We start from the raw sequence: 144,179 nt of genomic DNA, 5'->3' as shown, positions 1-144,179 counted from the left end.
GAGCTTTGTACAAGGAGATAAGAACGGGTCTATTTTCATTCTTTTGCATGCTGAGTGCCAGTTGAACCAGCACCATTTGTTGAATAGGCTGTCCTTTTTCCATTGAATGTTTACTGCTCCTTTGTCAAAAATCAGGTGACCATATACATGAGGGCTCATTTCTGGATCTTCTATTCTATTCCATTGATCCACATGCCTATTTCTGTACCAGTACCATGCAGTTTTCAGCACAATTGCCTTGTAATATAGCTTGAGGTCAGAGATAGTGATTCCCGCAGATGTTTTCTTGTTGTTGAGGATGGATTTCGCTATTCTAGGTCTTTTGTAATTCCATATGAAATTGCACATTGACCTTTCCAATTCCATGAAGAACTGGGTTAGAATTTTGATGGGGATTGCATTGAATCTGTAGATTGCTTTTGGTAGGATGGCCATTTTTAAAATGTTGATTTTTCCAATCCATAAGCATGGGATATCTTTCCATTTTCTGAGATCCTCCTCAATTTCTTTATTTAGAGGTTTGAAGTTCTTGTCATACAGTTCCTTCACTTGCTTAGTTAGAGTCACACCAAGGTATTTCATAGTTTTTGTAACGATTGTGAAGGGTACCTTTTCTCTAATTTCTTTCTCCACATGTTTGTCTTTTGAGTATAGGAAGGCTACTGATTTGTTTGAGTTAATTTTATATCCCGCCACTTTGCTGAACTTGTTTATCAGCTGTAGGAGTTCTCTGGTGGAATTTTTGGGGTCACTCAAATACACTATCATGTCATCGGCAAAGAGTGATGTTTTTATCTCTTCCTTTCCGATTTGTATCCCCTTGATCTCCTTTTGCTGTCTAATTGCTCCAGCCAGGACTTCCAGTACTATGTTGAATAGGTAGGGGGAGAGTGGGCAGCCTTGTTGAGTCTCTGATTTTAGTGGGATTGCTTCAAGTTTCTCGCCATTAAGTTTGATGTTGGCTGTTGGTTTCCTGTATATTGCTTTTATTATGTTTAAGTATGGGCCTTGGATTCCTGTTCGTTCCAGGACTTTTAACATGAAGGGGTGTTGGATTTTGTCGAATGCTTTCTCAGCGTCTAGTGAGATGACCATGTGATTTTGGTCTTTGAGTTTGTTTATATGGTGGATTACGTTGATGGATTTCCTTATGTTGAACCATCCCTGCATCCCAGGGATGAAGCCTACTTGGTCATGATGAATGATCTTTTTGATGTGGTCTTGGATTCGGTTTGCAAGGATTTTGTTGAGTATTTTTGCATCAATGTTCATAAGTGAGATTGGTCCGTTGTTCTCTTTCCTTGTAGGGTCTTTGTGTGGTTTAGGTACAAGGGTTATTGTAGCCTCAAAAAATGAGTTGGGTAATATTCCATCTGATTCTATCTTTTGGAATAGTTTGGCGAGTATTGGTGTTATATCCTCAATAAATGTCTGATAAAATTCTGCACTGAACCCATCTGGACATGAGCTTTTTTTGTTTGGGAGGCTTTTGATGACTTCTTCTCTTTCTTTAGGTGTTATAGGGTTATTTAGATAGTTTACTTGGTCCTGGTTAAACTTTGGGACCTTGTATCTGTCTAGGCATTCGTCTATTTCCTCCAGATTTTCCAATAGTGGAGTATAAGTTTTTGTAGTAGGATCTGATGATTTCTTGAATTTCCTCAGTTTCAGTTGTTACGTCGCCTTTTTCCTTTCTGATTTTGTTAATTTGGAAATTCTCTCTTTGCCTTCTAGTTAGTCTGGCTAGGGTTTTATCAATCTTGTTTATTTTCTCAAAGAACCAACTCTTGGTTTTGTTGATTTTTTCAATGGTTCTTTTTGTTTCTATTTGGTCTATTTCTGCCCTAATTTTGATTATTTCTTGCCGTCTAGTCTTTTTGGGTATATCTGCTTCCTTTTGGTCTACGGTTTTAACTGTGCTGTCAGGTTGCTGATGTGAGCTCTCTCCAGTTTCTTTTTGGAAGCACTTAGGGCTATGAGTTTTCCTCTCAGAACTGCTTTCCTTGCATCCCATATGTTTGGGTATGTTGTGTTTTCGTTTTTGTTGAATTCTAGAAAATCCTTAATTTCTTTCTTTATTTTTTCTTTGACACTGCTATCATTTAACAGAGCATTGTTTACTTTCCATGTGTATGTGGGCTTTTTGTTGTCTTTGTTGTTAAAGACCAGCCATAGACCATGGTGATCTGAGAGGATGCATGGGAATATTTCAATCTTCTTATATCGATGGAGGATCGTTCTGTGTCCAATTATGTGGTCAATTTTTGAGAAGGTGCCATGGGGTCGTGAGAAGAAGGTGTATTCTTTTACTTTGGGATAGTATGTTCTGTATATATCTATTAATTCTAGTTGGTTCAAAGTCTCTGCTAGTTTTGCAGTGTCCTTGTTCAGTTTCTGTTTCCCTGATCTGTCTATTGGTGAGAGTGGGGTATTAAAGTCTCCCACTATTATTGTGTGGGGTGAAATGTATTTTCTGAGCTTTAGTAGGGTTTCTTTTATGAATGTGGGTGATTTTTTATTTGGAGCATATATGTTAAGGATTGAGAGTTCTTCCTGACCGATTTCCTCGGTAATGAGTTAAAAGTTTCCTTCCTTATCTTTTTTGATAACTTTTGGTTGGAAATTTACTTTATTCGATATTAGAATAGCCACTCCAGCTTTCTTCTTGGAGCTGTTTGCTTGGAAGTTTTTTTCCCACCCTTTTACTCTTAGATAGTTTCTGTCTTTGTCTTTGAGATGAGTTTCCTGTATGCAGCAAAAGGCTGGATTTTGTTTATATATCAAGTCTGATAGTCTATGTCTCTTTATTGGGGAGTTGAGATCATTTATGTTAATAGATAACAAGGAGTAGTTGTTTCTGTTTCCTGCCATTATTGCTTTTTTAGGTTGAGTTGTGTCTGTGTTTTTTTGTTCTTTTAGTTTTCTTGTTTAGGAGTTTTCTTGTTTTTACTAGGCTGTATTTTCCCTCATTGTATTGAGTTTTCCACCTATAATTCGTTGTAGTGCTGGGTTGTGGTCAGATATTGTGTGAATTTAGATTTGTCTTGAAATATCTTTGTCTCTCCATCGATGGTGATTGATAGTTTTGCTGGGTATAGCAGCTTGGGCTGGCACTTGTGCTCTCTAAAGGAGTGCATGATGTCTGTCCAGGCTCTACTAGCTTTCATAGTCTCTGTTGAGAAATCGGGTGTGAGTCTGATTGGTCTGCCTTTATATGTTACCTGACCTTTTTCCCTTACTGCTTTTATTATTCTTTCTTTACTTTGGGCACTTGATGTTTTTACTATTATGTGTCCGGAGGTATTTCTTTTCTGGTCCAACCTATTTGGAGTTCTGACGGCTTCTTTTATGCTCGTGGTCATCTCATTCTTGAGGGTAGGGAAGTTTTCTTCTATGATTTTGTTGAAGATATTTACTGTGCCTCTTAGTTGATACTCTTCCCCCTCTTCTATTCCTATTATCCTTAGGTTCGGTCTTTTTATTGTGTCTTGGATTTCCTGGACATTTTGGGTTAGGAGCTTTTTGTTTTTTGCATCTTCTTTGGCTGTTTTTTCTATGTTTGCAATGTTGTCTTCTGCCCCCTAGATTCTGTCTTGGATCTCTTGTAATCTATTGGAAATGCTTGCTTCTGTGACTCCTGATTTCTTTTTTTTTTTTTTTTTTTTTGGTGTTCTGACTCTAGGGTTATCTCTTTTAGTGTTTGCTTTATTGTGTCAATCTCTGTTTTAATTTTCCTCTTCCATTCCTTTATTTCTTTGGTTCTCTTTTCCTCTATTTCTTTGATTTCTTTGAGTGTTTTTCTTGTTTCTTCTTTAAAAACTTCCGAATCTTTTTGCTTTTCCTCCCTATCTTGTTTAAGTATCTCTATCAGCATCTTGAGGTATGATTTCAGGTCTGTGTCTTCTTTTTCTGGAGTGTTTGGAATTCCGATGTTTGCTGTTATGGGAGAGCTGGGCTCTGGTGTTGCTAGATTGTCTTGGTTTTCTTGGGATATACTCTTTCTCTTTCCTCTTGCCATTTTGTTGTCAGTGATATGTTCTTGCCTTTCCCTTGTATCTGGTCTGTGTCCGTGGTTCTCCACTGGTTCAGGTATTATAAATAAGGTTGCTATAAACATGGTGGAACATGTGTCCTTGTTAGCTGTAGGAACTTGTTTTGAGTATATGCCCAGGAGTAGTATAGCTGGGTCCTCATGTAGTACTCTGTTCAATTTTCTGAGGAACCACCAGACTGATTTTCACAGTGTTTGTATCAGTTTACAGTCCCACCAACTGTGGAGGAGTGCTCCTCTTTCTCCACATCTTCTCCAGCATCTGCTGTCACGTGAGTATTTGATCTTAGCCATTCTGACTTTTGTGAGTTGGAATCTTAAGGTTGTGTTGATTTGCATTTTCCTGATGGCTAGGGATGTTGAGAATTTCTTTATGAGCTTCTCAGTCATTTAATATTCCTCAGTTGAGTATTCTTTGTTTAGCTCTGTATCCCATGTTTAAATAAGATTATGTGATTCTTTAGAGTATAACTTTTTGAGTTCTTTATATATATTGGATACTAGCCTCTATTAGATGTAGGATTGGTAAAGATCTTTTCCCAATCTATTGGTTGTTGTTTTGTCCTTTTGACAGTGTTCTTTGCCTTACAGAAGCTTTGCAATTTCATTAGGTCCCATTTGTCAATTCATAATCTTAGACTATAAGCCATTGGTATTCCATTCAGGATAATTTTCCTCATGCTGATGTCTTTCTACCTGCCTTTGGGAGGTGTGCTTGCACCTGCAGCAAGCATGACCAACATTCTACTACTCCCAGGGACTACCACACAAGTCAAAACCAGAGATAAATAGATCTCTAAAGCCAAGCACAAACAACAAAATTCAGTGCAATATGTTCAATCCCATCTCTCCAACTACAGCAATCCTGCCTGAGAATTAAAACTGTGACCTTACATCTCATTCTACTAATATAATGCAGAATTTTCAAGAGGAAAAAAAGTAAATGCCTTAAAGAAATACAAGAAAATACAACTAAACATAGCTTACTAACATGTATTTAAATATGTAGATAGAATTATGAAGTAATTTGTGATATTATATAATTCAACACAAATATTTCTCTATATCTAAAATCATTACACTAAATATTTTCTCATGAAAAATATGTGTTCTCAGAGTCAAAGAATTTGATACCAGTATATATTTTTAAATTTGCTTGAAGTATAATAAATTAATTTAATATAATACATTAATATAAGAGTAATGAGTGATGTTGATAGACATAATATATCAATTATTGGCCAAGGTAAAAGTAGCTGGAATTCAAGTTTGACTCTACAAATCAGTAATTGCATCTTATTGGATAAATTGCCTGGAGATTCCATGCATGTAGGCACTGTATCCAAATGTATCAGAATACATATACAAAATTTGTGCAATATTACATCAAATATAACACCTCAACCTGGTTTTAATTACTTGCATTAAATTTTAATTTAATTGGGGTATCTATAGAAATCCCAACCTCCTATATAAGCATATATTTTGTATGGTAATACCAAATCCCCTGTTACATTCAGCATCATTGTTCAATCATGGACCATGTTTTATTTTCAGGTTTTGAATTAGATCATATGTGGTGGGATAGCTTTTATGTGACCATAACAATGTATTCTTTGTGACTAAATGGATACTGAAGTCCTATTTAAAAATTGTCTAGAATCCTCATAAATTAATGAAAAGAAATAATGAAGTGTTTAAGAGAGTGATGATTTACTAATTACTTTATAATTGTGCAAATTATTAAAGGAAATTGTTTCAAAAATATTATCCAGACTAATGGAAAACAAAGGCAATGTTTACTTATCAGGATTAAAAATTTTACATTCATGCATAGAAAATGATTTCAGATAGCTTATTAAATGACTATTTGTTTTGTTAAATGTATCATTTATATGTAAAATTACCTCATTAAAAATTAATAACATGTGAGGTTTTAAATGCAATACCTTCACATTAGATGGCAAATGTAATTGTCAGTTAGATATTATTATAGCACAGCACATTTCTCAATTCCTTGGTGTTAGGTGAATAAAAATGAAGGTATTCTCAGTAAAGTTTAAAATTAGGATGTCCGTAGGTATTTTATGACATCTTTTTGGGACATATATGTATAATTTTAACTTTGAATAAATTAAGGTAATGGATGACTATGTGGAGGAATAAACTAAATATATTCAGCTAATTAAAAATAGTACTGAATGAGCTCATTTGGCAAGGATATATTTTGCCAATTATCAAGTGCATTCTAGTTAGGGCCGATGATTCAGCAGGACTCTGAATATGCCCTGAAGCAAATATTAGGATCAGGGTTTAATAGAGCACAATTGTAGTGCAGTTTGTAATACTGGTTTATAATAGAGCTTAATTTTAGTCACTCTTCTAAATCTTATCTTATTTTGTATGCCTTTCTTACTGATGAATAAATGGAAAATCATTCAAAAATTTTAAAAACAAAAAATATGCAGCCTGTTTTATTTATAATTTTCAACATAATGAATTGAAATATTTGATGTTGGAAAATGTCTATGTCTTATTTCCAGTTTCAGACATTTAATTATTTAATAAAGTTTATATTTAACAATAATCAATTCTTAAGATGTTAAATTACTAGACTTTAAGAGTAGTGTTTCTAAGTTTATGAACAATGCTTTACCAGGTTGTAGCTTTAGGTAGAGTGCCTAAAGATTGACTCACAGCTTGTGAACCTTCTAGTGACCAACCACATACTGAAGGAATGTTATCACCTATGAATTTGCCATTTTATACTCTCATTTTCCTTTTTATTAAATTTATAAAATAGGTGTTATTTTTATGTATTAAAATTTAAATATAAAAGTATATGTGAAATGTGTATCAGTTAAAATTTGTAGGTTCAGTGTGAAATTGTGTTTCCGAAACAAAGTACTAGATGGTAAATATTTATCGCAACGAGTGTTATAGATGTGTTAAATTATACAGGGGAGATATAAGATCTTTGGTGACAATACTGAAAGAAAAAAAATGGTGTCCATATAAACAACACATTTGGAAACTTTATGAGTAACCCAAAGTTATACTGATTTGTGTCATTAATGATAATAATTCTCAATGTTTGAACAATTCCCAGCATTTGGGGTTCATTCATATTTAGTTAAATATGGGTATATTTAGATCAAAGTTTTTTTTTTTTCAGCTGTGTTTCCTATTTGCTTTTCAGCTCTTTTTGTTGTGTTGAAGTGTTTGTGAACCCCAAAAGACCACCAAGGAGACAAATCTGATGAAATCACATTAGCATCTCTTTATTGAAACTGGAAATTTGGATTAACTCATTGCAGTCCCACAGGATGGTTTTCAAGAAGTAATAGCCTTAACCACTCATTGAGACAAGGCTTTATAGAAAATGGCAAGCAAGTGGTGAGTATTTCTAACATGCCACACACCTTATTTGGGTGCTCCATTGGCTTTTAGCATAACTGGCTGTTGCTAGGTGTCAAACTATAAACTTGACTTCTGCTTTCCTCCTGATTGGTGGTTTTTAGGCAGGGGAGATCATGTAACCTGGGGGTACAGATATGTTAGTGGAATAACCTAGAGACTGCTACAGGATACTGGATCTTTTTTGGGGGGTAACCTGGAGAAACAGGATTGTTAGGGAATAACTTGGAAAACCACTGACCTGTTATCTTCAGTTAAACTTGAGTTTAAACTGAGGTCAAGATAACTCTATTTATTTGCCAAGGAAGTATGCAGGAACTGCTAAATCATACTCTCATGTTTAAGGACATGGCTTTCATACTTTTATAGCAAAATCCTTGGTACAGTATTGGATGGTGGCATGACTGTGCAGGTGGCAATACTGGAGAACACTTGGTCTCTCACTTTAACAACTCTCACCTATTACCTTATTTTCCTGTCTCTTTGTTGAGACAATATCTAAATTAAGGTATGCTGCTTTTCAATTTAATATGTAGTAAAGACTGATCTTGAATCCTTGATATTTGTGCTTTATCTTACAAATGATGTCATCGTAGCTATCATTACAAAACCAGCCTTTTAAAAAATGTTATTTTCTTGATAGATGGTCATATCAAAAAGGTTTGCTGTTGAATAAGTTCACTCTTTCTAGTTCTTTTTCAACTCTTACGGGTTGGTTCAACTCAGCTCTTTTAACACAAAATCTTCTCCATGCTGACTCATTCAAATTAGCTTCTCTTAATATTAACAAAATTTTAATGCTTGGCCACAAATTAACATGAGAAATCACTTATAATCTTCTAGTTTCTTTTTATTCTCTGGCTCCTTATTCTGTGTTCAACTATACTCTGTCTCTCTAAAACTGTCCCGGTAAAACTGCCTTCTCTCCTCATTTTTTTTTTTTTCTCTGTGCAGCTCTCCTATGTCTCTGTATCTTTGACTCATTCTCTCAAATGGTTTTCTGTGTCCTCACTGTTTTTGCCCATTAATAAGACATAACTTTCAAACATGGCTGCTTTTTTTCTAAATCTAACTTCACTTTCAATGTATAATTGATTTATATTTGAGCATTGAGTTTATTCATGAAATTTTATGGAATTTTATGTGAGTATAATTTTTATGAGTGTATAGATTTGTGAGTATGCATCACATATCCCAATATGGCTACACTGATGAGACTCCTCCTTTTGTCTGAGAACACTTATTTTCAAATGCTGGGTATCACTACCATAGCAGATATGAACATGTCCATATAAAATGCTTTCACAAATTTCTTTGAAGACTCATAAAATAAGCAATGAATCGCATAGGATATAAAATGTGATTTTTTTATATAACTAAATATCTATATTACTTTTTTGGTAAGAATCAACACTTGTTTTATGATAAATATGTGAAATGGTGTTTAAGGTAGGAGACATATCTAATTATTTAACAAGAAATTCTGAAATTAAGAAAGGGTTATAGTTTCATTTTGAAATGTTATAAAAATCTGACTTACTATACTGCAATAACTAAATTATTAGTACATGAAAGAAAAATTAATTTAAGATTTTAGTTACATTATTTGAAATTAATATTAATTTGAATAATTCTCTAAATTTGAAAAATTATTATTTCCAATATGTTAATAAAACAACTTAAAATTGATATGATTAATATTCTTCTGAATTATTTTTCAGAAGTGATTCTATGTTGGTCTATGCCTGTGTGCAGCAGTATATTTGTCTTACTTGGGGTTTTCTTTTTCTGAAGAGACAACACAGTCATTGCAACTTTTACTAAGGAATAAAATTCATTGGTGCTAGCTTAGACTTTCAAAGGTTTAGGTTATTACTGTCAGGGCATGAAACATAGAAACATGGAGGCATACATGTTTCTGGAAAAGGAGTTGAAAGTAGTGCATCGTGTTCTAATTTCAGCAGTGGGAAAGTGTGTGCCACACTGGGCATATCTTAGTCACACATACTGACATACTTTTTTCACAAGATCACACATATTCCAACAATGCCACATCTTCTAAATAGTGCCATGCCCTGTGAGACAAGCATTTAGTCACATCAGTCCATGGAAGGCATTTCTATTGAAACTACCACATTATCATTAACAGTTCTTAAGATTCAGAATTAATTAATTTTCATTAATATACAATTTTATAACACAATTTTCACTAGTTATATATAATTATAATAAATGACTATATTTGTTCAATTAGTATGAATAGCTAATATGTGATCAGTATAATTCACTAATACTTTGTAACTATGTGACTAAATTCAAATCACATAACACACTCCATTTTGACTTCAGTGTGAATACCTTCAAATATTTCTAAATGTCACTTTAATAGCAAGGAAATCTGATATCTGTCATATGAACTGTTTGTTACCATAGAAACATTACCATTTATGCTGTTCAGCAGAGTGCTTGAAATTGTGGCCTGACAACTCAAGAAAAACAGATTTTACAATGATAAAAACATATGCTTCTTTAAAAATCAAGATACTGAAATTGCTTTGCTCTTGTAATGCTACCAACTGCAAAAATGTATAGGTGCAGAAAAAGATGTTTAAGTATATAATTATCATAAAATCATTTGCACAAGTAAATTTCATTTATTCCAACATACAATTATGAAAAGGTGGTGTGTGTGTGTGTGTGTGTGTGTGTGTGTGTGTGTGTGTGTGTGTTCCTCACTTATGTATTTTGTAGAGAACCATTGTTAGGTTTCCTAGAAAAATAATACAAATCAAAAATTTACAGCTTCTGACATTACATTTTTATTTTTATTAAACAATTTTGTATTAAAAAATAAATAAATGTACAGACTTTAAAAGCGTTTTTGCTTAAAACTTTATACATATATTTTTGTCAGTACTTGACTTTTGATAGTATACATTGAAAGGTTTGATAGTATACATTGAAAACTTACTAGTTACAATGAACATAAGTACAAACAAAATAAAATATAACATGGAAATAGACAATGTTTTCTAGGTGTGTAAAGATTAAACAAAATGATTTTTAAATACCAAGGATTGCCACAAGGCTGCATTCTTAGATCTTGAGTTATTAATGATTTAAGGTCTAGGTGTAACACACTCTAAGACTGTAAAATACATGTATTTTTTTTCTTTTTTTTTAAACTTTATTTTAAAAAACAAAGATAAAAGAAAAAAATTAACATTTTTGCATAAATGTATACAAATACAATTGTGTCAGTGCTTGCCTTTTTTTTTCTTTTGTTTTTAAGGTTTGATACTCTGCATTAAGGTCTTACTATTTACAATGAGCAAAAAGTACATGTAAAACAGGGTGTAACTCTGAATTAGTCAACGTGTTCTTGGTGTGTAAGAATTGAGCATGACTTTTTTTTTCTTTTTTTTTTTCTCAACTCCACATCAGATAGAGGCCTAATATCCAAGGAATACAAAGAACTCAAAGGCTAGACACAAGAGAATCAAACAACCCTACTAAAAAATGGGGTACAGAGCTAAACAAAATGTTCTCAATTGAGGAATATCGAATGGCTGAGAAACATCTAAGGAAGTGTATTTTTTTTTTCTAAGAAGAACTAAGGCTTCCAAATTTTGGCCTTTTTTTTTTTTTTTTTTTTTTTTTTTTTTTTTATTTTGAGCTTCACACAGTCTGTGAGTGGTTTCTTGGGTATTCAGGGCATTCTGTGGCAAGTATCCAATTATCAGTGACTGCATATTGTGTCTCTCCTTTTGTGACTGTGATATCTCACTCAGGATGTTATTCTTTAGTTCCATCCATTTAACTAGGAATTTCATAAAGTGATTGTTTCTAGTAGCTGAGTAGTACTACATTGTGTAAATATACCACAATTTCTGTATTCATTCCTCTACTAAAGGATATCTTGGTTTTATCCAGCTTCTGGCTATTATAAATAAGGCTGCCATGAACATGGTAGAGCATGTGTTCTTATTGTATGTTGGAGAATCTTTGGGGTATATGCCCAGAAGTGGAATAACTGTGTCTTCAGGTAGTACTATTTCCAGTTTTCGGAGGAACTGCCAGACTGATTTCCAGAGTGGTTGTACCAGCTTACAACTCCACCAACAGTGGAGGACTGTTCTTCTTTCTCCACATCCTTGCCAGCATCTCCTGTCACCCGAGTTTTTGGTCTTAGCCATTCTAACTGGTGTGAGGTAGAATCTCAGGATTGTTTTGATTTGCATTTCCCTGATGACTAGGGATGTTGTGCATTTATTCAGGTGCTTCTCAGCCATTTGATATTTCTCAGTTGAGAATTCTTCGTTTAGCTATATACCCCATTTTTAATAGGATTGTTTGATTCTCTGGAGTCTAACTATTTTAGTTAATTGTATATAGTGAATATTAGACCTCTAGTAAATGTGGGATTGGTAAAGATCCTTTCCTAGTGTGTTGGGTGCCATTTTGTTGTCCTAGGAGTGTCCTTTGCCTTACAGAAACTTTTCAGTCTCATTAAGTACCATTTATCAATTCTTGATCTTAGAGCATAAGCCATTAATGCTCTGTTCAGGAAAAAATTCCCTGTGCCTGAATATTCCTAGCTTTGGATCATTTTATCTTCAAATAATTTCAGTGTACCTGTTTTTATGTGGAGATCTTTGATCAACTTGTACTTGAGTTTTGAACAAGGAGATAGGAAATGATCAATTTGCATTCTTCTGCATGCTGACTGCCAGTTGAACCAACCCCATTTATTGAAGAGGCTGTCCTTTTTCTATTGCAAGTTGTTAGTTCCTTTGTCAATGATCAAGTGACCATATGTGTGAGGGTTCATTTCTGAATCTTCAATTTTGTTCCTTTGATCTACCTGCCTGTCTCTGTGCTAATACCATGCAGTTTTTAACACAATTGCTTTGAAATATAGCTTGAGGTCAGTAATGGTAATTTCAGCAGAAGTTTCCTTGTAGTTAAGAATGGATTTTGCTATCTTAGGTTTTTTTTTTGTGTGTGTTTTTTTTTTTTATTCAAGATGAATTTGATAATTACTCTTTCCAACTCTATGAAGAATTCAATTGAAATTTTGATGGGGATAACATTGAATCTGTAGATTGCTTTCGGTAGTATGGCCATTTTTACAAATTTGATCCTTTCAATCTATAAGCATGGGAGATCTTTCCATCTTCTGAGATCTTCATTCTTTTCATACATATTGTTCACTTCCGTAGTTAGAGTCACACCAAGGTATTTACTATTGTTTATGACTATTCTGAAGTGTAACCTTTCCATAATTTCTTTCTCAGCATGTTTATCCTTTGATCTGCTTCTTTTTGTTCTAGAGCTTTTAGCTACTAGTGTAGGCTCTCTCCAGTTTCTTTTTTGGAGGTACTCAGAGCTTTGAGTTTCCTTCTTAGCACTGCTTTCATTGCATCCCATAGGTTTGCGTATGTTGTTCTTTCATTTTCATTAAATTCTAAAAACTCCTTAATTTCTTTATTTTTTTCCTTGACCATGATATAGTTGAGTAGTACATTGTTCAGCTTCCATGTTTATGTGGGTTTTCGTTGACTCTGTTGTTATTAAAGACCAGCCTAAGTCCATGGTAATCTAATAAGATGCATGGGAGTATTTCAATCTTTTTATATCTGTATAGGCTTGTTTTGTGACTGACTGTATGGTAAATTTTGGAAAAGGTGCCTTGAGGTGATAAGAAGAAGGTATACTCTTTTGTTTTAGGATGAAATGTTCTGTAGATGTCTTTTAATTCCAGTTGGCTCATAACCTCTACTAGTTTCACAGTGTCTCTGTTTATTTTCGGCTTCCATAATCTGTCCATTGATGAGAGTAGGGTTTTGTAGTCTCTGACTATTACTGTGTGTGGTGCAATATATGCTTTGAGCTTTATTAGGGTTTCTTTTATGAATGTGGGTGCTCTTGTTTTTGGATTATAGATATTCATGATTGAGAATTCATCTTGGTAGGTTTTTCTTGCAATGCATAAAAAGTGTCCTTCCTTATCCTATATGAAAACTTTTGGTTGAAAATCTATTTTATTCAATATTACAATGGCTACTCCAGCTTGTTTCTTGGGGTCATTGGCCTAGAACATTTTTTCCCAGCCTTTTACTCTGAGATAACATCTGTTTTTATCTCTGTGATGAGTTTCCTGTATGCAGCAAAATGCGAGATCCTGTTTATGTATGTAGTTCCATAGTCTATGTTTCTTTTTTGGGGATTTGAGTTAAAAATATTAAGGAATACTGATTGGTTTTTCCTGTTATTTTTGTTGTTAGAGGTAGAATTATGTTTGTGTATCTTTCTGTTTTGGTTTTCTTGCATAGTTATTTTCTTGTTTTACCTAGGGTGTAGTTTCCCTCCTTGTGTTGGATTTTCCATCTATTATCCTTTGTAGGACTGGATTTATGGACAAATATTATGTAAATTTGTTTTTTGTCCTGAAATATCTTGGTGTCTCTATGTATGGTAATTTAGAGTTTTGCTAGATATAGTAAGCTGGGCTGACATTTGTGTTCTCTTAAAGTCTGTATGATGTCTGTTCAGGATCTTCTAACTTTCAAAGTCTTTGTAGAGAAGTTGGGTGTAATTCTGATTTGTTTTCCTTTATATGTTACACGTCCATTTTCCCTTACAGCTTTTAGGATTCTTTCTTTGTTTTGAACACTTGGCTTTTTGACTATTATGTGTTGGGAATAATTTCTTTTCTGGTCCAATCTATTTGGAGTTCAGTAGGCTTCTTGTATGTTTATGGTCTTTCCTAAGTGTATGGAAGTTTTCTTTTATCCTCTCTTCTTTCTCTTGTAGTCTGTTGGTATTGCTTACATCTGTGACTCCTGCTTTATTGTTTATGTTTTCTATCTCCAGGGTTGTCTTTTTTTGTGTGTTTACTTTATTGTATCTATTTCTGATTTCAGTTCCTTCATCTGTTTAGATGTGTTTTTCTGTGGTTTTTTACGTGTTTTCTCCTGTAATTGTTTAGGCAAGTTATTCATGTGCTTCTTGAAGATCTCCATCATTATCATGAAGTAAGATTTTAAGTCTATGTCTTGTTTTTATGATGTGTTTGGCAGTCTACTACTTGGCTGTTGTGGGACAGTTGGATTCTGATGTTACCAAGTTGTCTTGGTTCCATTGTTTAAGTTCTTTAGCTTTCCTCTTACCATCTTATTATCCATGTTTATAGGTGATGTTATTGTCTCTGACTAGCACCTGTCTCTCCTGTGGATCTGAGAGCCATTGGGCTTAGGAAGGAAATTGCTTCTGGGTGTTTGGCTCTTTGTGGGCAAGCAGTGAGTTCTGATGGCAGGCTTTACATTTTTAAATGAGGTTTAGATTTATTAATTCCTCAAACATTTTAAATAATTAACCATAGCTTACTATCTGGTGATTGTGCTTTTGCAAGTGTGCATGTATGTACCTTTAAATGTGTGAATTTGGGCTCAGAACTATTGGTATAATGCACATAGAAGTCACATTAATATCTTTGGTTTTGTTTCTTGTTTTATTTCTCATAGTGGTTCTCTGTTTTGTAATTTGCCACTGTATGTGTACAAGGCTAGATGTTTTCAGCTTTCCTTGGATTTCTCTTGCTAGTGACATAGAAGAAATGTCATAGAAGTCCCGGGATTTAACTGACCAGGCTTTAGTAGTTCTGGTAATCAAACTCAGATATAAATTCTTTCATGGCAAATGTCTTAACCACTTAGCCATCTGTGTGCACCCAATTTACCTTTCCAAAACACTACTAAAAAAAAAAAAAAAAAACCTACCTGAAATAACAGTAGTGAAAACTATTGATAGTAAGGTAAGATTTCACTCCAAAAATTAATGTAAAACAGATTATGTTAGTTAACTGTCCATTTTAATTTTTATTATTACATTTGTGTCTGTGTGTGCTTGTATGTATATGTGAGTTGTTTATGTATTCATGCTTATTTGTGTAAGAGTGCACTTTTGGAAGCTAGGAGATAAGTTGCAAACGTTTGCTGTATCCCTATGTGAGTCCCAGAAATGAAAAATTCAGATCATCATGTTTGGATGTAAATTCTTTTAACAATCATCTCACTGTTCTAATACTTCATTTTTTAAAAATGTATTCTACAATCAACATTATTAATAAAACATTGAGTATGAGATATACATGTGTCTGAAACCTGGAGAGGAAATTGAATTTATATGGTATGCAGATAGGGGAAAAGCCTGATGGCTAGCAAAAAGAATGGGAAAAGGCAACCTTGGAAGGTTGGAGTTTGGGAAAACCTTCCAGGATATACTGGAGATCTGGGAGGTAAGAGACTCTCAGGAGTGAAAGAGAGAGACCCTAGATGAAAAGCCCTACAGTGGTTAGAGAGAACTGGTAGAGCCCACCTCCAACAGAAAGACAGGGCATCCAGTGACAGATGGGGTTGCTATCCCACGATCAATCTCTGACCCATAATTGGAAATGGAGAAGAGACCAAGGGGAAAAAAAAGGGTCCAGTGACAGGTCTAGAGTGGCATCCAGCTCAACGGGAGTCCCCAGGGCCTAAAACTATTATTGAGTGTATAGGATGCTCACAAAACCAACCAGACCTCTTATGACTGCCTTCTGAAAGACACAACAAGCAGCTGAAAGAGTAGGATGCAGATGTTTGCACCCAACCAATGAACAGTAACTGCGGACCCTTGTAATTGAATTAGGGAAAATTTGAAATAAGCTGAGGAGGAGGGCCACCCTGTAGGAGAATCAGCAGTTTTAATTAACTTGATGCTGTATATTTCTCAGACACTGGATCACCAACCAGGCAGCTTACACCAGCTGATATAAGGCCCCAAGCACCTGTACAGCAGAGGTCTGGGTTCATTCAGAGAAAATACACCTAACCCAGAAGAGAGTGGAAACCCCAGAGATTTTAGAGGTCTGGTGGCTGGTTGGGGTAGGGACATACTTATGGAGACAGGGGAAGCGGGATAAGGTATGGGATGTGAAACAATTGGAGGTTAGACCATGAGTGGAATACAATCTGGTGTGTAAAATTAATTAATTAATTAATTATAAAAAAGAAGTGTAAGCTACATATAAAAAAACAAGTTTAAATGTAAAGGATAAAAAACTGTGACACCTAAGTACATTAGAATTGGCATTCATTTGTTTTATTCTAGGATAGGATAACAGTCTTTTTTTGTTATATACAGAAACCATGCTTTTAGAATGATTCCTGGCTCAGAGATAAAAGTTAAAATTTTAAACAGATTGATACATAATATAATTCTTTGTTAAATAATTACTTCCAAATTTTACTTAAAATATAGTCACATTTGAAACTTCTAAAGAAAAAAAATACATTTGAACTAACAAAATTTTTTCACTGTAACTTTCTCAGTTTCCTTTCTATTTTTGTGATTTGTACCATGATTGTAATGATTTCTATATGCTTGAAGGTATGTGCCTTTTGGAGTAGGTGTGGTCCTATTGGATTAGTTGTGTTGCTGTGAGTGTGAGCTTGAAGAACCTCATCCTAGCTTTCTGGAAGCCAGTATTCTGCTTCCTTCAGATGAAGTTGAAAAATTCTCATCTCTGCTTGTACCATGCCTGCCTGAATGCTGCCATGTTGATGATAATGAACTGAATCTCTGAACTTGTAAACCAACACCAATTAAATGTTGTCCTCTATAAGACTTGCCTTGGTCATGGTATCTGTTCACAGCAGTAAAACCCTAACTAAGACAATGATCAAAAGCCAACTTGGAAAGTACATAAGTCAAAGTTCTCTAGAGACACAGAATTGATAGACTAAACATGCATACAAATATAACATTTATAAATACATTCATACAAAAATTATTAGAATGACTTATATATTGTGGATTGACTATTTCAACATATCCACAATACACTAATCCTTATAATCATGAGAATATTAATTTTCTTTTAAATTTCACATAGATAAATGTGCATTATATTTGTTAACTGTTGACTCCAAACTAATAATCAAATTAAATAAGTTTTTTCAAATTCTTTCCATGCTATAGATTATTGCAAGAATTCTGAAAATGGAGAATGGATTGATTTCACTCCTACAAGATATTTTAAAGGTAGGTTCCTAATTTGGTTACAAGAAGTCTTCATAATTGCTTATTTTTTTACTGAGAGGCATTTCAGTTTCCTAGAGTTATTCTAGCTTTGATAGATTATTGCCTATATATTTCTTGATGGATTCTGATTCCAAGAATGTCCAGTAATTTCAGCTGAATATATTTCCTTTCTTCTTTTGTGTCTTTTCTAACAGTGGTTTCCCCTTTCCAGGACATAGTTGCTATAGTTACTCTGAGACTTGTACTTTTGTTCTCAAAGCAATTTTCAGCTAAGTGTTCTATCAGAGATTTAATAGCCATCTGACCACCCCAAAACAATGATCCTCCCATTGTCTCAGTTACCAAATAAACTACAAATTCATGTACGTAATTTACTATTTTATTGTCATTCTTAAGACTCTTACTGTTTAGTTTTGTTTTATATTTTTGCAATATTTTATAAGGTTTATAATTTTTTATTCAAGTGTATATCTATTTAATGCCTTAACCATAGTTCAACAAGGTTTGAAAATTTTGCTTTCAATTTTAAACTTTTTACAAAGTTTACTTTTTATCTCATTTCAATAAGAAATATCTTAATATTATATTTTTTCTATCAAGTTAAATTTCTATATAACAAGACTGAATGAGAAAATTGCTGATATAAAAAATTAGATCCTTGTATTTTTTATATTTAGTTTTCTAAGAAACATAACATGACAGTTTACTACAAGTTATTATTAGTTTTTTTTTTTTTTTATTTTCAGACATCTATCTGTGAACTTTCTATTTTTACTAAACTACATGAGGTTGACAAAATTACAGTTACCTTACTTTCAAGATGCCCTGCTGAGGAGATAAGCACCTGTTTCAGGGTGATTTCCTGACTACCTGACACATATTTCAGAGATGTCATGTTGAGATTGATGGAAAAGAAAATTAACCCCAATTTTATGGAGAAATTTTAGAGAAGCAGAAGTATTTAGGTAGCAATTTTATACAAAAAATCCATTTTATGGAACTAAAAATATCTGAAGTTATATTACTCTAGATTCCAGCCATGTTGTTACAAAGAGCTGATGAATACCAGGAAGTGAAAAATCATCCATATTTCTTTTATAAAGAAATGAAATCTCACTTTTAATTTCAAATGTATATATTTCCCATTATACACAATTAGATACTTGAGCAAACCAATACAAATTCTATGTAATATATTTCTCAAGGAGTGTATAAATCTACAATTGCATAGATACACTTATGCACTCACATAAATACACAGTTTTATAAACCTAAAATAATATTCTTGTCTAATACAAACAAAAATATTAGTACAATAGAATTCATTATTATTCTAATATTTTATTTTAATCTAAAATAAGTTGAATAGGTATTCTTCTTTTAGCAAAATAACTATACCCTTACTTTATTTAACCTCAATCAGTGATTATAAATCATGTAAGGGATATGTGGTGGTTTGAATATACCTAGCCCAGTGAGTGGCACTATTAGGAAGTCTGGCCTGGTTAAAGAAAGTGTATCAATGTGGAGATGAGCATTGAGACCTTCCTCCTCCTAGCTACCTAGAAGAGAGTCTTTTGTATGCTTTCAGATCAAAATGTAGAACTTTCAGGTCTCCGGGGCCACACCTGCCTGAAGGCTGTCATGCTTACCACCATGTTGATAATGGACTGAACCTACGAACCTATAACCAAATTAAATGTCCTTATCAGAGCTGTCTTGGTTATAGTGTTTATTCATGGCAATGGAAACCTATGACACCCCCATATGTATTTTTAGAGCAATATTTAATAACTCAATTCAATGAGTCATTAAGACACTTCTTTGTAGTTTTTCTTTTAAAAAAATGATTGATTAACTAGTATTAGTTTTGTATGGAAAGAAATGTGTAGTTGGTATAATATTCTCAAAAAAACATATAGTATATTTTTAAAAAACATCTGTTGAAAAATAGTCTTTTTCTCTCCATCAGAAAGTGAAACATGAGAACAAATATTATATTATAGAAACAGTAGTGTTCTTTTTCTGGTTCCCTGTTAAATCTCAAAAAGAACTTCTGCTACATATAGGATTTCTATTCCATAATATCTGCAAAGCTAAATGAGTCAACCTAGACTCTCTCAGTTTCTTACTGAATTGCTCCATTTGGCGTCATATTAACTTTAACAATATGTTCTAATCTTATTCTGTCTCCTCATTCCATGAGTTATTCAGTCTTCCTCTATATCAAGATTGTTTCTTCTTTGTAACTTGCCTATTTCATACTGTTCCACTAACATATAGAGGGACCCATGGCTCCAGCCACAAATGTCACAGAGAATAGCATTGTCTGCTATTTATAGGAGAAGTCCTTGTTCTTGGGAAGACTTGATTTCCCAATATGTGGAAATGCCAGGGGGGAGGTGAGGTGGGAGTAGGTAGGGAACATCCTCATAGAAGCAGAGGCAGGGGCATGGGAGAAGAAGAGACAGAAAGGGGATAACATTTGAAATATAAATACATAAAATATCCAACAAGAAAAACTTGCTCCAAAAAAACTGCCTCCTCTCTTTTTTTCTTCTTTTTCTGCTCTGCTGCTTAACTAACAGTAGAGCATATTCTATTCAGTCAAATCTTTCTCTGACTCATGACTTTGTCTGACTTCCAATTGGAAATCAGTTTCCAATGTTGATGTTTCCTTATAAAAGCTAATTTTAACTTCACTATTTTGAATTACAGGTGTGTTGTAAGTGCATGAGTGTATTCCAGCCAGAGGAACTAAACATATTTGATAAGAGCTGTGCCACCAACACTGACATCAGGTATTTTCAGTAAATAATACAATCTCTATGTCCATAGTGTGATCAAATAGCCTGCAAATTTCATGATCAAATAAGATATTTCCAGGCTTTTCTTTGTAGATTTTCAACTTCCAGGTATGAAGAATTATTAAAAAAGAACACCCTATAAAAATATATGAAATTGAACTGAAAGAGTGCATAAATGAAAAGTTAAGAAACCAAATACTACATTTCATTTTACATAATAAAATATATTTTAAAGTACATAGGTATATAGCAAATGAAACTGGAATGGAAATCATAAAAGGAGGGGATCTTATGGGAAGGTAGATAAAAGTGTAAATGTAAAGGAATATACATAACAAGAAGGAAACTAACAGTAAAGTGATATCAGTTACAATAGTAAGGGAACACAGAGGCATCAGAGAGTAGAATGATACTTCAAGATATGATCTTATCTAAATTAAGTTTCCCTTCAGTTTCTCAACATTGTCCCCAGCATACCATCAACTTTCTATATACAAATATAATATAATCATATATATACACATATAAAACATATTCTAACATTTTCAGAGATTCACATGTCATTGCGTTCATATGGGTATATGTAATACAATGTTTTCTTGCTCATTAAAATATTTTATATCTTCACTTTAATGAAATACACACACACACACACACACACACACACATACACACACACACACATACACACACACACACACACACACATTTACTAAAACCAATAGTGGTGCTGCTCATAGTATGAGAAAGCTAAACATTGGAACAAACTGAATAGAATAAAATTTCCTTACCTAATGGCTAAATCTTGTCTGGAGGCCAAAGTAAATATGACCTTTAAAGGGTTCTAATTAAAATAATTTTTCTTGACTGGAGAGCTGCCTCAGCTATTAAAAGTCTTGCTGATTTTTCAGAGGATAAAAGCTTAATTCCCAGAATATGCACAAGGGTATATGTCCTTTTTAAGTAAATACTCCAAAATAGTATTGTATATATATGTAGAATGTTTTTATTTCTGATCCTGAAAATTCAGGTGATGAGTAGGAAAGAGTTTACTCCTGGTTTGAAAAGTGATGAAATATCTAAAATAAATAAATAAATAAAATAATAAATTATGTTAGTTCATGGCATTCTTAAGAATATTCTTACAGAGTTATGTGGAATGTACCTAGTCCCAGTTATGATTGAGTGTGGCCAACTGTGGGGTTGCTCAGTTCAGGTGACTGACTTCAGAAATGTCTGAATGTGGAAAAATAAATCAAAGAAAGTTCTTATCAGAACTGTCAACCTATACAACAAGTTGTTCTAGCACAGAATAGCAGAATTTTATTATATGGAAAAGGATTCATAGGCATAATTTAATGATAGACTGGATACTTTTAAAAATAAAATTAAAGAAATAAAGTAAATGTCTATACAGTTTCTATCAAACCTTATATATTTAGTACATCATTATTACAAGATGGAACCTATAGTAAACTGCTTCATGATAAGAGAATATATTTTCTTACTTTAACTCTAAAATCCTATGTCTATATTTATTTATATGACATCTTGGTCCTAACTACTTAAATTTCAAATGCTCAATAATCACATAAAAGGTAACTCATGGGAAGAGTTGTCCCAACTACTAGTTATCTTAGCACCTTGCCTGGACACAACAGTTGAGCTGATCCTGATGTCAGTGGTCTGGGTAAGCCATCACTCAGAGACTATGGGAGAAGGAGACCTGCACCTATCAACACCACCTGCTGTAGGATTCGGATACCTGGCCTTGGTGGAGGAGGTCACACTGATGACCAAGTCCTATGGCACAAGAGCTGGAGAACTGACTCTGCTTCTTGTGAGCTTAGCAGACATGAATGCTGGTCCAGATCCTTGCCTGGGCAAATCTGACCAAGATGAATTTGGTACAGGAGATCTAGTGGGTAGAGAACTCAGTTTCCATTCACATACCCAGGCTTTGTGATTAGCCAACCCCAAAACCTACTAATTTCGAACTGCTGAAGCACATGAAGGAGTCACTTTGACAGAACTAAAGCTTCAGGAACTTCATGACACAGGGCATCAACACATCAGAGAAGATTCCCTATGACAATCCAGTATAAAAAATGTTGCAGACCTCAGAGGCTTTGAAACTTATCTATGGTTCATTGCAATGACTATTTGCAAGTAAAGCTATTTAGAAAAGAAGGCATCTTGTGTGATTCACAGTGAAACACCACAGCATTCATAGTCAGATAGGATTTTTGTTATTGTTTTTTTATTGGATATTCTCTGTATTTATACTTTAAATGTTATTCCCTTTCCCCCAACTCCCATTACACCTCACTCTTTCAGTGCTTCCATAAAGGTGCCCCCTCTGTCAGCAACCCAATTGCAATGCAGCGCCTCTACAATCCACTATATGGATAACATGCTTTCACTGAGGCAAAGGCCTGATGTGGAGAAAGAGTAACACTCCTCCATTGTTGTGAGATTACCAGCTGGTACAACCACGTTGGAAGTCAATCTGATGGTTCCTCAGAAAACTGGACCTAGTACCACCTGAGAACTCAGCTATCCACTCCTGGGCATATACCCAAACAACTCTTCAACATATAACAAGGCCTCATGTTCCACCAGCACCATTTATTAAAGATGCTGTCCTTTTTCCGTTAAATGTTTTTGGCTCCTTTGTCAAATATCAAGTGACCATAGGTGTATGGATTCATTCTGGGTCTTAAATTCTATTCTATTTTTCTACCTGCCTGTCTCTGTACCAATACCATGCAGTTTTTAAAATGATTACTCTATAATGCAGCTTGAGGTCAAAGATCATGATTCCCCAGGAATTTCTCTTACTGTTGACAATTTGATGGGAATTGCATTGAATCTACAGATTGCTTTTGGCAAGATTGCTATTTTTACTATATTGATACTTCTAATCCATGAACATGGGAGATCTTTCCATCTTCTGAGATCTTCAATTTCATTCTTCATAGACTTGAAGTTTTTGTATTAGACATCTTTTATTTGCTTGGTTACAGTCACACCAAGGTATTTTATTTTATTGTGACTATGCAAAGGGTGTAATTTTACTAATTTCTTTTTCAGCCTGCTTATCCTTTGAGTAGAGGAAGGCTACTGATTTGTTTGAGTTAATTTTATATTCAGTCACTTTGCTGAAGTTTTTAATCAACTATAGGAGCTCTCTTGTGGAAGTTTTTGGGTCACTTATGTATACTATCATATTCCCTACAAATAGTGATATTTAGAATTCCTCCTTTCCAATTTGTAATGCTTTGACTTCCTTTCACTGTCTAAATACTCTAGCTAGGACTTTCAGTACTATATTGAATAGGTGGGGGAGAGTGGGCAGGCAGTCTCTTCCCTGATTTTAGTAGGATTGCTTCAAATTTTTCACCATTTAGTTTGATGTTAGCTACTGGTTTGCTGTATGTTGCTTTTACTACATTTAGGTGTGAGCCTTTAATTGCTGATCTTTCTAAGACTTTTAATATGAAGGGCTGTTTTAAACATGAAAGAACCATTTTCTTGGAATTTTTTCAGCCTTTTACTCTGAGGTAGAGTCTGTGTTTGTGGCTGAGATGAATTTTCTGTATACAGTAAAATTCTGTGTACTCTTTATGTATCCAGTGTGATAGTTTATATCATTCTACTAGGGAACTGAGACCATTGATGTTGAGACATTAAGGAATAGTGATTATTGTTTCCTGCTATTTTGTTGTTAGAGTTGTAATTATATTTGTGTGCTTTTCCTTTACTGGGGTTTGTTAAGGAAGAGTATATTATTGCTTTTCCTTGGGGGTAGTTTCCCTCCTTGTGCTGGAGTTTTCCATCTATTATCCTTTGTAGGGATAGATTTGTGGACAGATATTGTGTAAATTTGGTTTTGTCATGGGATATCTTGGGTTCTCCATCTATGATAATTAAATTTTGCTGGATATAGTAACCTAGGCTGAAATTTGTGTTCTCTTAGGCTCTGTAGAAGGTTTGGCAAACATCTTGCTTTAATAGTCTTTTTTTTTAAACGACTTTATTTTGCAAAACAAAGATAAATGTACAGATTTTAAACATTTTTTTGCTTAAAATTATACATTTTTGTCAGTACTGTTTTTTCAGACATTAAAATAAATTTTACATAAAACCATGTGAATATGTTTTTTAGTCAGTACTTGATTTTTTTCAAGGGCTTGACAGTATGCATTGAAAACCTACTAGTTGCAATAAGCGTAAAGTACATGCAAAACAAAACGCAACATGGAAATAGTCAAAGTCTTCTTGTTTTGTGAATATATGTATATTTTTTGTTTTCTTTATTTCTTGGACTTCATACAGTCTGTGAGTTGTTTCTGGGGGAGTGCAAGCCTCTGGGGTTAGCATCCCACTATCAGTGACTGCATATTATGTCTGTTCTTTTGTGACTGGGTTATCTCACTCAGGATGATCTACAAATAGTCTTTGTAGAGAAGTCTGTTATAATTCTGATATGTTTGCCTTTATATGTAACTTGACCTTTTTCCTTTACTGCTTTTAGTATTCTTTCTTTATTTTGAACATTTGTTGTTTTGACTATTATGTCTCAGGAGGAATTTAATTTTTTGTCCAATCTATTTGGTATTCTGTTCATGCTCAGTTATCTCTTTTTTAGGTTAGGAAAATTTTCTTCTATTATTTTGTTGAATATATTTAGTAGGCCTTTTAGTTGGGAGTATTTGCTCTCTTTACCTCTGGTTTAGTCTTCTCATTGTTTCCTGAATTTCTACATGTATGGGGTTAAGACCTTTGTTATTTTTGCATTTTCTCTGACTATTGATTCAATGTTTTCTATGGTTTTAGTGCTCATGAAATTCTCTATTTCATTTCTTATATTCTCTTGGTGATGCTTGCATCTGTGACTCCTGATCTCTTTCCTAGGATTTTTATCTCCAGTGTTGTCTTTTTTATTGCTTCAGTTTTTGTTTTTAGATCTTGGATATTTTCGTTCAATTCCTTCAACTGTTTGGTTGTATTTTCCTGTAGCTTTTTAATTGACTTTTGTGTTTCCTCTTTAAGGGCTTCTAATTGTTTACCTGTGTTCTCCTGTATTTCTTTAAGGGAGTTATTAATGTGCTTTTTGAGGCCCTCCATCATCAACATGAGATATAATTTTTAAGTGTACATCTTTTTTTTTTTTTTTTGGTGGACTGGGATATCTACTACTTGCTATCATGGGAGATTTGAGTTCTGATGTTGTCTTGGTTTCTGTTTCTTAGGATCTTGTGCTTGTCTCTTGCCACCTTGTTATGTGTGATGGAGTTGATCAAGTTGTACCTGACTTAACCTTGTCTCTCCTGTGGGCCTGTGGGCTCATGGGCTCAGGAGGGAGATTGCTCACTGTTGTTTAGCTTTCTGTGGACAAGCTGTGAGTTTTGATAATGGAGGCCTGGCTCTAGACTGGGTGCAGATTGAGTCCTGATGTGTCAGTTCCCAGACAGCACAGTTATGCCTGTTCCCTGAGAGTTTCTTTGGAGTCTCTCTGGAGAAAAAGTAGGGGTTCACCCATGGGTTAATAAGGGAGAGAGCTACTGGGGCTTCTAGATTCTCAGCTCTCTGTTGGAGGCCATGAGTCCTGATGATGTTGAATTGTCTCTAGAATCTTTTTTTTCTTGCATTGTTTCAATTTATTCTAGAAAAGACAAAAAAGGTTCAATGGCAAGTGTAGGGATATGGAGAGACAGGGACAAAGAGATTAGTGGGATTCAGGTACAATGACATGAAATTCAAAAAGTTGATTACTCCTGTCTACCATGTTTGATTTGTGAAAATGACTTGTCAACACAACTTGATAATGTTGAATTGGAGCATGTATGTTGTTGTTAAGCATAGCTGCAGTTGTCAACCTTATATAGGCTGGAGAAGAAAATCTTAACTGTGAATGTAAATTTAACTTCTTCAGATTGGCCTGTGTATAAGCTTTTAGTGTTATTTTCTTAATTGCTAATTAATGTAGGAGGATCCAGTCTACTATGGTAGATCTGGTCTTTATAAGAAAAGTCACTGAGCAAGATAGAGAGATCAAGCCAATAAGCAACCCTTTCCAGAGGCCTTTGCTTCTTTCCTACCTTTATGTTCTTTCCTGATTGTCGACCCTTGAGGACAGAATATAACTAGAAAAATCTTATAAAATCTTCCCTCCTTTTGTTGCTTTTGGTCAGTTTTTATCATAGAAACATTAAGTAAAATTTAACAAGTTTCTCAGAAAATTATAATTTAAATGTAGAGTGCTTCATAGAGATGGTACAAAAAACTCCATTTCCAGTAAAGAACAGTTTCAGAAAATATAAAATCTCAAATATATGACATCAAAATGCTGATGAAAATAGTTGAAATTTATTTTTGTAAGTTTTGAATTATTCAACTATGACAGTTATTCACTGATATGTACGTGCAAACCACATGTCTCAAGGCACTAATGAAGATACAAGTTGTACTGATTATAAAGCCTTTTTTGAAAATTAAGAATAAAGAGTTAAGTCACTAGAAATTGTATGCTACATAAAATATATAATTAAACATCTAATTCTATTCATAGAACCATATATGTATATGGTTATAAAATTTTATTTGAGAATTTGCTTAAATATACCTTTCAAAATAAGTGCTATTAATAAAAAAGACTGATTTCACCAAAATAATTTTCTATTTAGGAAAATATAAACTAAGAAAGCCATGTGTCAGTATGTGACCATGAATGCAAGGGTTTAGATTGTGTAAGAAACTATAACAGAAGAACAATGCAGTATTAGCTACGACTAGGCTTTTTGATGGCTTTCTGTGTGTCAATTAATAAATTGTTCACATTTAATTTAACTTCCATTTGCATGAGATACAAAAAAATACTTCACTTATTTCTTATACAATATATATGTAACAAATATTAATTTTGTAAACACATGGCTTTATATTAAAGGTTATAATCTATTTGGAGACAAATAAAAAATTATATTTTAGTTTAAAACAATGCAGGATATACTTTAGAATGATTGGTGGATCTAAAATAATACCAACAAACTATCAAAAATACATCTTGGTCATCTTGTACCCCCAATCTTTTTTTTAGAATATATAAGACAGCCAACAAATTTCACTGAGATTTTGCCAGTGAACATCTTTAGCAGTTGAAAATGTAAATCCAATTGTTAAAGTAGGTAATAGATGACTCCTCCTTCCTTAAGACATTGGATGTTTTGGTATGTGAGTTTATCTAGATTTTCTGCTGTTCCCATGAAAATCTTATTATCTGATTGGATAAGCTTTTGAAATAAGACAGGAAATTTTATACTTTTCAAATTAATCATTTTACAAAATCAAAGAGTGAAATTGAAGACGAAAACATGACCTCCGGTTCTCCAAAATTGTATTTCTTCAGTATATCAAATAAACTTACATATACACATGTATATAGCATATTACATATACATGTATATAGTATTAAATTACTAATCAGAAATAAAGTGTGACTGTTGTTTTGTTTGTTTCTTTACTTACTTTAGTCTGATTTATTCCTTGTTGTACATTGGACATCCATTCTGTCATCATTTTTAAATTTTTACCCTACCAATATGAGGCACTTTGTAAGAACTGGACCACTAAAGAAGAAAGGTAAATGATTATTCCCAATATGTCAGGGAAACCCAAGGTTTTCAGAAGAAACTATAGTTTATGGGCCCCAGGACTTGTTAGGTTTTCCTATAAATATTCTGTCAAATGCTATAGGGTTCTGTGATCATTGCCACGTCTCTGTCCATCTGATGATTTTGTGATTCCTTTAAAAAAGGTATAAAGATAAAGTATTCTACAAGAAAATTATGACTTTAGAATTGCAACTATTTGTTTATTTTTGTAAACTAAATGTATCATATGATTTTTATCTTTATTTTTTTCTTTTTTTAAATGACTTTATTTTACAAAACAAAGATAAATGTACAGATTTTAAATATTTTTTGCTTAAAATTATACATTTTTGTCAGTACTGTTTTTTCAGATATTAAAATAATTTTTACATAAAACTCTGTGAATATATTTTTTGGTCAGTACTTGATTTTTTCAAGGGCTTGACAGTATGCATTTAAAACCTAATAGTTACAATGAGCGTAAAGTACATGCAAAACAAAACGCAACATGGAAATAGTCAAAGTCTTCTTGTTTTGTAAATATATGTATATTTTTTTGTTTTTTTATTTCTTGGACTTCATACAGTCTGTGAGTTGTTTCTGGGGGAGTGCAAGCCTCTGGGGTTAGCATCCCATTATCAGTGACTGCATATTATGTCTGTTCTTTTGTGACTGGGTTATCTCACTCAGGATGATCTTCTCTAGATGCAGCCATTTTCTTAAGAATTTGGTTAAGTCATTGTTTCTGGTGGCTGAGTAGTATTCCATTGTGTAAGTGTACCACAATTTTTGTATCCATTCATCTTCTGAAGGACATCTGGGTTCTTTCCAGCTTCTGGCTATTATAAATGTGTGAACTAAATTCATGGTTTTTTTTTTTTTTTTTTTTTTTTTTGTTTAGCAATAACAAGAAAAGATTAACAATGTAAGGCATCTGGAATTTACATATGACCACTATTACTCATTTTATGTTTATATATATATACACCCTTTGGAAATTTAGGATCTATGATAAAGTTTTATAAAAGATTCATGTGGTTAAAGTACCAAAGAGGGATTTTGATAGAACCATGTGGATTTTTTTCAAATTTCTATGACTTTCATGAAAATTTAGAAGAGACAGAGGTAGTTCAAGTCTTTAGTTTCAGAACTTAAGAAGCAAAAGCAAGTGAATCTCTATAATTTCAAGGCCAGCCTAATAGAGAGAGAGAGTTTGAGGACAAAAAAACTCATCTTGAAAACCAGAACAAAACAGCAACCTCAGCAACAATAAAAACCTAGAATTGACATCACATTTTCAAATGTACAGCAAAAATTTGGAAGAACAAATTGCAAATTGTATGCAATTTGCTTCAGTAACATGATGTAAGACTTTTCTAATTAATTTTTGAGGGTAGTCATATCTGAATCTTCATGTTATAAATAATAATAAAGAATTTTGTATATCTAACAGATGTTTTGAAGTTTAACACTGACTATATAAAATAGTGTTAGTTCAAATTTTTGGAACATAAGTAGGAGATAACATCCAGGCAGCCACAGTCATTTTATTCTTACTGATGTTGCATAAGAGGCATTTATGACCCCAAAAGTGCAATTTGTTCTCTGTCCACTATTTAATATTTCTGAGCAACTGAATTCCATAAATATAATTTATACCTATCATGAGACCCAATTTAGATTCTCATTGATCACTATTAAACACTCAGAAATATACTATTCTCTATAGTTATTAAAAACATAACTTTTAATATGATAAATCAGGATCAATAGATATGGGTGTAACAAATGTATAAAACAATCAATTCCCAAAAGGGTTAAAGACATTTTAAAAAACTAGAATAAAAGGATAAGTAGCCCTGTAGCTTCATGTCCTTTAAAATGTCACAATGGGACCTGGCAATCTAAGTAACTGGCATATAATACATTTTCTAATATATTTTTGATACATACAGAAGGTTATAAAAATGTGAACATGGCTCAAGAAAGTGCTTCAAATTTATGCCATAATGTAATTTTTTGGTACTAATTTATATGCCTACTAGACTGATTCACAGTGGATAATGTTTCAAAATAAAATTTCCCATAAGGATACCAGAGTTATATCCTGACAAATTCATGTTTTAGAAAGTTTCCATAATTCTTTAGTAAAACACTAAACCCACTTTACTGTTAAATTACACAAGAATAAAATGACCTACGGGCCCTTGCTTTAAAGAAATGATGGGGATAGCCACTATTTAAAGAAGATCTGTATCTTATGAGAGGTACTGTATATGATAATCACTATGTAAAAGTGTCCATTCAAAGAAACGGCTGCATGGGGAGGTATTATGGATGAAAAGTGGAGTTACATGCTAAAAATTGAGGTTACTTCAAAGTCAAATACTTTTAACAGCACAGAGTTAACACAGAACAGATTAAGCCACATAGGGGAATACCCTTTATAATAGGAAAAATAAGAGAACTTCTTATTTTTTTGGGAGGTTTCACAGGGGGTAATAGTTGAAAGTATAAAAAAAGAACCAGTGTGTAACAGGCAGCAGATGTTAAGAGGAGCAAATTGTAATATATATATATATATAGAGAGAGATGATAGATAGATATAGATATAGATATAGATGGATATAGAATATATAGATAGATAAACAGATAGATATAGATCTTAGAGATAGAAGTCATGGTCAAGGTTGAGATAGAGATATGCAATGTATATAACAATATTTATATATATGCAATATTTGTCATAAAAAACTGAATAACTAAAAAAATAAGAGAGAAGGGTGTTCCTCATTAAGTGCATTGTTCAGTAAGAGAAAATTTCAGGGATTTTATGTTGTTTTAGTTTTTAATGTAGCCACTTACTTTAATGAGCTTGACTTTTAGCACTATTTTATATTCCATAAGTTTGGTTATGCTGTGTTTAGATGGTCTTTAACTTATTTCTGACTTGTCTCAGTTTTTATTCATTAGAGAGTTAGTCAGTTTCCATAATTTGGAAGCTATCCACTGTTCCAGTTTGTCTTGTTATTCTACTTTAATACATGGTAGTCCTAGAAGATAGAACAACTTATTCAAATTTTTTTTCATTGGTTGAGACTCGATTTGTGCCCAAGTATGTGGCCAAATTCTAGAAACTATGAGGATCACAGAATTGATGTGTTCTTAGTGTTTGGGTGACATTTTCTGTAGATATTTCTTAGGTATATTTGGTTTATAACATCTGCTCAGTCCACTATTTCTACTTAATTTTGGGCAGATAACACCTCTGTTGGTGTGATTAGGGTTTTGAAGTCTCTCACTATCAATATGTGAGGTACACTATATAATTTTAGTTTTAGTGATATTTTACTAATGTGGGTACTCTTGAGTTTGAGGTACAGATGTTAAAATATTAAGAGTTGAAAAATTATTTTGTTTTATTATTTCTTGATGAGCATGTAGTGGCCTTTTCAAACTCCTTTTTACTAAATTTACTTCAATGTCCTTTTGTTAGATATTAAGAGTCACTATTCCATCTGATTTTTTCTTAAATTTTACTGAATATTCTCTGTATTTACATTTCAAATGTTATACTATTCCCCCCACACTTCCCTCCCTCCTTCCCCTCAACTTGTTTCCATGAAGGTGCTCACTCTACCAATCACCCTCTCTACCTCAGTGCCTTGGCTGACAATGATATTGTTTTGCCTATGAGGGTGCAAATCTTTTAGTTATTTCAGTCCTTTCTCTAGCTTTTTCACTGGGGTCCCCGTGTTCAGTCTGATGTTTAGCTGCAAGCATCCTCATCTGTATCTGTATGACTCTGGGAGAGCTTCTGAGGAGACATCCCTGTCTGGCTCCTGCCAGAAAACATCTCCTGGCATCCTCAATAGTACTTGGGTTTGATGGTTGCATATGCAGTGGTTTTCCAGGTGAGGCAGTCTCCATAGATCTTTTCTTCAATCCCTACTCCTCTTGTGGCCTTGTATTTCCTCCCTTGTTTTGTTCTCCCTTCTAAGGACTGAGGCATCCGCATTCTGATCTTCCTTCTTTTTTAGCTTCATAAGTTCTGTGAATAATTTGTCAGGTATTCTGAGCACTGTTTTGAAGCGTGGGGAGATCCACTTATGAGTGAGTACATAGCATGAGTTTTTCTTGTGACTGGGATACCTAACTCAGGATAATAGCTTCAAGATCCATCCATTTGGCTAGAAATGTAATGAACTTGTTTTTAGTAGCTGAGGTGTACTCCATTGCATATATGTACCACAGTTTATAATTCTCCACTAAACCCATCTGGCTTTTTTTTTTTTTTTTTTTTTTTTTTTTTTTTTTTTTTGGGTTGGGAGTCTTTTGATGACTGCTTCTATTTCTTTAGGTGATTTTAGGTGTCATGGGACTATTTAAATGGTTTATCTGGTCCACCTTTAACTTTGGTATCTGGTATTTGTCTAAATATTTTTCTATTTTCTCCAGATTTTCCAGTTTTGTTGAGTATAGGCTTTTGAAGGAGGATCTGATGATTTCTTGAAATACCTCAGTTTCTGTTGTTATGTCTCCCCTTACATTTCTGATTTTGTTAATTTGGATACTCTCTTTTTGCCCTGTAGTTTGTTTAGCTAAAGGCTCATTGATCTTGTTAATTTTCTTAAAGAACCAGTTCTTGGTTTTGTTGATTCTTTGCGTAGTTCTTTTTGTCTCTATTTGGTTGATTTTTGTTCTGAGTTTGATTATTTCCTACTCTCTACTCCTCTTGGTTGTATCTGCTTCTTCTGTTCTAGAGCTCTCAGCTTTTCTGTCAAGCTGCTAGTGTATACTCTCTCAAGTTTCTTTTGGGAGGCACTCAAAGCTATGGGCTTTCCTCTTAATTGTGCTTTCAATGCATCTAATAATTTTGGGTATAATGTGATTTCATTGTTGTTAAATTCTAAAAAAAAAAAAAATTCTTAATTTCTTTATTTCTTCTTTGACCATGTTATCATTGAGGTGATTATTGTTGAGCCTCCATGTGTATATGTAGACTTTTTGCTGTTTTGTTGTTATTAAATATAACCTTCAGTCCATGGTGATCTCATAGGATGCATGGGAGTATTTGCATCATCTTGTGTCTGTTGAGGCCTATTTTGTGACCAATTTTTGGTCAGTTTTGGTGAAGGTATGGTGAGGTTCTGAGGAGAAAGTATATTCTTTTATTTTAGGATGAATTGTCCTGTAGATGTTTGTTAATTCCAATTTGTTCATAACCTCTTCTAGTTTTGCTGTTTCCCTTTTCAGTTTCTGCATCCATGACCTGTTCATTAATGAGTTTTGGTTGTTGAAGTCTCCCACTAATATTGTGTGTGGTTCAATATATGCTTTGAACTTTAATAGGATTTCTTTTATGAATGGTGATGCCCTTGTATTTAGAGCATAGTGAAAGGGAATTAAATTCAAGGCCTGATAATCCTGTTGCTGGTTAGAATATTTCAGTCTTTAATAATTAAGACCTTCCACTATCTGGCAGTCTCTGCAATGCCGAATCTGCTCTTTTAGGAGAAACAATGATTCCTATTGTCTGAATATGATTTGTCTAGGCTATCTCTTATACAACGTGACAGAATGCGGGAGTGAACAGACAGAAAGGAGTATCTTGTCAGTTGTTAGCTAGGAAATTTAGGGCTTAAATGCTTAACTGCCTCCTCTGGAAACTTGGACGCCATCAATTGTGGAGCTTTGGAATTCACAGTCATTATCTAAGCTGTAACTTATCTTGTATAAACACAACAGTACTGCAGAACCCCGGAGTGTAATTAATTCTTTTGTAAATGCTAGGTCCTTAAGAAGAGCCCATCCTCTCACAAAAAGGGAATGGGGTGAAGAGGTCATTGTGTGGGGCTCTGGCTCCTGACTTCCTGACTACAGTGAGTGTTGGGCAAGCTTTTCTTCCCAGACCCCCAAACTCCCTTGTTATAAAAAACCTCCAGTTTTCTAGCCTCTTGCCGATACTCCTGCATGAGATATTGGCCCGGAGCTCCGTCGTTAAACTACCTCATGCTTTTACAACAAGAAGGTCTCTGGTGTTTCATTGGGTAACCCCGTGTCCTCAGACTCAAGTGGGGGTCCCAGAAAGGGAGTCCTACACATAGCTGTGTAAGATTGAGAGTTCATCTTGATAGATTTTTCCTGTGATGAATAAAAAGTGTCTTTCCTTATCTTTTTTGATCATTTTTGGTTGAAAATCTATTTTATTTGATATTAGAATAGCTAATTCTGCTTGTTTCCTGGTACCATTTTCTTGGAATGTCTTTTTCCCAGCATTTTACTCTGAGGTGCTGTCTGTCTTTGTCTCTGAGGTGAATTTTCTGTATGCAACAATACGCTAGATTCTGTTTCTGGATCCAGTCTGATAGTCTATGTTTTTTTTAGGGGGGTATCGAGTCCATTGATGTTAGGAGATATTAAGGAATAGTGGTTCTTGTTTCCTGCTATTTTTGTTGTTAGAGGTAGACTTCGGTTTGTGTGCTTTTCTTCTCCTCCTTTGCATGATTATTTTTGGGTGTAGTTTCCTTCCTTGTGTTGGGATTTTCCATCAATTATCATTTGTAGGGCTCTATTTGTAGACAGATACTGTGTAAATTTGCTTCTGTCCTGGAATATCTTGGTTTCTCCATCTATGGTAATTGAGAGTTTTGCTGGATATAGTAACCTCGCCTGGTATTTGTTTTGTCTTAGGGGATGTCTGCCATGTATCTTCTAGTTTTCATTGTCTCTGTTGATAAGTTTGGTGTAATTCGGATTGGTCTGCCTTTATATGTCCATTCCCCATACATCTTTTAGGCTTTTTTTGTTTGTTTGTTTGTTTTAAATATTCTGTGTTTTGACTGTAATGTGTCAGGGAAAAGTTTCTTTTCTGGTCCAATCTATTTGAAATTCTGTAGGCTTCTTGTGTTTTTATGGGCAACTCATACTTAAGGGTAGAAAAGTTTTCTTTTCCTTTTTTTCTTCTTTTTTTCCATTTTCTTCTTCTTCCTTTCTCATTTTCTTTTTTCTTTTTTCTTTTCTTATTTTCCTTTTTTCTTCTTCTTTTTTCTTTTCTTCAAAAATATTCATATAATGGTATGCCAAAATGCCTTTAAAAGTCTGTATATGTATCCCTCTTTTCGTTTTAAAATAAAGTTCTGAGAAGTTTTCTTCTATGATTTTGTTGAAGATATTTACTGTGCCTTTTTTGGGGGGAGTATTCACCCTCTTCTACACCTATTATACTTAGGTTGAATCTTCTCATTGTGTCCTGATATCCTGGATGTTTTGGGTTAGGAGCTTTTTAGTTTTTGCATTTTCTCTGACTGTTGTGTCAATGCTTTCTATGTTGTTGTCTGTCTCTGAAATCTTTTGTTCCATTTTGTGTATTCTGTGTCATGCTTGCATCTGTGACTCCTGTTTTCTCTCTTCACGGTTCTCTCTCTCTCTCTCTCTCTCTCTCTCTCTCTCTCTCTCTCTCTCTCTCTCTCTCTCTCTTTGTGTGTGTGTGTTTATGTCTTTTGGTTTGTGTGTTTGTTTCTATTTCTGTTTTTAATTCCTTCCCGTTTTTTTTTTTTTTTTTTTTTGTGTGTGTGTGTGTGTTTTCCTGTAGTTCTTTGTGTGGTTTTTGTGTTTCCTCTTTAAAGGTTTCTAGATGTTTATGTGTCTTCTCCTGTAATTGTTTAAGGGAGTTTTCCAGGTGCTTCTCAAAAATTTCCTTCTTTATTATGAAGTATGATTTCAAGTCTAAATCTTGTTTTTCTGGTGTGCTTGGCAATCCACTAATTGCTGTGTTAGGAGAGCTGGCTTCTGATGAGTCCAGGTTGTCTGTTTCCATTGCTTAGGTGTTTTTGCTTTTCTCTTTACATCTTGTTGTCTATGATTATATTAGATCTTGTTGTCTCTGACTGGAGCGTGACTCGCCTCTTGGTCTGAGGGCCTGAGGTCTAAGGAAGGAGATTTCTTCTGGGTATTTGCCTCTTTTCAGGCAGGCAGTGAGTTCCCATGGCAGTAACACTATACTCAGGTGGGAGAGCTCTTGCAAGACTGTTCTAGGGCCTTAGCCATCTGCAGGTCCTAAGTCCTGATGGCCATCACCTGCACTGGGGCCTAATGCCAGAGTGCACCAAGCTGTCTGTCCTTCCTGAGTTTCAGGCATTCCCTCCTGGCACAGCCTATAGGGTGTGTGGCAAGCTCTGTGTAGGCTCAGGTGAAAGAACACTTGCAAGGCTGTTTTTGTGGACTCAGCTGCATGTGGGCAGATTCTGAGTCTTGATGGCAGTCACCTGACCCTGTAACTGGGCCAGAAAGGTGTTAACTAATTTTAAAATTAATCTATCACTACTATATTAAATTTTCATAAGAACACTATAAGCAAATATGTGAAAATGTTTCTTTTTAATAGGTATGTAAATAAACTGCCTATCTCATATTATATACTTTTACAAATAACATCTTGTTTGCATATCATAATTACCACATTTTTAAATACTATAGTTTACGTGAGCAACAATCTCTTCTTTATAACATACCCATATTATTCTATTTTTGTATGATTGTTAAATTGGGTCTATATTCATTCATTATTACAACAGAATTTCCATAAATGCAAAAAAGTAAGCTTTTTTTATTCATTTTTATATAAAATGCTAATTATGCAAACTTTATAAAGAAAATAAAACAAATCAAATGTGTTATGCTCTTAGCTTCTATTTTATACATAGATACAGTGATGATCTTTATGTTAGATGCTAACTAGATACTCAAATTTATGGGTTTGCAAGATCTTGTCCACAGTTGACCTAGATTTTATTATCTCTTCAAATATGACATTCAACCACTGTTCATCTAAAATCACATATTGTTTGCTGTAAATATAGGAACTCAGGATTTTTAGAACTTTCAGAAGTGCTAGAGATCTAATCTAACTTGTCTTGCACACTGTAAATATATTACCAGATGAACTCTATTGGAATTTACTGAATTGAATTTTCATTAAATAAATGCCAGTTTATTTAATTTGATTAAATAAATCACCCCTCTATCACACACACACACACACACACAGAGAGAGAGAGAGAGAGAGAGAGAGAGAGAGAGAGAGAGATACACAGAATGTAACAGAGAGACAAAGATAAAACGAGAAAGAGAGCAAGAGAAAGAGGGAGTAGGAGAGGGAGATGGAGAGAGAGAGTGAGAACTAGGAAAAGAAGAATGAGATAATGAGGCATCATCTCTGGAGTTTAACTAAAGCCCATTTGTGGGCATTAGATATGAGTGCTAAAGGGATACTGAATTGGACATGGACTCAGCTCCCTCTTCATTGTACAGAGAACAGCTGTTTCACCCTGAACTACATGGATATTTGCTTACTGGTCTATGTAGGGTCTTATCTTGAGTGGAAAGTTTTATGTCCTCACAGTTTTTATTTTATAGAATATATAAAATGCTTTATGAAAGCTCTGTAACTATATTCATAAGCTATTGTTAGAGTGGTGCTATGCAAATACACTTCTAGTTCCATCCTTTCTGTAATGTGCCCTATACCACCCCTACAAAGCTGTAATTAGATAAAAATGTACCTTCAAGAAACCTATACTCTCTGGGTATATAATTAGCATAAGGCACAGTTTTAAGTTGGACTTAAACCACTTAATTCTAAATTCAAGTCTTTATTCTGCTATGCTATATATTCTTTTTTTTTATTTGGACATCTTATGTAATGGAGACTTCAAATATTTTAGCATGCTACCTGTATTTAATGCTTTAACCGCTTCCACTCTACCAATATTTCAGTTTTCTATTGTTAACACATATGCAAACATACATACAGAGGATGAAGATATTTTTAGAATTTTCTTTTTCATAGCACATATTCAGGCTGAAGAGCTCGTGCATTTAGTAATACAATCACTGTCGAAATATTAAGATTTGATTTTGCTCCTTAGTACTCATTCAAATGCTCAAGAATAAGTAGCACAGAGGGAAGGTGGATGGGAGAGAGGGGAACTTGGAGAGAGGATTACATTTGTAATGTAAATACATAAAATATCCAATAAGAAATGAAAAAATCGAGTTTTAGATCCTAAAAGAAAGTGGACATGATTTCATTAGCTCTAAAAAACAATTTCAAACATCTCCATGAGTTGCCTTATTTGTATGCTAGATAAGTCGTCTATAAAGTTTACTTTTAATTATTTTCTACCTCCTAACATGTTTTTTTTACTCTAACCTTGGGCAATTTATTTTAAACCCTCTCCCTTGACACCTAGATCTATGCAATGTGGATATTAAGAATGCATGAAACTTTTGTAAAATCTAACTGAATTTCTAACACACAGGAAACTTACAAATTATATTGTACTTTACCTAATGAATGTATACATAACATTTTTAATTCAAAACAGATGTTGCATGTGTTTACCTACTAGTACTATTAAAATAATTAGAACTATTATAATATTAATGGTACCTTCAGAAAGGTTCATAGACTTACATTTTTTGCTACTACTAGAATTAAAATGGATAAGAGGAAATAAAATGAATTAATTTCTGACAATAATTAACTTAGTTTTCCTTTCAGTCCCTCCCATTTGATCCCTCAGGGCACTTTTCTGTTATTACCAAAGGAAAAAAATTAATTGCTTATGTCATACATTATGCATTGTATTTTCTAGTAGAAAATAATTTCTCTCTGGCATTTATTTAGGGAAAAATAGTGAAAAGTTGAATGTCAACTCACTTACTAACAACTTATCTGGAATATTTATTTTGTAAATAAATCTTTTAAAGTTGAGATAGTTTTTTGATAGAGTATATAAATTATCTATGCATTGTATTAGAACTATATTCAAAAATTAGAAATGCAGTAATGCATCCAGTAGAAATTGTACCAAATGTACTTTTCGGACATCTGTTATTCATAATTTTTATTTGTGTTTTTTATTTGTTGTTTATATTGGATATTTATTTATTTCCACTTTAAATGTTAAACAGTTTCTTGGTTTCCAGTCTAAAAACTCTTTATTTCCTTTCCCTCTGCTTGTATGAGGGTTCTCCCCCACTCACCTACCCACTACCACCTCATTGGCCTTGCATACTACTACACTGTGGCATCCAGCCTACACAGGACCAAGGGCCTCTCCACCAGTTGGTGTCCAAGAAAGCCATCCTCTGCTACATATGCAGCTGGAGTCATGGGTCCCTTCATGTGTACTCTTTGACCAGTGGTTTAGACACTGAAAGCTCTGAGTGGTCTAGTGGTTGATATTGTTCTTCCTGTGGTATTGCAAACCTCTTCAACTCTTTCAGTCCTTACTCTAACTCCTCTATTGGGGTCCTCGTGCTCAATTTGATGGTGACCTTCAAGCATCTTAATCTCTATCAGTAAGAATCTGTCAGAGCCTCTCAAAAGACATTCATAACAGGCTTCTGTCAGTTAGCACTTCTTACCATCAGCACTAGTGACTAGGTTTGGTGTCTGCATATCAGATGGATCTCCAGGTTGGAAAGTCTCTAAATAGCTTTCCTTCAGCCTCTATGAGTACATTGTTCCCCTTTCTAAGAAGGACTGCAACATTCACATTTTGGTCTTTCTTCTTCTTGAGCTTCATATGGTCTGTTAATTGTATCTGAGCTATCACTCAGTGAGTGCATACCATGTGTGTTCTTTTAAGACTGGGTTACCTCAGTCAGGATGATATTTTCTTGTTCCATCCAATTGTCTGCAAATTTCATAAACTTATTTTATTTAATATTTGAACTGTACTCCACTGAGTAAGTATAGCACATTTTCTGTATCTTTTTGTCCATTTAAAGACATCTAGGTTCTTCTTAGCTTCTGGCTACTATAAAAAAATGCTGCTATGAACATAATAGAGCATGTGTCCTTGTTATATGTTTGAGCTTCTTTTAGGTGTATACCTAGGAGTCATGTAGCTGGATCCTCTTTATTTTTCTAGTTATGAAACATTTGAATTAACATTTCTAACTTTATTTATAGCAGAAATATACAATTTTATACTGTGAAATTTACTAATAAAGGTCATATTTCAATACTAATATGAATACAAGAAATGTATAGAATAACATAAACTAAACTGTTTTCATATGATCGAGAATATTTATTAACATTAAAATTATAATTTATTTGTATGTTTGCTTATATTTTAAATTAGAAAATAGAATTCTAATTGGTTTTAGAATTTTATTATATGTAACTTGATTTATATTAGTTATATAAAGCCATTTTACTAATTTTATATAAAAATAAATGATCAATTGACTATCTTTTTATCACCATAGACATCTTTGCACTGATTACTCTTTTACACATAGGTACCAAATATATATTACAAAATTCCATAACTTTTTGTTATTTTAAAATACAAGAATTCATTTACTGTGTAGTAGAGGATATTCATATTTTCTTGAGGATAAAATATGTATCCTATACTTATCTAATAACTGATTTTAGTACCCAGACATCGAGGACGAGGTTGTAGGAGTACAGTTAAGGTCATGGTAAACATGCAGGAACTGTATAATCCTACTACCTTGATATCCTGAGAAGACAGAGAGCCTATGATTGTGCTGTCCCAGGATGCATTGTGAAATATATTTTCAGAAATCTATCTCAAAAACATGATTTCTGTTGTCCTATTACATATGTTAAAAACATTATTTGCATGACTGACATAAACTTTTCCCAACCTCTGCTAACTTTGTAATATTTCTAAAGGTGAAATGCCCAACATATCTGGAACTGGTTACTTATCCTGTTCAGCAGCTAGCAATAAGCTATTGCTCTTCCTTCTCCCATCATGGCATGACTGATCAGCTGTCCATCTTCGAGTTCCCTAAGTAAATGATGGCAAAACTTTTTTAAAAGTCTCAATTTATTACTTATTTTTGACCAGCCAGAATGCTCTTTTCCAGCAAATTATTTTATTAATAGGTCGCAGTGATGGTAGAATACACATATATACCTTGTTTTCATCTGTATAATTAGTCCTTACTTTGTCGCATCGAATGCCAAACTCAAGCTAACTAATAAAAATTAAGGAACACTCACTACCACAGTAAACATGTGACATATGAAGTGTGGTCCGCAGTTTTCAATGAGATCGTTTATGTATCAGAAGACCTTTATAATCTCCTGATGGTGAAATGTGTAGATTGTACGTGTCTAGTAACTGCTTATTTTCCTCTGAATTCCAAAATAAGGTGAGAAGTGCAGACTGAAGATATTTTATTTTCCTTCAGTTTTGTCCCCAAAACTGACTATGTTGACAATCAAAAAAGTATTATATTCCAATACCATAATTTATCAATATCTATTGGCCTATTTTATCAATAAATCTAAACTAAACTATCAAGGTCACATATTTTAAAATACTTTCCATTCAAGGACACATGCTCCACCATGTTCATAGTAGCCTTATTTATAATAGCCAGAAGCTGAAATGAACCCAGATGTTCTTCAATAGAGGAATGGATACAGAAATTGTGGTACATTTACACAATGGAGTACTACTCAGCTATTAGAAATAATGACTTTTATAAAAGTCCTATTCAAATGGATGCCCCAACCTGCAGGACAGTTAACAGGAATCTGAGATCACCTAGGAGAGAATGGGGGAACAAGAGGTGGGAAGAAGGCCAGAAAGTCAAGTGGTCTGATCAAGCTGACATTTTTTTTTTCACATGCTAGTTTTATACTGGTAGTAGAAGGAAATAAGGCATGGGAAAGTAAGGTATGGAACTAAGGGAACTTTCTGGTTAAAGGATTTCTCACAATACCCTTTGTGAAGAATTACATGAGGAGGGGGACAACCTAGGTGCAGGAGGGAATGTTCTGCCAATCAGGATCTGTTGTCTGGGTGATCATTCCACTTGTTTAGCTACCTGACCAAAGTGAGATCACATAATTTCTGGGAAAAGGCCTTTACAGTGGGAAAAAGAAACCTAGGCTATGATCTGTGTAAAATGGTGTTACTCAGGCTAAGGGAATTTCTTAATTTTGTCAGCTCCTGGCAAATGGATGGAACTAGAAGCAATTATGCTGAGTGAAGTAACACAGTCACAAATAAACACACATGGTGTACACACACTGATAATCAGATACTAGGCCCCAAAACCCTGATTATACAAGAAAAAATTCACAGACATTATGAAGCTCAAAAAGAAAGAAGGCCAGAATGTATATGCCTCAGTCCTTCTTAGAAAATAAAGCAATCACAGGAGAAAATACAGAGAAAAACAGAGGAGCAGGGATTGAAGCAAAGATCATTCAGAGACTTTATTACCAGGAGATACACCACATAAGTAGCCACCAAACCAAAGCACTATTGCTGCTGCCAAAAGTATTTACTGGCAGTAGCCAGATATGGATGCCTCCTTACAGGCTCTGCCAGGGGCATATTAATACAGATGAGGGTGCTTGCAGCTAAGCATTGGACTGAACACTGGAACCCTAAAGAAGAAGCTATAGAAAGGACTGAAGGAGCTGAAAGGATCTGCAACCCCATGGGAAGAATAACATTATCAACCAAACAAACCCTCCAGAACTCCTGGGGACTAAAACACCAACCAATTAACTCATAGAGAGACCCATGACTCCAGTTTCATATATAGCAACGGATAGCATTGTCTGGTATCAATGGGAGAAAAGGTCTTTGGTCCAGTGTAGAAATCCATGAGCTCTGAATGGAGGAGTTTGATGGAGATCTCTCATTTAGACACTGTGTAACATCTGGCTGTGGGATTCTGCACTTGTTTCCTATTTGTTGCAGGATGAAACCCCTTGGGGATGACATCAAGGGGATGGCAGATAAGGCACTGATGTATGCATTTAGCAGAAAAATATCATTAAGTTATATTGCTACTTCATTTTTAGAAGAGTAGTGTATGATTTTACCTTTGGTCTCTGGACTATGTAGTCTCTGGTTCTTGGTTATGAAGACAGTGTCAGACTTGTAGTTCCCTCTAGTCAATTAGACATTACTTGACTTCTCTGACAAGTTCTGTCCCACAATTGCCCTAGCAAATGTTTGTAGGACCTTTTTAGGATAAGCATTTGAGCCTAGGTTGAAGTCCTAGTTTCTTTTTTAGTGTCCTGCAGAGTCCCTTTCTATACCAGAAACACTATTGTACTTCAACACCAATTCACAATGATGGTAATTGAACCATTAAATCATCGATCAACTTACCCACAAACCCATAGACAATAAGGTCCTTTGAATCTAAATTAATTTGTGTTTAATTGAAGTTTATTATATCTTATGAAATTATATTCCTTCTCATCTTCCTTCTCTCAAACTACTTCATTTTCTCCTGTTTGCATTCAAATTTATGGTAATTTTCTTTAATTGTTTTTACATTTTGTGATAGGTATTTGTTTAATTGGGTATGTGTACTATTAAATAAATAAATTTAGTGTTTCTGGTCTGTAAGTTACTTTTATGTATAGGATTATGTGGCTGATCAAGTTTGGCTTTAAAAAATATGTTTGTAAGAGATAGACAATGAATGACACAGTGTAATTTCTGAAAATAATTTAGAGATAATTAATAAATAATATATGAGATCAGTTATTAAACAATTGACACATCATAATTATCATTTTATTATATTTAATATATCTGTTCATGTTTAAAAATTGCCACATCCCCTGAGAGAAAACTCAGTCATGATAAATTCCACAAATGTTTGTTATTGTGTGTGCAATACAGCGATGGTATGAGAAGAGTCTTGTGGTAGAAGTGAGAATTCAGTATAATGAGAAAATGTTTTATATAAAGGCATTCTTCACTTTACTCATGTGATCAAACTAGTTATTTCATCACATATTATTAACATAAAATAATTATTAATAATTCTAAAAAACAAAAGTAAAACAAAATACTTTCCATTTCAAAGTAACCTAAACTGACCTATTCTGAATAATTGTACTTCTATGTGATATTCTAATAAGCACCAGAAATAATTCATAGACTTTTATCATATGCTAAATAAAATAGATTTGAATTCGTTGTTAAATCCTGAATATTTTTGATCATTTTCTATGTGCTGGAAACTATTTATAATAATAAACATAAAGGAAGAAAATTCATAATATCTGTCCCATACATGCATGGTTCATCTTCAATAATGTAGGAAAAAGGAAATTACATACTTTTATATTATTATTTATTATATATGTCTAAGTGTTGTACATTTCTCAGCATAGGCAAAGCACTACTAAAACTAAATTAAGAATCAGTATGTCTTCCTTAGTAAATCATCAGAGGAGAAATACAAACTGTGAGAAGAATAAGAGGAAAGGTTTGAAGAAGATGGTGACTGATAACATGACCTTGCAAGACTCAAATAACACCAAGAGAAAGAAAGGATAGCATGTGCAAGCAAGAACAGAGTAACAAATGTTGGATAGCTCATAACATAGTTGATTATTGTTCTAGATGTTAAGAAGCTTTGGGACCATGCCTTGCAAGAAAAATAAGGGTTAACATCACACTATCATAAATTAGATTCTTGCATGATGCATGGTCATTGAATGAGTCATTAAATTTAGTCAAACTCTACATATAATTCAGCTTATTGTCAATTTTTCATTACAATGATTTGAATAAGGAGATTCAGCCTTTCTGTATAGATTATAAACTGAGGTTCATCAAGATTAGATGGATCCTCAAGTTCACAGTTACGTAAATTGAAGAAAATTTGCTCACACTCATGTTAAGCGGTACAAAATTATTCTGAGAAACTTAGTATTGCTTATACACTTTAACTTCTTTCAATAACTTCAAATATTGCTTTTTGTAAAGGATTGCAATTAGAAGCTTCTACAGAAGATTCAGAGTTGAATGAAGAGCTTGTTATCACAAAATTGGAACATATATATGACTATATTAATTTAGATGTTATTAAACTGTTCATAAATCAGGAAATGTGGTCAACATGGGAAACATATACTTGTGCAGCACCCATGATTTAGGAAGAAATAAAAAAACTACAAATAATATTTATTAATTTTTATTGGATTTTTTTAACTTTTCATTTTCAATGTTAGCCATTTTCCCAGTTTCCCCTCCAGAAACCCCCTATCTTACCCTTTGCGCCTCCTTCTATGAAAGTGCTTCCCCACCCACCCACTTTCTTCTGACCCTCATCCTGGCATTCACTTACATTGGAATAATCAGCCTTCATAGGACCAAGGGACACTCTTCCCGTTGCTGTCTGAGAAGGCCATTCTTTGCCACATATGCAGATGGAGTCATGGGTCCATGTGTACTCTGATTGGTAGTTTAGTCCCTGGCAGCTCTGTGAGAAGGGGGTGATCTGGTTGGTTGATATTCTTGCTCTTCCTATAAATTGCAAACCCCTTCAGTTCTTCAGTCCTTTTTTTTCTTACTCTTCCATTGGAGACACTGTGCTCAGTCCAATGGTTGGCTTCAAGCATCCACCTCGGTATTTGTTAGGCTACGGCAAAGCCTCTGAGGAGACAGCTATATCAGACTCCTGCCAACAAGCATTTCTTAGCATTTCTCGTAGTGTCTGGTAGTAATTGGGTTTGGTGTCTGTATGTGGGATGGATCTCCAGGTAGGGCACTCTCTGGATGTCCTTTCCTTCAGTTTTTGCTGCACACTTTGTGTCAGTTTTTCCACTCTTGAATATTTTGTTCCCACTTCTCAAAAGAACTGAGGAATCCACATTTTTGTCTTCTTTCTTCTTGTGGTCTGTCAATGTTATCATGGGCTTTCCTTGCTTTTGGACTAATATCCATATATCAACAAATGCATATCGCGTATGTCCTTTTGTGACTGTTACTACTGTTTTTTAGGCATTTACACATTCTTTAATATTAGATATTACTGTGTATGATGATGAAAACTTCTACATATATTACTACATTTATGAATATAATATACCTTTTGAGTGTAACCTGTATTAGACAATCCTTTCAGTACATAAGTCACAGTTTGTTTTCCACTAATCTGTAAACATTAACTGGTCATAAGCAATAGATACTCTATTATATATTTTATATCATGTGTAAGCTATTCGTAAGATGGTGGAGCAAGGTTTGTGGAGGCATGCTTAAAATCCCTGCTATGATCCCAAGACTAGTTTTCTTCATTATTCCATTGACTTTAAATGTAATCACTTTGTTTGTTAGACTCTCCAGTTTTACAGCCAAGATTACATAACGCTTATTTTAAATTTTACAAAATAGAGATTTATGGAGTAGTTTTATTTATTAAAATTTCTGTTATATTTTGAACTGTAGGACATTATGATGGGAATAATACATTTTTAGTGTGCACATCTCCAGGGGAATTTTGTGACATTTCAGTTTTGTACATTATTTGTGAAAGAGTATAACACTGTTGCTGTGTAATGATCTACAGTAACAGACAATGTCTCATCTACTTTTAATATCTTAACTGGTATATTTCAAATGTGACTTCTTCGTGATCTTTTAAGTAATACCTTTGGCATAAACAAAATGATTCCCATTTCAAAGTGGTATTCTTTCCCTTTATTATGCTATATTGGTATATATGTTTCATAATACAAAAAATATAGCTACTCAACTGCTCTATTACATACAAAATTACTTGAAATATTTTATATTCATATACATAGTTCACTTCAAGGTCATACAGTATAAAATGACCACATTATACATTTTAAAAACATTGTACTTAATACATTGTTCTCAGTTGAAATATCAAATTTGAATTTTATCTTGATTTGAATATAAGAAGAAACATTTTTAAAAGTCAGTTTAAAATATTGTATTTTATTACCACTTACCATGTAGCCTAATTTACCCTGAATTTTATGACTGAAAGCATAGCTTCACCATAATGCTTTAATGAGAAGTTTCCATTGCTTCTCATTTCTAATTCAATAATTTTAAAATTACACTGGATGATAAGCCACATGCTAAGCTCCTAACAGAAAAGAAATAAAGAGACTGGCAGCATGTTTTTATTTGTGTGAATAGTGATAGACTGAAGGTGATTGTAATTTTTGGAATACATAGTAATTCAAATTTGAATTCAAAAGTGGTATTGTTTTAACAGAAAGCAAGATTTTTATACTGTCTTTCAGTTCTACTAGTGATAATTTAATCACAAGTAAATGTTGACATGTATTTCGTTAGTATAATTTTATATGAAAAGTATAGGCATTTGGTGTTACTAAAATTTAACCTATAAAACTCTTAAACATATCTCTTGGTTTTCTTCTTTGCACAAACTCAGAAAAATCAAACAAGTTACTATGTAAATCTGATTAATTTATATATTAAATAGAGCTAAATTTGGAGTATTGAAGTAATCTCTGCAAACATTTTTAAAGTTTCTATTAAATAATTCATAGGATCTCAATCAGAAAATTGGTAATTCATGTAAAGAAAATATTTGTATGCCTTTATGAAACCACCCAGAATTCTTCCAGTTGTAAAAATTGATCTCTGCACATTATCAGAGCTGAGTACACACAGAGTTTTTATACTTATTTAGTAAAAGAATGGATAGACAGAAAATTATGTGGACAGCTTTCTTTGGCACATTTCTCATTTTGCCCTTCAGAAATGTTGAGAACATACATTAGGTTACACGAATAAATTCTAGGTTACCATTTCAGTGTTGTAGTATTAGTTGTTTGCAGCAATATATCACCTCTGTTTGGTAGAATCCCTCCTCACCTCTGTGTTGAACAGGAAATTACCATGAGTGTGTACTTAAAAAGACCATAATTCTACAAATCAAGTTTCCTACCAGACAGAAAGCCAGAGTGGTAATTCTCCCCAAAGCCTTTCAATTCATATAAATATACCATAATACTCATTTTATGCTGATATAAAAAAGCCTTAATTATTAGGTTGCACTGCAGAACCAAACATGCATGCTAATCTTTTAAAACGAGGTCCCAGGTCATTAAGGTAGTCAAAGTCATCTTCCAGATCATTGGTTTTAGATCCCAAGGAACTCAGAGAGCCAGCTGATGACCCTGTCCCCTCATAAGCAAATGTCTGTAGTGAGTCAAACGGGGGAGCACATGGATCTGTGTTGGCTTCTTCAAGTTTCTCTAGGATAAATTTTCGAAATATGGCACTGTCTGGGCCCACCTGCAGGGACTGCCTGTACATGCTCCTGATCTCTGCGCTTTTGCACCTCTGTGGCTTTCTTTCTCTAATGACAGTACTCTGTCTCAGTTTTACGATATCAAAGGCTTCCGAGTCTTCTTCCTCACCACCTTCATCATCATAACAAAATATATTCTCTCTAAAATCTTCAGTTTTCTCTGGAAATAGGGTTTCCTTTCTTCGCTGTCTCAGAGCAAGAATCAAAAAGATAAACCCTAGTGAAGAAAGGACATAGAAAGAACTAACTCAGAGTGCATAATGCAAAATTTCATAATACTTTTTCTTGATATATTGAAGATGACACCTAAACTTGATGATTCTAAAGAAATAAGTAACACTGGAAAAGTAATATATTAACTACAGCAATCACTGTGGCTAATGGTTTAGAAGTAGGTGCAATGAAAATAAAGTGAATGATTTTGGATATTGCTCAAGTTAAAACTCAAAGTGTAATTTAATTTGTTCGAGTAGTGAACAGAACAAAATATAATAACTGAATATTTTCCAAATATGAATGCACTTAGTGACCAATTATCCATACTACTGAAAGTTCAGAAAGGAAAAGTTTGATTTTCTTTGAAGAAAAATTATGGTACAATTATTTTTGAAGTTAGTATTAATAAACCCTTATACATGTAAATTATATAGAGACTATAAACTATATATGTGTGTATATAAATGACTTTATATCAGATTTTGTTATAATAGCTTAAATTTTACTAACAGATTTTATTCTTATAAATATCAAATATTACCATTAATGGTCTATTAAAACTGAGAAAAATGTATCATATCATAACTCTCAGAAGGGAGACTATGCCAACATGCAAAACAATATGAAAGAACATTCTAATATGGATTCTGTGATAGGAGTAGTTTTAGAAATTTGAAATTATCAAGAATCTAATCTAATGCCAATTAGTCAAACTCAATAGTTTCTATTGAAGATGTTCAAAATATGTAAAAGAGAAAAATTTTAGAAAGCATTTTTAATTTAAAAACAAAATAAATATTTACACTTTTTGAGTTTATGTTTGTATATATCAATAATAACCCTTCTTTAGCTTTTGATTTATATACGTTCTCATTATTTTATATTAAAACATTGAAAACAAGTATAAGGTGATATTATCAAAATTACATTCAAGAGATTTATACTGGGTAGTGTTTCTTGTTAAAAAAATGAGATTACACTCAAATACAATAGAAAAAAAGCTTTTGTAGCTGATAAAACAGAAAATATAAAATTGGCAGAAGTCACTATAAAACATTACATATTGCTAAATTGTGCAATGTAGGAAAAAGTGAATGAATTCCTAGAACATATAATCTATCAAGACCATACTTAGGAGTAATGAGAAATCTTCAGGCTAAATAACAAAAAAATGAGATTGGATCAATATATTTACTATGAAAAAGATGAAAAGTCAAGGGCATAATGTTTTTGAATGGAATTATATCAATTTAAAAAGATATAATACCAATAATTCTTAGAATCTTATGACAGTCATAGAGAAATACTAACTTTATTGATAAATGAAATGAGCATGTTCAACAATACCTGAAATAATTTTGTAAATACTTATTTGTGTAAAACTTATGTTTATGAGTGTTGTACTTGATTCTTTGTAAGTCTGTATACAGGTGCTTGAGGATAGTATCAGATCTCTATGTGGCCAGAATTACAGGTAGCTGATGGGAGCCCTCAGGACTTGTGTGCTCTAGAAACTGAAACTCTGTAACAATGCCAGAGCACCAGTGCTCTGGTTTACTGAGTCAACAATACAGCTCAAGACATCTAAATTTTATGTGCACTCTAGCCACATTCATGATAGATAAGAATATAAAATAAAATTAGTCTTTTTCTGGTGTGTGTGTGGTGTGTGTGTAGTGTGTGTGTGTGTGTCTGTGTGTGTGTTGACAGAGGGTGTGTGTGTGTGTGTGTGTGTGTGTGTGTTGAAAAAGGGGGTTGGGGAGAAAATGTTATTTGTTGATAGCACAGCACAAAAGTCCCTGTATCTATAGATTTCTAGTAAAACCCAGGAATGTCAAGAATAGGGGACTTTCCTATTAAATGACGGAGCATATAATTTGGTATTTTATTCACAAAGTTAGAAGTTTAAACAGTCTCATGATTTGTGTTATCTGGCAGGAAGTTTATATCAATCATCTATGAACAGGTCCAGATTGCTAGAAATCTAATTGACACTTATAATATTTTAACTTTCCCTAAGCTCCCACAACGAGAACCTGAGGTGGCTAGTAACTTAAATACTTCCCTATCTTATTGACTGAGACTCCCAAGGCCCTTAAGCTAGATTAGGTAACCTATTTCTAAAATCAATCTTCATGGAAAAAACTAACATGTACCATCAGCTGAGTTTGATGTCATTATGCTTTTTTATATAGCAGTTATTGCATGAAACCAGGAAAATTTTTTTAAATAATATTCTGTTTATATTTGCTACCAGTAAACCACATGGCATCAACTCTCTAAAAGTTGTAATTCAGGTAGCCAAAGTCAATTTGATCTGAATTCTCACCTCTCCAAGGCTCATTTTCATGTCTGATACCTGTAGATGCTCCCTCAGTTATTCACATAAAATTTGTAAAAAATCCTACTAAGATATGAATAATCTCAGAAAACATTATACTACCTTAAAGATTAAGAAGGATAAATTCTGAAGCCTTCTCGCATAGCAAGATATTCATAGTTCATAATAAATTATTAGATATTTGAAATTATTAAAGTAATAATGTTTCCTCAAACAAAAAATTATAAATGATGATAACTATTATGTTATCTTCATTGATATAATCCTTCTGCACTGAAATACTATACTGCATCATCAAAATATGAACAGTTTTTATGTAAAGTAAATTAAAAGTATACATTGACTAGATACACTATAATAAAATTGAAATAGTTATTATAAGTTCTTATTATATAATTTCAAAAGCTGTACTACAAAGTAGCTGAATAAAATAGACTTCCAAGAAAGTTTGTCAGATGACTCATCAGTTAGCACTGGCTATTTTACCATAGATCTTAGGTCTATTACCAGCAACCATATGACAGCTCACCACCATCAATTATGAGATCCAATGACCTCTTCTTGCTTACATAAAGACAGTGAACTTATACATATATACATATGAAAGACTTACAAGAAAATTTTTTCCTAATATTAAATGGAGCATTTATGAAAGCAACATCTTTTAAAAACTCTATTTAGTTTTAAATTTTAAACATATTTGGAGCAAATAAACATATGAAGAGTATATTTCGTAATTGCCTCCTTTACATATTCATAGCAATTTCTGCAGGTTATGGTTTCTGCCATTTGATATGACTTACCAAATATTGCCATAACACATATCACTATGGCAATTATTGCTTCAGTTTTGAATCCCATGGTAAAGAGGAGTCCTTTATTTGTACAAGTCTCTGTGCTTCTACTGTCTCCACAGTCACAGACTTGTATAGTGAGAGTGTTTGTGCTTGTAAGAGGTGGGATTCCGTTATCAGCAATCAAGATGATCATGTAGAACACAGGCTCTTCTTTCAGGCTAAAGCCAGTTCTATTACTCAGAATTACAGCTGTGTTATCTAAAACAGAAACCCATATTCACAACTTTTTGTCAACAGTATAAAACAAATCTGTACAATATATGTACTATGGACAAAGATGTTTAAATGAAATCATATCTGTGCAAGTACAAAGCAATACACATACTAAAATATCCTGTTCAAAATTATTTAAAATATGTGTATATATATATATATATATATATATATATATATATATATATATATATTATATGTATGTATGTTATATGTGTGTGTGCATGTATGTGTGTATGTGTGTATAATTAGATTAATTATTTAAATCAGCTCGAAAGTGCTTGGAAAATGTAGGAATAATAGAGGACAGAAAACAAAATGTTTCTCTAGTCAAGCATCAGTACTGGTAGAACCCATTAGCATTAAAGCTATAATGAGGCGCTCAGTTTTATTTGAATGAGTTGCACTGAGTACTCCTTTCAAAAATACAGGATACATGCAGTTTTCAGTAACCTAATTGCAAAAACATGTGCTCTTAAATAGTATATGTTCTAATTAGAAAAAAAATAATCCAATTTGAAGTTAAATCTTATTAGAATATTCATTTTACTATAAATTTACCAAGTAATATTTCATATACAATTCCAAGACATGCCTTCTTACCTTGTCATCTCAGTTCATTCGCTAAGATAATAATATTATATGAGTTAGTAAAACATCAAACCAGTAGTAAAAATGAACAGTGAACACTTTTACATATAATTTTTTTCTCTAAATACCAAATACTCAGAATATTTCCTTGTTTTGTTTCTTTCAAAACTTGAGTTTTCTTTTTCTAGGTTTTTGTGTTGTTTTATTTTTGTTTCTTTGTTTTAACATTGAATAGCCTTTTATAGTATCAAACCCTGCTTTTCAAGTTGACATAAAGGGAACTTCAGTCAAGGAAGGCTTTAATTAGCTTGGTCTATTGCCACAATTGTGGGGTTTTATCTCCATTGCTAGTAGATGCTAGAGGGCCTAGGCTACTAATGTCAACCTTAGGCATACAGGCTTAGGCTTTGTAAGAAAGAGAGCTGCATATGCAAGAAAAAACAGGACAGTATGCAATGTTCCTCTATGGTTTCTGCTTCAATCTCTTTAGCTGACTTCCACCAAGGTGGAGAGTAACACAAAAAAGTGCTTTCCTTGCCTGGTTGGTTGTAGTCAGTGTTTCATCACAGCAACAGAAAACAAACAAACAAACAAAAAAACTAGAAACAAAAACAGGAAACCTTCTGATTACTCTAAATTATATTTATCATTAAACCAAATTGATAAGAATAAGAAAACAAGATTCATTTTATTCTAAGCGTGTTTCAAATTCATAAAAAACTTATAAAATAAAATTACATCTATATAATGGGCAAAAATCTGCCTACAGGTAATAAAAAAGCAAAATAATACTCTTTCATAACATGTAAGACTTATAAGGAGCAGAAAATTTCCCTTCAAAATTAAATACTAACATTAGAATATTTAATTTTCAATTAATAAAAAACTTTGTATTTTGAGGTAAGAAAGACATTTAAATAATATGTTTACAGAACCTATTATTAAGCCATGTTAATCCCATTGCAACTTAAGTATGTGCCATTACTTCCTCATTTTTACTTTGATATTTAGCTCTATGTGAAAATTTGATAATTGACTCTGACCATTATGAAAAGACATCTGATGTCATAACCATAGTAATATTTGAGAGTTTTTCAGACTTTTCATTATCTTATAATCAAGTGTAGCTTTATATTTTATTTGTATTAGAACAAATTCATAGTATTACATACACTAAGCAAAGAAGATACATGGTTTTCAACTTTGCTTCTTTAGTTTGAAGCAACATAAGAAATAATAGAACTGGTGTCCTTCAAGGTAATTTTTAGTTCATTCTCCTATTTTGTACAAGTACCATTTTGTTTTCACAGTAGTATCATGCTGCAAGAACAATAAATAATCAGGTAGAAGTATCCATTAGAATAAAAGATCATTGATTGCATCAAATACCCATATAGATGAGGAGTTACCTTGATTGTCTCTTAGCATAAAACTTGAGTTTTTTGTTTCTTCCACAGACTGATTAAAATAAAAATGGTGATCTTCTAAGGATTCATCTCTGTCGATTGCACTAATAGTCTGAATTATCTAGAATAATATAAAAAATGTTGATTTGTATGATTTGGTGCTGTAAACTGATCAATGCTATTAGTATTTATGCTTTTACCTAATTTTCTTAACAGTATTAAAAACATCACTATTCTCTATATGTCTTTCTTACATCTTTCTTAATTACTATTCTTTATTTGATTGCCAGTCATTATGATTTGCAGATGCATTCATGATGGCATATACTTCTTATATATACATATTTTTGAAGAATTATTACCTTATTTCCTAAAGTAATGAGTTTTGTAATTGATTTTTAGAGAGGATGCATTTAAAAATTATAGAAAGTATAAAATTTATTGCCTCTGACAAACAAAGATGGTAGGCAAAGTCTCCCTAATCAAATAAGTGTCATTATGTATCTCAGATCATAAAACTGTATAAAAATGAAGATATAAGCATACTGATTCTCGATTATTTTATAAGATGACATGTACATCTTATTACATTCAGAAAATACACTAGTAATCATCAACAGTAAGAATCTGATGAATTTTGAAAATTAAAGTAAATTGTTTTCTATATTCTATCATCAAAATGCCTTAAACAGTGTTTTATATGAAACTTAACTTGATTCTAAGATGCCAGGTCTAAATTTGTAAGTTATATTTCAAAGAACAGCTATTTCTCTACATATATGCAGAGTACAGTGCAATGAAACCAAAGCAATTGGTACATTATATGTGTTAGCATTTTGTTTGGGCTCTTTCCCACAGCTACCTGACAACAACCAGGTATGCTCCACCCCACAGTTACCCGGCAACCATTAGGTAGGCCCAATTCACTATAAAAGTGGCTGCTTGCCCCTCCTCACTTTTTTGCTCTTTTGCTCCTACACTTGCCTTCCTGTTCCATCTCCCTTCCTATTCCCTTCTCCATGTGCTCATGACCAGCCTCTAGTCCTATACTCCCCCTTCTCTCTCTCTCTCTCTCTCTCTCTCTCTCTCTCTCTCTCTCTCTCTCTCTCTCTCTGCCATTCTCTGCCTCTACAACATTATTGATTCCTGTCTTTATGCCCTAAATAAAATCTATTCTATACTATACTGTCCCATAAAAGGAAAAGTATGCCCCAGCATTGGCCCCAGAGGCACCCCCTTCTCCCCAAATGAACTACATCTCCATAGACCATTCATCCCTCTATTTTTAGAAACACATCAATATGTTCATGCTGAATTATATTTTCTTCATAATTTGTTTCTAATTAAATCATAATTATTCAAATATATAATAGAAAAGTTTTATTCAATTCATGTGCATGATAGTAAATGTAGGTATTGCATTATAACAACACAGTGCTCTTATCTGAAAATAATTTTATAATTGTTTTTAGATTAATGGGGTCAACAGTACTTTTAATAGTCCATATACTGTACTTGAAAGTTTTCTAAACTAATCCACTTCTTAAGATTCCTTTGCCGGCGCATCTGGACCAAGTTTTCGAGAGTTTTTGTACTTCTCTACAGTTCTGTTAAATACTCATCAAGAAAACATTCTCCAGTAAGAGTGCCTAAGGATGTTGTTCAGATTGTAACTGAGCACACTGCTGTGTTTATTTGTAAAAGTGAAGGAAGATAGAAAAAAATTGTAGAAGTTACATTTACCATGATGAAATGTACAACATCAATACTTCTTTGTAAGGTTGTTTTATTATACTTATTGAAAATGCTAATTATTAGAAAAGAACTCAGAAGTTGAGAGGCTGTTCTTGTTATTGTTGTTTTGGGTTCTATATCATTGTATACATCTTCTAATGTTTCTTATTAAAATGAATCAAAATGCATTGTTCCTCTTAAAAACAAAAAGGATGAACTCAGTTTAAAAAGAAACATGGATACATTTATACATGCTTCATACATACTTTCAAATACAATATACTTGACCCAGTTAAATTTTAAAAATAGGAACCCATTGACAGTCAGAGAAGATGCAAAAGAGAAAAAGCTCCTAACCCATAATATCCAGGAGATCCAGGACACAATGAGAAGACCAAACCTAAGGATAATAGGAATAGAAGAGGGTAAAGAATATCAAGTAAGAAGCACAGTAAATATCTTCAACAAAATAGTAGAAGAAAATTTCCCTACCCTTGAGAATGAGATAACCATGAGCATAAAAGTAACCTACAGAACTCTAAACAGAGTGGACCAGAAAAGAAATTCTTCCCAACACAAAGTAGACAAAATGCCAAGTGCCGACAGCAGAGAAAGAATACTAAAAGCAGTAAGGGGGGAAAAAGTCATGTAACATATAAAGGCAGACAAATCAGAATCACACCCGACTTCTCAATAGAGACTATGAAAGCATGCAGACCCTAAGGGAAAACAAGTGTCAGCCCCAGCTGCTATACCCAGCAAAACTCTCAATCACCATAGATGGAGAGACCAAGATATTCCAGGACAAAACAAAATTTACACAATATCTGACCACAAACCCAGCACTACAACGAATTGTAGGTGGAAAACCCAATACAAGGAGGGACACTACATCCTAGTAAAAACAAGAAAATAACTAAGCAAGAAAATCAAAAGAAGAAAGACACACAGGCACAATTCTACCTCTAAAAGCAAAAATAGCAGGAAACAGCAATCACTATTTCTTAATATCTGTTAACATAAATGGAGTCAATTCCCAAATAAAAAAATATAGGCTATCAGACTGGATACATAACCAAAATCCAGCATTTTGCTGTATACAGGAAACTCATCTCAGAGACAAAGACAGACACTACCTCAGAGTAAAATGTTGGTTAAAAAACTTCCAAGGTAACAGCCCCAAGAAGCAAGCTGGAGTGGCCATTCTAATATCAAATAAAGAAGATTTTCAACCAAAAGCTATCAAAAAAGATAAGCAAGTACACTTTTTACTCATTACAGAGAAAACTTGTCAGTAGGAACTCTCAATCCTTAACCTATATTCTCCAAACACAACAGCACCCATATTCATAAAAGAAATGCTATTAAAGCTCAAAAAATACATTGCACCCCACACAATAACAGTGGGAGCCCTTAATACCACACTCTCACCAATGGACAGATCAAGGAAACAGAAACTGTACAAGGACACAATGAAACTAGCAGAGGTTATCAAACATTTGGAATTAAAAGACATCTACAGAACATTTTATCCTAAAACAAAAGAATACACCTACTTCTTAGCACCTCACAGCACCTTCTGCAAAATTGACCATATATTCGGTCACAAAACAAACCTCAATAGATATAAGAAGATTGAAATACTCCCATGCATCCTATCAGATCACCATGGTCTAAGGTTGGTTTTTAATAACAACAAAGACAACAAAAATCCCATATACACATGGGATACACATGGGAACTAAACAATGTTCTATTAAAGAATACCAAACTCAAAGAATAAATAAAAAAGAAATGAAGAATTTTCTAGAATTTAAGGAAAATGAAAGCAAAACATGCCCAAACCTATGGGATGCAATAAAAGCAGCACTAAGGAAAACACAGCTCTGAGTGCTTCCAAAAAGAATTTGGAGAGAACATACATTAGCAAACTGACAGCACAGCTGAAAGCTCTAGAATAAAAGGAAGCAGATACACCCAAGAGGAGTAAAGAGCAAGAAATACTCAAACTCAGAGCAGATGTTGACCAAATAGAGACCAAAAGGACCACTTAAAGAATCAACAAAACCAAGAGCTGGTTCTTTGAGAAAATTAACAAGATTTATAAACACTTAGAATAACTAGAGGGAAAATAGAGAGTATCAAAGTTAACAAAATCAGAAAAGAAGGTGGAGACATAAAAACTGAGAGGAAATTCAAGAAATCATCAGATCCTGATATAAAAAAAAATCTGGAGGAAATGGATGAATTCCTAGATAGATACCAGATACTAAAATTAAACCAGGGCCAGTTAAACCATCTAAAAATCCCATAATACCTAAAGAGATAGAAGAAGTTATCCAAAGCTTCCCACCCAATAAAAGCCTAGGTCCAGATGGGTTCAGTACAGAATTCTATCAGAGAATTATTGGTAACCTAATACCAATATTCACCAAACTATTCCACAAAATAGATTAAGATGGAACACTATCTAACTCATTTTTGAGCACACAATAACCCTCATTCCTAAGCCACACAAAGACCCTACAAGGAAAGAGAACATCAGCCCAATCTCACTTATGAACATTGAAGCAAAAATACTCAACAAAACCTTTGCAAACTGAATCCAAGAAGACATCAAATGATCATTCACCATATTCAAGTAGACTTCATTCCTGGGATGCAGGGAAGGTTTAATATACAGAAATCCATTAACTAAATCCACCATTTAAACAAACTCAATGAAAAAATCACATGGTCATCTCACTAGATGCTGAGAAAGCATTTGCCAAAATTCCAAACCCCTTCATATTAGAAGTCTCAAAAAGAACCGGAATCCAAGGCCCATAACTAAACATAATAAAAACAATATACAGTCAACCAATAGCCAACATCAAACATAATGGTGAGAAACTTGAAGCAATCTGACTAAAAGCAGGGACTAGACAAAACTGCCCACTCTCCCCCTACCTATTCAACATAGTACTGGAAGTCCTGGAAAGAGCAATTAATCAGCAAAAGGAAATCAAAGGGATAGAAATTGGAAAGGAAGAATATAAACATCACTGTTTGCAGATGACAAGATTGTATATGAAAGTGACTCCCAAAATTCCACCAGAAAACTTCTACAGCTGATAAACAAGTTGAGCAAAGTGGCTAGATATAAAATGAATTCAAACAAATCAGATTCCTTTCTCTACTCAAAGGACAAACATGGGGAGAAATAAATTAGGGAAAACATACCCTTCACAATAGTAACAAACAATATATAATACATTAGTATGACTCAAACAGAGCAAGTGAATGACCTGTATAACAAGAACTTCAAATCTCTAAAGAAGGAAATCATGGGAAATCTCAGAAAATGGAAAGATTGGCTATGCTCTTGGATTGGAGAGATCAACATTGTAAAAATGGTCATCTTATCAAAGCAATCTACAGATTCCATGCAATCCCCATCAAAATTCCAACCCAATTCTTTATAGAGTTGGAAAGAGCAATGTGCAATTTCATCTGGAACAACAAAAGACCTAGAATAGTGAAATTTATCCTCAACAACAAGAAAACATCAGCAGGAATGACACTCCCTGACTTCAAACTATCCTACAAGTCAATTGTGTTAAAAAATGCATGGAACTGGTACAGAGACATGCACATGGATCAAAGGAATAGAATAAAAGTTCCAGAAATGTGCCCTTAATATATAGTTACTTGATTTTTGACAAAGGAGCTATAAACATTCAATTTAAAAAGGACAGCCTCTTCAACAAATGGTTTAGGTCCAACTGGCACTCAGCATGCATAAGAAAGAAAATAGACCCTTTTTTATCTCCCTGTAAAAAGCTCAAGTTCAAGTGGATCAAAGATCTCCACATTAAACCAGATACACTGAAATTATTGGATGAGAAAGTAGGGAAAACCTTAGAATACATAGGCACAGGAGAAAATTTTCTGAACAAAATACCAATGGCTTGTGCTCTAAGGTCAAAGATTGACAAATGGGACTTAATGAGATTGCAAAGTTTCTGTAAGGCTAAGGACACTGTCCAGAAAACAAAACGGTAGGCAACAGATTGGGAATATATCTTTACCAAACCCACATTAGATAGAGGCTAATATCTAAGGTATACAAAGAACTCATATAGCTAGACACCAGAGAATCAAACAACACTATAAAAAATGGGGTACAGAGCTAAACAAAACGTTCTCAATTGAGGAATATTGAATGGCTGAGAAGCATCTAAAGAAGTGCTCAACAGCATTAGCCATCAGAGAAATGCAAATCAAAACAACTCTGAGATTCCACAGCACACTTTTCAGAGTGGCCAAGATCAAATATTCAGATGACAGCAGGTGCTGGCAAGGATATGGAGTAAGAGGAACACTTCCCCACTGTTGGTGGGTTTGTAAACTGGTACAACCACTCTGGAAATCAGTCTGGCGATTCCTCAAAAAATTGGACATAATACTACCCGAAGACCCAGTTATTCCACTTCTGGGCATATATCCTAGAGAAGCTCCAACATAAAATAAAGACACATGCACCACAATTTCATTGCTGCCCTATTTATAATAGCCAGAAACTGGAAATGACACAGATGTTCTTCAGTATATGAATAGATAGAAAAATGTTGGTGTATTTACACAATGGAGTACTATTCAGGTATCAGAAACAATGAGTTTATGAAATTCTTAAGAAAATGGATGCATCTAGAGAATATCATCCTGAGTGAGGTAACCAAGTCACAAAAGAACAGACATAATATGCAGTCACTGATACTGGTATACTAACCCCAGAAAGCTCTAAACACTCCAGAAACAACTTACAGACTATATGAAGTTCAAGAAAATCAAAGACCAAAAAAAAAAAAAAAAAAAAAAAAAAATCCAATATAGGAACCCATTGACATATTCCATCCTCAGACAGTCTGATGTTTTATTTAAAAATGCATTCCACACTGAGTATATTATGTACATATGATATATATTTATATAATATATACACTTAATATATTAGTTTAAATAATATATTGTATATTATATATCATATTTCATACACATATAAGGTGTATACATTTTGTATTAACTTTCAAGTAATTACTAGGGTCATTGAGAATGAGAATGTACCATACACTGTACTGTGAGCGTGTTTTAGAGTTATTATCTATACTAAATATATTAATCTAAATATATATAAATAAATTTAAATATATATTTTGCAGATATATATATATATATATATGTATTAATACATGTAGACTCGTAAGCATTATATTTTATGTTCAATTCAAAAAATAAAGATATTTTAACTAGTTTTAATTTGAAATGAAAGTTCTAATTTCAACTACTCTGCATACTTATTTTTTATTTGTAATACATTCAGAGTGATACTATACATATTTACTGAACTAGTCAAATATTTGAATGAAATTTTAATGTGAAAATTCATTTATGATTACTATGAAAATTAATAGACTCCATCGTTTTACCTTTTGTTTAGCTCTTAACATCAATTGATTCAATTCACCAACAAAAGACATAGACTATTAGACTGAATATATAAAGAGTATTCAGCATTTTTGTTGCAAACAGAAAATTCATCTCAGCAACAAAGATAGGCACTACCTCAGATTAATGGTTGGGAACAAAATTTTCAGGGAAATGACCAATAAACAAGTTGAAGTAGTTATCCTAATATTGAATAAAATAGATTTTCAACCAAAAGTGATCAAAAAGTATAAGGTAGGGACATCAAAGGAAACATCTATTAAGATGGACTCTCAATCCTGAACATCTATGCTTCAAATATAAGGGTATTGGCATTCATAAAAGAAAGTCTACTAATGCTCAAAGCAAATATTGCACCACACACAATAATAATGGGAAATTTCAACACCCCATTCTCATCAATGGACAGATTATGGAAGCAGAAACTGAACAGAGACACAGTAAAACTAACAGAAGTTATGAACCAAACGGATTTAACAGAAATCTATAGAGTATTTCATCATGAAAGAAAAGACTATACCTTCTCAGCACGTCACAGTTCCTTCCCCTAAACTAACCATATAGTCAGTCACAAAACAGGCCTCACCTGATATAAGAAGATTGAAATAATCCTATGCATCATGGACTAAGGCTTCATTAACACCAAAATCAATAAAAAGCCCACATACACATGAAAGCTAAACAATGCTCTACTCAATGATAGCTTGGTCAAGGAAGAAATAAAGAAAAAGATTCAAAAACATTTTAGAATTTAATGAAAGTGCAGGTACAATATACCCAAACTTATGAGATAAATGAAAGGAGTGCTAACAGAAAAACTCAAAGCTCTGAGCACCTTTGAAAAGAAACTGGGGAGAGTATACACTAATGGCTTGACAACACAACTGAAAGCTTTAGAACAAAAATGGCAGGTATATCCAAGAAGAGTAGATAGCAGGAAATAACCAAATTGAGAGCTGAAATCAACCAAATAGAAACAAAAAGAAGTACAAAAAGAATCAACAAAACCAAGAGCTGGTTCTTTGAGAAAAATCAACAAAATTGAGAAACACTAACTAAAGGGCACAAAGAAAGTATCGAAATTAACAAAATCAGAAATGAAAGGGGAGACATAACAAAAAAAAAACAGAAAATTCAAGAATCATCAGATCCTACTACAGAAGCCTATAGTCAACAAAAGTGGAAAATCTAGAGGAAATGGACAACTTTCTACACAGACATCACATACCAACGTTAAATCAGGATTAAATAAACCATCTAAACCGACCCATAACCCCCAAAGAAATAGAAGCATTCATCAAAAGCCTCCCAGTCAAAAAAAAAAAAAAAAAAAAAAAAAAAAGAAAGAAAGAAAAAAAAAAAAAAGATGACCTGAATGGTTTAGTACATATTTCTATCAGGTCTTCATAGAAGAGGTAATACCAATATTTTCTACACTATTCCACAAAATAGAAACAAATTTATTACCCTACTCATTCGTCGAAGCCACAGTTATGCTCATTCCAAAATCACTCAAATACCCAATGAAGAAAGAGAACTTTAGACTAATTTCTGTCATAAACATGATGCAAAAATATTCAATAAAATTCTTGCAAACTGAATTCAAGAACACATCAAAATGATCATTTACTATGAACAAGTAAGGTTCATAACAGGGATACAAAGATGGTTCAATATACAGAAATCCATCAATGTCATCCACTATATAAACAAACTCAAAGGAAAAAAACACATCCCTAGTCATCAGGGAAATGCTAATAAAAACACCACTAAGATTCCACCTTACACCAGTTAGAATGTCCAAGATCAAAAACTCAGGTGACAACAGATGCTAGAGAGGATGGAGAGAAAGTGGAACACTCCTCCACTGTTAGTGGGATTGCAAGCTGGTACAACCACTCTGTAAATCAGCCTGGCACTTCCTCAGATAATTTGACATAGTACTACCTGAGGACCCAGCTATACCACTACTGGGCATATACACAAGATCTAACATCTAACAAGGAAACATGTTTTATGATGTTTGTAGGAGCCTTATTTATAATAGCCCAAAGCTAGAAACAAAAACAAAAACAAAAACACAAACAGATGTACTTCAACAGAGGAATACAGGATACAGAAATTGTGGTGCATATACACAATGGAGAACTACTTGGATATCAAAAACTATGATTTCATGAAATTCCTAGGCAAATGGATGGTAGTTGAAGCTATTATCCTGAGTGAGGTAACCCAGTCACAAAACAACACACATGAGATATACTCACATAGAAGTGGATACTAGCCTAATAGCTTGGAATACCCAAGAATCCATCCACAGACCTTATGAAGCTCAAAGAGAAGGTTGGCCAGAAAATGGATGCTTCAGTTTCTCTTAGAATTATGAACACAATGTTCTTGAACAAATAATGGAGCAGAGATTGCAGAAAAGATCATCCAGAGACTGCCTCACATATGGATACAACCCATATGTACCCAAAAAACCCAAATACTATTGCTGATGCCATGTAGTGCTCACTGGCAAGAAACTGATATGGATGCCTCCTCCATGGTTCGGCCAGGACCATACAGATACAGAAGAGGATACTTGCAGCTGAACATTAGACTGACTATGAGGACCCCAATGAAGGTGTTAGAAAAAGGACTGAAGGAGCTGAAAGGATCTGCAACCCCATGGGAAGAACAAAATTACCAACTAACCAAACCTACCACAGCTCCCAGCGACTAAAACTTAAATCAATGAGTTCGCATGGAAAGATCCATGGCCCCAGGTGCCTATGTAGCAGAGAATAGCATTTTCTGACATCAGTGGGAGGAGAGACCTTTGGTTCAGTGAAGGGTAATTTTCCCAGTGTAGGGGAATGCCAAGGTGCTGAGGAGGTAGAGGGTGGGTGGTAAAAGAAACATCTTCATGGAGGCAATGGGAGGAGGAAGAGGGATGGGATTGTGGGTAAGCGATAAAATCTGTAATGTAAATGCAGAGATTATCCAATTTCAAAAAGTGTGTGTGGGGGAATATTTGAGAAGGATTTCTATGCACTCATTTGGAGCTACAAAATTAGTAGATTCTATAGCTGAACAAGGAACACAAAAAACAAAGAAGATAGAAATTAGTACCTCTATGAGGATCTCTTGAATTTGCCATAGGCTTGATGAAAAGAAAGCATGTTCAGAAATTTAGTTTTAATATTATAAAGTATAACTTTCTTCATTTATCAAAATGAGATAAAATAGTTTGCAGAGGCCAGAGATCCACTTCAGATGATTTAGTGCTAACTGTAGTATGCCAACAGGCTTGAACAAGGCAATAGAGTGGAACAGTATAGGTAATTATACTATAGGAACAGTTGAAATGAAGTGAAGAAAACTCTTGACATGATAAAATTAACATTAAATTTTGAACAATGATGTCAACTGGCAATGAAGATGAGAGCGTTTCTGAGGGCTGGCTGATGGAATGGATAATGATGTCTTTCGTAGAAGAGCCAAGTGCTAACTATTTGGGTAGAAATATTTGAAATCAGCTGTAAATGGCTGAAGTTGCTCTTGCTGCCATATTAGAAAGAATGACAAAAAAAGAAAGAAAAAGAAAAGGGGTACAGCAAAAAGAACAACCAAAACAAAACAAAAGAGAAACCTAAAATACCTGCTCCGTGGGTGAACTTGAAAAGTTTATTCCTAACTGCCTAAGCTGTCTACTACTGGGAAAGGTTTACAGATCATGTGGGAATGGGAGAAAGCATTTGAGCATATGAATAGGGGATGATGGAGCCTCCAGTTTAGCACTGACTTTTAAGTGAACAGGTAGCACAGTCATATTATTGAAGAGCCTCATGTTGCTCTTGCCAGGAGTAAGAAGAAGGACTCTCATATTTTAAGAAACAGAAGCTTTCTTCATGTACCTGAGGTAACTTTTGTCTAAATGTCCAGCCTTGTGAAAAAGAATTTTCTTGAGAGAACAGACAATAGGTAATAGTACTTTATGTCCAGGTCCAATTTTTTGTCATAAACTATTGTCAAAATCCACCTAGAGTAAGTGGTACACAGGATTACCCCAAAATTTTCATTCTTTTTTAGCGATTATAATGTTCCTTCATTGAGTGTGACCACTAAAATTTTCATTAACTTGAGGACTTGTTTCCCAGAATGGTGAACAGTCCAAGTCTCCCTCTGTGCCTGCCTACCTACCTGCCTGTGGATCAGGTTTTATTGTTATAAAACTTCGCTAGAACCGGATCTGATTGGCTCCTTTCTCTCCACAACAGATGATGGGCTAACTTTTTGAAGTTGTAAGCAAGCCCCAATAAAATATTTTCCTTTAAAGTGGTACCTTGATCATGGCATTTACTCTCAGCAGTAGTATAGTAACTGAGACACCATTTATCATCTGAAAGCTCATTGTCAAAATTTGCTTGCATGATGAATATTACCAGAAATCTGAGTCTTTTAACATTTTCCCCTGATATTGATATGTACCTCTGACTACTGTAAACATTATAAAATAATCTGATGGCAGATTTCTTTTTATTGTCATTATGAGTATAAAATGAACTAACAAATAAAATCTGAAATCTCAACCTCTAGGGAGTTTTTAGTCTTGACTGGTCTCATTAATGAAGTAAGTTACAAACACACTTAGAGTGAAGACCAAGTATACTACTCCTAAAATTTGAAAGAGAAATGATAGGGCCTGTAAGATAAAAATCCAAGAAGCCTCCTGGAGGAGGTAGAGAAGAAATAACAAAACAACCACATCAAAAGACCTAAGAAACCAAAATATCAAAGCAAGGTCTTTTAAGTTTGGGTATAAAAAGCCAGCAGGTGCTGTAGCAGAGCTCAACACAAGATTGTAAGGCAGCAGCAGGGGGTTGGGGAAAGTTTTCAAGGTGAATCAGAAGGCTCAGCCAAGGATACAGGCCAAAGCTTTGGCCAGTTGCTGAGAGCTAAGGATTGAAACAAACAACAAAGGAAGGACAGTGGCCCACTTCTGAGCACTAAATCATAGAAGCCTAGAAGACTCCACTCTGCTCTTTGCACTGAGAGAGATCTTTGGGCATAGGTAACACCTTTTGTTTAACTAAGAGAATAATGTTTGTTCGTTTGTTTCCCTCACTCACAGATGGGTGCAATTGATTTGATCCTGAGCTTTGGGAACACTACAAAGCCTCAAAAGCCTCACCTTTCTGTATGTTAATTTAAGTTTCAAAGAGGGATTTCTTTGTTTTAGAAAAAAGGATAGTTGCGGTTCAAAGTATTGAGATAGAGTTAATCCCTGATGGCACTCCATTCTGCTTCTAACCTTATATATACACATAGTATTGGGATTCTGTAAGCCCCACCCCACAGTAACCTGGCAACAACTAGGTATACCCCACCTCACAGTAACCTGGCAACAGCCAGGTATGCTCTGCCCCAGTTACCTGACACTATAAAAGGGGCTGCTTGCCTCCTTCTCTCTCTCTTACACTCTTCCCCTCTTGCTCTCTCTCCTCTTGCCCACTTGCCCTTACTCACTTTGTCCATCCTCTCCCCATTCCTTGCCAATGCGTGTGCTCATGGACAGCATCTATTCCTCTTTTCTCCTCTATCTCTCTGCCTTTATTACCCTCTTAACTCCCCTCCCCATGCCCTAAATCAACTCAATTTTGTACTATACCTTCCTATGGATGGTCCCTCAGAGGTAAGGGATTTCCAACATGGGTCCCCCAGAGATTCTCCCTTTCCCCCAAGCCTTGCTGCACCTCCATTGACCACACCCCTGACTCTCTTCATTTTTTTCCTAACACATAGTAATATGACTTTATTTCACCATAAATAAGACGTACTTGTCTACATTAACATTGCTTAAATTAGGATACATACAAATGTAATCAATAGGGAAGAAATGGTATGCAACAAATTATAAATGGATTTATTGTTTTTATTGGGAATCATAAGCCTAAATATAAAATAGTATAAATACAGCCATTCTCCATTTTAAAAACTTTAAAAGTTGTATGGTAACTAATATTATAATGTACCACTTTTGCATTATATAAACAATTGACTAAGAGTGACTCAACATTTAGCACCTCCTCAGCTTGGCTTCTTTCAAAAATTTTGTTGTCCCTATTCTTAATGTTTGAATAGGGTTTATTTATTCTGTAGATTATAGCATTGTTATTATTATTATTATTATTATTATTATTATTATTATTATTATTACTAATATTATTATTATACATTAATTTTCACAATGTTGTGTATCCCAGGATAACGTTGTACTTTCCTCTGTAGTGGAAAAATGACCTGAATGGAGTGGACCACTTGTTAGGTTTTAATGTGGTACTGTGGACACTTTAATTAAATTGAAAAATGTTAATGGATTTTTGTTGTGTTGATATGGCTCCCATACTATTTCATTTAACAAAGCTGTGCTGTCTTTCTCAAGCACCTGGAACACATTAATTCCTTTGAAATGTAAACATGAAGAAGATAGAACATTTCTGCCTTTCTTCCCAGGACCACTGGTAGCCTAACATTAAGGACTCATTAAGGCACCAGTTGCAGGACCAGTTGACACTAGGATTTCTGCAGAGATTGTCTCTGCTACAGAAGAACAAAGGATCTAGGACTCTTTCTCACTCTTGCTCTCTTGGCCTCTTGGTCTCTTGTGCTCCCCCTGCTTGCCCCTCCTCTCCTCATTCCCTCCCACACTCTCTCTCCACATGCTCTTGGCTGGCCTCTACTCTAATCCTCTTCTCTCTCTCATTGCCTCTACTACCCTCTTAAATTTCCCTCCCATGTCCTGAATAAACTCTAGTCTGTACTATACTGTCATGTGGCTGCTCCCTCAGGGGAAAGGGATTCCCAAAATGGGTCCCCCAGAGGCATCACCCTTACCCCATGCCTCCTGCACTTCCATGGGCCATACCCTCCTACACACATACACACACACACACACACACACACACACACACAAACACACAAACACACACACACACACACACACACACACACACACACACACACACACTTTCTTCATCTTTTTCCTGACATTGGTGCCTAAAACCGGGACATTATCTTTTCTTTTTTATATACACATCAACCTCTGTCCAACAATTCTTAGTATATACATCTATGTATATGTGCTTATATATTCAGAGATATGCATGTATGATCTACATAACTTCAGTCTACATAATGTTATTTGTGTGATTTCAGAGTTGACTAAGCAATCAGGGGGCATTCTGCTTGCTCTTCCTTAAGGATAACTATTTCCTTGCACTCTGCATTCCTTTGTAGGCTGTAGTTCTTTTTGCCTGGTCAAGTCCTTATAGATTCTCCTTAGTCCATGTCAGCATCCCTATTGTTGTCCTTGTCAGCACAAGCTTTGGCATTTATGTTGGTGACACTTACAGAGATTGATGAAACTAAGTGTCCCCCACCAGAAAATGTTCTCATTATTTGTCTTCTTTATAGTTCTTCCTTTGAGTAAAATAATCTTAAAATATAAATGTATATATTCACTGTGTAATAGGATTATGCATGTGCCATGGCACACTTCTGAAGTTAAATATTTATGCATGTATATTTATACACATATATACTCATATTTCATGTGTTTGTGATATAACTTGAATTATAGGTTTATTAACCAGCTTTACCTGCTGCAATGAATAACCAGTGCCATATATTTTCATTCTTATACAGTATTCTTTATAAACAAAAGATACCATATATTTCTATAGCATATTTTGGTAGCCATAAATATTAAAAATTTTAAAATATGCATTGTTAAATTAAGTAGGGAAATTACTACTTTCCCCTAACCTATGAAAAAATTATTAGAAGAAAACTTTTACTTTTTCTTCTACCTAATACTTTATTTGGTTTCTAGGATATCACACTCTCTGCTTCCCTAGGATTCTTATATTTTTTATGGCCTGTCAATTTCTAGACAATGCAATCTTTCAAACTTATAATGTCTACCACTGACCTTTCCCTTTAACTCCATATTGAAGTCTATGGTATCAATACAATTTATAATTGCACAACAATTTAAAATTTAATAACTGAAATTTTCATTTCTTGACCTTGGTTCTCTCATGTATTTCTTAAACGAGGCAGAACATATTTCTTCTTTCTACCTGCACTGGATAAGCCCTTTGAATTAATTCATAATTCATGCCTTCTTGCTGTACTATGAGTACAATGTCTTATCAAAATCTCTGCTCTCAAATTGTTTAAAGGATCCCTACTGCTTCCAACACCTACTTCAATATCTTTCTATAGTAACATCTCTTCTGCCCATGCCTAGTATGCTGATAGGCAGAGTGTGTGACTTGCTCTAGACCTGTTCTTTGGCACATCAACACTTAAGTGCAGGTCCAGACAACAATAGCAAACACTTCTATTACATTGTTTAAACTCTCTATTGATTTCAGAGCTTATTCTAAGAAGAAGAAATGGTTGGTATCAACCTAGAAAAGTACCATAACTTGGACTCTGCTATATTTCTGGGATCTACTACAGATTCTATTAGGTGTTCGTACTAACACACACACAGGACTAGTCTTGTTTTATAACATTCCATTCACTCTATCCACTGTGAATGTCAGTCCAAAACCACTTAGTCTCCCAGTCCCCTGGAAAACACTGGTGTTCAGTACTCTCTCTTTCTACTTCAGGGCTTCATGAAAATAATCTCAACCTAATGGAACTTTCTCAAAAAATATTATTCCCAACCTGGTTTATCCCGCTGTCTACTTTTTAGTAACTAATGCCCCCAAATACTTACTGCTTTGAAAATATTGTGTGGTGTACTTAATATTTTACTGGTTGTGCTGCTAGGGTAATATTAGGAAGACTTCTTGATTCAATATTCATAAAGTATAAGTGTTTACTGTCAGCAGAATGATGATTTATAATTAAATGATATAATCATAGAAATTCATAATTGTATTAAACTTTAAACAAGAGATCAGTAAATATGTTTCTCTGCTTTGTATTTTTTGCTCCCTGTCAAACATAAAAATTCTTTTCCTTGGCTGTAATTATTTCTATATGATTTTTTGTTTATCTAACTGGTATCTATCAATTAGCTGACAACATCTAGGGCAGAACTTCTAATTAGCTAATTGTCTCTTACTACATCTTGACATTGCTGCTCAGGAGTCAGTAATGTTTAGAATTCCATCTTCTGTTTTTTCAGTTAAAATGATATATCACATGCAACATTAATTCAAAATTTAATCTGCCAATCACCTCACCCTCTGATCTTTTGCAAACAGTCATTAGATTTAGATTTTAATTGCTAAGATCCTTCTAAAATATTTATAATTTAGAAATGTGCCATTCCACTATATCCACCTCTATTCCTGTATATGTATCACACATCTTCAGTTGTGTGGTCTCTAAAGAGATGACATTCTGGAAGGGAAGGCCACATAATGTGTGTCCCTGTGTTTTTTATATATTATGAATGAAAACATTTCTGCTGTGTCAGACTATTCCCTGTAGTTTTTGATATTGAAATATACATACTTATTATATGCATCTTATATTTAATCATATAGAATATACTTACATATTATATATGATTATATATTATGTTATATATCATGTATATCATACATTATAACAAATACATGTATATATATTATCTACATTTTTAATATACTACTAATTGAATATCTTTATTTTTATAAACAGGTTGCCCCTGGCATTCATATACTGGTATATTTTATTATTTATATATTAGAACCATTAAATATCATATTTTAGGTTAGTAGAATGAAACCTTAGTGACTTGGAGATACAAAAATCTGTGGAAAGATAGGTTTTTTCATTAATTATTTCTGCCTCTTTCTATAATGCTTTGCTCATAACAAAGACTTAAGTTTTAATGAAGTAAAATATCATGGCAGAGTTACATGAATATAATGTTCTTTAAAACATCAATGTGTAAAATATATATAATAAAATTATCATTAGAATATGTACATATATAATATATGGTTTATAACCAAAATTATTTACTTTAATATATAATATGTTATTGTATGTTGGCATTTGTTATATATTATATTTAGATTACTTAAAATATGAAATGCTTTGTTGCTCAGATTTTGGTGATCTATTGTGATTTCATCTTACCTCACCAGATTTTTCATTTTCACAAACATAAGTCTCATAGTATCTTGAGAACTCGGGAGCATTATCGTTAATATTAAAAACCTGCACATAAACACGAGCTGAAGAGATCTGTTGTACATTGTCTGAAATTTAAAGATAGAGAATGCAATTAATTACATGTTTATTAAAAGACACACAATAAATTGAATTGGAGGCTTGTTGTATACTGATATTTGTACTTGAGGAAAATTAAGGATGGGGTGTATATGATCTACATATTTACAAGTGCCAGAAACAGAATCTATGTTCAGTTCAAGTCCCATTTATTTTGGCGGTCTATGTTCTAGGGTTTCAACCCATAATGAGGGTAAAATGGGTAAATGATTGTTATATGGACACCATATCAACATTATTAACTACTGGAAGTATTTCTATGAGCCCAGTGCATTGCACTGGGACAGGAATTTGTTATTTGCCACTGTTTCTAACTTTTACACTTGTGCTGGGAAAACACTTAATTTGCAAACTACCCAAGGTCCTAGCACAACTGAAATCTTTTATAAGGTCATAGCACATCATATTATGGAACACTAAAATTAGACAATAACTTGCAAAGTGTAAATAAATAAACAATACATAATTAACAAAAATGTAAATAATTAAATATAAAATAAATCTTTAAAATTATAAATAAAAATATTAAATAATATCTTTAAAGATCCCTTTGTGTTTCAAAATAAACTGTTACTTTTATTTTTTTAATAAATTGAGGGAAAAGGAGTTAAGGATGAATTTGTATAACAAGTGCAGTTTAGCCAGGAATTCAAACAGGACTACAACACTGAGGTTGGAGCTCATACATAGGCAATGGAGGAGTGATGGCTATTGCCTTGCTCTTCATTGGTTGTGAAATCTGCTTTCATGTGTCACAGAGAAATACCAGCCCAGAGGTGTCACCACCTCTGGTTATCTGAGCCTTCCCATATTAATTAATTAATTAATTAATAAACTGTTCCACAAACTTGTTCACAGGACAATTTGCTTGGGCATTTTCTGAATTGAGTTCTCTTTTTTCTTGACACAAGCTTGTGTCAAATTGAAACATCACTGGCCAGCATATGTGGTGAGCATTTATGCCTAAGCCATCTTCATAACTTCTGGCTTTATTTTTTTTCTCCTTATTGTTTTTGACAATGTGAGATCTTATCAACATGAATTTATGGGGCTGATGGTAAAATAGCCTATATATGTTTTGGTGTAGTTCTGGAGCCAGCAATGAAAGGGATATTCAGATAAAGATAAAGAAGAAAGAATAAAGCATTTTAAAGTACAAAAAAGGGGAAGTCAGTAAGGGTCATGACTGGGGTTTTGTAGATAAACTGTTATAAGCCTAAATGAGAAAGGGTGTTTGAACTTCTCTGAGATACATGTTATAAGCCATATAAGTCATATAATATAACAGCAAGCAAAGGGCAGGGTCTGCATGAACAAGCAACATGGGGATACTCAGGCCAACTGTACCCATGATAAAGAAGCCACACAACTGTGTCCCAGTCTATGGTCACTATGTCAACATTCCAGAAATGAGACCTTGAATAAAGCCCTTCTTTCTATGTTGCCTGTTTCATGTTTGAGAAGGAAAAATGTGTGCTGTTTTTATCATTAAAAATGACATAAAGATATTCAGAAAACACAGGTTAATAAATCAGATCCTGAAATGCTCTGATGATCTATTCCTCCTGCCTTAGCTTCTTCATCATCAAGAACTGCATGACTGGATGATGCCTTGTGGAAAGAGGACAGATCTTAGTTAACAAAAAAAGTGCACTCCCACCATATGACTACAGTGTACTCTTTGGGCATTGCTAAGTATATATTGGAATTTTCTGTATTGACACTTGAGGTTTATGGTATACTCAGTTTGTGTGACTCTGTAAAGTAAAAATATACTATATATTTGTAAAAGTAAATACAAATACATGCTGAAAGCCTTAATTTTCTTGTTAAACATACAGTATAACTTATTTTTCTCTTAAATAATATGCATGTTTATCTTTGGACTTCAAAATACAAGTATTTTACTAACATTTCACACACAAATCCACATACACATATGCACCATAATGAAAAATAAAAGTCGAGAATTACCAGAGCCATTATATATTTTCATGCACGCTTTTCACCAGTCTCTGGTATTATACTTAAGATTGATGTCACTTAAAATACACCACTAGTATTTTAGCATTGATCTAGGTAAATATCAAAAGGCTCCTACCCAGAATTCTTTTGAGATTTTACCTTGCTTTTACATAAAAGTATATAAGTATATGAGACACTCATGCTTTGTACTTTCCATTTCTGAGCACTTGCTTTTAGAGACCTGAGCTGCCACACAGAAACAGGGCATGGGTAGTCAGAAGTCTAGACCAGGCATTCTCTATAACATTGGTGAGTGTGACTGACAACTATATACAGAGCTGGATAGATCACTGAGAGTCCTATGGAAAAAGCACTTTTGTAATGTGTCTGGAGATGGTCAGGTTTCCATATTTGCTTAATATTAAAACACATGAATTTAATCAATTCACTTTGACAGTGTTGACAGTTCTTGCCCTGTCCTATTGTACCTAGCTTCAGTCAAGTAACTGCATAAACCTGTAAGACCCTCCTGTCCAGGAACTAGGTAACTTCCTCAAATGCTTGGAATTTTAGTTCTAGGACATAGCAAAGCTTCCTGGGAAAGGATTTCAGCCTAAAGGTTTGTCCTTATAAACCCATGCAACACATGGGAGAACCATTCCAGCTTAAGAATTCCAGAAAATTATCCTGAACAAAGTTTATCAATATTTAACAAATAAATTTGCTTTAAATTTAGCCCCAAATGCAAGGATCTTATGGTTCTGGTTTTGTTGCTTTATTGTTGTTGTTTGTGGGCTTTTTCTTCAAAGGACAGGATTAACAACTACTTAACATCTTCCTAATGCAAAGATCTATGGTTATTGAGGAACTATAGACTTTGAATTCTAAATATTTTTCTTAGTTATTGAGACAAAGCCTTAAGGTGGCTAAAAGCTGAAAAGACAAAAGTACCTCACATATTTTCTGTGTTTCATTTATTTATTTAATTATTTTATTCTTTATTAATTTTGAACAAACCAAATACCAAAAGAGACTGCACTAAACCAAGAAAAACAAAAAAACAAAAAACAAAACTACCCCAAAAAAGAACAACATAGCAAAGGAAACAAGCCAAACTCTAACAAAACTAAACACACACACACACACACACACACACACACACAAACACACATTATCAAAACTGTGTAGTCCATGTTGGAATATATTGTACAACCACTCTTGAACATAAGATATATGCTTGGAGTGGTTTGTATACCCTGGGCCATTTTATTGGAGAAAATCGATTTTCCTTCCTCTAGCAGGTTTAAGTGACAGATGTTAACCTTTGCTCTAGTGGCTAAGTTTTAATTCATTATTTCATTCATTTATTGATTCATTCATATTCTATATCTTATGAAAGTAAATGTAGAGATCCAAAGCTAGACATTATCCAAAGAATAATGATATACTTCAGCCCTAGGTGAAATGTCTCCATCAAATTTTTCCCCTCAAAGCTCAGGTATCTCCTTAGAAGAAATTTAGTGGGTGTAAAACCCATGAGGAATGGATGACACTAAGAATCCAAAAATCTCTAAATCAAAATGAAAAAGCTTATGTGAACTCACACATACTGCAGCATCATCCACAAGCCTGAATATCTCTGTTCCATGTTCTCTGCATACATATTATAACTTTCAGTACAGTGCTTATGGTCATCGAAGTGTGAAAATGAATATGTTTCTGATCATTGTACCTTTTATGTTGAATTTTCATCTCTTGTCTTGTCCTGTTCTATTTGACAGATTTTTCTTTACTTTATATTTTTTTATATTAAACAAAACATGCAATCATTTTAATTGTTTTATTTATACAAAGTGCTACCAGATTTAACAAACCTCCCTAGTAACCCAACTTTATGTTTCTTTTATCCATTTCAAAAATATAAAATCAAAACCCAAATCAAACAAACAGCACATGCATATGTCAAAAAATATTAAAATATCTCCCCCAAATGCATATATAAAATGAAGTTTGTTTTGTGTTGTGTAGGGGTAGCTCTGGTGCTAAGGTCCTATTACCCAATTGGTTCTTGATATTTTAGTAAAGAAGCCAAGGGCCAATTACTAGGTGGAAGGAATAGACAGAACTTCCTGGTTCCTACAGGTGAGAAACAGATGCAGGTGAAAGATAGAGGGAAAGTTCACCTTGCTTCAGAGAGGGAAAAAATAATCAGTCATCTGAAATCTCAGGTGGAGTAGCTCCAGGCCACTTTTACAGGTGGGCAGTTATGCATGTTGAACTGGGATTGAAGGTAACCTGAACAACTAAATATGAGGGCAGGTAGAGAGGTGTGGAGCTAAGAATATTGTTAATAGCATGATTCTCTATGTGAGAGACAATTAGTACCCTACAATTGTGCCAAAAAGGTAAGTTGAAGTTAAACAAGGTGTTTCTGTTGTTTATATCCATGGACTCGAGAAGCTGGGAGGGGGGCCTAGATGCACAGCCGGTTCCCAGAGATTAGGTCAGGTAGCAAAAGCTGCAAGCAACAGTGTTGGTTAACTATTCTGGGGCATGGTGCCTGGACATGAGTATGGCTGATATAAACATGGCAGCACATTATGATCTTTTAAAAATGTCTTTCCTGTAGCCATCAATTTCTAATAGCTTCTTTGTTATTTATATGAATTTATATATGCCTCTCCTTCCTAATGTTGAGGCTTTGTTTTGTTTGAACCTATGCAGGAACTATTCCATCTGTTATAGTTTCTGTGAGTACATATTTGCATAAGTCCTGTTGTACCTGGAAGATATGGTCTATTTTGGAATCATCACCACTTTTGGCTCTTACAATCTTTTACTGCCTTTCACAGACAATATTCCTGAGAAATTAAGGAGATTGATAGCGGCATCTCTCTTAATACTAAGTGTTCCATCCTCTCTAATTATACATTTGTTCAGTTATAGGTCTCTGGGTCAAATACCATCCATTGAAACAAGCTAACATTGAAGAGCTGTTTTCAATGCCTCAATGTAACTCTGTGCTATAGGAGTTTCCTACATTTATACATATATGAAACAATTAATTGGAGTCACAAATTATGATGGATAGTTTCGAGTTTTAATTTGAATAAGTTTGATAGTTTAAGGTTTATGTCTAAGCATTGTGGTACACATGACTTTCTGCCCAGCATTCAGGATACAGTGATACAGGAATCTCTGAGTTCAATGTCAATCTGATAGAACAAGTTCCAGGACAGCCAAATTTAGACAGTAAAGAGTTTAAAAACAGAAAGCTAGTGATAATGTAATAGAAAAAGGGTTGGGGTATGTTTAGGCTCCAGTTAGCATCAGAACTTAGCTTCAGCCATGTGGCTCTGATTTAGAGTCAAGAGTAGAAGTGTCGACTAAAATAATTGATACAGGTTATCTGGAGCTAAGAAATTAGTGGTGGTTAAAAAGAGAATAGCATCACTGTAGTGAAATAATTTGGGAAGTCTTTTCTGAAAGCACAAAGAAGCTGTGTTCTAAGATAGTCCAAGTTGTTCTTCATGCTGTAGGTCAACTTAATAATAAGAATCACCGAGGTGGTATTCTTTGCAAGGCATAACAGTGTAATGGAGTACAGCTGAGGCTTTGTACTGTGAGAGGTCAAGAAATGCTATTCATACTAGGACAACCTCATTTAGAGTTGATATTCTAGGACTGAAGGAGTCATGTAAGAAATTGAGGCTTGGCTCCATGAAGAAAGTTTATGAGTGGCAACATAGGAATGGGGTCAACCAGAGCCTAGAGTGCTATAGAGTGCAGGGCTAGAGCAGTGAGCCATTCTCTTCTGAAGATCCCAGAAGATCATCTGTACATTCCAGACATTGAAACAGGAAGATGTTTAGTTAAGTTGCCTCAGATCCCCAAGATTTTAGATATGTCACAGTAATGTGATACCTGCCTAGGAAAGCTGCTAATAGTGAGTAGAAAGAGACCAAGAAAACAAAGTTTGGTGCTTTTGGATGCCAGATCTGCCACCAACAGTTAACAAGGATAGCAGTTCCTAAGATAAAATATGAGAAAATATTAAATACCCTTTACAAAATGGTTTGTGAGTCTCAGAAATATGACCACATAACATCAGAATCAGATTAGAATGAACTTCTTCTTTCTGACTTAAAACATTTATTATCACTTATCTTGAAATATACCTATAGTTATAAGATTTGTTATAATTAAAATAAATGCATTCAGTTTATGCTGTTTATTTTTCAAATTTTCACATTTTAATTTTTGAATTTTATTTTTTAACATTTGTTTGTCAAGAATAACATACACTATGTATAATGTCTAAATTAATATAGTTATAATTTGCATAATTTTGGTTCATCTTATCAAGTAAACTATTGATGTATTACATTTTGTGAAAATTGTTTCAAAATTATATACTTAAATTAAATAAAACTTATGATTGCTTGATAGACTGATTTGTTGATACGGTTATTGGAGATAGATTCTAATCCTGTAACCCTTTCAGCTTTGTTCTCACAAGAATTTATTTATGTTGAACTCAAAGGCAAATTTCACTTCTTTACAAAGTTTGACATTGAAAGAATGAAACCATATATTTTATGGATTTTGGTCCTTACTTTTTCTTCAATTCTCTTATGACAATTAAACTGTTTCAAGTGTGTCTATATTTTAAGTTTTATGTATCTTTTTCTCATTAATTATGATATAAAATTAGAGTTTCAACATTAATACATTCTGTTTTAATGCTTTCATAACAATTTAAAAACATTTGTAAGATGAAATGTTGCCATAATCATGTTCTTACAAATTAATTGATATTGTAATCATCTATTGAAATCATACTATATTAAAATAATTTCTCTAATCCTCACATTTTTAATGGCATGAATTAGAAATTCAAGACTGCTTCAGAGTGATGCAAAATAAATCTTTCATGCTTAGGAACTATTACTTTATTCTAAAAATGCTGTACAACAGGAGCAACATTCATCATATATTTAGCCTAGTCACTGAAATTACTTTGCACTTAATTTTAATCATAAAAAAGAAAGTCTATAAAATTTGATTAAGAATATGGCTCATACAATTTACTTTATTTAAAAATATAAGATTAAAATATTTTTATATTATTGGTTAGTAAGGTCTCTGTCTTATGGTTTTATTGCTGTGAACAGATACCATGACCAAGGTAACTCTTATAATGACAACATTTAATTGGGGATGGCTTACAGGTCCAAAGGTTCAGTCCATTATCTTCAAGGTAAGAACATGGCAGCATCTTAGCAGACACGGTGCAGGTGAAGCTGAGAATCCTATTTCTTTATCTAAAGGCACTAATGCAAGACTCACTTCCAGGCATCTAGAGTGAAGGTCTTAAGCCCATACCCACAGTGACCCATCTTCTCCAACAAGGCCACATCTCTTAATAGTGCCACTCCCTGACAGAAGCATATACAAACCATCACAGTCTCTTATTAATGAAGTAGAATTAAGACAATATGGTTTGAGATTGGGATTGAATATAACTGTGATTCACCCTTCTCTTTGTCTTTTAAAGAATGTAGCATAGATTTAAGAGGCTAAAAGTTTAACTTCTGTAACATAATACAACTTTAACAATAATTATGTCAGTTTCAACTATCTTTCAGAGCTGTCAGTCACTATGTAAGTCTCCAGGTTAAAACATCAGAAAATTAGCAAAACTTGATATTTTCAGCCTCACCAACACTAAAAGACATCTTGGAAGGAGGTCAAAGTAACACATGAAAAATACATTGAGTTATGAAAAGGCTATAATTTTATCTTATTTTATTTTTGTGTCTTTGTTTTCTTTATGTAAGTTTGCATACTATTATAATGCCTGTTTTACATAGGCCAAAAGAAGTAATCTGATCCCTTGGATGTAGATTTATAGAAGATGGTAAGCTGCTATGTGGTTGCTGGGATATGAACTTTGGTCACTTGGAAGACCAGCCAGTGATAACAATTCTCTATCCCTATGGCTAAAGTATTTTTTCTTGAGAACTTGAAATGATTCTCATACTTAAATGTCACTCTCATCATTTGACTATGCTTCTACAACATATATAGCATTGTTTATGTCTTCTTACCTATGTTTATGGAATAATATTTAGAGCAAGAATTGATTCAGTACTATTGAATGAATAGTGTATCTGTATGTACACACATGAGAACACATGCATTTAAATTTTGTAGAGTTCGTAAAGTCATTTTCTTGAAGTTATTGCTCAGTGGGGTAGTGTTGGTAATTGTTAGGAGATGAAGGCTTGACTGACTGCTCATGCTGTGCACATAAAGGAGTATTATACTATAGCCTATGATAAGGATATATAAAATATTATTATAAGATGGCAATGTATAAGATTATTCTTTCTAACAAAGCTACATAAATAAAAAAATGTTGAAACTAATCATTTGAGTAGGTGGTTGCTTTCTCAAAAATTAAAGATATGTGTTAATATTTTGATTCTCTTTTATAATGCTAAAATTTATGTTTCTCTGCAAGTTCTAAAATTAAAAAAGGAAAGCAATCAAGAAGTTAATTTACTAGAGATTTTCTGAGATTGTTAATATTCCTTAGATTAAAAACATGATCTAATCTAGCATTATTTTAACCAAACATGATTTTATTATTCTTAATTTATTTTAAACTTATCACAATAAGAGTATTTGAGTCTACAATACTAGCAGTAGTCCCAGCACCATTGATCAAAAGGCAAAGAGTCCTGTCATTAATTCTGATGGTCTGAAATCTATCCCTGAAACTAAAAGAGTAAAAAGAGAAAAGCAATTTTTTCAAAACATCCTATGATTTCAGATATACACCAATGTATACATGTGTATGAGCACACATGCACTTATATACGTATGACATGTAAGCAAAAAATAAATAAAATACACTGTCTAAAGATTATAAAAGTTGTCTCCAATCACTTATTTTGTAATGTACCTAGTGTAAGAGGGTAAAGTATTTATTTTATTTTCCTTATATATGGCAAAAGTTTGAAGTAACTTATTACAGAAGTTTTGACATATTACAAGCTTTAGTACCTGAAAGGTTTTATATATATATATATATATAATTCTTTTTATTTTTAATTTCAATTTCTTTCTACAAATGAACTGACTTACATTTTACTGTACCTTTATAGAATGTCATGATAATTCAGTCCCAGAAACCCAGAATGGATAAGAGCTCCAGTGCCTAGTATAAGCATCATTATGGCAGTAACATTATAACTGTCTTTTCAAAAGTATATGATTTTTAAGTGTACATAATTTTCATCACACAAGCTATTTAAGAATAAACATGAGGATTATATGCTAAAATCTGTGAAACATTCATGAAAAACACATAATGACACATTGCACTATAATAGAAATATTTGATATTTAAAGATTATCATTTTTATTATACTGTGTTTTATTGAATCTTTATTTTTATTAAGCCCACATTGTTAAGTAAGAGAAACTCAAACTTTAACAGTAAGGTTATAGCAAGCTTTAAATACAGTGAGGAGATAGTAGCTTATAATAAGATAACCCACATATAAATAGTTACATATAAATATTTAATTTTATTTCTACAGCACATAAACACATGTCAGTTGACTCTGCAACTGGTTAATGAGGACTTACACATTTCAGTAGCTGTGATACTCAAGTTGTACCAAGCACTGACCTCTCTGTCAAGTATGTTAGTGGTAATTATTGTTCCATTGCCATTGATATCAAACATTTTGCTTCCAGTGAGAGAATATCTGCACCAAAAGGAAAAGAGATTATGTCCAAATTGTAATATTTTTATAGCAATGCTATAGGGCATTTGCACATTCAAAGCCGAAAGAGAAAATTTTAACTACACTTTTCACATAGAGAAGGTAATACTGAATAATTCAAATAAACTACACTCACATATTTAAGATTATGCTTAGAATAATTGTTTAAAAACAGGCATAAAATAACAACTAATAAAAAAAGAGACCCCAAATTTAATAGAGATCAGGTAAATCATATGGGAAGAAGATTTTGAAGACACAAGGAAAGGGACAAATGTTGTAGTTATAATTTCCAAAACTAATATAACTAGTTATTGAAAACACAAAAATGAAAAGATTTTGAATTTACAGAGATGATATAAATACAGGTTGATGGCTCTCCTACCTATACCATGAGAAAATTTTAATGAGTGAATGACTTGGTCAAAGGAATTGCAAGAGGCACATTTCATATAAAGCAGAGAACTAGGTCAAGAATGAAATGTGTGAATGTCAACTTGTTACTGTTTCTGTTGAAAATGTAAGTTCTTTCCTCAGTCATCTTCTCCTATCAGTCTCTATTTTATACCATGGGCATTATTTTAATGAACAAGTTCTATATACCACATATAAAATATACTTCAAATATACTTACAATATTTATAAAAAATCATTACATTACATACTGTTGGAACATTGTCCTAACAACAATGCACTGTAAAAATATAGTAAGCGAGACTCCCAATTATGTTTGAGGGCCTTTTACCTCAGATGCATTTTCCACTTTGGATTATTCTTGAATTCTGTGCTTTCAACATCAAACATTTAATTTTAACTAATAAGACATATTTATTCTGGTTTGATGTCAAATAATAGCTAAAGAACCAATTTTATTGAAAGGATATGGTGGGTGCCTCCTTCAGTGTACCACAAATGTGGATATGGCCTTCAACCTTACTTTTGGGCTTTTCCAAATATAATCTATAGCGTGTATTGGACAATTTTATTTAAATTGGTCTGGCCTGATAAACATCTGGAAAATGGATGTTCAGTTACTATTTAGTATGAGCTTGCTAACTTTTATCTACATGTTTTTCTGGTTTAGTTAGGTCTTTTTTTTTCTTATTTTTAATATTTCTGTATAAAAGTACACTCAAACTGAAATAAGATTATCTTCAGCATTGAATGGAATCTGCCTCATTCTTGCAGTTACTCAGATAATAAGTGCAGTTTAGCTGGTTTCTTTGTATGAATACATTCTTGAGGAATTTGCACAAACGAATTTGAGATTTACTGTAGTTATGTGACAGGGATGAGAATATTTTATACTTGAGTTGACAATTTTCTAAAAATGTTATCTTAATTTGAAGTTTCATGTTCAAAGAAATTTAAAATATGAATTAAATAGGATGATACTTTAGCCTAGAGTTTTAGATTCATTCAATGTTAAGTACTTTGACACATTTTACTTAAGTATCTACAAGTGGGTGCATTTTTTGATTAAACAGATTTCCTACAGAATTAAATGGTACTTAAATGGCTGCTACTTTGTACTTCACATCTAATCCTCTTCCAAATAAATCCCATTAGAAGCTTACAAGAAAATGATTTTTTTTTTCATTGCTAACTATTTGCTAAAATTTAAGAAGAATAGTTAAGGCCAAATAAATTGATCCACGTTGCCCTGAGAAATTAGACTAGGAAAAAACAAAACACAAATCAACAGAGACTTAGTGATTATGTAGGGCTAATTAATTGGTTATTGTAGGTTCTTCTCAAAGATTCATGATTTCACAAGAACTGAGTATTTGCATAGCTTTCTAGAGTAAGATAGAATTTTCCTCTTGTTGATTTTAAGTACAATTAGAGAGCAGTTGGTTATTACAAAAATATGGGCCCTACTACTGAACCCTGAGTGGTATCCTGACAAGCTTGTTGTTGCAGTAACCACAGATATGGGTAGTTTTGAACCTTCATTAAGGAAACTTCTCTTGCAAAACACATTGACATTTATAGAAAATCACAACCAATTAAATTCAGAGTTGTGGAATGCATGTTGCTAGAAAACGGTCCCACATCTGTTGCTAATGGCATATTACTTAATATGGGGCAAATAGATTGTAGTAGTAAGAGCATCAGGCAGCTTTTTGTAATATTTGGTTTTCTAGTAATGTCAGATGCACAACCATGAAATGTCATCACATGACTGCCTACACATGAGATGAAAGAGTAAAAATCAATGCCAAGGCAATGGGGTGGAGAGGGTGATCAGGATGGAATGCACCTTTGTGAAGGCAAATGGAGAAGGAGGGGGATGGGAACTGGGAAGGGTAAAGGGATAACATCTCAAATGTAAATACAGAGACTCTAATAAAAAAACACACACACGCACACAAAGGAAATGACATCTTTCACAATATTCATAAATATTAAAGAACATCTTGATGTGACTCTAAATAAGCAAGTGAAAGATCTGTATGAGAATAATTTCAAGTCTCTTAAGAAAGATATTGAAGAAGATCTCAGAAGATGGAAAGGTCTCATATACTCATAGATTGGAAGGATCAATACAGTAATAATGACCATCTTTCCAACAGCAATCTACAGATTCAGTGCAATCCCCATCAATATTCTAAGTCTAATCCTTATAGAGTTAAATAGAGAAATTTGTAAAATAATTTGGAACAACAACAATGACAACAGGACAGCATAAACTATTCTCAACTTTAAAAGTAATTCCTGGGAAATTCTCATTCCCAACCTAAAGCTGTATTACAGAGCAATAGTGATTCAACATTTATGATTTTGGTACAGAGACAGTCAGGTAGATGAATGGAAGAGAACTGAAGATCCAGAAATCAATCCACACACCTATGATCACTTGATCTCTGACAAAGAAACTAAAAACATTCAATGGAACAAAGACAGACACTTCAACAAATGGTGCTGGTTCAACTGGCAGTCAGCATGCAGAAGAATGCTAATTAATCCCTTCTTATCTCCTTATACAAAGCTCAAGTGCAAGTGGATCAAAGACATTCAAATAAAATCAGGTACACTGAAACCAACAGAACAGAAAGTGGGGAAGAACTTGGAATAGGTACAGGGGAAATTTTCCTGAACAGAACAACGATGGCTTATGCTCTAAGATCAAGTAGTGGCAAATGGGACCTCATGAAATTACATAGCTTCTGTAAGTCAAAGAACACTGTCAAAAAGATAAAATGGCAATCAACAGATTGAGAAAATATCTTTACCAATCCTACATCTGATAGAGCACTAGTATCCAGTATATACAAAGAACTCAAGAAGCAAGACTCTAGGGAAACAAATAATTCTATTATAAAAGGGGGTACACACATAATATGCAGTTACTGATAATTGGATACTAGCCCCAGAAAGCTCTGAATACTGAAGAAAGAACTCTCAGATCACATGAAGCTCAAAAAGAAGGAGGCTGAAAATGTGGAAGCCTCAGTCCTTCTTAGAAAAAAAAAATGTATAGCACCCTCTCAGAGTGTGGTACATGTAGACCTGAAATTAATAATTCAAGAGCTAAGAATGCAGCCTTGTGGCAATCCTTGGTATTAAAAAAACATTATGTTTCATCATTACACACCAAGAAAACTTTGACTACTTCCATATTACATTTTATTTTATATGTACTTTATGCTCATTGTAACTAGCAAGTTTTCACTGCATACTATCAAACTTTAAAAAAAACCAAGTAGTGACAAAAATATATTCATATAGTTTTAAGCAAAAAAATGGTTTTTAAATCTGTATATTTATTTTTTTTAAATAAAGTTGTTTAATTTTTTTAAAGGAGTTACAAAGCTAAACAAAGAATTCTCAACTGGAGAACATAGAATGGCTGAGATGCAACAACAACAATAAAAAAAATTGCTCAACATCCCTAGTCATCAGGGAAATGCAAATCAAAACAACCCTAAGATTTTACCTCACACCAGTCAGAATGTCTAAGATCAAAAACTGGTGACAGCAGATGCTGGTGAGGATATGGAAAAAGAGGAACACTCCTCCACTGTTGGTGGGATAGCAAGCTGGTACATCCACTATGGAAATTATTCTGGCAGTTCCTTAGAATATTGGACATAGTACTACCTGAGAATCCAGCTATACTATTGCTGGGCATATGCAGAAAAGAAGCTACAATATCTAACAAGTACACCTGTTCTACCAAGTTAATAGCAGCCTTATTTATAATAGCCAGAAGCTGGAAAGGAACCAGACTCCTTCATCAGAGGAAAAGATACAGAAATTGTGGTACATTTACACAATTGAGTACTACACGGCTATTAAAAAAATGGCTTCATGAAATTCCTAGGCAAATTGATGAAACTTGAAGCTATCATCCTCAGTGAGGTAACCCAGTCACAAAAGAATTCTCATGGTATGTACTCACTGATAAGCAGATACTAGCCCAAAGATCTCAGAATACCTGAGGAACAATTCACAGAAATTATGAAAGTCAAAGAGAAGGAGGGGCAGAAAATGGATGCCTTGGTCTTTCTTAGAAGGGAGAATACTCATGAAAAGTAATAGTGGAACAAATAGAGGAGAGCGATTGGTTAAAAGAACAGCCAAAGACTGCCACACCTGGGAATCCCTCCCATATGCAGCCACTTTACCACCATTGATGATTCCAAGTAATCCTTACTGGCTGGGATCTGATATGGATGCATCCTTAGAGGCTGGACCAGAGCCATACTGATACAGAGGAGGATGCTCGCAACTAACCATGGAGACTGAACATGGGGACCCCAATTAAGGAGGTAGAGAAAGGTCTGAAGGAGCTTGAAAGGATCATCAAACCCATGAGAAAAATAAAATTATTAACTAACCAAACCCACCGCAGCTCCCAGCGACTAAAAGACCACCCAAAGTGTTCAAATTGAGAGATCCATGGCTCCAGGTGCATATGAAGCAGATGATATCATTCTCTGGAATCAATGAGAGAAGAGGACTTTGGTACAGTGAAGGCTCATTTTCCCAGTGAGTGGAAGGCCAAGGCACTGAAGTACTTGGGAGGTAGGGAGAGGGAACACCTTCATTGAGCAATGTGAGGAGAAGGGGGGATGGGATTGGTAAAAAAGCAGAAACATCTGAAATGTAATTACAGAGAATATCCAATCCAAAAAAAAAAAAAAAAGAAAAAAGAAAAAAAGAAAATTCTTCTTTGAAGTTTTTATGACTATATATATATATATATATATATATATATATATATATAGAGAGAGAGAGAGAGAGAGAGAGAGAGAGAGAGAAAGAGAGAGAGAGAGAGAGAGAGAGAGAGAGAGAGAGAGAGAGAGAGAGAGTTATTGAAGTTTTTATGAGGATATATATATATATATATATATATATATATATATATATATCCACACGTACTGTCTTCTCAGGACAATTTCATGTAGTTCTGTAAGTGCAATGATCTTTGGTTTATCCCTTGGGACAAGGTCTTGATAATCACATGTTATTATGTAAATCATGAAATTATATGTGTTTAGAATGTAGAGACCCTAGCCTGGATTTCTCATACTAGGTTTTTTTGGACTTGTGGAAAAATAAATCCAGACCTGGTCCCAAATAATGGATAATTAGAAATTTTTCATTAAACATGCATTTTAAAAGGCAATATCCTAAGGGAAGAGCTTTTATTTTTTTAAATAAATAATATATCAGTTTATCTTAACACCACACAAGTATTTTTTCTGGGTCTATGCTGTGCCTACAAAGAGCAAAAAAAAATTTCATAACCTAAGTAATATGTTCAAGATTACGTAGTACTTTGGTTATTTGGTGAAAATAATTAGGTAAAATTTTATACTCAATTGGATTGTACTACTGGTTTCTGTAAAACAACTTCAATATTATATCTAAAACTAGGCTTTTTTAATAAAGAGAAAATATTTGTTTTTCGTTTTTTTTCTTTTTTATTAGATACTCTGTATTTACATTTGAGATGTTATCCCTTTACCCCACCCAGCTCCCATCCCCTGTCCTACTCCATTTACCTTCACAATGGTGCACTCCCTTCTGATCCCCCTCTCCACCCCATTGCCTTGGAATTACCCTACATTGGGAAAACTTGCCCTCTCTGAAACAAAGCCACTTCTCACATTGATGCCAGACACTGCTATCTTCAGCTACATTTATTTTTCTATAACACAGAAATTAATTGCACCCATTTTATTAAGTTCCGTTATTCTTTTATTCCTAAAATCTTTTGAAGTTTTAAAACTAATTTCAATTAAATATTATTTCTATAAGTGAAATATAGATTGCTATACTTTGCGGTCTAAAGTGGTATATTCAATATTTTTTATGCCCTCATATGTAGTCCCTAGCTAAAGTAGTATAGGGGACAGCAAGATAGCTCAGGTGATTAAGGCTGCTTTCCCCAAACTAAAAATCTGATTTTAATATTTAAGACCCACATTGTGGAAAAAGAAACAATCCCCAGAAGTTGCTATTTGTGCTCCAAACACATCTTCTGTGAGCAAGCCCACATGTCTATACACACATTTACACATACACGCTCTCTCTCTCTCTCTCTCTCTCTCTCTCTCTCTCTCTCTCTCTCTCTCTCTCTCTCTCTCTCTCTGTCTCTCTCTCCCTCCCTCCCTCTCTCCCTCCCTCCCCCCTCCCTCCCTTCTTCCCTCCCCCCCTCATCCACACACACACACAAACATTAGCATACATTAAGAAATAAAGCACAATAAACTATTTTAAAAGTCAGTGGAAGTGGTACTGAATTAGGTTAAATCAAAAGGGCCATGTGGAAATTTAGGGTTATCATTTTTTATTCCTGAAATCCTGGTATTGTGAAGCTTGGAGAAAAAAGTGCCTGTTTACACCTGCTGGCTGCCAACATAGTACCATGTTGAGTGAAAGAATTTGTCTCATAGGAATAATACAAAGAATGGTAATGCAGGAAAGATACTTCATGTCCTGTGACCTACAGAAAAATAAAATGCACACCCTAGTACACACACTCAAGTGCACACACATGCACACACACACACAAACACACAAATGGGCATTGTGCTGAATTTTAGGTCAGCATTACATATTACATGTTTTTACATTGACCTTTTCAATTTGTTTTGATAAACATTTAGGCAATTTAAACATACTTATTCTTTTGAAACAAATGTTACATACTACATTGACATATATCATTTATAAAAGTCTTATTTTACATTTTCAAGAAATATATTTTTCATTCAAGCTTCTCATTTCTTAATTAGAAAAGTGTTACTGTTCATATCTAAAGACTTGCCTCATAGGAGATTGTCTTCGATCTGGGTCTACAGCAGAAACTGTTCCCACAATTGTTCCATCTGGCTTTCCTTCAGGAATTTCAAATATGTAATATGGTAAGAGGAAAACAGGAGGTTCATCTTCATCTTCTACTTGAACTTTAATGTAAGTTGTGGAGGCATTAGCATGAGCATGTGCAAGCTCTTCATCAACATGGGAGTTTTTAACTTTTGCTCTAATGCCATAGTGGTTCTGATGCTCAAAATCGACTTTCTACAAATAAATACAGTATGTTAAGAAGAAATAACTTCAGTGAAGCCAGGTTTAATTTAAAAGAAAAACATTAACCTATTCATGTTTCAATTCTTTTAATCTAGGTTTGATTTTAATATATACAAATATTATCTTCTAGACCCATTACTCAAGAATCAAAACCAGAATTTACTTACACCTCTACTATAGGCTTATTTGAAATAGCTATAATTTACTTCAGAAATAAACTTATTTAAAAACAAATTCATGTTCAAAATATTATAGAAAATTGAAAGTTTATGTATTATCAGTGAAGGTATTTTTTTCAAATTATTCTGCACTTGATATAATTTTAAATTTGAACATGCAAATTAAAAAGAACTTTATAAAACTACATCAGTTATTTCTAAATTAATTGCATTTCCAAGCTACATAGCAAGACCATGATCTCTTTGATTCATGTTTTAGTGCAGCAAAATATAACCAATAACTGCAAATAATTATATCTTTTGTTTAGATTTGCACTAGTCAGTAAAGTAAATAATTTAAACATATATACCTTCTTAAGTATAACTATCCCTTCTTGGGTTTCATTGTCAATGATTATGTCAAATGTTTGTGAATCATCATCTTCAATGCTATACTCGACCTCTGCATTCTCTCCTATGTCATCATCATGTGCCATAATTTTCCCTATAGTTGTTCCACTGGGTGCCGATTCAGATACAGTGAAGCGGTAGAAACCTTTAGAAGCAAAATTCCACATGATTTGGACACATTTTTAATATATAAATTTTTAAATTTTAGCATATTTTATTTGTAGTCTTTAGGAAAAAACAGGCCTTTCCTGCTAGCTATCATTTTATATTTTAATATTTCTATGTCTCTTAGATTTGCACATATAAAACTAAAAACCATATCTATCATTATTCATAGATTTACTGAAATATAGAAATATTCTTTCCTATTAATATTCCAAACATGGCAATTTGTAAGGACAAAAAGCAGTCTATACAATGGGATTATTCAAAGAGATGTTAGTTCTTTCTTAAAATTTTTTATCGGATATATTTATTTACATTTCAAATGTTATCGTCTATTTCCAGTTTCCCCACCATAACCTCCCATCCCATCTACCCTCCCCTTGCTTCTCTGAGGGTAAACCACCACCCACCTACCACTAACACAGGACCCTCTCCAGTCTCCCTGCTCTGACATTCCCCTTCACTGGAGCATCTAGTCTTGGCAGGATCAAGGACTTCTCCTCCCATTGATTCATGCCCAACAAGGGCTACATATGCAGTTGGAGCCATGAGTCTGACAAATTCTTTATGACTTTCCTCTCAAATCATTTCACAGATTTCCTCTGGATGTTTTGTATTGTTTTAAACATGAAAGTAATACTAGTTAAATATTACTGATATTCTACCACTTTATTTTTAAAGCAAAAGGAACAATTTGTACCTTAGAATTTTTTCAGTTGAAAAAACATTTGTGATTACAAAAAGTAAAATAATGACTTGCTATCATACTTTTACAGGTAGTTTATGGGAAATGAGCAATGGATCAATAGTTAATAGCACTGACTACTCTTCAAAGCATCCAAGTTCTATTCCTAGCACTTATCCCAGGTGCCGCACAAATATATCCAACCCATATTCTAGGAGATCTAAATGCTCTCTTTTGACACACATACATATGGTGTAGTCAGACACATACATCGAAATTTTAAAAATGCCATAAAAACGTTAAAATGTGAATTTTTAGAATTATATATTACTTTGTTTATACCTACCCTTTTCAGAACTAGGAATAACCAAGGTACTTACTTCTTCAACTTTTTTTTTTCTACACATTTCACCTTTTACTTTTAATGTTGGTTTAATATAGACTTCTTTCACAGTCATGTTCTAAAGTTCCATGATAATGTCAGAAATAATATACATATACATTCTTTCTTTTGTTTATGGTCTTGAAAATGAAGCAGATAATAACCATGATATCTATAAGTAAGAAGGTGATACTATGATTGTTTTATATTTTTCTAATGTAAAATGCTGTCTTAGTTGAAAAAACTTGGATACAAACTGAAATAAGTGACATTTAAGGAAATAAAATACTAGAATGTCAAAACATATTACATGTTCTAAGAAAAGAACAGAGTGCACACTTTAGAGTTTGGTTTGTGTGCTATGGACAAGGCAATAAAGACATTGACTACAGCCATTATTTGAAATCAGTTCAGACCATGGATTTGACTGTTTCCTGTTTGTGACATGAAGCACTGTGTGTCCAATAGTTACACTGAAGCTCTATTGATTAGAGAAAAGTAGATCAATGATATATGCACAATATTTAGATGAGAAAACATTGTGATAAGAGGAAAGATGAAGGTATTGGAGTCTGAACCAGGACAGAGACAGAGTAGGGGGAAGATCTGTAACATAATTTCTTTTTCATTTATAAAGATTTTAAAAACATTTTTGCATAAAAGTATATGAATAGATTTTTCTCAGTACATGGTTTTTTAAAAAGTTTGATAGTGTGCATTAAAGTCTTACTAGTTACAATGAGCATAAAGTACATGTAAAATAATATGTAACCTGGAAATAGTCAGTTTTCTTAGTGTATAAAGATTAAGCATAATGATTTTACTTTTTTTTCCTTCTTTTTTTTTCTTGGCCTTTGTTTTTTCTTAAACTTCATATAATCTCTGAGTTGTTTCTGGGGGGTTCAGAGCTTTCTGGGGTTAGCATCCCACTATCAGTGACTGCATATTATATCTGTTCTTTTGTGACTGAGTTACCTCACTCAGAATGATATTCTCTACATGCATCCATTTTCTTAAGAATTTCATAAAGTCATTGTTTCTGATAGTTGAGTATTACCCCATTGTGTAAATGTACCACAATTTTTGAATCCATTCATCTACTGCAGGACATCTGGGTTCTTTCTACCTTCTGGCTATTATAAATAGAGCTGCTATGAACTTGTGGTGCATGTGTCTTTGTTGTATGTTTAAGTTTCTCTGGGGTATATGGCCAGAAGTAGAAAAACTGGACCATCAGGTAGCACTATATCCAATTTTCTGAGGAATTGCCAGACTGATTTCCAGAGTGGTTGTATCAGTTTACAACGCCACCAACAGTGGAGAAGTGTTCCTCTTTCTCCACATCCTCACCAGCATCTGCTTTCATCTGAATTTTGAACTTAGTCATACTGGCTGGTGTGAGTTGGAATCTCCGTGGTTGTTTTGAATTGCATTTCCCTGATAATTAAGAATGTTGTGCATTTCTTAGATGCTTCTCAGGCATTCCATATTCCTCAATTGAGAAATTTTTGTTTAGCTCTGTACCTCATTTTAATAGAGTTGTTTGACTCTCAGGTATCTAACTTCTTGAGTTTTTGTATATCTTAAATATTAGGCCTCTATGGGATGTGTGGATGGTAATGATCTTGTCCCAATCTGTTGGCTACCATTTTGTTTTCTTGACAGTGTCCTTAGCCGTACAGAAACTTTGCAATCTCATTAAGTTCAATTTGTTGATATTTGACCTTAGAGCAGGAGCCATTGCTGTTTTGTTCAGTAATTTTTATCCTGTGCATATGTGTTCTAAGGTTTCTCCTTTTTTCTCTTCTAATAGTTTCAGTATACCTTTTTTAATGTGGAGATCTTTGATCCTCTTTCATTTGAGATTTGTACAAGGAGATAGAAAAGGGTCTATTTCATTCTTTCACATGCTGTGTGCCTGTTGGACCAACACCATGTGTTGAAGAGGCTGTACTTTTTCCAATGAATGTTTAGAGGTTTTTGTCAAAAATCAAGTGACAATATATGGGAGGGCTCATTTCTGGAACTTTTATACTATTCCATTGATCCACATGCTTATCTCTGTACCAGTACAATGCAGTTTTTAACATAATTGCCTTGTCATGTAGTTTGAGGACACAGATGGTGATTCTGCAGATGTTTTCTTGTTGTTGAGGATGGATTTTGATATTCTAGGTTTTTTGTTATTCCAGATGAAATTGCACATTGCTCTTTCCAACTCTATGAATAATTGGGTTAGAATTTTGATGGGCATTACATTGAATCTGAAGATTGCTTTTGGTAAGATGGCCATTTTTACATTACTAATCCTTCCAATCCATGACCATGGGAGATCTTTCCATTTTCTGAGATATTCTTCAATTTCCTTCTTCAGAGGTTTGAAGTTCCTGTCATACAGGTCCTTTACTAGCATAGTTAGAGTCACACCAAGAAATTTCATATAGTTTGTGACTATTGTGAAGGGTATCTTTACCATAATTTCTTTCTCCACATGTTTGTCCTTTGAGGAGAAGAAGGCTACTGATTTCTTTGAATTATCCAGCCACTTTGCTGAACTTGTTTATCAGCTGTAGAAGTTCTCTGGTGGAAATTTTGGGGTCAATTACATACACTATCATGTCATCTGCAAAGAGTGATGTGTCTAATTCTTCCTTTCCAGTTTGTATCCCCTTTTGATTTCCTTTTGCTGTCTAATTGCTCTGGCCAGGACTTCCAGTACTATGTTGAACAGATAGGGAGAGAGTGGGCTGCCTTGTCTAGTCCCTGATTTTAGTTGGAATGCTATAAGGTTCCCACCATTAACTTTGATGTTGGCTGTTGGTTTGCTGTATATTGCATTGATTATGTTTAGTTATGGGCCTTGAATTCCTCTTCTTTCCAAGACTTTTAACATGAAGTGCTGTGGAATTTTGTCAAATGCTTTCTCAGCATCTAGTGAGATGACCATATGTTTTTTTCCTTTGAGTTTGTTTGTATGGTGGAATATGTTGATGGATTTTCTGATATTAAACCATGCATGCATCCCAGTGAAGAAGCCTACTTGATCATGGTGAGTGATGATTTTGATGTGTTTTTGGATTCAGTTTGCAAGGATTTTATTGAGTATTTTTGCATCAATGTTCATAAGTAAGATTGGTCTGAAGTTCTCTTCCCTTGGAGGGTCTTTGTGTGGTTTAGGAATGAGGTTTATTGTAGGTAGTGTTTCATCTGACTCTATTTTGTGGAATAGTTTGGAGAGTATTGATATTAGGTCATCAATAAATGTCTGAGAATTCTGCACTGAACCCTTCTGTGCCTGGGCTTTTTTTTTTTTTTTTTTTTTTTTTTTTTTTTTTTTTTTTTTTTTTTTTGGAGGATTTTGATGACTGCTTCTATTTCTTTATGTGTTATGGGATTATTTAGATGGTTTACCTGGTCCTGATTTACCTTTAGTATCTGTTATTTGTATAGGAATTTATCCATTTCTTCCAGATTTTCCAGCTTTATTGAGTATAGGTTTTGCAGTAGGATATGATGATTTCTTGAATTTCCTCTATTTCAGTTGTATTTTCCACTTTCCTTTCTGATTTTTTTTAAATGGATGCTCTCCCTTTGCCCTCTAGTTAATCTGGCTAAGGGTTTATTAATCTTTTTAATTTTCTCAAAGCACCAGCTCTTGGCTTTGTTGATTCTTTGAATGGTTATTTTGGTTTTTATTTGGTCAACATCTGCTCTGAGTTTGATTATTTCTTGCTCTTTACTCCTCTTGGGTGTATCTGCTTCCTTTTGTTCTAGAGTTTTCAACTGTGCTGTCAAATTTCTAGTGTATGCTCTCTCCAGTTTCCATTTGGAAGCACTCAGAAATATGAGTTTTTTTTCTCAGTACTGCTTTCATTGCATCCCAAAGATTTAGATATGTTGTATATTCATTTTCACCAAATTCTAGAAAATCCTTAATTTCTTTCTTTATTTCTTCTTTGACCATGCTATTGTTTACTAGAGCATTGTTTAGTTTCCATGTATACATGGGCTTTTTATGTCTTTGTTGTTATTAAAGACCAGCCTTAGACCATGGTGATTTGATAGGATGCATGGGAGTATTTCAATCTTCTTATATCTATTGAGGCTTATTTTGTGACCGATTATATGGTCAATTTTGAAAAAGGTGGCATGAGGAACTGAGAAGAAGTTGTATTTTTTTGATTTGTTTTGTTTTAGGATGATATGTTCTATAGATGTCTATTAATTCCAATTGGTTCATAACCTCTGCTAGTTTTACTGCATTCTTGTTCAGCTTCTGTTTCCATGATCTGTCCATTGATGAGAGTGGGTTGTTGAGGTCTCCCACTATTATTGCCTGGAATGCTATGTACTTTTTGAGCTTTAATAGGGTTTCTTTTATGAATATGGGTGCTCTTGTATTTGGAGCATATATTTTAAGAATTCAGAGTTCCTTCTGGGAAATTTTTCCTGTAATGAGTAAAAAGTGTCCTTCCTTTTCTTTTTTTTTCTTTTTTTAATAACTTTTAGTTGAAAATCTACTTTATTCCATATTAGAATGACTACTCCAGCTTGTTTCTTATGGCTGTTTGCTTGGAAGGTTTTTCCCCAACCTTTTACTCTGAGATAGTATATGTCTTTGTCTCTAAGATGAGTTTCCTGTATGTAGCAAAATGTGGGATTCTGTTTATGTATTCAGTCTGATAGCCTATGTCTTTTTATTGGGGAATTGAGTCCATTTATGTTAACAGATATCAAGGAATAGTGGTTGATCTTCCCTGCTATTTTTGCTTTTACAGATAGAATTGTGCCTGTGTGTCTTTCTTCTTTGGTTTTCTTGATTAGCTATTTTCTTGTTTTTACTAGAATGTAGTTTTTCTCCTTGTATTGGGTTTTCCACCTATGATTTGTTGTAGAGCTGGATTTGTGGTCAGATATTTTGTAAATTTAGTTGTGTCTTGATCTATGTTGTTTTCTCCATCTATGGTGATTGAGAGTTTTGCTGGGTAAAGCAACCTTGGCTGACACTTGTCTTCTCTTAGGGTTTGCATGATGTCTGTCCAGGATCTTCTAGCTTTCATAGTCTCTGTTGAGAAGTCGGTTGTGATTCTGATTATTCTGCCCTCATAGGTTACATGACCTTTATCCCTTATTGCATTGTTTCTTTGCTTTGGGCACTTGGTATTTTGACTATTATATGTCAGGAGGAATTTCTTTTCTGGTCCACTCTATTTGGAGTTCTGCAGTCTTCTTTTATGCTCATGGTCATCTCATTCTTCAGGGTAGGGATGTTTTCTTCTATGTTTCTTTCTTTTGTTGAAGATATTTACTGTGCCACTTTGTTGATATTCTCTGCCCTCTTCTATTCCCATTAGTTTTAGCTTTGGTCTTCTCATTGTGTCCTTGATCTACTGGAAATTTTGGGTTAGGAGCTTTTTGGCTTTTGCATCTTTTATGACAGTTTTGTCTGCTTTCATTGTTGTCCTCAGCCCCTGAGATTCTCACTTCCATCTCTTGTAGTCTGTTGGAGATTCTTGCATCTGTGACTTCTTATTTCTATTTTAGGTTTCCTACCTACAGAGTTGTCTCTTTTAGTGTTTTCTTTATTGTTTCCATTTCTATTTTAAATTCCTTCCTCAATTCCTTCATCTCTTTGGTTCTGTTTTCCTCTAGTTCTTTGATTTCTTTGAGTTTTTTTTTTCATGTTTCCTCTTTAAAAGCTTCTATTTCTTTATGTTTTTCTTCCCGTTCTATTTAAAAGATATCCATCATCATCTTGAGGTATGATTTTAGGTCTCATTCTTTTTTTTTCTGGAGTGCTTGGCATCCTGCTGTTTGCTATAATGAAATGAGCTGGGTTCTGAAGTTGCCAGGTTGTCTTGGTTTCCACTGGCTAAGTTCTTTGGCTTTCTTCCTGCCATCTAGTTGTTTTAGATTATATGTGGTCTTCTTGTCATTGACTAGTTCCTGTCTCCTCCCTGTACCTGGCCTGTGTCCCTGGATCTCTGCTGTTTTAGGTGGCAAATGGCTTGAGAGATGGTCTGCGTGCAAAGCCCTTCTGAGTAGACCGGAGTCTCTATGGCATAGTTCTTTCTCCTATGGACAAACCTGAGGGCCGCACTTATGGCATGCTAGGCCTGGACCTCTCTGTGCCCCAACTACTTGCCAGGCCTGTGTCCCTGGATCTCTGCTATTCAGGTAGCAAATGGCCTGAGTGTTTCTTCCCCATGCAAGGGCCTTCTGGTTAGAAACCAAGCGCCTAAGGCAGAGTTTCTGCTCCCCTGAACCAATCAGGGAGCAGCACTTTCCATGTGCTAGGCCTAGCCCTCTCTGCGCCCTTGCTACTCATAGCACAGTTTCACCAGGCCTGCATTCCTGGATCTCCCCTGTTCCCAGTAGCAAAAGGCCTGAGCATTTGGTCCCCAAGCAAGGGCCTTCTGGTTGGAATCTGAGTCCCTACAGCAGAGTTCCTGCTCTCCTGAACCAATTGGGGGATGGGAAGGGAGCCCTTTCCACCAAAACCTCTCTGTGCCCCCTGCTACTCGCAGTGCACTCTCACCAGGCCAGTTTGTCTAGATCTGCTCTTCAGCATTCTAAAGGCCGAATCAAAAAGATTCTCAGACAATTTAAGTTTTGGTGTAAGAAATGAAATATAAAAACAAATGACTAAAAACCTTCAACAAAATTATTTTCCATTATCAGATAATGAGTTGTAGACCTATATTCTGGGTTTTAGACATTCATCTCTATGTGTGTGTATAAAGTGAGTGAGTGTGTGTGTGTGTGTGTGTGTGTGTGTGTGTGTGTGTATGTATGAAGTATGTGTGTGTTTATAAAGTGTGTGTGTATGTATGTGTATGTGTGTGTGGTATGATATGGTGTGCATGTGATATGTGTTATTCAAGGTGTTATATCTGTGTATATGCTATCTTGCTAACAACTATTAAAACCAAGAACTATCATGACATTTGTTGTACCAGTCATCAATTCAGACAAAGTGACAAATTATACTTGAAGTATATTTGACATAGTATAGCGTGAACTCAATGATAAATTTTACATGCAGTGTAATGTTTGTTTGATTCATTCAATAAATTAATTTCAATCATTTTAGATAATAAGATTTATGCACTAGACTATTATTCCTGAATTTGTTACTAATTGGGATGGAAAATACCTATGTATATGAGATTTAAGGAATATATGAGACTGTAATATGAACTTTACAAAATATACCACATCTTTTTTTTTATCAAGATTCTGAAGAACTCTGTAATAATTCTTGCTTTAAATGTCAAGACAGTAAATTTTTATTTTGTTTATTTTTCTTACAACTTTATTTAAAGAAGAGTGATACATGTACAGATTTTAAAAAGCATTTTGGCAAGTCTTTTAGAGGTTCGATAGCATGCATTGAAATCCCACTAGTCACCATAAGCATAAAGTGCATGTAGAACAGAATGTATTATGGAAACTGTTTTCTTGGTGTGTATAGATTAAACATAATGATCTTCGAATACCAAAAATTGCCACAAGGCTCTATTCTTGCTCTTGGATTATTAATGATTTAAGGTCTAGGTGTACCACACTCTGAGAGGGTGCTAAACACTTACATTTTTTTCCTAAGAAGTAATGAGGCTTTCATTATTTGGCCTTTGTTATTCTTGAGTTTCATATGGCCTTCAAGTTGTTTCTGGGGTATTCAGAGCTTTCTGTGGCTAGTATCCAATTATCAGTGACTGCATATTATGTCTGCTTTTTTGTGACTGGGTTATCTCACTCAGGATGATATTCTCTAGATGCATCCATTTTCTTAGGAATTTCATAAAGTCATTGTTTCTAACAATTGAGTAGTACTCCATTGTGTAAATATACCACAGTTTTTGTATCCATTCATCTACTGAAGGGCATCTGGGTTTTTTCCAGTTTCTGGCTATTATAAACAGGGCTGTTCTGAACATTGTGGTGCATGTGTCCTTACTGTATGTTGGAGCATCTCTGGGGTATATGCCCAGAAGTGTGATAACTAGGTGTTCAGGTAGGAATATTAGAAGAGAAAGTGGGGAAATATACCACATCTTAAAACTGTGCAGCAAATAGAAAGGAAGAAATTTTATTATAATCTAATACCACCAGTGTTATACTTGGTATATCTGTCTTTTTAAATTGATGAGCAGTTTCCTTATGAAGTATATAATACTCTGGTTAGGCTAATTGATTTGATACTTCTGTGATTGGCAAGTATTGGCTGAGTGGGGTTATTCCTATAATCATTAAAGAAGGAAAGTTTGGTACATGATACACATTAAAATCTACTATAACTATCAATCCATTAAAACCATGAGCAATGCAAGGATGAGAGTTCAACTTTCTATATATACTGATTGTCACCCAAGACACATAAACCACATAAAGTGCCATTCGATCATTGCAGGTGCTACTGTGTAGAGATAATTGCAAAAGAAAACACTTCTGAAGAATGTAAAAGGTAGATGGACAGTGGCAAAGGCAATGAAAAGATGGTATTTCTGGATGTGGTATCTCATGATTCTATTCTGCACTTGAAACATTGAGGGAGAGAGAATAAGTGACATGATTTGAGAATCATTGAGCCCTACAGAGTGAGACCAGTCCTTAAAATTACATAAATACAATAGAATAATAAAAAAAAGTAATACATATATATATATATATATATATATATATATATATATATATATATATATAATTTAATGAAACATTAATGCCTATTAAAACTGGAAGCCAAACAGAATGACAGTTTCATCTTTGTGTATATATAATCAATGTCCAGAAATTATCTACTGGTTGACGAGCATATCTACTATTCTCTTCATCCTGTGTTTTTTATGGTAATTGATAATTGTTCATGCTTTAACAATACTTCTAAATCTATTGTTGTCACTAAGTTATGACTACCTAAAAATTTCTCATGATTTGATGTCTATAATAAATGAGAGAAACAAATATAACTTTCTTGCTACAAGAACAAAAACTAAAAATTTTGTAAAATTATTATTACAGATGCATAGAAGAAAAGTTTCAAAAGGTATTCATCTCAAATTCCTGTGATTTTGTGAACGTGTCTTTTGAAAAAGCAAAAGGAATCAAACTTGCAGACAGAATTAAACTGCTAATATGTTAGTCTTGACACAGAATTGGAGGCAGAAATATTTACATAAGTGTGTAAGTGTGAGAAATATTTAGTTTATTATATACAGCTGAGATCTATAATCAGTCAAGAGTTATCAGGCAATCTTTGGATTCATGACCAACCCTCAGGTAACAGCCATTAAGGATACTCTGCCTCATATTAGCTACAAAGACAAGTGAACAATGTCAGCAATCTAATAAAGAATAAAGTACATTGTGTCCAAGAGATACAGGAAATGTCCAGTGTACTTTGATTGTAGCCTAGTGAGCCCACACTAAAGGTTTTCAAAACAATAGATAAGTTATCACCCCATGGCAATTTGTCATTGAAGCTGTAGAGCACAGACTCATTACTTTTTCTCTAACGTTTTCACATTAGAACAATTCAACTGTATAAAAAATAGCACATTTGTTTTTTTGTAATTTTAAGCTGTTGAAATGCTCTGTGTAGAGTGCACAATTTAACATCTGTGCATATTATAAACATGATATAAAGAAAAATGGAAATTCAAGTTCCTTCCTACTTACTTTCTTTGAATATTGGCTTGTTGTCATTAATATCCGACAGCTTAATTGATACGGTTGTTGTTCCCGACAGGGCTCCCGGCTGACCAAGCATGTCTTTGGCTTGAATAATTACACAGTACGTATCTTGCAACTCTCTATCCATTTTAGAAGATATTCTTATGACTCCTTTTAAAAATAAAACAGTACAGTTCCAGTTATTTCTCTTAATTGTTTTCTAGCTAACATCTTAAGCATTGCATGATGTAACAAAATTTCTGATATGTGCTAGCTACTAACACAAAGATTTATAATACTAGGGAAATTAAAAACTAATTGAATCAGGACTCCCACCACATTTCTGAGCAAGACTATAACCTTAATAGAGAAGTACAGAAAGTATGATATAAGTATTTCAGAACTATCAATTTTTTCCAATTAAAGAATGAAAGTTTGTTTTTTATATTTTTTATATAACTTAACTGGCCAGTCTACCCTTTGGCCCAGGCTTAGGTCATCATCCTGGGTTCAGCAAAATGTCTCTTTACAAGAAATTTAAAGTCACCCTCACATTCTCTTTCTCACTTGAACCTTTATGTTCACTTCAAAATTCTTGACTGATTAAACATATGGACTCATTGATATACACATGTATATTCGACAGTTCTAAGTTCCATAATATAAAGCCCATCTTTGTAATTTTTAATTGTTCTTATTATTCAAGAGGTTTTAGCGTAAAACCTTGTGGCAAAATGCTTAGTATAAAGTCTGAATTTAACAAACAAGGTTCTATGAGGTAATTTAATCTTTGTGTTTTAATATTAATAAAACAAAATAAAATAAAAATTAAAAGAAAAAACAGGGAAAGGAGAACATGTATTTATTGCTGGTGGGAGGGCAAACTGATTTGGTCACTATCAAAATCATGATGGAGTTTTTTGAGGAATCTGAGAATCAATCTCTAGGCTGCTCTAGAACATATGTATCCAAAAGACCTTACAAAAGAGACACTAACCCATGTTCACTGATGCTCTTGTAATAATTAACAAAAATTAGAAATACCATTTATTGATTTATGGATAATAAAATGTGGTACATTTATACAATGCAACATTATTTAGCTCTTTGCAGAAAAACACAGGGACTTGCTACAAATATAAAACATTACAACAAAACATCATATTCTACAAAACATTTTAACCTCAAAAAGCTTTGACAAATACAGTTATCAATTTCTCACAAATAAGTGGGAAAATTTTAAAATATTTTACAATATACATTATCTTTTCAAAACTTTAAGCCTATTTATTTGAATAATAATTAGAAATTTGTCCATTTGTCTACTTGTTAAATTTGGAGACAACTAGTTGAAATGTCAAAACTTTAAGGCCTATAAGTTCTGAAGAGGAAGATTTGTAAGTGCTTTCCTTTGATATGGACATAACAATTAATTCTCATAAAACAAATAGAGGAGCCAATGGATATGCTTATAGCTGATAATAAAGTTCAGAATTTATTTGTAGCATAGGTAAGCACTGGGTTCCATCACCATCAAATGGTAACCAATCATTTTAAGATATATCTCAAAACAAGAAGCATATGAATTTGCCTTGTGTTAAAGGGTATTGATGGGATTGATACAAAATGGATCTGCAATGATAATCTTTGTTTAAAATGTACAAAAGGACCTTGTTTAAAAGATAAAGACAAAAGTGCACAATGTAAAAGCTATTTCTTGTCATCAGATACCATATATATTTAATATTATTCAGTAAATTAGATATCTGATTAAGAACGCACATGCATCTTTTTTTGTTATTTTGCTTCATACCCCTGATACTTAATGAAGATAGGAAGTTCTAATGTGCTTTCTGTCTTTTGGTCTCTAATGACTGGTCAGATTCCGGTAATGTTTACTTCACATATTTTTAATGTTCTTTGCTCACTTTTCTCTAATAGATTTATAAGATTTATTGCATATTTTTCACACATATTAATATTTTATGAAATATTTATTGGAAAATCCAATCACTGAATTACAATATGTCTTGTGAAATTATGTTAGTGAATGACAACACATTATGTTGAAACAGGACATCTACTATATAATATATTTTCAACCAAATAAATTGTGCTGACATTTTTCCTCTTGAGATTCATGAAGAATTTCATCATTTTTAAAATTCACATATACCTGTTGTTGGTTCAACAGAAAAGTATGGTTGGCCTCGTTCTAAATTGTATATAATGCGAGCATGGTAGCCACTTGTGGGATCATCTGCATCGGTGGCTGTTACCTTGATGACAAATGTTCCTAAAGGGAAAAGATGTATTAACAGCAACTCAAATTTAGGTCTTACTCACTAATAAATCCCAGTCAATAAAACAAACAACATGATCATATTAAAGAAAATCATGCTGTTCTTCATATTTCAACTGACAAGCTTATTAGGTACCATACAAACAGGAGAATATACCTATATCATCTCTTCATTCCCTTAAGTTCTGGGGACAGCAAACATGTATTTTTGGTAATTAATGATATGAACTATTAAGTCACTCATTATTGCATTTTGTTTATGTTTTGTCCAAGATGTGTGATGAGTAAAGAAACATTAAAATATTTTCAAAATATTAAGCTGTCTGTAGCTGAAATAAATACTGTTGAAAACATTTGTAAATATTACAGTACTTAGCTTCCCGAAGTATCAATTGACAAATGGTACACTGATTAAAGACTCCAAAATTTCATTGTAAATGTCTATTTGATTTAATTTTTTTTTAAAAAAGCAGACACATAAATATTATTATTAAAATTCTACACATGGACATAATTAACTATATATCAACAATAAATTTTAAGTGATACCAAAAAAGTATTTTAACACACTGAACTTTTCTTTGTGTTTCTATTGACATAGATTTTTAAATCATGATCCTTATGAAAAATCATTTTTGAATTACCATATTTTTTCTTTCTTACAACTTTATTTTAAAAAAGAGGGATACATATACAGATTCTTAAAGTCATTTTGGCATAACACTATATGGATATTTTTGTCAGTACTTAATTTTTTAGAGTTTTGATAGCATGTATTGAAATAGTAATGACAAAAAGAGCATAAAGTTAAGTAGAATTTTCAGGTGTTTTCACAGATAGCTTCATAGAATTTACCAGAAAATCTTCATCATAAATATTCCATGTATTTTAAGTGCTGAAAGTTAACACTGTGACTCTGATTAGTTTGTTTTGTTTCTATATTTTGCTTTTATATAGTGTTTTGTGTTTTAACATTCTTGAACAAAGCAGGATATTTAATAGCAAATAGCTATTAATATGATTGCTAGCCCATATCTCAACCTACTTAAAAATTAAGCTACAATAAAAAGAATGAAAAGAAAATATTTCATCAATCTCTTCAAAATCTTAACCATCCCAACTGTTCAACATATAGACAAAGTAGTTTCATGTGTTTTTAAAAAACACACATCTAATGTAATCAATAAATACTGTAAAGAAATATCCCAGAGACAATTAATTTAATGTGGGTTTAAGGCACTGGGTAGGAAGTGTCCTTAAACTGTCCCTTGGAACTAAAATTTGTATTGTTTTCTATCTCCTCATGCTTTTTTGTAAATTCTTTGCATAGACTCCAAACTCTAGTTTAAAGACCTAAGCCTTTGCTTTCTAAAACTCCCAGAAAAGTAATAATTAGCTAATTGAAGAAATTCTTAATATTTTACATACTTAAATGTCTTAACATATAATTATGCAAATAAGGAAGAAAAAGAAATGCAATGAACCCCACTCATTACCACACACATTGCTCTAGAATATTTTCTTTCGATTAAAAAAAAAATGACAAATTACGGCATAATTTTCTTAAAATATAAACCTAACTACTTGAATACTTAATGTTATTACCTCATTTTGTACTAAATAGAAAACCTAATATATTTGATTTATGCATTAGAAAACATAGCTAGTTAACTGTGTGGAAAATTAGATCAAAATCTTTTGAGTGAATAAAAACTGTTTTACATAAATTCATGATAACTTAATAGAGAGTTTGAATCCAACTATTCTTTATTATAAAGCCATTATTTTTTAATAATTATTTTATGTGTCATAATGTAAATGTGACATATGTTCACATGTTCATGTTTTAGTACATGTATATGCTTGTGTTTGCCAGTGAAAAGAGTAAATCTATTGTCCTGTTCTTGCTTTGTCCTCTGAGTTTGAAGGAGGGTTAGTTGCTCAGCTAGGCATTTGGTCAGCAAGTCCAGGGATCCTTCTGCTTTTACTCTCCCCATTATTGCTGCTACTGGGAATGATAGGGATGTTTGGGTTCTTTCTTAGGTGAGTTCAGGAACATTCAAGTGTCCATTTCTATGCAGCAAGCACTCTTACATCCCGTGCCATTTCTTTAGTTCAGTTATTTAAAATTAAGAACCAGTTGGCCTTATACTTAGGCAACTCAAAATTATACTGTTTCAGATTTGTTATGTCTTTTATGAGAACAGTGAAGATTGAGGAAAGATATGTACAAAACCACATATTTATGTGCATGTGCATGTACATATATTCAACAAAGCCTTGAACATATGCATATAAATTTGGTGTATTTATACTTCATCTTAATTCTTATTCATATTTCCCAGATATTACTTTTAAAATTGATCAGTCTACAAACCAAAAACTATGGTGTAATTTATATATTTCTTAATTTCACAATTTTTTTGCTTTGTAATTAATTTTTATGGTTGCTTTTAAACATTACTTGAGTAATCCATACACAATTGCCAAATTCACTATGAAAATAATAATGCATGTCAGTGCAAGTGATCAATTGTTTGAGAGACTCTGCTTCCATTAATAGATAAATATATGTTAATTAAGGTTTATTTTTTATAGAAAGAAATGATTAACTCCTGTGTTTCTATGTACAAGGAGAGGAGTTATAGATGAGAGGTTGGAGGGAGGAAATGAGAGTTTGGATAGAGAAAAGAGAAAGGGAAAATGAAACAATTATAGTATAATGTCATAAAAGGCATAATCAAAAAGTGAAAATTTCAGCTAAATATCTATTCATCAATATAACATAAACATTCGCAATGACTGGGTTCATTTCATCAACATTATCTTCACCATAATCTGTAATGCTATCGACCAAAGGACATCACAGAAGAGCAAGCAGAATGTTTGTAAGAGCCAGAGAACCAGAAATTATTGTGAGTTTTTACCATCTAGTAATAAAAGCAAAATGACTATAAAATCTCAAGAACATTGGTATCTTCTGAGTCCTTTGTATATATTAGATATTAGCCATCTATGAGGTGTAGGGTCATTAGTGATCTTTTCCCAAACAGCTGGTTGCTGTTTGGTCCTATTAGCAATGTACTTTGCTTGACCAAAGCTTTGCAGTTTTATGAGCTCCCAATTGTCACTTCTTTTTTTTTTTTATTTATTTTTTTAAACGACTTTATTTTGCAAAACAAAGATAAATGTAAAGATTTTAAACATTTTTTGCTTAAAATTATACATTTTTGTCAGTACTGTTTTTTCAGACATTAAGATAAATTTTACATAAAACCATGTGAATATGTTTTTTAGTCAGTACTTGATTTTTTTCAAGAGCTTGACAGTATGCATTGAAAACGTACTAGTTGCAATAAGCGTAAAGTACATGCAAAACAAAACGCAACATGGAAATAGTCAAAGTCTTCTTGTTTTGTGAATATATGTATATTTTTTGTTTTCTTTATTTCTTGGACTTCATACAGTCTGTGAGTTGTTTCTGGGGGAGTGCAAGCCTCTGGGGTTAGCATCCTACTATCAGTGACTGCATATTATGTCTGTTCTTTTGTGACTGGGTTATCTCACTCAGGATGATATTCTCTAGATGCAGCCATTTTCTTAAGAATTTGGTTAAGTCATTGTTTCTGGTGGCTGAGTAGTATTCCATTGTGTATATGTACCACAATTTTTGTATCCATTCGTCTTCTGAAGGACATCTGGGTTCCTTCCAGCTTCTGGCTATTATAAATAGAGCCGCTATGAACATTGTGGTGCATATATCTTTGTTGTGTATTAAAGTGTCTCTGGGGTATATGCCCAGAAGTGGAATAGCTGGGTCTTCAGGTAGTACTATATCCAATTTTCTGAGGTATCGCCAGACAGATTTCCAGAGTGGTTGTATTAGGTTGCAACCCCACCAACAGTGGAGAAGTGTTCCTATTTCTCCGCAGCCTTGCCAGCATCTGCTGTCATCTGAGTTTTGGATCTTGGCCAATCTGACTGGTGTGAGGTGGAATCTTAGGGTTGTTTTGATTTGCATTTCCCTGATGGCTAAGGATGTCGAGCACTTCCTCAGATGTCAATTCTTGATCTCAGAGCATAAACTATTGGTGTTCTCTTTAGAAAATTTATACCTGTGCGTATGTGTTTGAGTCTCTTCCCCATTTACTCTTGTATTAGTTTCACTGTATTAGGTTTTATGGGGAGGTACTTGATCCATTTGACCTTGACCTTTGTACAAGGTGATAAGAATAGGTTAAATTGCATTCTTCCACATGCTGAACTCCAGTTAAGCCAGCACCATTTGTTGAAAATACTACCTTTTTTTCCACTGGATGGTTTTAGATTCTTTGTCAAAGATCAAGTGACATAGGTGTGTGGGTCCATTTCTCAGTCTTCACTTATATTCAATTGATCTACTTCCTGTCTCTGTACCAAAACCAAACAGTTTCATCAACATTGCTCTCTAATACAACTTGAGGTTGAGGATTGTGATTCCCAGAGAAGTTCTTTTATTGTTGAGAATGGTTTTTGCTATCCTGGGCTATTGTTGTTCCAAATGAATTTGCAAATTGTTCTTTCTAACTCAATGAAGAATTGAGTTGGAATTTTGATGGGGATTGCATTGAATCTGTATATTGCTTTTTTCAAGATGGCCATTTTTAATATATTAATCCTGTCAGTTCATGAGCATGGGAGATCTTTCTATCTTCTGAGATCTGTGATTTCTTTCTTCAAGGACTTGAAGTTCATGTAATAGATCTTTCACTTCTTTGATTAAAGTCATATCAAGGTATTTCATATTGTTTGTAAATATTATGAAGGGTGTCATTTCCCTAATTTCTTTTACAGCCTGTTTATTCGTTGAGTAGAGAAAAGCTTCAAATAACCCTATTAAAAATGGGGAACAGAGCTAGACAAAGAATTCTCAACTGAAGAATATTGAATGGCTGAGAAGCACCCAAAGAAATGTTCAGCACCCTTATCCCTCAGGCAAATGCAAATCAAAACAACCCTGAGATGCCACTTCATACCAGTCAGTATGGCTAAGATCAAAAACACAGGTGGCAGCAGATGCTGGCAAGGATATGGAGATAGAATAACACTCTTCCTTTATTGAAAGGTTTGCAACCTGGTACACAACTTTGTAAATCAGTTTGCAATTCCTCAGCAAATTTGATATAGTACTACCTGAGGACCCAGCTATTTCACTCCAGGGTATATAGCCAAAGACACTCCAACATATAAAAAGGACACATACTCTACCATGTTTATAGCAACCATATTTATAATAGCTAGAAACTGGAAAGTACTCAAATGTTCTTCAACAGAGAAATGGAAACATAAAATGTGATATATTTGCACAATGAATTACTATTCAACTATTAAAAACAATGATGTTATGAAATTTTAAGGCAAATGGATGCAACTAGAAAATATGATCCTGAGTGAGGTAACCTAATCACAAAAGAACACACATAGTATGCACTCTATAATTATTGGATGGGAGCCCAAAAATTCAGATTACCCAAGATATAATCCACCAATCACATGAAGCTCAAGAAGTAGGAAGACTAAAGAAAGGATTCATCATTCCTTCTTAAAGAGGAAAAATAAATATTTACAGGAGAAAATACAGAAACAGAATTTGGAGCAGAGACTGAAAGAAAGGCCATCCAGAGACTGCAGTGATCCAATCCATATACTGTCACCAAAGCCAGACAATAATGTGGATGCCAAGAATTGCATGCTAACTGGTGCCTGATACAGCTGTCTCCCAAGAGGCACCACCACAGTCTGAGAAATAGAGTCAGATGCTGTCAACCAAACATTAGACTAAGAATGGGATTCTCAATGAAGGAGTTAGAAAAAGGACTGAAGGAGTTGAAGAGGTTTTCACCCCACAGGAAAAACAACATATCAACCAATCAGATCACCCCCCCCCCCCAGAGCTCTCAGAGACTAAACTACTAGTCAAAGAGTACACATGGTTACAACAACATATGTAGTAGAGAATGGCCTTATCAGACATCAACAAGAGAGGAGAGGTCCTTGGCCCTATAAAGGTTCAGTACCCTAGTGTAGGGGAATGCCAGAGCAGGAAGATGGAAGTGATAATTTGAGCAGGGGATTACTCTCCCAGAGGCTGGAGGAGGTGAGATGGGATATGGGTATTCCAGAGGGGAATCCTAGAAAGTAAGACAGGGGATAACATTTGAAATGTAAGTAAAGAGAAAACCCAATTTAAAAAAAAAAGAATATTGGTACCTAAAGTTCTTACAGCTCCAGGAATAGTTAGCGTATAAATATTGGTAACTAGATTCTTGTGATGCTTTATTGCTAGATTAGAAACTACAAGCAATTAACTGCTAAGAAAAGAAAGACTTAAGCTTTCCAAAAGATGAACTTTCTGGTTTGATTAAGCACATAATAGTGACTCATTGTACCAGGTATTACAGAAAAAAGGTAAAATGTACTTCTCTTAGAGATTTATGTATTTGTATTACTATTTTTCATTTTTATGACCCAGTTAGAATTAAAATGAGATGATTATAAATTATTAGCAAAAATATTTATAGTATATATATATATATATATATATATATATATATATATATATATAACTTCATGTAAATCATCATGTTTGCAGAAATGTTAATAAGTGCTAATATTTCTAGAACTATACAAAATTTGAAGATTAGAAGAAACCTTAGTAGCAGAATCAATAATAGAATTTCTTCACACATCAACTTACTCTGTAGGCACTAGATATAATCTGTTATAAGGAAATTGTATCTTTGTCAATGCGGATTTATTAGACATTTATGATCACCCAAGAATTTTATGAAAAACGTACTAAATGCCACCTAACTGTTAAGTTTAGCATCTGCAAAAGAACATTATTGCCTTCTGGTGTTTACCTTACAGAGTGTTTTATTCTCTCATAATGATCAGAGGCATCAAAACAGAAAACATAAAAGAGTGATAAACTTTTACATGCTTACTAATCATGGTGGCCATAAGGAGTGCAGCTTAGAAACCTGGAACTAGGTCTTTGTATAATTAAAGAGTATATTTATTGTGTAGCACTTAAATAAACACATGTACTACAGTTTATGAGTGTGACTGCTGAGATCAAATCCTTGAATTTCAAAATGACTCATTTATTTTTATATGTAAATAGTGTGTGTGTTTGAAACATGCAGTAAGCCAGTTAAGGTATTTTTAGTATGTGAGAAATATCAGTTATATTGGGAGACATTAGTTTTGTGTTTTGAGATAAGTAATCATTTGTTCAGGTCTGCCTGTCACTCTTAGTGTAGACTATGCTGAACCAGAATCCAGAGATATCCACGTGACTCCATCTCCTGAATGCTATATTTAAAAGTCTCCATCTCTATATCAGTCATGGAAAAGCTATTTTATCATAGAGGTCATAAGTTTTATTCATCTTTAATTTGTCAGGATTTTTACTGGTATAGCTATAAATTCTAAAGGAGTAAACAGTATATAAAACTATGTTTACCTGTACTTTAGGTATTTTTCTAAAAATGAAATTGTGAAAAGATTAGTCAGATGATTAAAGTAATGATTCAGTAGATAAGTTATTGTTTTATCAGAAGTCTCCTTATCCATTCGCAATGATACCCAGTTTTATTTGTACGATGATCTTTAACTACTGGGAAGTGCTAAATGACACATCCTTATTATATTTAATAGGTAACAGCCCAGAAACGTCAAGTAACAAGTGAGAAAGAGGTTCTGTATACCACTTCCCCCCTTAACATTTAAAGTTTCAGTCACTTTTATTTTCCTGACCACAGCCATGTAAGATTAGGTCCGTGCTTGTATTTATGTGTTCCATGTTTGACACTTCTACCATTAAAACTCTGCAACAGATTTTTAGTCAGATGTGTTAAGGTCTGTTTAAAAAGCATGTGGAATGTCAGATGAAGTGAAGTAAAAATTCAGCCAAACTCATTCATTTTGAACTTATGGCAAAGTCGTAATATTCTGAGAATTCATTACTTAAATTTTTCTAACTTAAAAAGAAAAAAATAATTTATGAAAAATAATTATAATTTTTAATATTCATTTATAATTTCTTAAAGTATATGTTTTTGTACTTACACATTATGATGTTTTCTCTAATATTCATCATATATTTAAAATATTATTGAGGAAAATTTTATGTGCTTTTCCAAAAACAAGAAAAGTAATTTCAGATATTCTTTTAATAACAACAGAATTCCATAATCCTATTTCATTTATATTTCAAATGTAAACTGCTGTTATAGTCATTCTTAATAAATAAAGCCAATAGAATCTCATTTGTAAGTCATGTTATACTTTGATCATAAAATAATCATGATGAAAATGTAACAAGATTCTTGAAGATTTTGAAAAGAAATATTAGGATATCTCCCTATGCTATGAAAATTTTAGAAATTGTATTCATTTTATGAAACACCTGGGAAATGAATAAATAGAGCATATAATACCAAATTTTAAAGTGATTAGCTTTACATTTTTTTATTCAGAAAATAACATTTAGCTTTTATTTTTTAAGATACAAGGCATAGCATTTGAAACCAATTAATTTTTTTTTGCAACTTTTAGATAGAAGACTGAATAGGACAAGAAGATGACAATTCAAAAGATTATTTGGGAAGTATCTAAAGTCTCTTTTGATATCTTCTTGCAAAGTATCCAACTACAAACATCAGCACATTAGATGAAGCTTATGATAATGAGAGTAAAAAACATATACATAAGCCAAGTCTGCATAATAGGAAAATGTAAATTTGATAAAGATGCTGTCTGTCTTCTTAATTATATAAATATGATACAAGTGAAACTGGTTCTTCTGAGAAATCTACCAAGGCATTATAACTCAAGAGCTAAGAAGATAGTCTTGTAGCAATTTTTGCTATTTAAAAATCATTATGTTTAATCTCTATACACCAAGAAAACTTTGACTATTTCCATGTTACCCCTTGTCTGACATGCACTCTATGCTCATTGCAACTAGTAAGACTTCAATGGACACTATCAAACCTTTAAAAAAATCAAGTACTGTCAAATATACATTCACATAGTTTTATGCCAAAATGCCTTTAAAAATCTGTGCATATATCTCTATTTTCCAAAATAAAGTAGTAAGAAAGAAAGAAAAAAAGAAGTCATTTATGAATCCTGTAAAGGTATATAGTTCATAAACCTGAAGGAGTAGAACTCTATTCAGACGTGAAACAAACAAAATGTCTACCAGGCTATTATATGCAGTACAGAGAATAAGCCAGTAAGATGTTTAATATTCTTCAGATTTCTTAAAAATGACTGAAATGTATTTCAAGGACAAAATTCCACAAAAAAATGTAAGTTATCATGCAGAAGGATAAACAGAGTACAGTTAATTTTCCTTATCTGTGCTGTTAGCATAGTATGTTGAAAGGAATGAAGTGATTTAAATAACCAATAACTATGTTGGGAGGTAATATACATTCTTAGTGGCCGGTGAAGAAATGTGGAAAGAAATTGGGGATGTAAACAAAAGGTGAGCAGTTAAAATGAAGCTTTTCATATCTTAGTCTTTGAACCTGCCTCTTCTAATATGGTAGCTGTGGTTTCATAAAAATTCTACCGTACCAGTTTGTTTATCTACATGCAATGCAGACTAAAACGTCTTCATCAAACATCGAGGCTCACATTATTCACTACTGCTGAGGCAGTTGTCGTCCCTGTTTGTTATCTAATATTTAACAGCAAATACCTTAACACATTGTGTCTAGCAGAAACCTTCAGAGGGAATCATGTCTAATTTCCTCCACGTCTTTTTTTTTAAACGACTTTATTTTACAAAACAAAGATAAATGTACAGATTTTAAACATTTTTTGCTTAAAATTATAAATTTTTGTCAGTACTGTTTTTTCAGACATTAAAATAATTTTTACATAAAACCATGTGAATATATTTTTTTAGTCAGCACTTGTTTTTTTCCAAGGGCCCGACAGTATGCATTGAAAACCCAATAGCTACAATAAGCACAAAGCACATGCAAAACAAAACACAACATGGAAATAGCCAAAGTCTTCTTGTTTTGTAAATATATGTATATTTTTTGTCTTTTTATTTCTTGGACTTCATACAGTCTATGAGTTGTTTCTGGGGGAGTGCAAGCTTCTGGGGTTAGCATCCCACTATCAGTGACTGCATATTATGTCTGTTCTTTTGTGACTGGGTTATCTCACTCAGGATGATATTCTCTAGATGCAGCCATTTTCTTTAGAATTTGGTTAAGTCATTGTTTCTGGTGGCTGAGTAGTATTCCATTGTGTATAAGTAACACAATTTTTGTATCCATTCATCATCTGAAGGACATCTGGGTTCCTTCCAGCTTCTAGCTATTATAAATAGAGCCGCTATGAACATTGTGGTGCATATATCTTTGTGGTGTATTAAAGTGTCTCTGGGGTATATGCCCAGAAGTGGAATAGCTGGGTCTTCAGGTAGTACTATATCCAATTTTCTGAGGTATCGCCAGACTGATTTCCAGAGTGGTTGTATTAGCTTGCAACCCCACCAACAGTGGAGAAGTGTTTCTCTTTCTCTGCAGCCTCGCCAGCATCTGCTGTCATCTGAGTTTTGGATCTTGGCCAATCTGACTGGTGTGAGGTGGAATCTCAGTGTTGTTTTGATTTGCATTTCCCTGATGGCTAAGGTTCTCGGCCATTCGGTGTTCCTCAACTGAAAACGTTTTAGCTCTGTACCCCATTTTTTAATAGGGTTATTTGATTCTCTGGTGTCTAGCTTTTTGAGTTCCTTGTACACCTTGGATATTAGGCCTCTATCTGATGTGGTGTTGGTAAAGATCTTTTCCCATTCTGTTGGTTGCGGTTTTGTTTTCCTATGATGTCTTTAGCCTTACAGAAACTTTGCAATCTCATTAAGTCCCATTTGTTAATCTTTGACCTTAGAGCTTGAGCCATTGGTGTTTTGTTAAGGAAATTTTCTCCTGTACCTATGTGTTCTAAGGTTTTCCTTACTTCTCATCTAATAGTTTCAGTGTATCTGGTTTAATGTGGAGATCTTTGATCCACTTACACTTAAGCTTTGTACAAGGAGATAAGAAGGGCTCAATTTTCATTCTTTTGCATGCTGAGTGCCAGTTGGACCAGCACCATTTGTTGAATAGGCTGTCCTTTTTCCATTGAATGTTTACTGCTCCTTTGTCAAAAATCAGGTGACCATATACATGAGGGCTCATTTCTGGATCTTCTATTCTATTCCATTGATACACATGCCTATTTCTGTACCAGTACCATGCAGTTTTCAGCACAATTGCCTTGTAATATAGCTTGAGGTCAGGGATAGTGATTCCCGCAAATGTTTTCTTGTTGTTGAGCATGGATTTCGCTATTCTAGGTCTTTTGTTATTCCATATGAAATTGCACATTGATCTTTCCAATTCCATGAAGAACTGGGTTGGAATTTTGATGGGGACTGCATTGATTGCTTTTGGTAGGATGGCCATTTTTAAGATGTTGATTTTTCCAATCCATGAGCATGGGAGATCTTTCCATTTTCTGAGATCCTCCTCAATTTCTTTCTTTAGAGGTTTGAAGTTCTTTTCATACAGGTCCTTCACTTGCTTAGTTAGAGTCATACCAAGGTATTTCATAGTTTTTGTAACGATTGTGAAGGGTACGTTTTCCCTAATTTCTTTCTCCACATGAATGTCGTTTTGAGTACAGGAAGGCTACTGATTTGTGTGAGTTAATTTTGTATCCAGCCACTTTGCTGAACTTGTTTATCAGCTGTAGGAGTTCTCTGGTGGAATTTTTGGGGTCACTCAAGTACACTATCATGTCATCGGCAAAGAGTGATGTTTTTATCTCTTCCTTTCCGATTTGTATCCCCTTGATCTCCTTTTGCTGTCTAATTGCTCCAGCCAGGACTTCCAGTACTATGTTGAATAGGTAGGGGGAGAGTGGGCAGCCTTGTTGAGTCCCTGATTTTAGTGGGATTGCTTCAAGTTTCTCGCCATTAAGTTTGATGTCGGCTGTTGGTTTGCTGTATATTGCTTTTATTATGTTTAAGTATGGGCCTTGGATTCCTGTTCTTTCCAGGACTTTTAACATGAAGGGGTGTTGGATTTTGTCAAATGCTTTCTCAGCGTCTAGTGAGATGACCATGTGATTTTGGTCTTTGAGTTTGTTTATATGGAGGATTACACTGATGGATTTCCTTATGTTAAACCATCCCTGCATCCCAGGGATGAAACCTACTTGGTCATGATGAATGATTGTTTTGATGTGTTCATGGATTCGGTTTGCAAGTATTTTGTTGAGTATTTTTGCATCAATGTTCATAAGTGAGATTGGTCTGAAGTTCTCTTTCCCTGTAGGGTCTTTGTGTGGTTTAGGTACGAGGGTTATGGTAGCCTCAAAAAATGAGTTGGGTAATATTCCATCTGATTCTATCTTTTGGAATAGTTTGGTGAGTATTGATGTTATATCCTCAATAAAAGTCTGATAAAATTCTGCACTGAACCCGTCTGGACCTGGGCTTTTTTTGGTTGGGAGGCTTTTGATGACTTCTTCTATTTCTTTAGGTGTTATAGGGTTATTTAGATGGTTTACTTAGTCTTGGTTTAACTTTGGGACCTTTTATCTGTCTAGGAATTTATCCATTTCCTCCAGATTTTCCAATTTTGTAGAGTATAAGTTTTTGTAGAAGGATCTGATGATTTCTTGAATTTCCTGTTTCAGTTGTTATGTCCCCACTTTCCTTTCCGATTTTGTTAATTTGGATACTCTCTCTTTGCCCTCTAGTTAGTCTGGCTAGGGGTTTATCAACCTTGTTGATTTTCTCAAAGAACCAACTCTTGGTTTTGTTGATTTTTTCAATGGTTCTTTTTGTTTCTATTTGGTCTATTTCTGCCCTAATTTTGATTATTTCTTGCCGTCTACTCTTTTTGGGTTTATCTGCTTCCTTTTGTTCTAGGGCTTTTTCTGTGCTGTCAGGTTGCTGATGTGAGCTCTCTCCAGTTTCTTTTTGGAAGCACTTAGGGGTATGAGTTTTCCTCTCAATACTGCTTTCATTGCATCCCATAGGTTTGGGTATGTTGTGTTTTTGTTTTCGTTGAATTCTAGAAAATCCTTAATTTCTTTTCTTATTTCTTCTTTGACCCTGCTATCCTTTAACAGGGCATTGTTTAGTTTCCATGTGTATGTGGGATTCTTGTTGTCTTTGTTGTTGTTAAAGTCCAGTCGTAGACCATGGTGATCTGAGAGGATGCATGGGAGTATTTCAATCTTCTTATATCGATGGAGGCTCGTTTTGTGTCCAATTATGTGGTCAATTTTCGAGAAGGTGCCATGGGGTGGTGAGAAGAAGGTGTATTCTTTTACTTTGGGATAGTATGTTCTGTATATATCTATTAATTCTAGTTGGTTCAAAGTCTCTGCTAGTTTTGCAGTGTCCTTGTTCAGTTTCTGTTTCCCTGATCTGTCCATTGGTGAGAGTGGGGTATTAAAGTCTCCCACTATTATTGTGTGGGGTGAAATGTATTTTTCGAGCTTTAGTAGGGTTTCTTTTATGAATGTGGATGCTTTTTTATTTGGAGCATATATGTTAAGGATTGAGAGTTTCTTCTGACAGATTTCCCCGGTAATTAGTAAAAAGTGTCCTTCCTTATCTTTTTTGATAACTTTTGGTTGGACATTTACTTTATTCGATATTAGAAAAGCCACTCCAGCTTGCTTCTTGGAGCTGTTTGCTTGGAAGTTTTTTTCCCACCCTTTAACTCTGAGATAGTGTCTGTCTTTGTCTCTAAGATGAGTTTCCTGTATGCAGCAAAAGGCTGGATTTTGTTTATGTATCCAGTCTGATAGTCTATGTCTCTTCATTGGGGAGTTGAGACCATTTATGTTTATAGATATCAAGGAATAGTTGTTTCTGTTTTCTGCCATTATTGCTTTTTTGGGTTAAGTTGTGTCTGTGTTTTTTTCATCTTTTAGTTTTCTTGTTTAGTTGTTTTATTCACATATATGATGGTCATGGGATGGAAGCAAAATTTTTTATTCACAGTATGAAACTAAATGGGTTTATTAATTATTTCTACTGAGCATGCATTATGTATTAAAATATTTATTAAAACAGTATTAAAACACTTAAAGAATGTTTATAATTAATTTATGAAAAATAAGTTACCTTAATTTGTGTAAATAGCCCATGTGGCTATAAGCGTACTAGGAGCTTATATATGTTCGTATGCAAAACTATAACTTAATTTACTAAAGGAGGTTTTTTGCCTGTATGGTACAAAATATATTCTAAATAATATATTTTTTCTGAAAATAAATTTTTTGTTTCTCTCCACACATGTCTGGGTAATAATCAGGTACCTGCTGGAATCCCTGAGGTCCAGAAGAGGATATTAGATTTCTTAGAGGTAGAGTTCCAGAGTTCTGTGAACTCCTTTCTGGGTACATGCAATCAAATCAATTTTTCTCAAAGAGCAACCAATTCTCTTATTGGCTGATGCACTCCTCTAACCATATACAATTTATTTTTAATTTCCTCACTCTTTGAAATACCCTGTTAGATAAAAACTGACAGCTATCTGGGAAGATTATTAAAATAAGTAAATAATCAGGTCTGTAAGAAAGATATGAACATTAATATTCAACAGCAATAAAAACATCTCAGAATGATTTGCTAATTACTAAAAACTTACAATCTCTTGGGTCACCATGTTCCTTCTTTCATACTCATCGATTTTTGCTTACATATTCACTGGTCAAATCTCAAGTTGGACTCATGACTTGTGTAGCATTTACAGACATATACGCATTTGTTTGTATAGGTAGTCAGTAGTTCTGAACCTCAAGAATTCTGAATATTTGAGTGTTGTACATAGTATATTTTTGTATGAAAAAAATAATAGCTTGAAGTCCAGTATAACAAATAAAAACACACACATAAACGTGTCACAAACACACACACACACACACACACACACACACACACACACACACATGCATGCACACGTGCACAATTTTACCTCAATTTCACTTGAGAGTCAAAGCTTTAAAAAATCCAACTATATTTCAAGTGTACATAAACCAGGAAAACCCAACACTGTATTCAGAAAAATGAGTATTTAATACAACCAACATATAAAAAATTAAAAGCATCAACCTAAGTCTTAGAAGCATGTTCAATGTTGGATCAATAAGGAATACATAATTACTAAAGTACTTATTAGAAAGTAGCTTGCATAGCTCTCAAATAACTAATTTATAGAACTTTAAATAATATTTAAGATAATTTGATTTGAAACATTGTGCAGCTAAATTTATGTTGTTTGAGTTAAGGCATATATTCTAATTAATATGGAATATGATCTTTAATTTGTAACTACTATGTTAAAAGGTAAGAAATCAGAAAATAATACAATGGCATATATGTTTTACAATCAGTGGATAACAATGTAAATTTTTATAAGTAAGCTTCAAAATATGTTGGAATATTTTAAAAACATGACTGAGGCATTTGCTTATCATTTTAAATAAATTTTTTAAATTAAATACTTATGTATACTATTAGTCAAATTGTGGATGACTTAATAAAAGAACTTTTTTCATAATCGTAGCTTCCCTGATTTGCACAGATATTTATTTCTCATCTTGAAAAAAAGTGATTACTTCGTCATACTGAAATCATCTCCACTTCATTCATTATATTTAAGACTTTAATGGCAATAACATTAAAAGTAAATTAAAATAAGCAAAGCTGTATGTGAAACTTTACACACTCTTTCATTTTTGTATTCCTTGATTTTAATGCTTCTAAATGTTTAAAATTATTATTACTTGTATTTTTTTACACTCCAGCTTGCTCCCTCCCGTGAACCCATTCCCACAGTTCCTCATTCCCTTCCTCCTTTCTCCATCCCTCTTATCCAAGAAATATCAGTTTTACCTATTGATTGTGTTCTTTGTCTTACAGAAGTTTTTCAGTTTCACGAGGTCGCATTTATCAAATGTTCTTATAGACTGAGCCATTGGCTTTCTCTTTAGAAGATTTCACATTCTGCCAATGAGTTCTTGGATTTTTCCCATGTTCTCTTCTATTAGATCCAGTTTTGTCTAGTTCTATGTTGAGATCCATGAGGCAGTTGACCTTGAGCTTTGTGCAAGGTTACAGGTAATAGATTTATTTTCATTTTTCTACATGCAAAGTGCCAGTTAGAATAGCACTATTTATTAAGGATGCTTTCTTTTTCCATTGTATATTTTTGGCTTTTTTGTCAAAGATCAAGTATTCATAAATGTGTGGGTTTATTTCTGGGTCTTCAATTTTATTCCATGGATTGACCTGTCAGTCTCTGTACCATTACAAGGCAGTTTTACCAATATCATTCTATAGTACAACTTAAATTCAGGGGTGGTGTTTCTAACAGAAATTATTTTATTGTTAATAATTATTTTCACTATTCTGGAGTTTGATTTTTTTGGTGTTGTTTTAGTTAGATTGTTTCCTTTTACATATGAAATTGAGAATTGTTCTTTTCATGAATGTGAAGAATTTCATGAAGAATTGTTTTAGAATTTATCTTGGAATTTTGATGAATCTGTAGATTGCTTTTGGTAGCATGGACATTTTTGCTATGTTAAGCCAACCAATTCATGGGCATGGGAAACTTTTCCATTGCCTGATTTTTTTTTTTTTCAGTCTCTTTCTTAAGAAATGTTAATTTCATTTTATACAGATCTCTCACTTGTTTAGTTAGAGTTACTCAAAGATATTGTATATTAGTTGTGAGGAGTATGAAGGGTGTTGTTTCCCTATTTTATTTCTCCCTTTGTATAAAGAAAGGCTACTGAATTTTTTGAGTTAATTTTATAACTAGCCACTTTGCTAAAGTTATTTATCAATTGTAGGAGTTCTCTGGAGTCGCTTATATATACTATCATATCATCAACAAACTGATTTTTTTGTAGAAATTATTTTCATTAATTTATCATTTAATTTTGTAAAATTTAACAATAAATGCAATAGATATATGTAAACTTTTAAAATATAGTGTTAAGACTGATATGAAAATAACTTTACAGGACGACAAATATGTAAAATGTAAAATTTTAGCTGTTTTCTACTTGAAAGGAAATGTTTGAAATTAAATTTGTTTCAGAAATATGTATCCAATAAAGACAAGTAGTATATATGAAGATTCTTGTGTTTGATTCAAAGAGTATAAGAATAAAACTATCACCTTATAACTTAGAAGAACAAACAAGTTTGAAGAAATAATAAATAAAATACTAACTAAAGAGAGGTAAACAGAAAGCAGTTACAATTTTACTTCTAATTGCATATTATAAAACATTAATATATAATATAATTTTTCAATTTACTTAAAATGTGTTGTCAAAGAAGAATTAAGAAAATTTAAACAGTGCTCTATCAAACATATATTAAAAAAATAAATCTATTGTCATTGCAAATAAAGTTCCAATGTAAATTAATATTTAATACCTTCTGGAGACATCTCAGGTACAATGGCCTCATAAGGTTCATCTAGGAATCTGGGTTCATTGTCATTGATATCCGAAACTCTGATGACAAACTCAGACTCAGGTTCCACAGCTTTCCCAACAGTGGTATCTATTACCTGGGCTCGCAGAATGTAGAGGGATTGTTCCTCTCTATCAAGCTTCTGTATGGCAAATATGTCACCTGTCCTTTCATCAATGCTAAAGCTTCCAGCACCAGTCCCCAGTAGCTTGTACTGAAAAGAGTTGTTTCCATTGTCTAAGTCTGATCGTAGCTGCAAGTGTAAACAAAAACAAGCAAATTCCCAGATATATGAAAAATTCAATATAGAATACACAATTTTATGCAAAACAGTTTCATTATATTTTTAACAAAACAAAATAATTTGAATGATATTTTACATGTAAATTATTTTGCATGAAGATGTAACTATATTCAAACTCAAATATTTTATTATTATGAAGCATATACTTATTTTGGGTCACCATTTATGAATATGCTCTCCTTCTAAATAAGATTTTCATGGAAAAACATTCATTCATGAAACACAATTTATAGTAACTCTAATGGTAACAGGTAAAGCTATTGTTCTGGACTAATTACTTGTTCTATGTGATGATGGAGACAATCACACTATAGCATACGCTATCAATTTACTTTTTAATAAGATAAATATAATTTTTGAAAGATAAAATAGAAAAACAGCTATACAAACACATTTTATTACTAAATCTCTGGAACTTGATGTAATTATTTATAAAATTAGTAGTATTGAGGACTTTCAGTGAATCAGGGGATGAGGGGAAGAGGATAGGGGCTTTCTGCAGGGGTATATAGGAAATGAGAGAACATTTAAAATGTATATTAATAAAAATCCAATTAAAAATAAACCTACTGCAGTTAATTCTGCACCTTCAACCTTAAAAAATTTAGTAGAAATAAATTTACACATAAATCAATGTATTGAGTGACCAAAAAAAATAAAACTTGAAAAAGTATTCAGTAATAGATAGAAGTTAAGTGAAATTTAGAGACAAATAAATGTATCCCACATATATTTGCGAAATAATTCCTGAGCCCATTGAGCTGAGTATTTAAGGGCAGCAGGCTGTCCAAAATATTTTTTGACTATAGAACAGAGTTTATTCCGGGAATGGGGAGGGGATTTAAGAGGTTAGTAGGGGCAGAGAAAAGCAGAGAGAGAAAGAAGAGGAGTAGAGAAGAAAAGGCCATCCATGAGCAAATAGTGGGGGGAGGTAATGGGGAGAAAAGGGACAAAGGGGTGAGAGAGCAAGAGGGAAGGAGAGGCAAAAGAGCAAGAGCCCAAATATTTTCTTGACTGTTAGGTTTCCTCTTTATGTTCACACACACACACGTTAAGTAAATTCCTGCTCATTAGGTATGCAGGTATATTATAAGATATACTTTATTTGGACAAAAATAGGTACACAAATAAGTACCTTTTATAATGGAGGGAAGCCAGTATCACTGTAAAACTGTATATAATTGAACATGATGATTAACCTCTCTTCAATAGTTATCAGTTGTTGGGCATCCACACTATCTCTTATCCTCAAGTTTTTCAATTATAAGCACCAATAATTTATTTAAGTTTTTAACTAAAACTTATTTGTAATATTCCACACACCATGTGGAATTATTTCTAGGGAAACATTAAAACACTCTCATACTTAATTTTATAAGGATAAAATAAGGTCTGCAGGAATGGTTCAATGATTCAAAGTGCTTTCTGCTCAGTCAGAGGACTTCTGTTTCATTCTCAAACCAAGGTGGCTCAAAGTAGTCTTTTAATACAGTTTCAAAGGATCCTATGACATTTGGCATCCGTTCAATGCATGTATTACACATTATGGAAGACAAATATATCCATCTCTATCTAATCTATATCTATATCATCTATCTATATTTATATCATCTATATGTATATATGTCTAACACTTAAAAATGAACTAAGTATACAATATGCAGAACCAGTCATTTATGTGTGATAGTCATGTGTGCAGTTTGCCTGCAGAGAACAAAAAGAGCAGAGTAATAACCACTTGGGGCTGCCACACACATGCAGACATGGAAAGGTTTAAAATCTATGGTTGAATCAATATACATTTTATGGTTAAGATACATAAAATGTCAATGGATTCTGTGGACCAGGCTAACCTTTCACTCTCCTGAATGAAAGAAACGAAGTAAGTAAGTAAATTCTGAGGACTCTCATTAAACTTACTACCACCTAAATAGCAGTTAACTTATTTCAGTACATCTATCAAGTAGCATGGTGGGGGGGGTGGAATAAAACAACATGTTACTGCAATGACCTGTGTTTAAAGTAAAACAAATAGTAACACAAACATCAACCTACTAATTGAAGAGGATCTTGTGAAAAGGTATTCTTTAAGTATAGTTCTCTGATAAAACTAAATTAACCATTCTTTGTACTTGACCTTCACTAATCAAATGATGTCTGTAGACTCTTAAAATTCCTTACCCATTAAAACGGATTGGATTAATATGAAATTAATTAAAAACTAATGAGAGCATGTCACTGGCTATTTAGTTTAGGTAAATATGATGCTAAGTACTGCTGATACATAATACATTACTCTGTGACTGCTTTGATCCATTGTAACAAATAACATAATTTCATTTGTAGATCCTGATAAATGATGACAGCATATTCATAGAAAAAATAAAAAGAGAAATTGGAAAACTAGACTTTCCTCTTTAAATTTAGAATAGTGTTCACAAATTCAACTTTATTATGACTTTGCTTGATTCTTTGTAAGGAAGTCTTTAAATATGTGGAAATCATCAGACTTTCAAAACACGTTCACATCATATCTTTACAAAGCCATCTACTCTAAATTTTTTGAAATTAAGTACCCGTCCAACAAGTTGTATCGAATCCATTTCCTCTGGTACTACAAATTGGTTCCACACCCAGCCACGCTTAGTTCTCCCAAGAGATGGTACTGTTTTCTGAGCTGTCTCAGCTGTCAAGGTCTCTGCAACTTTAAGGCAAGGCCATAGGAGTGGAATCATCAATATCCAGTGTTCCAAGAAGCAGTGATTCATTCTGATGTATATTTGAATTCCAACTGTTTTTCTATAGAGGAACAGAACTGATCCAAACCAAAAGTGTTTGTTTCTCAGAACTTCTGTACTTAATCTTAAGTATTCTGTATTTTCCTAAAATGTGGAAAATAGAAAAACATTACATTTAAAGCACAACATTTTCTCACATAACTACTAAAGATAGTTACAACATTTGCTGCTGAAAATAAGGCAATAAAACAGACATTTAATTTATCTTCCAATTATAGTAGTTAATTATACTTTGTAGCTAAGAAATGATTTGATTGCAATGCTATAAATTTCAGCTCAAGCACCATTTGTTTTAAACTGCACTCATAAATCTCCCTGAAGGTTGTAGTAATCCTTTAACAATCTCCTTGATTGACAGCTGACATTGAGGTAGAGCCAAATTGTATTACCATTTAACTGGCTTACTTTCTCACATATTTCTAACTCAGAAGGTCTGGCTCATTAATTAATGCAAGAGTCAAGCAAAGAAGTAGAATAGTCTTCTCCTTTGATTTTAAAAAGGTTTTTCTTACCTGAAGTTATATTTTACTTAATAAATTTAATATAATGTTTATACTGAGAAACTTTATTTAACAATTTATTAATTATTTAATAATAGTGAATTTAATTTGGTGACAATAAGAATGAATTTCATTTTTATATTCAAGTTTAAAAGACTATGTTGCATATTGTTTAAAATGGTGTGTGTAAAAGTGTGTGTGTGTGTGTGTGTGTGTGTGTATGCTAGAGATCTATCATCATGCAAATGCAAATCAAAATAACCTTGAGATTCCACCTCAAACTAGTCAGAATGGCTAAGAAAAAAAAAAGAAACCAGATGACAGCAGATGCTGGGGTGAATTTGGAGAAAAAGGAGCACTCCTCCATTACTGGTGAAATTGCAAGCTGGTATAACCACTCTTGAAATCAGTATGGCAGTTCCTCAGAAAATTGAACATGCCTGAAGACCCAGCTATACCACTCCAGGGAATATACCCAAAAGGTGCTCCAACATATAACAAGAAAACATGCTCTGCTTTATTCATAGCAGTTTTATTTATAACAGACAAAAGCTTCAAAGAACCCAGATATCTTTCAAAAGAAGAATGGATGCAAAAAAAATGTGGTACATTTACACAATGGAGTACTACTCAGCTTTTAAAAATTCTTAGGTAAATGGATGGAAGTAGAAATTAGCATCCTGATTGAGGTATCACAGTCAGAAAAGAATGCACATGATATGTACTCACTGATAAGTGGATATTAGCTCAACAGTTTGGGATACCCAAGATACAATTCACAAAACACATGAAGCTCAAGAAGAAGAAAGACCAAAGCATCAATGTGTCTGTCCTTCTTAGAAGGTAGAACAAAATACTCAAAGGAGGACATACAGAGACATAGTATGGAGCAGAGACTGAAAGAAAGACCATCCAGAGACTGCCCCACCTGGGTGTCCATTCAATATGCAGACACCAAACCCAGACACTATTAAGAATGCAAAGATGTTCTTGATGAAAGGAGCCTGATATAGCTGTCTCCTGAGAGCCTCTGTCAGATACTGACAGACACAGAAGCAATTGCTGGCAGCCAACTACTGGACAGAACATGGGGTCTCCAATGGAGGAGTTATAGAAAGGACTGAAGGAGCAGAAGGAGTTTCAACTCCATACAAAGAACAACAATATCAACCAGCAGGAATCCCCCAGTGCTCCTAGGGTCTAAACCAACCATCAATGAGTATACATGTAGGGACCTAAGGCTGCAGCTGCATATGTAGCAGAGAATGGCCTCAGCAGATATCAATCAGAGGAGAGGCTCTTGGTCTGGGGAAGTCTAGAAGCCCTAGTGTGAGAAAATGCCAGGGAAGAAGGTAGGAGTGGGTGAGTTCTTGGAAGAGTACCATGGGAGAAGCAGGGAGAAGGAGAATGAAATGGGGGTTTACAGAGATGCAACTGGGATAGTGTATATTATTTGAAACTTAAATAAATAAAATAATTGAAATGTTGAATGCTCATTTTCAGGTTATAGAAAATATTTCTATGATGTTATAGTCAATCAAAGGAAACACTAAGAATTTATCCATTAAGTCTACACTTTGAATCTTTCTTGAGATTTACCACTTCATTCTGGCAGATAGTATTTTGTCATTAAGAACACAGAACTGCAGCCTTTCTGAACAAAGATTCTCTTGAGGATGCATTTTACACTACCTGCCACTTATAGATAGATACTCAGAATTCTGAAATTTTCTGAGCTACCAGAAACATACCTTTAATATGTCACAGGAGTAAAATCCATAAGAGGACATAGAAATAAGAAAATTAAAATTTAAAGTAATTCTAAAGACCCAATATAATACAGAAATAGTTTAATAGGTCTCTGAAAATGATATGTGCATGCATGATGTTTTAAAAGATAATCTGAATAAAAATTGATTCAGTCAGGAATTTAAAATGCACTTTGGATTGTAAAGAATGGTGTCACATTTTTGACCTACTGACTGAAGAATATCAGTGTTGGCAAAAGAGTATGGTTTGAATGTCTAAAAATATTTGGTGCTAGAATAGCAGGTGAAATAAAACAGTGGCAAAGGTTGATGACTGAATAAATTGTTTCACAAATATTCATAGCTAATGACTTGGCTTTCCTTTGAATTTAAAAGATACATATTTAAAAATATATAATTATGTTTAAGATAATTATAATTATATTGTTATGTCAACATGGAAAAGCAGTAAATATGTTAATATGTTATTAATTGAAATAAAAATCATTTACTTTCCAATGATCATTAAATTTAAATGCAGACAAATATTTTTGTTAATAATTTTACCATTAAGTATATTTTTTAAACTTCTTTACATTAAGTACATATATACTTTGCTAAGTTTTTCATAAGAATTTTTACATACTAGCCCACTAATCCTCAAGAATAAGTTGCATGGACTGTATAACACATGAATAGATGAATTTAAATGTAAAAGACAGGATACCATGGCTCTTTTGACATGAGATATTTCAGTTCAATAACTACTGTAGGAGAAGAAAATTGACCTACACATTTTTCAGAGTAAATTATGACAAAAAAGGAACATTACTGTAAAGAGAGGGGTTTAACATAACTGTCACTTCCTTTCTCTAAAATAATCTAACATAAACATGGGTAGCCTTGGTGATTCATGCCTGCAATCCTAGAACTATTGATGCAGAAGGAGGATCAGAATGTTTACGGAACCTTGAGCCAATCAATAAGCTTATTATTAATCAATCCATCATTATTAATCAATCCATCATTAATGAACCCAGGAGACACTATAGAGGATATAGATAATGTATCTTTTACCACTTTCCAAGTCTGATTACATGACTTCTACCCCAAAACCACAGCGTAGAAAGAAACAACCACCTCTTTTAATATATCTGAACAGTTTCACTTGTACACCGTTACACGTTGTGCACACACATGCACATACACTCATACACATGCACGTACACACACAAACAAAACTTAATGTGAAGCAATTTTTCAAAACAAAGATAAATAACAGATAAATTTCAAAAAATTATTAGTTATTTCTTATTCTATTATACACTATCAGATATTGCCAATTATGTAATATTACATCAATTCAATATCCTTATTACAGTAAAACATAACTGAAAGACTTGTAATTTCTGATTCTAGTGTATATATGTGTTTGTGTGTACATGTGTGTTTATATGTGTATGTGACTATAACTGAATATAATGATAGCAACATTTGTACCTGGGTCTTGAAATATTTTATTGCTTACAATCTGCTATATTTAAAGTTTTCTACAGTTTCCATGCATTACAGGAGAACTGTAAAAACTTTACAGATAATGGTCTACTTGTGATTGAAGATGATGGCATTTGTCACCAGTGCTAGATTTGGAAGCATCCTGGGTAGAATCCTAGCCATAAAAATGGAGAGAAAGAAGAGAACTGATTATGATTAGCTACATCTCTAATGTGCCAGGTGAGAGTAACACCTCTGTCTTGCACTTGCAATTCTGCTTATACTTTCCAATCAAGGGAATATAATAAAACCTTAAATATTTTATGTGGAAATAGCATCCTAATCTGTTATTTCAATGTGGTTGAATTTATTCTCTTCTAGGTATATTAGTATGTATTAATTTCCAGAATATAACATATACTTTATAATAGGTATGCATGAAGAGGTTTTGAAGTTCAACCTTTATGAAAGTATAAAGAATCATAATTGCAATAGTATTAAAACAATACAAGCATCATTAACACATATTGAAATCCGTATTTTATCTATTATTATACAGAAATTTTCACTTTAGAAATTTTCAGTATGTGATTCAGTATTAAGCATTTATAATCACACCAGGACTAAAAGCCATTACTGTTTTATTGAATGGAAAATGAAAAAGGACAGTATTTAATATTATAAAAGATGCTTCTGATAGTTTATGTTGTTTACACTGAATACGTTTTATAAGTTTTTTTGTTTGTTTGTTTTGTTTTTACCCCTAAACTATTCTAAAAAGAGACATAGTAAAACAATTTCTGTCTTTTTAGGTTATATTTCTCCTACTGGCAATAAAGTCTTCATGAAGGAAAGGAGTCAGAATGATGAATTTGGTGGAATTTGAGAAAGATATAGGTTGAGTCTGGTAGAAGTTGATGGGCTAAACATAGAAACTCAATTTCACTTGTGATCTCTAAAACTTTAAGAGAAACATGACAGTCTCACAGTTTAACACTACATAAACAGTCTTTAAAGTGGAATTCTTGGGACCATAGGAGGATCATGGAAAAAGGTATGTGTCAGAAAGAGCTCTTATGCATAAAAAAGAAAAGCAGTATCTCAAAATCCAGGCACATCATTGACCACAAGCAAAATCTAGCTCCAAAAATATGCATACAACATGGTGAATAAACAATCTATGCCCTATATTTTAGCTATTGCCAGTTATAAATTAAGGCATGCATCTATAATAGATTCATCAGGGTTATGTTACTTCTTTTGATATTGTAGCCCATGCATTCATTGTTTGTATAATGTCATAGGATATAGAGAGGCCAGTAGTGCCATTCCATTGTTAGTTTGGAATTCACAATCCAGATTCTTAATCAGTGAGGAAGAACTAGACATAAATGAGTTCTACATTTGTTGCACTAGACGTGGTCAACATTGTTGGTAAAAAAAAATGTCCAAAAATACAGAATCCAGTGGATATAACATAAAATGAAATATAATTTTCTTAATCTCCTACTTCTTCCTCCATTATGCATACTATTCAAATATACCTTTCCCTAAATATGTTATATTTATTTCTTTGTAATTATAAATAAACCTGGTATCACATTTGAACAGAAAACAAAAAAAATTGAAAACTTAAAATTGGTACTATTTAAATCATTAACTCATCATACATGTTGTACAATGACAAAATAAAAATCTAAGAACAAAACAATGATTTCTGAATTTTGATAGCAATGTTGTATAAGATTTTAGAAAGAAATCAGTGGAAAGCTGTGCTGTATTAATGCAGCAGGGAAACATGGATGAGCTGTGGAAAAGTTGTTTTAATCAGGATCACATTGAATCTGTGCCAGCATGAATGATATCTGAACATAGCACACACACACACACACACACACACACACACACACACACACACACACACATATATATATATATATATATATATATATATATATATATATACAGTAAGAGAAAGGGAAGGAGAGAGAGAGAGAGAGAGAGAGAGAGAGAGAGAGAGAGAGAGAGAGAGAGAGAGAGAGAGAGAGAAGCTAGTTGGAGAGATGATAAGACAGGGTAATCAGGAGTAAATATGATTATAATATATTATATAAATATATGAAGTCATCAGAAACTGTAGAAGAGAAAATTATCACATGGTTATTTGAATATTTTAATATCTAGTTCACTATTACATCTATGTCAAGACAAATATTATATAAAATTATGTCACTTTTATTGACTCCAGAACTATTCTTCAGCCCCAATGAGAGGAAAATGTTCTAGGAAAGGCAGCATTAGAAAGGTTCAGTTGTCAAATAGACTGCCTTATGGTGAAAGAAGATAGAAAATGTGCTCATTAAGTCAGATACTAAACTCAGAATTTTGAGTTTGAACACAATTTGCATAATATAAGGGTGGGTAGGTGTGAATTTGTATACTGATACATTTAACCAACTACCTAATCACAGCTCCTGACCCTTAAATAGTTAAGATCTTAAGATCTAGTGATTCTCATTTTCCAGATTTTAAATTGTCAGCCATCATTTTCTGAAACATACAACAGACACACACACACACACACACACACACACACACAGCCTTCATAAATGCCTGTTCTAAATATAGTTAAAGATAGTTGAACGTCATTCCTTTATGCTAACCATGGTTAAATGGTATGCAATAAACATGATCATGCTTGAAGCAGTGCAAGATATTGCACAGACACATATAAACTGACAATGATCCCAGTGTGACTCAGAACAATTATGTTTACAAAGAAAGACAAATTATGACTTTAGGGATGAAAACATATCATCTATGCACTTATAGAGCTGAAAACTGAATCTAATTAGAAGTTTTAATTTCTATGACCTCTCTTTCATTACATAAAGATAATTATTCCATCTGTGAAAACTTATAAAAATATATTTTATTCTGAAATGCTGTGGATTGTGAAATTCTGACTCTACTGAGCTAAGCTTCTCATGAAGATAAACAGATGGCAATTACTATAACTGCTCTATTCCTGTGACACAAATGAAAAGTCTTGGCCAATATGACCTATTATAGGACTTATAGTTTGTGATGATCATAAATTTCTAAAGCTTTAAAATATCAGTAATACTTTTAAAACATAAGTAGCTAAAATAGGATAAAAAATTTTTTCATAAATTAAATATTATTTTTAAATTATTTTTCATTTACATTCCAAAAGATGCCTTACTTCTAACCTACCCTTCCTGAGTTCTTCACCTTGTCGCCCACTCCATGTCTGAAAAGGGGCTCCACCTCCTGCCGGGCTTTTTGAAATCTAAGTGTGTGAAGTAAATAAATACTATAAGACTTTAGATGAAAGAAAAGTGGACGGGCCTCTTGGGCCCACAGTTATGACTACGCTGCAGTAGATTCAGATATTTTAACTTTTTATAATCAAAAATGCCTTTTTTTCACTTTTCTTTTACTTGGCAAATTGTCAAAGGTTTCTGAGGGAGTTCTGTGGGTAAATGTTCTTATAGTAAAAACATGAGTATATAAGCTCAAATTTTAAGGAACCACACAAAATTTTCCACCGGAATCCAACCAAATCTATGATTTCATCAAAGTAATTTCTGAGTACAGGAGAACCACCCAAACTTTGTAGATTTCAAGATGGCTATAGGTAAAGTGAAAGATCTTATCGTGAAGAAAAGAAAGCAGAGATTTATGGCACCCAGCTTTCTACTGTGTATTCTGCATGTTTACTTGCACAGAACTGTGTGCACATAATGCACCCAGACATATGTACATATATACACAAATAACATATAATACTGTAATTAAAGTCTAGGTTTGACACCATTATTTGGGTGAGGAGATAGGTTATACTCCCAAGAAATAAATGTATTACTACTACTACTATTTTGCATGTAATATTAAAATTATTGTTAATGACTTATTGCTATACCTACAGATTTGTGAATCTCTTAGCAATCAGTAGAGAAGCAATATTTGTTTGTTTATATTTTATAGTGATATTAATCAACACAAAGATTTTTAAATGATCCATTTGTAGAGGATAAGAGACTTTGGAATGTTCAACCCTATCTATAAATACTGTATCACAGTTTTCTCTTCAAACTTCAGGAGTCATTAAAGAAGAAGGTAGGGTTGGGAAATAAAGTAAAATAAAAGAGGCAGTGAATGACTATAAGAAAACCATGTTCAAAACAAAACAGGATAGTTACACGTGTGAACTCACAATTTCTGTTATAATATGCACAAGACCTTTCCATGCTTAAGCCAAACAAAATTTCAACTTAGAGAGGAATGATGGTAAAAGCATGAAGGTACATCTGCAGATTTGGAGCTGTTGGAATTTGGTAGCTGCTCTGGGAGGAAAAAAAAAATGTTTTTTTTAAGGCTTGATTCCTAATAGGTCTCCAACTCATACTGAAGACTTCATGAATATCATAAATTGGGTTTAATGAGTCTAAAAGAGAAAAATCACACTATTGTGTGGTTTTAAAGATTTGACATGATCTGAAAAGAGTTGTGGATATGTGGGTACACATGTTCAAATTAAAGCAAAATAAACAATCAAGAGCTAATAACAAATTGGAATATAAGTACGTATTTATATACCCACCCTCATTGCACTGTCTCTCAGAATCTCTTATAAAAATGTTACATGGAAAGCTGCCCTGCCTGGGCTGGATGAGAACAGCGGGAGATGATTCCTGCCCATAGTACAAGGGCCCAGTATGTGCCTACACAAGTGTTGTTATTTGATGTGGGCTCAAGTCTTGTTTGTGTACTAATGTACATATTTTCACATTCTTCTCTATGATAATTAGAAACAACACAAGTCAAAAAAGCAAAGGTTTGCTAAAGTCTCAGAAAAATTGTAAACAATGGGACCTTTAGCACATCTCTTAAGGCTAGGGGAAAGAGAACTAAACTCATGAGTTCAAAACATATATAATTCCTCCACTATGGAAAAAGATGATGCAATATGGATCATATGAGGTGCTTCATAAATCTAAAGGGGCAGAGGTAGCTACACTATGAGCCAGCTGTCAGAAAGACAGAGAGACAGGCAAATACAAATGCAGGCAGATTCCTAAACTCAAGGTCAGCCTGGGATATAGCAAGTCTAGGCCCAGGTTTGTTAGAAATGGTAATTTCAGAGAAGGGTCCTACCCAACTACTTCCCTAGCTGTGCTTAACAAAGGCAGACAAATTTCTGGATTCCTATTGGGGGGTATGCTCACTGAATAAAAGGACTCTGGTAAAGAAATGCTGATTTGTTAGATAAATAAAAGGAAAAACTGGAGTAAATGGTCCTACTGATGCTTAAAATAAAACACTGGACCCTTGTTCTTCAGGAAATGAACAATACAGAGGAATTTTTCATGGTACAATGAGATACCTGCTTAGAGAACTGAGACAAACAGACACACACTGCAGGCATGCCACACTGAGGGAACGTGCTCACCACACACACACACACACACACACACACACACACAGAGCAAGAGAGAAAGAAAGAGAGATAGAGGGAGGGAGGGAGGGAGAGAGGGAGGGAGGGAGGCAGGGAGGCAGGGAGGGAGGGGGAGAGGCAGGGAGGGAGGGAGGGAGGGGGAGAGAGAGAAGCAAGTAAACACAAGCAAACAGGACATGAACGGATAGATCTCTTAGAATGTCAAGTAGGTAGAATGTAGACAGAGAATTCCCCTTTAGAAAGCAGAACACAGAGAGAAGGATACTGAAAAAGCTGCATCAAACAGAACACAGGTTGCCAGCAGCTTGGAACCACAATTTGACTTTGAGTCACATCTTTTCACTTCTCCTAGACACCCTTATTCTAAGAACCCTTTCCAAGCCAAGGATAGTCCTTGGCAGTTAGGTTATAACCAAATGAAGGGCAGATAACAAGTTCAGACTATAACTGTTACTCTGTATTTTGGAGAATATACTTTAACTGTAACCTGTGCATTTAAAAATAGAAAGTAGAGTATTACATTTTAATTTTATTGAAAATACGTACTGTTTTTTTTAAAAAAATATAACCTGATTATGCCTTTTTTCGCCTCTACTCTTTCTAACTCCTCCCTACTTCCCTTCCTAACTGGATCCACTCCTTTTCAGTCTTTCATAGAAAACAAAGGAAACAGGCTTATAAGGGATAATGATATTGAATAATATGATATGATATATGATATAATGTAAACATAGTATGATTATTATAATATGGTAAGACAAAATGCAGGACATTGGAATTAGACAAGACAATAAACAAACAAATGGAGAAGAGTCCAAAAGAAAGCACAAGAATCGAGACTAACTCACTCACACACTTAGGAATTTTGTAAATCATTAATCTATAATGCAAAATATATACACAGAGGACCAAATGTAAGTCACCTATGAACTGTCATAGGTGTGGGGAGTGACTTAAGAGAGTCCCAGTGTTTCAGGGAAATGAAGCAAAATCTACAGCTGATGGATGATGGGGATCGAGAATCTCTATGTTGTCCCAGAAACCTGGGATAGGGAAAGTTCCCAGAAGTCAGTTTAGGTGACCTTAGCTGAGAGTCCTAAGAGTAGGGATGTGGAGAGGGCCTATACAGGCCACCTCGTGTAGATTGACAGGACCCACACTGAAAGGATAGGGACACCAACACAACCACTAAACTTTTGACCCAATATTTATCCATTCTAAAAGAAATACATAGATGGAGCAGGGACTGAAGAAAAGGCTAACCAATAATTACCAAAATTCTAAACTCATCCCACAGGCAAACATCAATCCATGACATTATTGACAATAGTCTGTTGTGCTTGTAGGCAGGAGCCTAACATAACTGTCCTGTGAGAGGCTGTACTCACCAGCAGATAGAAACGGGAGCAGATGCCCACAGCCAGACATTAGAGGAGTGAGACAGTTAGGGAAAGTGTTAAAGGAGGTGTTGTTTCTATTTTGAGGTTTTATGATGAGTTCAGTCTTTTGGGATTACATACAATTGCATAATTTCTTGTATTGTTCCTTTAAGTCCTCCCAACATGCATATTTTAGTTATTTTTAAAATGTATTACTTATTTTTATTAATTCTTGTTATATACTCTGTATTTATATTTTTCTATTATTTATACATACAAATATGTGTTTATATTTTTTAACTACAAAAGTACAGCTTTCTCAGTCTGTATAATGTTACATACATATATGTTGTGATGGTTAATCATTAGGTATTGGATAAACAATTGCTGTGTTCTATCCTTTGGAAAATTATTCCTGTTTCTCATTATTTCTCAGTTGCTTATAATTTTGAGGCCTCACGCACTTTCTACACCTGTGTAAGTATACCAATTGTTATTCTTTTTCAGATCATTTTTAGGCAGTCATGTTGGTAGGAATCTATGTCTAGCTCCTGACATTCTTAGGAAATATAAAAATACATAAAAAAATGTGTTCTTCATCATGGGCAGTGAAAGTTTCCAAAGCTTAATGGAGAAAATGCCTGGTGCAATTTACTCATGACACGTCTGTGGGCATTTTCTTTTTCCTTCCTTTCTTACTCCTTTCCTTCCTTCTATCCTTCCTTCTTTCCTATCTTCCTTTCTTTTTTTTTCTTTTCTCTATTTTTGTATTATTTATTTTATTTATTTTTGTTTAGTAATTGATGTGGCAGAGAGGGTTTGTTATTCTTAGACTGAGCTGAACAAATAACTGGAAGATGCATTTCTTTGTGCCTCTGCTCCCATTCCTGTCTTGAAATACTCACCTTGTGTTTTTCTTTAAGTGAAAACATATTTTTTCACATATCATATTCTGACTAGTTTCTGCTCACTCTACCAGTGTACCTCCTCCCCATCTACTGTCCCATACAGATCTACTCCCTTTATGACTCTCATTAGAAGAGAAAAGACTTTTAAGAGATAGTTATTAAAAAAAACAATACAAGACATAACCCAAATTAACACTTTGGTGTGAGACAAGTCATAGCAACAGAAGAAAAAAAAAGATCCCCCTCCCTGAAAGATACAGAAATTAAAGACTATCTTGCTTAGACACCCAAGAACCCCATAAACCCACTAAACGGGAATCCATAATATATATGTATGTGTGTGTGTGTGTGTGTGTGTGTGTGTGTGTGTGTGTGTGTGTGTGTCTGTGTGTGTGTGTGTACTACAGACCCATTCAGGCCCTATGCTTGCTGCTTCAGTCTTTGTGACGTCATATGAACTTTATTTTGATTATTTTTCTTGCTGTTATTCATCCCTATCTACTCTGTTTCTGCCCCTTATCTGGAGTTCACTGAGCCCTGAGGAGAGGGATTTAACAGAGACATCTCATTTAGAGCTGTATGTTCCAAGGTTTATCAATCTCTGTATAATATTTGGCTGTAGGTCTCTTTACTATTTTTCCCATCATCTGTAGGAGGAAGCATTTCTGATTATTATTATATAAGAATTACCTATTATTATATAAGAGTGTCCTTAGTGGTCATTTCCTCGCTGTGTGTTTTGTTTGCATTTTGTGGGTAACTGTGTGTGTGTTTTAACAAATTTTCTTTTCTTTTACCCTGCATACCTGGGATATCTATCTCTGGTTCTCATTCATTCAACAGTATTGTGTAAAAGTTTCATCTTATGGAAGGGCCCTTAAATCCAATCAGTTGTTGTTGTTGTTGTTGTTTCTACTAGTTCAGTATGTGTAATGTTACTTATATGTAAGTATTCGGGACATACTATTTGGCACTTGACAACTTGACAGCCAATGATGTGCTGCTCTCTAGGGAAGGCAATATCACCAGCTCCTAGGTTTCCTCAGTGCCCTATAATTCTTCATATATGGGAGTGGGTGGCCTCAGGGACTTTTTTCCCCACCCAATATTCATGTATACTTTTATTTATGGATTTCAGGCTCTCTCTGTGAGATCGAACCCTTACCTAAAACTTCAAATGTGGAAAACAACAAAACAACTTAACCCTAGATGGGTCTAGTTGGAAACATTATATTAGTATCCTGCCAATGGAACACATCAAAAATATTAGATCAACTGAAATCACAGAAACTATGAGAAACACATAGGATCAATAGAATAGACAGCCCTATCACTGAGAGAGGCTAGCCTATTACCAAGTATATATTTATAATTGATATCTAATAACTAAATAAAAATCAATTTTTCTTGATGGAATTTTACTGGGTATATCAACTACACTCCAAGTCAGGTCTCATTCCCAGGATTAGGTGGTTGACACTAAAGTAATTTCATAGTTTTTTTTTTTTTTTTTTTTTTTTTTTTTAATGGAATTTGGTTTAAAAATTTTATTTTCCTTATCTGTCTGTTTGATTTGACTTTCTAAAAATTCATTTGTTTGTTTGTTTCTTTATTTAAAATAGTTAAAGAACATTCAGGCTAAGTAAAAATAAAATTTAAAATAAAATTTAAAAAAATAAATGAAAACACATGCACATATATGTATATGGTACAGAAGAGAATTTTTTTAGGGCATGGGAGGTTAAGAGGTTAGTAGAGGCAGAAAGAAAGAAGAGAAGAGTAGAGAAGTAGAGGAGTAGAGGCCAGCCATGAGCACATGGAGAGGGTGGGGAAAGAATATAAAGGGAAAAGTAGGGTCAAGGGGAGAGAGCAAGAACACAAGAGGGCAAGAGGGAGCAAAAGGGCAAGAGAGAGAGGAGGGGGCAAGCAGCCCCTTTTATAGTGTCAGGTAACTGGGGCGGAGCATATCTGAATGTTGTCAGGTAAGTGTGGGGTTTTCTGGTGCATATTCATTGGGTGCAGAACTCTGAGAAATCATTGTATCTCATGTGAGTGTAATAGCAAATTCCTTGTGTGTTGAAACATCAGAATGCTATTATGATTTACAACTTGGAGCCTATTATATTTTCTCTAGTTTAAAATACCATGATGGATGTCGTAAATGTATTGCTCTTTAAAGTTTTTAAAAAGTTAAGAAATTGGGCGGCAAAACTATTGAATTTATATACATTGCCTATGAAGACAATTTACAAATATTCTTTTTTTTAAACAACTTTATTTTACAAAACAAAGATAAATGTACAGATTTTAAACAGTTTTTGCTTAAAATTATACATTTTTTGTCAGTACTTTTTTTCAGATTTTAACATAATTTTTATATAAAACTATATGAATATATTTTTTAGTCAGTACTTGATTTTTTTTCAAGGTTTGGTTGTATGCCTTGAAAACTTAATAGTTACAATGAGCTAAAGTACATGTAAAACAAAATGTAACATGGAAATAGTTAAAGTTTTCTTGTTTTGTAAATATTTTTTGTTTTGTTTTGTTTTCTTTATTTCTTGGACTTTATACAGTCTGTGAGTTGTTTCTGGGGGAGTGCAAGCCTCTGGGGTTAGCATCCCACTATCAGTGACTGCATATTATGCCTGTTCTTTTGTGACTGGGTTATCTCACTCAGGATGATATTCTCTAGATGCAGCCATTTTCTTAAGAATTTGGTTAAGTCATTGTTTCTGGTGGCTGAGTAGTATTCCATTGTGTATATGTACCACAATTTTTGTATCCATTCATCTTCTGAAGGACATCTGGGTTCCTTCCAGCTTCTGGCTATTATAAATAGAGCCTCTATGAACATTGTGGTGCATATATCTTTGTTGTGTATTAATTAAAGTGTCTCTGGGGTATATGCCCAGAAGTGGAATAGCTGGGTCTTCAGGTAGTACTATATCTAATTTTCTGAGGTATCGCCAGATAAATTTCCAGAGTTGTTGTATTAGTTTGCAACCCCACCAACAGTGGAGAAGTGCTCCTCTTTCTCCGCAGATATTCTTATTTGTATACATTGCCAATAAAGACAATTTCTTGGAATTCTAGGCCAATTTTTCTCCAGCTTCTTCTACTGAGTTGAGTGATTTTTAAGCTAACATTAAATGTTAATCTAAGCAAAATAATTTGATTATTGTACTTTATCTTCAACCACCCACAATGAGAAACTCACCCCAACTAATAACATGTTTTCATTGTTATTATATATGAGTGCACAAGGAACATCTTAAATTTAAATGAATTGACTATGGAATTGAATTTAAGCCAAATCAATTTTATGTTTATACTCAGAGCTGGAAACAAAACAATATCCTCAAAGAAACTAATTATAATGTATTTTGAGGGAGAGAATAAGATAAATATATGTGCAGTACTTGACCATGACTCATCTTAACTGCAATGTTTTCTGGCTTTTCTTTATAAATTTCTATAACTCATAGGCTGAGGATATGAGGAAACAAGATGACCAAGGATTGAAATATATGATGTAATGTAACATGGATGTTTAAGTTGGACCCTAACATGTATATGTGCATATATAGCATAGGAATAAGTAATATTTATTTTAAAATTGAATGATCATAAAGACGTTTAATCTATTGCACTCAAAATTGAAATATACATAATGAAATAAAGCATAAATAAAAGAGAAAATTCTCCTATTTTAACATAAGTCCTTTTCTTATGGTATGTAGTAATAAATTCAGGGTCTCAAAAATAATAGGAAAAACTCTCAAATAATCAGAAGGCTAACCAACAAAAAATTAAAAAAAAATCATAATTCCTGAGATCAAATTATACTATAGGAGCCTGTAGAGGGAGGTGCTGACTCTTTAATTGGTCCTTGATTTTAAAAAAAAGCAGAAGCTAATTGCTGAGTGAAAAAAAGAGGAGGGAGAGTAGACAAAGGATGGAGCTACTAGGGCCACGCTTTGGAATGAGGACACACAGTCATGTAAGGTCTTGTGGTCACCACCATTGGCGGATGGCTGAAATAAGCTAGTTTATTGTAAGATTAGGGCAGGAGATTCTTGCAACAGCATTTGTATTATCTGGCAAGTTCTAAATTAATAAAGATGCCTAGAATTTTCCTTCCATGGAACTAAGATGAGCAGAAGAAAAAGAGCCAACAGCGCTGTTGATGGCAGTTTGGCAAAGCTAGAGGGAGAAAGGTATATTAGGAATGACGCTGGTGGAGCTAAACAAGGAGAGGCCATGCTCTGGGAAAGGTGGTAGTTTGTTTTTTGGTTTTTTCTTTTTAAATTACACACAACTGTGGCATTACAGAAATGTAGAGATAGTAGCAAATTATACAAAATGTCATACAGGCCAAGGAAGCAGTAAACCCAGAAATGAGCTTTAATAGTTTTCCAATGCCCTTGACAATTAGACAAATACATAAATTATTTTAAAAGGCAACATCTTTGGCATAAGCTTCCTAAAATTTTTTAGAATGTATGTGGAAAAAACTGGAAATAGAAACCTTTACAAAAGCAAAAACATGCTACATGACTGTTAATGTGAACTCTGACAGTTTGAAATTCCTCTCCAAAATATTGAAAACTGTTAAAAATATATAGTCAAAGATTCTATACTAGATTCATGGAGCTGAGGAAGAAACAACAAATGCTAGCAATCGAAATACAAACAAGACAGTAAAGGGCCAGACAAAAGAATAACAAAAAAAAAATTCCTGGTGTCCATCTGAAAGGTATTTCATAAATAGAGTATATTAAAATAAAATAAAAGACTGAATAATAAAGCTAATGAGGTAAACAAATAAACACAATAAATATATAATTGATATGAGAAAAAGACTAATGTATCTCTTAAAGCACTAATCAAATTATGTCTTATTTCTCCTGACTCATTAACAAATAATATAAAGATTTTACATGCATCCTAAAATTATGAGGGGCAAAACCAGTCTCTTTTTATATTTATTTATAGGTTATACTTTAATAAAATTAATTACTGAAAAAATGCATGGGAGACACTTAGGTACATATTTTATACTTCTTTTAATTAAATTTATTGTCTTTTATAAAAACAAAGTGTGCATTATAACATGATGTCACAGATATCTACAACATGCAATGTGATATTTAAGTGAAGGTAAGATGAATATTTTCTGACAGTGAAAACTTTCAAAATAGGACACATTTTCTTCAGTTTATAAAATTTAGTCAAATCAACATCGAAAATTTCTGTGGATAAACACAATGGGAAAACCAAAGGAACAAAAAAAACTGTAAATACATGGTCTACTTTAAGATCTGTACAAATTGGATAAACAATAGTTATAAAAGAAAGTGCTGTGTGTGTGTGTGTGTGTGTGTGTGTGTGTGTATGCATGCATGTAATGAGAAAAGCATATAGCAGAAATAAAAAGCAAATTCTAAAAAGTATTTATCAATAAAATGTAAATTCATCTTATACACTGTCAGATCTTTGTTAAGTGTAGGGCATCTTGAAAAAGATATAAATAAATTTAAAGAACATGAAACATTATAACTTTTAAATTGCTTAAAAATATTACCTAATTTAAAAAATATGTGTAGTTTAGAATGATTTTGTGTTTAAAAACTCTTTTGAACACTGAGTTTAATAATAAATGATTATATTATAAAAATCAATATTCAAATAAAAAGCACAATATTATTGTTTATAATTTTTATATTGGAATTAGAAATTTTATATTAATATTAATGCATTTACATTGTAAATTACATGAATGTTATTAATATAAGTTATAGTAATCATATGGAATCTTCTGAAGTCTAAATACAATATAAGCATAAAGTAATAACTTTATCTTAAAATAAATTTTTTATAAAACAAATATATAAAATTACATGTAAAAACATAATTTTTTGCACTTTCTTTACATTTGAAACCTCAGCATTTGTAAGGTGTTTTTTTACTAAATCAGGAATAAAAAATAAAAATAGTTTTGTTATAAACTCATAAAGTAAGATATTAAATATATTTTTGACAACATAAGCTAAAAATAACAGTTGTTTTTATAACGTAAATCTTAAACATAAACACTGTGTATCATAATAAAAAAAAGCCCATGCGTATGTGAAGACCTTATTTTTACAAAGTGCAAAGAAAATTCAATTATGAAAAATGAATATTATCAATACATGTAGCTAAACCAGTTGAATGTCTGTAATTTAGCAAACTTCTGTCTGCACATTTCAATTTGTCAAAACTCACTCAAAATGAATTAAAAATACTCAGAATACAATGATTTTTATTTTAAGAAAAGTTCAGAAGACTTATTTTTTAAATGCTTCATTTTTTTATTTACAGAAAACATTCTTGGTACCAAATATTTACTGTGTGTTTAATATTCTGGGTTTCATAAATTCTTTTGGCAACTAACTTTAGTTTTTATTAATATTAACAAGCTAATCAAAAGTAAAGTTGGTGAATTATATTTGTCTCTTAAATTTTGATTTTTAATATTTTGTGTATAGTGTATCCCTTTACTAATACATAATTTGATATATGTAAATGTCTTTGCACATATATCCAGGCAAATATTATCTGTCTGTCCACTCCATATTTATCTTTACTAGAAACCTAGTATGTTGTAATTATAAAATTATTTAGTACTTTAATTTTTTAAAATAATTTTTAAATAAAATTGAATGTTTAAATTATAAAAAGAAGAAACAAATTAAAAATATTCTCTTTCTTAACTGTTAGCCTCACAAAACAATGATATTAATATGTTATAACTTTGCATTCTGAAAAGTATTTGTCAGAAATAAATTGTTATATTTTATAATTATTTTATAAAGAAAGATATTTCTCATAATTTGAAGGAACACAAATTTATTATTTATAGTTTATACTGTTACAAAGCAAATTCAAGATAATTTAAAATATAATCCAATCTTATCTATTGTCGGAGAAGCATATTTATAATCTAAATATTTGAGTATATTTTTATCAATTTGCATTACGAAAATAGATTTTTTTTCATGTATAATTGTTTTTGGGAACATCCAAAACTTGTACTGATTTCAGTTATTTCTAGATTGATTTCACTTATAAAATACCAACTAGCCAACATTTTTCAACTACTTGTTGACTATCTAGTAAATCCAGAAAATTTATACATTTCGATCTATCCAGGGTTCTCACCCTCTTACCTTGTCAGGTTTAAATCCTAGGACTCCAGAAACTGAAACTGCAGGTTCTTAGCAGTTACATGAGAAAGGAAGGGGAAAAGCTGATTTGCTTTACCAGCTTCCCAACAGACTCTTCATAGAATTCTGTGCTCTGATTTAGGGATGCTGGGCTTTTGTAGCACAACACGTCAGTATGTCAGTGCTTACTCAGTGCTATTTTGGGTTCTCCAAGTAGAATCATGAACACTGAGCCTTTTGTTCAAAATACCATAAGGGCATTCTGATGTCCGTTCTCAGTCTAAGGTCATAATGGAGACAGCTAAACAGCTAGTAAGATCCAAATCTTTCTCTCCTCTCTGTTTGTGTCTCTGTTTCTGTGTCTGTCTCTGTCTGTCTCTGTCTGTCTGTCAGTCAGTCGCTCAATCTCTCTCTCTCTCTCTCTCTCTATCTCTCTCTCTCTCTCTCTCTCTCTCTCTCTCTCTGTTTTTTTTTTTTTCTTCACTCCCACCCTACCCCCCTCTTTTTTTCACTTGAGGTGAGAACAAGGAGACTTATGTAAGAGAGTTGTGCAAGTGGAGAGGACATGCCCCCTGCTTGGGGATTAGCCCAGCAAACAAATGATCAATTTAAAGCAGGGACAAAAGTTACTAAAAGAAGAAAAGTCCTTCACTGTATGTCTAATTCTTCTTGCTACTTTTTAATTCTGAACTTTTATTTATGAATCGAATACATTCCTAATGAGAAAACATCACCTAAATTATAGTACTTTTTATTTCCCTTGGCTTACTTATTAAAAATGTATTCATTAGTTAATTAATAAATGAAAATTAGTTATAAAACCTTTTATTATAAAATCACTGTGTCATTGCATGTTGCTTGTGCAAATTATTTTTCATTAAAATTGTATTTGTCTCAAAGAAGAGACAGGCTAAAATAATGTAAGCATTGTTTACAAAGTAAATAATTTCTATAGAATTATTCAGAACCTTGGATATGAAAGTGTTATTATACATATGAGGAAACAACCTTATATTTCAAGAATAAAACCCGAGACATGAAAAATTCAGGCTGCATGCACATTCATATTGTCCTATCCATGACAATATAGGAGGAAATGGAATATCTCATAGCTAGTAGCTTATTGGTGCCAGCAAGTATGTGCTTGACACTTTATGCTTTCATATTTAAATGTCCAAGATCATATTCATTAATTTTGATTTGACAAAAAACATGTGCTTTTGTAACATGGGAGAAAAGTAAGGCTCTGAATACCTATGCACTATAGCTAGTAAATGTATTTACATATTTATTAATTATTCTGTTTTATTAGAACAAAAATACCTGATGTACTGTACACATTATTGAAAAGTCTGTCTGGTGATTCCTCAGAAAATTGGACATGGTACTACATGAAGACCCAGTTATTCGACTTCTGGGCATATACCACCCCAGAGATGCTCCAATATACAGCAAAGACACATGCACCACAATGTCCATAGTAGCTCTATTTATAATAGCCAGAAGCTGGAAAGAACTCAGATGTCCTTCAGTAGATGAATGGATACAAAAATTGTGGTACATTTACACAATGGAGTACTACTCGGCTATCAGAAACAATGACTTTATGAAATTAAAGAAAATGGGTGCATCTAGAGAATATCATCCTGAGATAACCCAGTCACAAAAGAATAGACATAATATGTAGTCACTGATAATTGAATACTAACCCGAGAAAGCACTGAACACCCCAGAAACAACTCACAGACTGTGAAGTTCAAGAAAAGAAAAGAAAAAAAAAGAAAAAAGAAAAAACCATTATGCTTAATCCTTACACATCAAGAAAACTTTGACTAATTCCAGGTTACATCCAGTTTTACATGTACTTTATGCTCATTGTAACTAGTAAGATCTTAATGTACACTATCAAACTTTTTAAAAAATAAGCTAAGCACTGATAAAATGTATTCATATACTTTTATGCAAAGATGCTTAAAATTTGTACATTTTTTTATTTTTTATTTTTGTTTTCTTTATTTCCTGAACTTCATACAGTATGTGAGTTGTTTCTGTGGGAGTGCAAGCCTCTGGGGTTAGCATCCCAACATCAGTGACTGCATATTATTGTGACTGGGTTATCTCACTCAGGATGATATTCTCTAGATGCAGCCATTTTCTTAAGAATTTGGTTAAGTCATTGTTTCTGGTGGCTGAGTAGTATTCCATTGTGTGAATGTACCATAATTTTTGTATCCATTCATCTTCTGAAGGACATCTGGGTTCTTTCCAGCTTCTGGCTATTATAAATAGAGGCACTATGAACATTTTGGTGCTTATATCTTTGTTGTGTATTAAAGTGTCTCTGGGGTATATGCCCAGAAGTAGAATAGCTGGGTCTTCAGGTAGTACTATATCCAATTTTCTGAGGTATCGCCA

At 33.4% G+C, this 144,179-nt stretch overlaps 1 protein-coding gene across 1 annotated transcript; it reads right to left on the bottom strand.

The window, feature by feature from the left end:
* Positions 1 to 47,337: 47,337 nt before the first annotated feature.
* Positions 47,338 to 123,012, bottom strand: CDH19 (cadherin 19; the record flags this gene model as incomplete). The annotated part of the gene is made up of 11 exons (XM_080926226.1): positions 47,338 to 48,372; positions 51,516 to 51,767; positions 53,783 to 53,900; positions 71,138 to 71,259; positions 80,915 to 81,036; positions 88,337 to 88,590; positions 89,129 to 89,313; positions 100,079 to 100,243; positions 102,249 to 102,368; positions 119,902 to 120,193; positions 122,821 to 123,012. 11 exons carry the CDS (start codon positions 123,010 to 123,012, stop codon positions 47,882 to 47,884), a joined length of 2,313 nt encoding a protein of 770 aa, XP_080782352.1. The 3' UTR covers positions 47,338 to 47,881.
* Between the last annotated feature and the right edge of the window lie 21,167 nt (positions 123,013 to 144,179).

Source organism: Micromys minutus, assembly GCF_963924665.1.
Source record: "Micromys minutus genome assembly, chromosome: 12".
NCBI lineage: Eukaryota > Metazoa > Chordata > Mammalia > Rodentia > Muridae > Micromys > Micromys minutus.
This window is presented reverse-complemented; position numbering and strand designations above follow the sequence as displayed.